The sequence below is a fragment of the Aptenodytes patagonicus genome, chromosome 8 (assembly GCF_965638725.1).
Source record: "Aptenodytes patagonicus chromosome 8, bAptPat1.pri.cur, whole genome shotgun sequence".
Lineage (NCBI taxonomy): Eukaryota > Metazoa > Chordata > Aves > Sphenisciformes > Spheniscidae > Aptenodytes > Aptenodytes patagonicus.
In genome coordinates, this window is record NC_134956.1 from 6632605 (window position 1) to 6776783 (window position 144179).

General features: G+C 39.1%; 2 protein-coding genes across 10 annotated transcripts in view; one reads left to right on the forward strand and one right to left on the reverse strand.

Moving 5' to 3' along the window:
* Positions 1 to 1213: 1213 nt before the first annotated feature.
* Positions 1214 to 69406, reverse strand: PRKCD (protein kinase C delta). 7 transcript variants are annotated; one of them, XM_076346143.1, is made up of 20 exons: positions 69278 to 69406; positions 36741 to 36838; positions 33602 to 33669; positions 31465 to 31599; positions 27525 to 27724; positions 24333 to 24393; positions 15202 to 15358; positions 14488 to 14519; positions 13723 to 13808; positions 13221 to 13350; positions 12483 to 12583; positions 11177 to 11273; positions 9560 to 9693; positions 8689 to 8862; positions 8029 to 8120; positions 6754 to 6816; positions 4460 to 4598; positions 3435 to 3623; positions 3054 to 3182; positions 1214 to 1753 (listed from the first exon to the last, which is right to left on the reverse strand). In XM_076346143.1, the coding sequence occupies exons 4-20, from the start codon at positions 31577 to 31579 to the stop codon at positions 1595 to 1597; spliced, it is 2058 nt and encodes a 685-aa protein (XP_076202258.1). In that variant the 5' UTR covers positions 31580 to 31599; positions 33602 to 33669; positions 36741 to 36838; positions 69278 to 69406; the 3' UTR covers positions 1214 to 1594. The 7 variants fall into 7 exon arrangements, with proteins under 7 accessions (XP_076202258.1, XP_076202262.1, XP_076202256.1 ...); XM_076346147.1 differs by lacking the exon at positions 33602 to 33669 and having other exon boundaries at positions 9560 to 9690; positions 36758 to 36838; XM_076346141.1 differs by lacking the exon at positions 33602 to 33669 and having other exon boundaries at positions 36758 to 36838.
* A 70086-nt stretch (positions 69407 to 139492) lies between these two features.
* RFT1 (RFT1 glycolipid translocator homolog) overlaps positions 139493 to 144179 on the forward strand; it is an 18191-nt gene continuing 13504 nt past the window's right edge. For 2 of the 3 annotated variants that reach the window (XM_076346149.1, XM_076346148.1), the window contains exons 1-5: positions 139516 to 139578; positions 139697 to 139782; positions 140412 to 140528; positions 142419 to 142608; positions 143237 to 143338. In XM_076346149.1, the coding sequence (XP_076202264.1) occupies positions 139516 to 139578; positions 139697 to 139782; positions 140412 to 140528; positions 142419 to 142608; positions 143237 to 143338 (558 nt within the window). Of the gene's footprint in view, positions 139579 to 139696; positions 139783 to 140411; positions 140529 to 142418; positions 142609 to 143236; positions 143339 to 144179 lie in introns of all 3 variants that reach the window. The other variant, XM_076346150.1, reaches the window with a different exon arrangement.

The window sequence follows — 144179 nt, forward strand, 5'->3', positions numbered from 1 at the left end:
TGAAGGGGAAAAAAACCCAAGTTTGCTGCTCTCCCCGGCAGCAACTTGCAGCGTACCGTTTGTTCCCCCTCTGAGAGGGGTTTGCGTACGTGCGAGTGGTGGTAACTAGGCAAACCCAGTCTGTTTGGAAATGCCAACTGCGTTCTGACTATTCCAGCCTCAGTCTGCTGTACACTTAGGTGACGTCCAAGTCTTACTGGCATTACTTGAATTACAACAATAAGCTAGAGCTGTTCTTTAGAAGAACAAAGGCAGCACTTTTTTTTGAGTCTCTATGAAGTCTTACTGGGGGGCAGTGGCGGTGGTGATAGCTTTCTCCTGCTCTTTCAGCAGGATTAACAGTCTGAAACTACCCAGAAGCTACATGGTGCTCTTGAGAGTTCTGTAGCATTGTATAACTAACTGTTGGACAAGCTGATACTCGCCAGTACTTTTTTTTCCACCTGCTCAGTGGCTGAGAAAATGAACTCATTTGCAATGCAGAAAGCTTTTGAGAAGCAAGGGACCTTGCTTCATTCTGTATTTTACGAGCTGACTGCAAGGAGAAGAGTTTTGGAAAGAGCTTTGCAGTAATTACATTAGTTTTTCTTTCTCGTTAATAGTTAAAAATCAAAATTCAGAGGTAGGTGTTGCAACAAAGCAGGACCTAGTTTTGTGCCCTTTTTACAGCAAGTAGAAGGAGCCACAGCTGCTGTATTAAAAACAAGCCAATAAAACTGGAAGAAAGATTTTGTGCTTGGCAGTTAATCAAGGTGCTTCTTCCCCGGCAGACCAGGCAAGTGGTACTAACGCTCCACGCAGTCCTTACCTGATGATCTTCTTCCGGTAAGCTGCTGGGATCATACTGCTTCTTTCTGCTAATCGGAAGTGGCGGTTAACAGCAGAAGCTCGTACTCCCCGGCAGTATGCTGGGGCTGCTGCGGGACGCTTGGCCCTCACTGTCTTAGAGCCATCACTGCAGCCTGGCTCTGCTTGGCGCTGACTGCTCCGAGTCAGAGACAGGCTTTACAGAAGAGTAGTTAGAGCGGCACCAAGTGTTACACAGTGAATCTCTGCTTTTGCCTAAGTCTCCATTTTTTTGGTTAATTCGCCTAAAATATTTGTGTTATTTTTGTAAGTGATCAGGGCTTACAAATTATTATTTTTTACGGTAGTTTAAAGACAACTGGAGTTTAACTGTATATTCTGGAAAAAAATCATAAAGCCATGAATGGAAAGTTTAATGTAACTTTCTTTTAATTGAAGACAAATAAAAGAACCAAGGGCTCAAACACTTTTTAAAAAGACATCTACTATCCCCGATGTCTTCTCTCGAGCAAAATATACAGCATATATATATAACATAACTACATTCAAGTACCAAACAGAATTTACATTTTCCCAAATAGAGAAAATAATGCACATGATTCACATACCTTAAACCCAACCATGCATAAAAGAACGCTGCCAATAAATCAGCAGTTGGACATAATTAATCACACTACTGTGTATTATTCTGAAGTATTGACAACATCGTTGGAACGCATAACACAGCACTTGGGAGTTTTCGGTTTGTAATGTTTAACCCTGCTTTAAAGTCCGACTGTTCAGAGACTTACTTGTCTAAGATCTGTTCAAATTTAGGGTTAATGAAAGAAAATCCATCAAATGCAGACTGATCCATGGACTCGATCAGGTTTTTGTCACTGTAAGACAATTTTGGCTTCTCACTCAGAAATTCTCTGTCAAAGTTGTTGTAGTCGCTTGCTGACTTCTGTGTTAAACAGAGAGGGAAAATAGTTTGAGGCAAACTGTGTAATTTCTTCCAGAACAAATTGCTTAAATACGAAAGGTTAGGAAGTTCTTTCTTGAGCTCCCTCCCTCCTCCCCCCCTTTTAGAGAAAAATGTCCTTTTTGCCTATTTTAACAACACTAAGATTATAACTAGGCAATTGCTTATTGTTAGTTGAAAACAAACGGCATCAGGTCCCTTCGGAGAAGAACCACCTGGATTTGTGATAACATTCATAGAATTGCCCAAAGATTCTCTGTTGACAAAAGCAATGCAGCCCTTAAATGTAAGCCCAACATTTCTTGCCATTAACCAAAACTTTTGACTTCCTGAAAGCATTTTACAGCCTGTACTTGTTCAGAGAAAAAAAAGCGATGCCCTATTGCAGCTGCTTTGTGCCTGGATAAAATGTTTTTGCATGTTTCACAAAAAGTCACGTTACTAAAGACCATGTTTTACACTCTGAACCTCCAAAGGTTACTGTTCGTAGGATCCTTATGCTTCCAGAGTTCCCATTTCTATGGGAACATGCAACATGAAGCCTTCTGTTCTTGAATGGGACAGCTCTCTTCCATCGAGGATGTAAGTACATTTTAAAGAGACTGTGTTACCTCCAGATAGTTTTACCTGTACCAGTACAGGGTGGAGGAAAACTGGTTTGCATTTTTAACGGGGTGAGATGAAGCAGCAGCATCCCATGGTGTTACAGATTATGAGTAACACGCTGGCTGTTCTTCAGATGTTTTTTCAGGTAACATCAGGCATGTGCGTTACAAATAGTTCTAAGTCCAGTAGTATAGAGAATGCATCTTTTTGCCCACTTGGAGGCTCTCGGATGAGTTTGAAACAGCACGTATTTAATGCTTGTACAGAATGCCTGCAGGCAGTTACCAACTCAGTAGCCTCAAGTTATTGGTCCTTCTCCCATGTCGCATTACAGAAGAGAAAAACGCAAGAAACTATCAACCTTTCTAACATCGAGGAGAATGGATATCGGAACTATCAGTTGATTTTCCTGGAGATTATATTAGTAAAGCAGCTCCTGAGAGAGTATAGGAAGACAGTCTTGATAGGAAGATTTCAGGACAGTCAGATGAATATAGTGCACCTTTTTATAACCGAACCATCCAAGAACAATGGGGTTTGAGATACATAACGATCTCATTTATAAAATGTGAGGAGAAACTTGCAGTAGGATAGTTTGAGCAAGTTAGAGAAATCGCCCCTTACCCCTAGGCTGACATGTGCAATACTGCTACAGAATAAAGAATAACCCCCGTACCACTTTTGGCCTGAAAGGAGGGTCTACCTCCCTCTTCTCTAGCGCCGTCCAGTTGATGGTTTTGAAGAAAGGATGGTCTCTGATATTCCCAGTGACCCCAAGTCGTCTTGTTGGATCCCTTTCAAATAGCTGCAAGAGAAGATAACCCAGTAAAGCCTTACGTCTGCTCATAAGGTAGGTGGCACTGGAAGAATAATGGGTATACTGCTAAAAGAACAAAAGTTGCTTACAGTAAACAGAGCGTTAGTAAGTAATCTGACCTGGCTTTCCATTTGTAAAAGTAATTTGCTTGCTGATAAATAGCTCCTTTTAAAAGCCTAGATTTGTCCCTCCCTGGACAAAGACAATACCAGTGACCCATTCGTTGATCATCACTCCCACCTTTTCTAATATATCTTTTGATTCCTTGGTAATCCAGCGTGGGTAGTGAGGGATGTCCACTCGGATTGACTCAAACAATTCATCTTCATCATCCCCGTGGAAAGGGGATTGTCCAATAAGCATCTCATACAGCAGGACCCCAAATGACCACCAGTCCACAGAGAACGTGTACCGCAAACCTTGCAGGATCTTGTTCCACAGAAGTGCAGAGGAAGAAATACAAGTAATTAGTAAAAGGCAGCAGTATATACCAAAAAACAGAAGAGGGGTTTTAAGAGAGAATCTTTAATAACTAGGATTTTTTGGGGGGGAAAAATCCAGCTATTTGACAAATTGTTGACACTGATGCAAATCTGTAGTTTTATCCTTGGCTGCTGTTTGTGAAAAGGTGGACAGGTCTTTGCTCTCAATTCAGAAGTTTTCTCCGTTAACTTTAAATAACCATCTACTTGGAAAACATCTTCTCTAGATTCTTTACAAGATGAAGGGAGAAGCAAGTAGCAATGAAAAGTCGATCACTACCAAACAGACTTTGACATCATTTATAGCTTTAACAGCTACCTACCTTATTTGGACTACTTGGCAAATCAGATTTAAAAAAACAACTATGAACGCAAGGAATTTAATCTAGTGAGATTCCCCTTCAAAGCTGCTTTTGCTTTGTATTTTGGTTGTTTGCATGGGCACAAGTCTGTTCACCATCTGCAGTGCACATAGATTGATTTTGCGGGAGTCCCGTGTGTATGCTAGCCGTAAGGCATAAGGGAAAACTAGCTGTTCAAAAACTGAACATTTTAGCATTCCAAAAACATGTTTTTTTTAAAGTTGCAGCTATAGAATATTTGCAAGTCTCAAGTGCTATCTACAGAGAACTCTAATGTTTTTTTTCTGTGCTAATTAGACTTTTACATTTACATTTTACATTTACATACTATTAGTCTACAAAGGGATGATTAATCACAATGGCCATTGTAACATCGGTGTCTTAAATCCATCCCAGCGGTATGTGGCAGTGACATACTGACCTCAGGAGCAATGTAGTCTGGGGTCCCGCAGAAAGTGCTTGCTTTGTTCTCACCAACAACATTTTCTTTGCACATTCCAAAATCAGCTATTTTGATGTGGCCTTCTTTATCAAGCATCACATTGTCCAGTTTTAGGTCTCTGGAAAAAGTGTTTAAAAAAAGAGTTACGTTTTAAGGACCAATGAGTCATTTTTGAATTCAGATGCATGCAGTTTCTTCACTGATAAACACCTACCCTACATCATACAAAGAGGCTTTTCAAGAAAATCATCATCCATCAACACAATACATACAAAACAGTATTTTTGTACTTTGAAGGCGGTAGGGAGAAGGGAAGAATTCTCCCTTGTCAGAGTAAGTAAGAGGCTGAGGTGTATATATGGTGTGCGACCTTATAATCCTCGACGTTTGCTTTCAGATCGAAAAGCACACCCAGGTGCTTCTGGAAGGAGGCATGAGTTAATGCCCCACCAGCTGACATGGTGCTACACCAACTCCGTAGCTCAAAAGAAGGATTGTTGGATTCCTAGAATGCTTGGCAGGAGCATGAATGTTTGAAGCCTGCCCGATTTTTATACTACCTGTGACTTGTTCCTAGTTACAGCACAAGGGCATTCATGTGTTGCAGCCACGGTCTGTGAAGTGTCCTATTCATGTCTTTTTTCAGAATAACGCTATTCAATCAAGTAAGAGCTTTTTAACAGCATTTTCCAAAAGCTACATTCCCTCCCTTTGTGATGCATTTTTTGTCCATCTGGCTGCAGAAGCACATACCAAGGAGGGCAGGCTGAAGAGAAACTGAACAGCCCTTCTGCTACCAAGACAGACTTGAATAGAGCAGATAATTTTACATGAGAACAGGGCAGTCTTTTCTCCTGGTAACTTAAGTTCCCAGTATCAGCTACTTACACTGCTCAGACAGCAAGCTGCAGCTCGAACCAAGAGTCCCTGATCTAACGCAACGCACCATAAATCCTTCCATGTTTGGACATCAGCTGCTGTTCACCTGAGTAAATTGAATATATTTGAGATGGGGAAAACTCATTGTAACTTAAGGCACTGCACTTACCTAGCTACAAGTTCTAAAATCTTTTGTATGGATGTGAACTTACATGCAGCACCTACCTAAAACTGCTTCAGTCAGGTTCTGTGATTATACTGGTAAACATCCTGTGTGAGACAGGGGAAAAGAAGTGCCTTTTGGTTTTGCTGGTGTCTTGTTGGGAAATGGTACCGTTTCTCTGAAAATATTTCATACTATGAAATCTCCCTCCAGGAACGTTCTAATTTAACATAGGGAAATTTAACAGCAAGCCTAAAAATGCTCTAGAAAATCTGGGATGGAAGGATTTCATGCCAACATATCCTGGAGGTTATAAAAAGCCTTTCCGGTATAAAAACCTGCAGGAGGCAATGGGAATACAGCTGGGTACTTTAAGTACCTTCCTGGGTAATGGCTGTCCTCTCGGAGAGGCAGATAGGCTTGTAAGAATCACATTTTTTCACCAAGGGGGATTCCTGTAATGTTCATCCTCTTTACAAACACTTCTTTACTAGTCTCTAACTTCAGAAAATTGCTTTAAAGGATGGATGTTCCAACAGATGCTTCCTGTTTCTATAAGGGAGACGGACAATACCAGATGTTTTGGCGCACATTCACCTAAGGCCTTGTGTAACTTGCTCTCAAGCACACGGCTGTTATTCTTTGTACCTGTTCGTTACAGAGGTAAGAGCTACCTGAGCAAGTAGTTACCAAATGGTGCTCTGAAGCTGGGGGTGGGGTGAAAAGGCTGGAGAAAGGCAATTGAGAGAAAAACTACATTAAAATAAACTTCTGATCTCTTGTAGTGTGGGTATTTACAGTAAGAAGCAGCTGATCAGGAACTGGCCCCTGACATTTCAACCTGGTGAGGCAGAAGCATCAATATTGTGGTTTCAAGGGAAGGCAAAAGCAGATGACTTTCACCTGAGTGGTCTTCACAAGGCCGGTAGGAATCGATAGCCTCAAGGACCCTCTCCCTTGCCTCCAAACTAAATAGACTCGTGATCTGAAGGCAGTGTTTAAAAATAAGTGAAACAAAACCGCTTTTGTGTAACATAAGTAACGTTCCATCATTCTGGTTGCTGAGGAAAAGACAGACAGATATAGATTCATCTCAGGCATGTTAATGTCCTTGGAATAACATCAGATCTCTGACAGACAGCTTTTACTTGTTACATCAATCAGTAATTCAGAGATGCATGAAGTGCTAAGACAATTCACAGGTCCCACACTGGAGCTAGTTGGTACTCACCTATAAATAATGCCTTTGCTGTGAAGAAACTGTAGCCCACATAAAATTTCAGCTCCATAAAACCTGAAAAGACCAAAACATCTTTTAATCTGTCTTGCTCAGTTAAAACATAGTCAGTGCAGCTGGCCAAAAGATCTTCATGGAGTGAGAAGTATTGTATGCTTCTTTAAATACTAATATACCTGTATTTATGTAGCTGCATGCTGTAACCTTCAAGTTAATCCCTTCACCACACATCTGTGTTATCTAATGCCAAACAGCAGAGAGGACAGCAACTTGCCTTAATGCTTCATTCCACTTCCATTAGGGAACAGAACATTGTCCCTTTTCTACTCTTTAATAGTCTTTGGATGTATTTACAGAGATACACGCACATGCCTTTTGAAAGACCGCTGCTGGGAGCTCAGTACTCACAGGGTTGCTTTAGGGAGAGACTGGGCACTAATGGCTAAGTTAGAAATGGACCTCACTTATCTCCTTCTGCACCTGCCCAGTTGCAGCAGAGACACTGAAAAGTAGCATTGATTCAGGGGCACTCTTCTCAAAAAGGATGTGATAATCCAGAGGATATGAAGGGGAAAAAAAAAAGAATGCTTTTCTCTACCCCCGGAAATATATTAAAAGTTTGGTGGTGGGGTTTTTGTTTGTTTGGTTTTTTTTAATTAAACAAATACAAAACTATTTCCACTTCTGTACAGTAGAATGAACGTTGACCCAAAAACTTCAAATAGGTACAGAGGATGCCAGGAGAGGCTGCCAGATGCACAGACGTTTGCTGAAATGCAGGTAAGCTGGAGGGGCTTTGTCCAGATTTTTGCTGGGGAGAGTGGGAATAGAGCTTGCCCTGACCCATAAGGGTACTATCATGTCAACTTAGCAATACTAGTAAATACTATAAGTTTTGTTTGTTTTTTTTTCTCCCCGTGCTGTTTTCCAATTTTTCCATCAAAATACTGTCCTAAAGGACACTGAAACTGTACCTTTTGCTTTTCAGTGCTGGCTTATATTGCAATTTACCTAGCATCTCTAGGTACAAGCATCCCTTAAAGTAAAACATCGCACTGCTACGTAATTTCAGAAAACCTAACTCCACTCATCATTAAGTGAGCTGCTTCATTGTATCAAACCAGTGTCTAGAAATAAATTTTCAGTCGTCTGCCACTGAACCTTGAGTGAAAGACTGCAGGTAAGTAAGTGGTGCAGAACTAGAAGCAGCAAAAACGACAGAGACGAATATCATTCATGGAGATAGGGACTGAAGGGGTGTGGACTTACGTTGCTCTGTAGAGATCAAAACGCCCCTTGTCTTGTATGTGGAACATCAGGTCTCCCCCATTCAGGAACTCCATAACGAAGAACAGATGATCCTGTTTGCAAATAACCAGAGAATGGAAAAATTACTGATGCTATTTCAACCGCATATGAAGTAGCGACGCGGCTACCTTGGGACCAAGCAGCCACTTTCCTCCTCTCCTGAAGTATTTCTCTATTTCATGCACCCCTAAGACTGTATAAGGCTCCTACAGATTTGAGTAGCCTGGTCTTGTATTGTAAAGCTAAATAGCTGATCTTGTATTCTGTGGATTTCTAGACTTAGTAAAAATATACATTTAAATAGACTTAACTGACTTCTACCTGTGACAGTCATCTTTTTTCCCCTCACTGGTGGTAAAGCTAAGATCAAGGATTTAAATTAAACTGCCTCTTATTCCAGATTGCACAGATGTTTGTCTGATCTTGTTCTGTTCTCATCAACGTATGTGGGGGTCATACTCATTATTTACTTTCCACAAGGCCTGTGAACTATTGCACAGAGCACAAGAAAAGAAAATTTAATTCCTGCATCACTAAGTTACTTTCACTTGACTGTTGGTAACAGCATCCATTAAAAAGCTAAATCTGTTGTGTTGCTGTCGCCATTGGGCTTTTTCCTACCTTTGTCTGAAATGTGCAGTAAAGATGCGTGAGAAATGGATTTTCCCATGCAAGTGCGAGGACCCGCTTTTCCACCATGGTACATTCCACATCATCATCAATTAGCACCACATCTTTTTTCAGAGCTTTGATAGCAAAGAATTCATTCTTCCCTTTCAGCTCAGCAAGCAGAACCTACAAAAAATAAAAGATGAGATTACAGCACGTGTAGGAAAGAAAGACTGTTGCTGATGGTATCAGTAAGGGAAAGTCAAAGGTGTTTATAGCAGGTGCAATGACAATTAAAAAGCATTTAAATGGGAAAGATGAGTGAGATTTGGGAAGGTGAAGTTGCTGGGCATAGAGATGAGGAGATGGGGCTCAAGGACCACGTAACACAGGCACAGCAGCTTCCAGGGCAGTTTTTCTGTCAATGTCTTGTGAGTGTATAAACAGAAGACATGTAAAGCCTGTTCCTTCATTAGAGCTGTAGTTTCAGAGACAACAGTGGACAGAATCTGTGGAGGTCATGCTGCTCTCCCACATCTTCCCCTGCCATTGCACTGGAGCATTGTGAGGCTGTTCCTGTACAGGGTGTAGGAACATAAAACATCCTTTTGCACTGTGGTGCATAAAGGGCAATTCCTCTGCCTCAATACTAAATAATTGAAAAACTGTTGTGCATTATGAATCACTTTTGAGTTTAGACAAGATTCAGGTGATTAATTCCTAGTGTCTTTGACAAAGATGGCTATATTCAATTCTGTTAAAAGATTATCTACCCAAGCAGCTGTAACAGTAAGAAACACCTTTCTGGTTAGTGGAAATAGCCCATCACATTGCAGAGATCAAACAAGGCAGTCACCTTAAGCTCCGTAAGTTTGTTACATACCTTTCCAAAACTTCCTTTCCCTAGTACTTTATGGAAGACAAAGCTGTCTATGTTGAATTTTCTCCTGCTTGCAATTCGTGACGCTGTCTTGGCTGTGCTTCCCTCCCAGAGTTTATCGTACTCGCTGTTATCTGCTAATTGAAACAGGGAGTTTAAAGTTCAATGTATGCAGAAATACTGCATGACTCAGATCCCCCGCTAGGAATTAAGTACTGACATGCTATGTCAATGCATCTGCTGCTGGAATACTGGCGAATCTAAACATGAGGGTCAACTCCTGTAGTTTATAACAAAGCTGTTTAAATTACGCAAGCATACTTGGTAGTGTTGGATTTGAATTGAATCTGTAATTGTTTCTAATGCTGGGTTTAAGCAATACTTAGGCATTATAAAAGTCAAAGGCCCTAACTTCCCCCCTATGATTAAGATACAGAGCAGAACTTGGAGAAAAACACAGTTTACAAGTTTTGCTTGTAAACAAATTATTTTTCTTCTGTTAACAGAACAGGCTAGTCCCTCAGCCTAAGCAGAGAGGCTGTAAAAAGATCTGATTTATGTCCAGTGCTGGCCAAGACGCATGATCATACAGGTTAATCCTGATTATATCCTAAAATTAATAACTGTACTTTTTTTTTTTTTACCTCTGCTACATAGATCTTCTGGGTCACTAACAAGGTACTGATGATAAACATGAGATGATACCACGTATGCCCCGTGTATGCCCTGTAAGCTGCCCAGCATCTACAATAACCCAGGGAGGAATCGCAGTGGCTGCACCCTGACTTAGTATTAGACCAAACCACCTTTGCAAGAGTTGTTTTTCTCTCTTCTGGCAAACCAGAACAAGTATGGTAAGTAATACCAAAATAACTTTCTTACTGAGCATTTCAACAGCATTAGCTCGATGTAGGGATGAACAAATAAAATCCTGTACCACTCCCAAACCACCCATTATCTCTTACTGAGCCTGGTGATTTCCATCTGGTAAAAAGTTACTTCTACTGTTGCATTTATTTTTGCATAAATTATCATAGGTTAGCAGTTATGAAAATAAGGCTTATACAATGCTAGAACTCCTTAGCAATAGTAAAAAAAAAAAAAAAAAAAATACAAAACCTTACTCCGATAGGACTCCAGGTACTACTTAAACTATTTCAGCTTTTCAATCTCAAGCAGCATTTTGGCTACTTACATCCTAAAATAGACAGCACTTGTCATTGGTTTCTAATAGTTTGTGAACAAAACAAGATGATTAACAACGTGCATGACATTTCAGTTACAGGAGGGAGGGAAGCGTGTTGTACATGTGTGGCTGGTTAGCAAGGCATCCTCCAGTTCCATCATGGGGAACAGTGCTGCAGCGAGCAAAGCAAGCATTTTGCAGAAAGGTGGATATGCTCATGGACTAAAAACTACAGGTATTTGTCAAAAGTTATGTAAGCATTTTTGTGGCCAGGAGAAGAAGGTAAAAAGAAATATATGCTTTTTTTTTTTTTTTAAAACAGTGCTTATTAAAAAAAATTGTCTAACATAAGGCAAGAATGAATAACTACTTAAATTGTTAGTTTGGGTAGTCTGGTAGGTAAATGGCTAAATTAAAACACTAGCTTTTCTCACCTGTTGTATTGCCTCCTGGAGCTCTAGGTTTCTTATCAAAATCTTGATAAATACCAACACTTTCTACAGATCCAGAATCGGACCTTCGTGTAGATTTCTGAGGAGGGGAACATTTGAAATTATATTTGCGCTATTACTTTAGAAATACTTATAACAATAGCTGTTAAATGTAACATGATGGCAGTATAAACTTTTCTTTTTAATTACTAACTCTTAGTACATATCTTTTCTCAAGAAGTCTGGTTCATAGACTATTTAGCCACATTCTTTACAGCTTCAGATCAACCAATTGCTTTACTTATTTTGTTGCAGTGAAGAAAGTAAGTCATTGAAATTCCTGAACAGTCTACATTGTATTATTCATTGCAAAATTATTAAAGGTATAATGGTTTGAATCCACAGTGGGAAGAATTTAAACTGTGGGAAAATGGCCCCTTGGATATATGTTCATTTGAAACAGGAGATGGGAATCACTGTCATACTGGATATGCTGAAGTCATATCTATGTGTGACATCTGTCTTTAGCACAGGGAAACAAATTTTACATATGGAAGATCCCTGAGATCAAATTTCAGTAATGAAAAGATCGAGCTTTTCTGTGTCGTGAAAGAGCTGGCACAACAGCTCTCCCTGTTTTCAAAGTAAGTATCCTGTGAAAGCTGAGGAACACTCAGGTCAGAGGAAATACTGTTGGCTTTTGTGATATATTTTCCTGTTTTATTTCAGAGCTTGTGTCTGAATCTTTATTTGCAACTCAGAAGTCAACCACAAGAGACAGCCATGCTGCAGCAGGAGATGAACAACGTAAACTATGGGGCCAGTGTTAATTCCAGAGGAGTTTTCTCTGTGTGTGTGTATACACATATATCAGATAATATATATCAGATTAATAAAAATTGATAATATCTGGTATATTTCTCCTTATTTATTTAATTTTAGCATTCAAGCGGAATTCTAAAGTTAAAGCATGGAAAAACAGACTTCAGCATTATAATACCACTGTTTAAACAATTAAACAGAAAGGGAGAGAATAACCTTGGCACCACAGAAGTTCCTGGATTTCAGGAATCCACACACCTTTTTAAAAATTCTTTGTTAGGTGGGATTCCCCCTCCCCCCAATTTCAACTTTAGGCTATTGACATCTTTGTTAGTCTCTTTACGGGTCAAATTAAAAAGAGAAAGCTGTTTGCATTTCCTCTGTTCCAAACTCAGTTCCCCATAAAAGTGATATGGAAAAAATTAAGTAAAAACCCCAAAATACTCTGAAAATAACTCATTACCTGACAAATGGCAATAAAGCATACCTGGCTAACTTGATTTAAAGCTTCAGCTAGCAACTTCTGGTTTATTCCACATAAGTTTGCTACCTTCTTCTGGCATTTATGATGCACATTCATCCCACATTCTAAAAGAAATGTAAGGACCGTTATACAAGCATGAGGAAAATACTGTCCAACATTACAACAAAAAAGGCTGTTTCTTTGTGCAGTTCAGAAACCTTGTTATAAGACCAGACCGGACATGGATCTATCATTATTAATAAAATTGCAGTTTTAATCTTTAACTCAATGAAGGCTACAAAAATTGTTCAAAAGGAAGAAAACTCCAATATTATCATTATTCTCAAAATCTGTTAAATAAAGATCATCTTGCCTTTTTGTGGGAGAATTCTAAAAATGGTACTTACAGTAAACACTTTCAGTACACTTTTAGGCACTACCTTGAGTCAGATGCACCAAATTTCAGCTATTCCCAAAGCAGTAATTTTGATTATACTCAAGATCACACCTCCGCAGCATGTTTTCTGACTGCATTAGAAGCTCACTTTGGCTGAGCTGTCACATGAGCCAAGTGCCCATTTGTCTCTCTCTAGTCGAAAAGCTTTTTCAACCACACACAGATGAGATGAGTCCCATTCTATATAACACATGTATACAAATGCACTGTGTAGCAATAGCTAATCTCTAGTGGGGGGCGGCAGGGGAGAGACTACACTGGAAAAGCATGGAGAGGCCCCAGCTGCCCTCCCTCCTCCTCTGTACCTTCACATTTGAGTCCTTGTTTGACCAGGCCCCAGAGCAGGCTGCCGCAGTGGTCACAGAAGGTAGGGCTCATGTAGTTGTAAACTTTGAAGCGATGAGGCATGTCAATGTTGAAACGTTCCTTTTGAAACTGAGGACAGGGAGAGGGGTGATGCACTTTACCCAAAACAGGACCAGCTTCTTCGAGAAAACAGCTTGGATATTACAAAGCTACAACAATTTTATCTTGAATATCCCAGTTTTAACACCCCTCATCTAGCAGGGAAAGAATCTGCCCATCAAATATTACCCACCCCCTTGCAGGGCTTTTAACTACTTTTCTTGTGTTAAAGTTTCATCCACTACACATTACGTTACATGCAATCTTCAAGAGAAGACAGTACCTTGGGCTGAACAGCCAAGCACCTCCCAAATGGACTTGGCCATTTCTATACAAGGTTTTGTTAATTCAGGAGTGTTTAATTACATAATTACACTCTGACTATATTGTTCCAGCTCTTACCATTGTGTCCCTGCTGTTGGCTGCAGTACCAGTACACCTCCCAATGATTTTATCAATACATTTCTTATGAATAGCAGCATTGCATTCTTCAAGACATGCACAAGAAAAAAAAAAAAAAGGATTCCTTCAGATAATAAATTCATGGGATGAGGTGTTCGCATTTCATAGCATAATGTGAAAAAACACTCCTTTCCAGCATACTATATACACCAAAACCTTTCTTTTCTATCAATCAAGATGATGATCTTTTTTAAGCTGATTCCCCCCTATTTTCTTTTATCATAACCTCTATTTCTAAACTAAATCTGCCTCCACAGGCAATGCCACAGCATTTGATAACAGAAAGACAATATAATGCTTTTGAGTTTTACCCTTTGATATCTCTCCTGCTGTTTGGAATAATGCACAGAGATCTATGCTAAGTCAATAGTGCTTTTCAATTCAGCTGTAAAACCCCTCAATAGTTTTAATTCATTTTAGAAAAGGTTTCACAAAAACTGCTGTCATAAATGAATGCAACTTTTCAACAGCATTACACACTTATGAGAAGAATAGCCAAGTCTAAATCTTGATACTAAAAACTCAGGTAGGAATCATAATTAGACAGCCTTAGGTTATTGTGCAAAACTGATGTTTAACATCTACTACTACCTGTGGTGATGACGCACTGTGCCATGCATATTTACAGAAAATTTTTCAACAGTAACTATTAGATCTACAGATTCATGTGGAAAGTAGTACAAGAAAAAGGTAAAATCAACTTACGCCTACATTTGTATCCCTGCTTGTTGAGTCCCCTGAAAAAATAAATGATAAAGAAGGAAATCAAAACCATATGTTTGCTGGAATAAAAGGTGGTTTGTTTATTTTAACCACATCAACCAATTGATCCTTTGTCTATGGGAATATTTGTTCCAATTAATAAACTGGTCTAAATTCTGCTATTCAGAATCCTCTGTCTTAGAAAAGCAAGGTTCAGAAGATAAGGTAGTGTGTTTTGATAGACCAGCAAATGAGAAGGGAAACCCAGAAAAGACAAGGTTTCAATCACATAGGACGCCCTCCTAATCTGACTTACAATAACTGCCTTTTATTATGAAAGGGATCCAGCTTCTTGCTCTCTATGGGTCTTTACTCTGCTACCAGCCACTTCACATCTCAAAGTTTGAGCATTATTTTCTCAGATCCACCCATCTCATTCTCTTGTGAAAGAGCTGCTGTTGATCATGGGCCAGATTTCACTTGATGCTGATGGACTTTTTGCCAATTATTTCAGTGGCAAAAATGTTCAAGTTCTATTTTTTAATGTGAAAGAGACAACTATAGTTCCTAGGTATAACAATGCTCTTAGTAAATGTATAATTTCCATTTCCCAACACATATGAATTTACATGTCATTTTTTGTCTCAATATACCCGAAGTGAATTTTGCAGTTATTTGGCCCTTGGGGGTGGGGGAAGCTTAGTGTTTCCTTCTTACCATACAAAGTCTTTGCAGACAGAGCAAAACGTAGGTTGTCCAAAGAAGGTAGCAATAAATTCATGATTTTTGATGTAGTGGATTTTGGCTTGCTTGATAGCTCCTCTCCTGTTCATAGTTACTGTCCCCTCCTCTTCCCTCATTGACTGTTTGCAGTCTAAGGGGGAGACAAGTAGACACACTTTTAATACTTTAAGGTATTACAAAGATTAATATTTGCTTCTCCAAAAAGTTCTGTTTGTTTTTCTGTTTCAGACTTGTGTTTCTATTTATTTTACATCTGCATTCTGCAGACTTTCAGTCCAACAAGTGTGGAACACACACTGCTTCCTAAGGTGTCTCTGTGTCCTTGTTTGCAAGTGCTTCCCTCTCCTGCTCATTCAGAAGAAGCCTTCAGCAAATGAGCTGAGAGGAAGAAGCACGAATGGAGTATAGTCTTGCTAGAGAAATGACAACCACAGTTGTTTCTTGAAAAAATATAAGCTCCTATACACTACGTGATTTACGTGCAAGAGAAATAAACGTTTTATTGGAAGCACGAGGGTCTTCTTCAGCAGAAGCCTTTTCATGCTGCTGCTCCGTGTGTCCTCCTGAAGCAGGACTACAGCAGAAATGCAGGTGAAGTGCTGCAGGGCCTCCTGAGTCACCACTGGACCATACTACTGTCAGATGGGTTTCTTCCAGCCTCCAGGATCATTAAGCAGTGAGGACAAATAAGATTTTCAACTAAACATTTCCATTATGCTATCTCATAACGTTGATGCTATAATCTGCCAACATGTTCGGTCTCATTCCTCTCCCCTCCTAGTCCCCATGGGGTTATAGTATAGAGTACTATATAATGCTATAGTAGTAACAGTACATACTATAGTATATACTGTAGTATCTAATGCTATATTACATAGAAATTACATTAGTATTAGCCAAGAAATAAAACAACAAAAAAATTCTCAAGCTCTGAGTCCAACTGGCTCATACAGGTCCTTCATTACAGGTTATAGTTATTGCCAATCATTTCCAAGGAAGCTTCCAAGTTCCTCTTACAAAAATGTGTATTTTGTGTCTCAATCTTTCAGCCACAACTCAGACTACATAGTCTTACTTATACATTTTGAAAATAATAGGAGTTTGTAACAGAGGTAACGCCATGAAGGTGTATCAAGAGAGATTGGGTAACTGGTAATTTAACCCTAAGACACATTTCTGGTCAACAGAGAAGAGCTGTTGAAGGACAATCCTATCCAGCAGGAAAAGAGAAAGGCTTGAGTCAGCAAGGGGGAGCTGATCAACTGCTAACTGCATCAGCTCTGGCCAGCAGCTTGTGGGTCCCAATCTGGAAGAAACGTGGACATGGTTCACAGGTTGAAAGTGCTGCAAAGTTTAGGGTAACAGGAGATTGCCATTCACAGGGTGGGAGTTTCCACAACAACCAAGTAAGGAAAAAGCCCGAAGAGCATTTTTCCCCATTGTCAATACAATTGGTTTTTATTTGCTCCATTGCATTGCTGCCTTTTATCGGTATTAACGGGAGCTTTGCTTTTTATACCAACAGAAACAGATTTGTTTCCTTTGCCAAGTCACACTAACCCCAATGCCTGAGCTTGCTACAGTTACCCAGGAGCTCTGTTTTTCTTGTTGCTAGCTGCGCTTGGTTTTTGTCATTTTATTAGCTGGCTGCCACCCCTGCTATTCCAACAGACCGCTGAACCTGGAATACAGTCTACCATTTGATACCATTTCAAGTGTCCTGAACTAATTTATCAGTCACAGCCAACAGCAGCCAGACTGCAGCAGCACGTACTGTCGTAGAAAAGAAAGGACAACGTCAGTTCAGAGATTAAGGAAAGATTAAGCATATTAGTGAAAAGAAAGATCAAAAAAGGTCCTGGGTTTTGCCAGTAGGTATTAATGCACTTTTCTGAGAAACTGGCCATCTGGTTCAGAGAAAAAACCATCCTGCCTCCCCCTGAAAAGAGCTCACAAAATGCACTATGATACCCTGGCACTATGTACGCCACTGAGTTACCTCTTCCCCTCCAGGAACAGGATTCATTTCTGCTGTTCAAACAGGCTACTGAGTTCACCCAACAAAAACTCCCATCAGCAGCTGCACTTCAGCTTGTCGAAGTCTGCAAATAGTACTATCTTTTTGTTTAATCCTGCTGAGCAAATACACCTCACCCACTGTTCCTCAAATGCTCCAGGGAAACCACACACTGAAATGTGCATGCAAGGAAAACAACGTTGTTGAGAGTCAGTAATTCTCCATATTGTTTGCTGCATGAAAAGGATGTCTTCATAAGGATGATTTAATCAGTAACAGCAACAAAGCAGAGAAAGGCGTGTTACTTTATAGCATATATTCTGAGGAGATAACCTATGATGGAGCAGATTAAGGGACAAAAGCCTCCCTAAAGTCTGTAACACAAGCAAACCAAGTTTTTTGTGAGGAACTAACAGGATTCACCAGGTGAACAGGACACAGCTTCTCCTCATGCTGAAACACTTGTAGCAATTTAGTATTGCTGATATTGTGTGCAAAATTCTCATCAGGATATGAGAAACTGTAGTGTTTCCTCCCTGTCTGGAACACTGACCTCAAACTTCACAGAAATATATTAGACTGGCATCTATTTTTTGAGAGGGTAATTAATAAACTCATCACTTAGTTTGTACAAGGGGGGGGGGGGGAAGAGAGAGAGAGAAAAAACCCCACTTTCCTTAAACATACTTTAACTGTGAAGAATCCTTGAGCACAGCAAAACTTCAAAATCTGCATGTGAGAACACACGGTCTTCACAACCAGCTGCCTTATTAAATACCTTTGCCAAAACCAACCAATTTATCAAAGTATAGCTGGAAACACTTTTGTATGCTTCAGAAGAAGCTGAGAGGTTTGGACAGCAGCTGTAAGTCAAGCGCACCTGAAGCTGAGATGGCTCTGAAATGATAGTGTAGTTCATTTCAATTTACTATGGGCACGTTTAACAAGTTATCTTTAATGTGTAAATTACCTTTAATGCGTATTGCTCCAGAAGTTTTAAGAAGTTCAGTCAACCTAGGACTCAACTGAGGAATAAAGGCTTTATTTCAAAGACGCAGAGAGAATTAACAATTGCAAGAAGTAAATTTCCCAACAACTGTATGGATGCAGGGTGGAGATGGGGGGGAGGAAGACACACAAAGGGAAAGCCTTTGCTTCCCCCTCCAAGCAAGCTGGGATTTCCACAGATGAAACGTTTGTCCTGGGCCAGCACACGGTCAGAAACAGTCATGTACAAAACAGCTGAATCAGCAACTAGAATTCAGGTGACCTCTGCGGCCTGGACCTGAAATTAATCAGTTTGGACCCAGCACACACCATTAAACATAATCTATTTCCTCTATTGAGACCTGTGGTTAATATTTATCACTGACACATTGTTCATGTATTTCAAGGTCCCTTCTCAAAATTTGCAGCTGATCTGACAAAAGCACCCAGAGCTCCTCCATGCTGTATATTCATTAAGGAACCACTAAGCACACCTGTGAAGCGACAGTGCAGCTCTCCAGAAGCACTGTAAACATACCATTGTACACGCTATTTAACTGCAGCGCCAGTCCTTCTGAATATTTCACAATCCTTACAGCCGCTAACATAACATGCAACCCACAGTCTGGAAAACATTTGCTAAAACAATATATAGCTAGGACTCTGCTGAACTGCAATAAACCTCAAGGTGAGATGTCAAATTGTCTCAATTGAACCTCAAAAGTTCAAGGACAAAAGAAAACAACCTCCAGAATAACCCTACTAGATTTTTTAAAAGAAAGAATAGAAAAAATATTTACCATCTTCAGAGTTCATTTTCATTTTAACTTGCTCATTTCACAGTTCTGTTTGTGAACAGAGGAAAGATAACAGTACTACTGTCAGAAACTGAGAACTGGGACTTCACTTCAAACAGGGACAGGCAAAACATTTTCTGAGTTGACTGGCTTCTCAAGTTGAGATTTGCCCAAACCTTTATAATAAATTACAAAACCTACTAACATTTCTGTTCAGTGTCCCCTTCTGCTGTTCTACTGCCTTGCGCTTGGCTTTATTTGAAAGTTAAGTGTGCCTTCAGGTCAAGAAAAATATTAATCTCACAGAGCAATCATTAAAAAGGAAAGCTTATTCCTCACAAAGGAGACTTTCCTGGTATGAACTGTCTCAGAGGAAAACTGTTCCTTAACCTGGTCCTGGAGAGGATTGCTTTACAGATCATCTGTACAAAAAAAACCTCCAACAAACCATTTACAGAAATACAAGTTTCCCCAAAGTCTACATTTCTGTGACATGAACTTGCTGTGTCAAATAATTTTGGGTTTTGTGATCATCACAACGTTTCATTTACAGGCAGAGTATTAATATTGCTATGTATTTCTCTTGCTCTCTCTCTTTTAAAAAAAAAAAAAAATCTCCTCCATTCTCAGTACTTGTGGATTTTACAGTGCTGACGTTGAAGTAGCAATACCAATAATTTGCTATTGTACAAGTCAATACTATTTGCTCTCAAAGCTGGCACATAATCTCAAATTACCTTTCTCGGCCCCAAGCAGTTATACTACAAGCTTTAGCATGAGTGGTCAAAACCGGTGCTACAAACTCTTAGTAGCACCTTTATGAAAAGATACGTATACTACATGTAATAGTGCATGCATTTCTACTGTAAGAAAAGCTACAAGTATGTTATGCTCTGTTCTGCGCAGAGACTGGGACACCCATGGGACATGGACTTCTTGCCCACTCCTCTAAATAAGTGAATGAAGTCCTGCCTCGGCCACTGAGCCAGCACCTACTACTGTTTTGACTGACACTTAGCAGAGCATTGAGGTGGACTGCTCTGCAGCTACTTTTAGCATGTCTCCACTGAACTAGTCTTTCATAGGTATTAATGAAGTCAATGGTCTTTTAGAAAAGTGCTATAACAAGACACCAGAGTTTTAACAAGCCCTGCCTTTCAATCCAGGAGAAAAAAAATCCCATGTCCACACTACAGTCTTTGTAGCGCTCACACCATCTGCAGAGCTGCTGTGCTAACACACTGTGCTCAGCTATACAGAGTACTTCTTTTAAATTTCAGTAAGTGTTTTGGTTAACACTTCTGCACAGATACCTGATATCTCATTCGCTGTGGTAAAACAGGGAATAAACTGGAAAACAGGTTCTCTCTTTTTTCTTTTTTAAATTACAAAGGCATAGTAAAACCAACCTTTAAAAATAAAGTATCTAAGTCAAATTTCTTGTGAACATATAAACTCTATCAGATTTTCTCTGCTCTACACAACATGTTAGCTACCTTACCAACCGAATACACTACCAACTTTGTGTTTATGAAATCACTACAAATGTTTGATTTTCTTAAAGAAAACTAAGCTGGAAAATGTTTTTGTTAAATTCATGCAATCGTACTTTTAGATGCAGATTAAAGCAGATACTAGGTGCTACTGAATAACTATCACATCTGCCAAATTTCTAGAAATAGTATTTTCTCAGTTAAATGATTAAATCATACCAACTTCCCCATTTACAATTATAAGGTCCAGTTCTGTCTTTTCAGCCCTTATCATTATTATTTACTAATAACATGACAATCCTTCCCCAACACACCTCATCCATAGAGAAACTTGCTTCAAATCTTAGTTTAGACCCATACAATACGCGGACTGTGATAGCAAATCTGTTATTTACCCTATTATTTTTCACAGATGCCTTGGAAAAATTCTGAAATCTCATGCTTCCCCAACACTCATCTCAACACACACAGAGAAAAACATACTCAAAATATATGCAGCTCTCTGGTTCATGTTCCTCTCCCAGAAGAGGGAGAGAAGTCAGATACTTGAGGTAATCAAAAGTTCACATGCAAATTACTCATCTTCTGATACATCTAATAGCATTTTAAGGAAAGAATTCACTAACCCTTTCTCCAGGAAGCTGAAGCCAGCAAAACAGCAATTCAGAATTCAAAAACAAGACACAAACATACTTCCAAGGCCTCCAAAGCTGCTAACACCACATAAGACACTCGGCAATACAGCAAGCCACCTCTATGATCCTGGGTTTTCTTACTCGATAAGGTCATTAACTACATTTGAATAAACAAAGATCAAGCAAAGCATTAAACGTATTGCAACTCCCACCTATTAAAACTAAAGCTGCTTTACAGAATTATAACCTAGTTTCAATACTACAATGAGAGAAGGAGGGGCAGAAAGAAAACAATATTGTGAAATGAAAATGGGGGTCAACACCCTGTTCTCATGTTTCACACATCAGAAGAAAAACTTTTAATTTCCAGCACAAACTTATTTTCAAATCACAGAAGACAAAAAAGTTCTTTGACAGCTCTAAGTCAGGGCTCTGCAGTCCCTGTTTTACCAGGTCTAGAAAGAAAAAAAACCCTCTAAGACTGGGAAGACTTTTCGTATATAGCCCTAAATTAACTGCCCAGGCCCCAGTCTGCAAAATGAATATACAAATTAAACGCCTCAGTATAACCTACCACGGAGAAAATTTTAATACATTTTTATTCCATGAAAATTTTTCTCTAATAATAAATCCGATAATGGAGCAATAACACACTTACTTCTCAACACTGCTGCCTACCATCGAAGCAGAGAAAAGCAGTTTTCTCAAGATGGCAGAAAGTTTGCTACTTAGAAGGAAGGGCTGGAAAACAACAGCTTTAGTTTGCAAAACAAGCCAAAGAAAGAATTAGTCACTTTTGCAAAGTGCTTGGAGATTTTCAAACAAAAGGTAGCACCTAAAACTCAAACATACTAATGGTAGCAATACCTTCAAATAAACTAGGGAACAACTGAAATACCAGTTTCAGAACAAGCCTTTTTTAGTATTTTAGAAACACAGCTACCATACACTTCTGTATGGAAAGGCGCATCAGAGAGAAAACAAAATGGCATGTGCATGGAAAGGAATGTGAACTGTCTCTGAGCTTTCAACTATTAACTATGGGTTTTAGCAATGTGAAGAATGGAAGTTAATACAAACATCCTTGTAATGCACTAACAAACTTCTCTGCTCTAACACTGGTAACTGCTAATTTAACTAGAGAAAACATTTACAGCAGTGCAATGATGAGCCAAAAATAATTCAATGTTTGCCTATTTAGCAATATACAGATAGTGACATGAGGGAGGTCTGTAATTTTGAGGAGGATTAGTATGTTAAAATGCATTGATGTTTGATGTGAACACTGCAAATATCAGATTGAGTGACTTTCCTTCACAAAATATAGATGTAAAAATGTCTTGAAAGGGAGTTTCCGCTGCCTCTGTGGTTTGGTTACCAAAAAGGTATCAGTGAGTAATTTTCCATAAAGCAGAAGGTAAATAGGAAGTTGTTGCAAAGTAGAAGGTCTAACAAGAGCATTAACACGCCAATCTTAACTTGCCAATTAAAGTATAATTGCATGACTTAATGATCTGTTTGGTATTCAGGCTTCATCCACTACCATCTGCAATCCCTAATAAAGGCAATGAAAAGAATTGCAAGAACATTGTATCTATTTTTAAATTATTTTGATCAATAACTAAGTACAATTATTTTAGTACTTAGACCACACAAGTGTATTACTTCCCTACTAACAACTAATAGCAAATTATGGAAGGTTTTCACTTATGCCATCTCTACTGTTCCTCATGTCTGTGTGGAGAGGAGGAAGTATGCTTCAGCCTCATCAAATAAGCAACTGAGAATACTGAAGTAGGTTTTGTACAGATTTGGTTGAGAAACTTTTAAGTATCCTGGACAAATGGATTTCTGTATGTCTCATTAAATAGATAGGTTCTCATAATACCGCTGCCCCATGAAACTGCCTTGCACAGGAAAGCCATGACTAAGACCAAGACCAAGGTTTTCTAATATAATGGCTCACAACAGTTTGAGTGCAAACCAGAATATTACTGGCGCATAAACAGAGAGCTTTTGATCTTCAGAGAAATGCTCTTACTTACAGGCTCTTCAGAGTCACACAATTTTTTGAAATTTTGCTTTAAAGAGTTAACTTTTCATAAAGGAGATCAAAATAACGAGCGTATAGGCTGTTTTTTTGCCATTGCAAAGATAAAGTGTCAACTCTGAAATGTCACCTACTACACATCGCATTCTATCTTTAGTAGCTTTTCTAGTAACTGCTACACAGATTGCGCATATGGTACAAAAATGTATGGTACCTTCACAATTAACTTGTTCTTTGAGAGCAGAACTATGTTCCCTGTATATATCTGGGGGAAAAAAAAACCCACCAATGCTTTAAAACTTACTGCTTACTCTTTCCTCTTGTTATTTACAAACACATAGTATTAAACCATGTAAGACCGATAGGCTAATATAGCAGACCATTTCAATTCCCAAGAAATAATGATTTTGTGACTTCTAGTATGGGAAAGTTTTAACCACTAGCTAAGCAAGTTGTGAGGTTTACATCATTTCCTTTAAGAAAGAATTCCACAGATACACAAATCCCTGCCAAAATACTTGGTTTTATTACTGTACTTAAAACTTCCCCTCTCATAATTAACTATCTTATCTTACCTCCTAGTTTCTTCTCCAAATAGTGTGTGTAGATTTCTGACATATACAGGTTGTTCACTTTTTAAACTGATACAGCAGAACATTGACTAGATTTGCATTTTAACACTTAACCATTCATTCATTGCTAAAATCAGTTTCCGTGATTAGTGAATATGACATCTGAATCCCAGGAAACTCAGACCCAGTTCCCCAGTCCACAAAAAAAAGTTTCCCACGTAAGCTAGAACAAGAGATTTAACTTCTTTGCACCTAAAAAGGAACTGGTATCTTTTCTATCACATCAAAACACGAGGACAGACATACTAAAGACCAAAAAGTGGCTAAACGCAACGGCAATACAGGGCACAAAGGCATTTAGAAATGAACAAATGCAGCCATGACTCCACAAAACCAAAAAAACCCTACAAAACAAATTAATAAAATCAGAAAATTCTATTCAGTACACCAGGTGATTTTTTTTTTTTGTGGGCTACATCCTGTGTTCTACAAAAGGAATGTGAAAAAAGTTTTATTTTTACATAACTGACTGAAAATAAACACTTGACATTACCTGCGTCTTCCAAAAAATACTGCACAGCCATCAGCACCTTCCCCTGAGGTTGTAGGTCAAGCTATGAAAAGAAAGATACCAGGAGTGAAGTATGTGGTTGACTGAAACTCTCAGGAATTCAAACAGCTTCTTCTAGGGAATCAAAGTATAATATTCAATCTTATATTCCATATAATATTATGGAGTAATTATATTATGAATAATATATTATTATTCAATATTATACTCTTCCTCCATATCTCACTGCTGCAGCTGAACCAGCGGCTTTTATTCTATAGCTTTTACTAGTGTGCTGCATTGCTTTGATGTCTACCCAAAAGTTCAACACAGTCAAAGTTCACATTGTTTTTGCATGTCCCTTTCCCGTTTCTGCAAAGAAGTTTGTTGGCTTCTGTTTTTGCACAGGAACCCAGTTTTAAAAGAAAAAGTCTATAAATCCTTTATATGTTTATTGAGAGTACAAACCATAAAGATATCAAATACTGTTGCCTGTAATCAGAAAAACAGTGGTATCATCAAAATTTATTTTACTTTCCCCTTCAAACACATGGTTTCTGTGGCGAATTCTACAGACTAGCAAAAACAAATGCCTTTTAAGCCAATAGCTGAGGTCAGTTCCTGTGCTCAGAAAGTAGCCGCTAATTCTTAAACTGCTGTCTTCAGAAAAGGTAAGAAGCTATTAAGCATGAAAGAGTCTGATTCAGTCTTCACTTCAGCACAGAGCAAAATATCCCTGGGTTAACAGTAAATACAACTTGAGAGGAAGGAAAAAAAAAAAAAAAAAAAAAGAAAACCACAATTACATTAGATACACCCGTGAACGTATCCCCGTGAACGTATCCCCACAAATCCCATTACCCTACTGGGTTAATGACTAAGTTTTCATCTTTAAAGCAATGTCTGACACTCAAAAACATTTGCCCAGCAAAGCTTACAGAAGGCAAAGACCTGTTACAGCTCCTACTGACAGGCTGTCTCTCCATACACAAAAATAACCTTGCAGGCTATGGTAAGCAACTAACATCTCTTTGCTGGGCATGATGGTCTGTCCAAGTCATGACTGAGGTTGTACAGAGGAAGTTTAATGCTGATGACATCTATGTGGTACCTGTTCTACGGATAATAAGCAGAGGATTTCAGACCACTGAATTGGCTGAAACTCATCACTAAAACTAAAACTGATCACTATTAGTTTTAACTACTCTTCTGAATAATTGCTCTTGTCTCAGAATTCAAGTTAAGGTGTGGAAAAAACAGTGTATGATTTCAGAATGTAACAGGTGAATACAAACTAATGAGATCCTACCAACCTAGCAAAACCTGTAAGCCCCTCCAGTATCAAGCACCCCTTTAAGAAAGGTTTTTTCCCCCCGAGATCTGCTTGGTGAGATAGTTAGATTTGCACATACTCAGAGCAAAATCCTGCCATTTACAGCAAAAATGGACCTGAGAGAGAATAGGAGTTGTTTTTTTTTTTTTTAAAGTATTCCCATACTAAGCTAAGCAACAACTGGATACTCCCTCCTGTTCATATCCAGCATTCAGGAAAAGCATTCATATAACCAGAAGAGAGTTCGTGTATCCATCCCCTACCAAGGAAGGATCAGCATTGCCAATTGTGAGAGAAACGAGATGCTCATCAAATTGGATGTAACCAGGAACTATCTGTTACTACCTGCTCATCCTGCTTTAGCCCACCCAATGAAAAGGTCTTCTCCTGTAGGGTTCATGTTCTGGGCAAGTTCAACAACACTCCATTCCAGAAGGCTTTGAGTACAAGACTACGTGTGAGATTTTAAGGAGACCTGCTCACATTTAGCAAGTATTTCCTTAGCACTACTGTGCTCCAAATACAGAGACAGGCAGTTCCTGTATTAGCAAATACATGCCATTTCTGGGCAAGCTGTCTGGAGTACAGCTTTACATGCAACTGGATGATGGGCAAGACTATAGCACCTATCCACCTAGCTAGACAGCTCTCACCCAAATTATAGGATATCCTGATATTCCTCTCCGAATCTTATTTCTGCATTTGGAGAAATTTTGAATATTCAAGACACTAATTAGAGTTGCTTCAAGATTTTATAGAGTTCTCTGGGACAATGCTGCCTCATCATATTTTCACAACCCTTTTTGTTGGACCAGGACCTCAGCAACTTTATCAAAATGGGGGGGAGGGGAGGGGAAGAAATTGTATTTATTTAAGCCTATTCAGTCGAGTCTGAAAGTTGAAAAAGAAGCTAGAGAATAGGATTTTACAAAGGTGATATCATTAAACCCTTAATTCATTAAAAATTCCTTATAATACATCAACTAAATGAATAAAACAATATGTTCAGTATTTCAGATTTCTGGGCTCAGCTTTTTGATCCTCCCTGCCTCTCTCACTTTCCCCTCTTCTCTAGATGTACAAAATAAAAAATATTTTATATTTTTAATTTTATATTTATTTGAGGGTTACAGTGCTAATTGAAATTAATTTGCATACAATTATTTAAAAGTTGTTGTTTGTGTTTATGTCGTTCGACAACTAATAACTACTAGCATTTAGACTAAATGTATATTTCTAAATTTAAAACTACATTAAACTCTAACTTTACCTCCCCTGTTATATTTCTGAGTTTGACTCTCAGAATTGTACTCAGTATGATACAGGAGCAAATGACACTCTGCAAGATGCCATACCTCTTGACTTCACGTACGAAAAATTGTTTGGGACACAGGGGCAAGAAAAGATACCAGGACAACAAAAACGGGGATTAAAAGATCCCCATTATAGCAGTATCAAGCCAACTAAAGTTTATTGTAAAGATAAATAAATAAAATTAGAAATTCTAAGTAGAAATGCCTTGGAATAAGCTTCACCTTTCTTTTTCTCTGGATGAATTACAATGATCAGATCCAATTTAAACATCTGCAATTTGCTATAAAAACTGCTAGACTTTATAAAATAGGCAATGTGATATATGCCATTATTTCAAACAGTAATGCCATGGATTTTATTGTCACTTTCTTGAACTTTGATTGTACATTATCTGCTTCAAAAATGCTGCTAAAATAATTGTCTTACAAGCCCTGCCACACACTCTAAAGGGATCGAACACTCATAGTTTAAAAGGCATAAGGCGTCTGTTCAGCTTGAAAGAAACATAACGAGGTCAGCAAGTTTAAGGAATTAATCTTTTTCCTTACCCAGAATTCTGCTTTGCCGTTGCCTTTCTTGCACCGTTCTGCCAGGACCGACACACCTACAGTCACTTCAGATAATGGCTCTTCTGCTGCTTTCATGAGAACAATCTGAATCACCCGTCCTTCATAAATGTGGGCGTCAAAAGTTGATTTCCATTCTGGATACATGGTAGGTTTCTTCTGAACTAGAGTTTTTCCTCTCTCTGAAAGCCACAAAAAAAAAAAGGACAGAAACTGTAAAATCAAATAATGCAGATCTAGTACTTAAACTCATCAAAATGAAAAAAAGAGAGAATCCTTGTACTGAAACCAAAAGCAGACTTAGTATTTCTTGTACTATGGTTGGGACAAAGTTTAAATGTTCAGTTCAAACATTCATAACTTGGAAGGCAAAGCTCACGCTGACAAACAGGGTATGCAAAGGCAGTGAAGGTGTTAACATTTAGCCAGAGAGACCAGGAGGGACAAATCCCGTTCTGGAATTCAGAAGCTGGTTTAGTCAGTCACAACTTGGCAGGGAATATTTGCACGGCTGCTTTCTGATATCAATCTCCATGACATGTTGTCTGATCATAGTGAATACCTACTGCTATAAGATAAATTAAGATACGTCTTACACTGACCCAATTTAAATTGAAACTGGTGGCTGAGAGATGAAAGGCTCCACATTTCATTAATCTACTTCCAAGTTATCCCAACATTTCACTTCTGTTCATAAGTCACTCTCCTTGGCATTGTACTCTGTCTCTGCCACTGTTTCTACTTTTTAAAGGATATTACAAGGCCTTATCTGTCCCCTCTAGCACATGCAGACCTTGTGTAGTTAAAGAATAAGGAAAAGGCTGAAAGGGCCTCAAAAACATCTTTTTTTTTTCCGTAATATTAACCCAGCCTCCCATAAGAGCGTCTCTGCAGACCCCTAGGAGTTTTGTGGTGCTTCACTATTCTTATTAGATAGATTTCTTCCTAATACACAGCTTCAGTCCCTCTTGCTACCAGTTAAGCTAATTTCTTCCTGTCCTTACCTCAGGCACAGAAAACAGCTGGTGATTGCACAATCTATAACAAGCTTTAGCCTATTTCTAGATCTGTGTCTCTTAGTAGTCCCATCAACACATCCAAAATGATACTGCCTCCTAAGCGACCACATCCAGCTCTTCAGTGTGACTCTGGCACACAATGCCACCTCCCCAGTTTTTCTCTGTGATTTGCTGCCAAGCCAATTATTCCCCATTTGTGCTCAGGTAACTGGATATAATTTTGTACATTCTGCACAATTTCTGCTATTTATCAAGATCATTTGCTGCAATAAAAGTGCTTTCTAAGTGCCTCTCCAGCTCCGAATGATCCATTTTTCCCCTAAATGTGTAATCTGTTCTTACATCATCAAGGTGGTAGCAAAGCAGATTAAACAGTTGGACCCTTCCCCAGGAAGCTGCAGTGTGGTCTGTCTCCTAAAATTAGCAATAGAATTTACATTCACTTTGACAAAGGAAAAATTAGATACTTATTTTTTAAAAATCGTCCTGGAAACTCAAGGCAAAGTTTGTGTTCATTCATTAATAACTTGCTCAATGCACTCCACTCAATTGTGCCGAGCTACACAGACAAGAGTAGCGAATAGTGTCCTTGTACTTCTTTAATAGGGAATGCCTGCCAACAACAGCATTATAAATTACAACTTTGACAAGCAGACCTAAGCCTGCTTGCCAAAGGGCATTCTGAAATGCTCAGAAACAGCCACCTGAGGACCTCCTCCATTTCAAAGCAAACCTGAGCATTCCTCCTCTACTCAGTCAAAAGCTTTTGTCTCAAATTTGGGGAACTCTGCAGAAAGAAAAACTCAAATTCTTAGCAGTGCAAACCTACTTCCAGGGCCCTGTACTTGGTATTCTTAACTATGGAAGAATTTGGAAATATTATGGTGAAAATATATAGGGAATGTTCAAACAAAACACAATTTGGAGATTATTAGGACAGATGATAAAGGTGAGGGGAAATTAAAAGCAGGCTGTCTGCACAGCAAGGCTATTATACTAGCCTATTCTTTGGATCGCTAAAGTCAGACCCCTTCATCAAAAAGGCACGCTTCAGGAGGCATCCTTGGGAATATAAGAAATGGCACCTATTTGGAGAATCTTTGACAGTAATTCAGGGTTTGCAGAAGCAGCAGCCATTTACAGAAGAGTTGGAATACTCTTTGTAGGATTCTTAGAGGGGGAGAAAACTATTTCAGTCCGTTCACAGGACTATCTCTATTCCCATGTCCCAATTAATATCTGCTTTGATCAGTTACTATATATATTTTTACCCTATGTAAAACTTAAAGAAGTCATCTGAATTACTGGCAACAACTTCCAGCCTGGCCGTGCTGATTTTGTAATTAAAATCATACTAACCAAGATTTGTCATGGATCACGCTGCCTGCCTGCAACTGAACACTTAAGTGTTAGCAAAGAACAGCCTTTAAGAAGAACACTGTTCTTACCGCTCCTGTATTCAGGCCTCCTTTGTTTCTCTGCTAACACTACTGGCTTCAAAACATTTTACATGTTTGCATATTGGCTTAATGCCTAATCATTAGGCAAATGATTTTCTTCTTCCTATACAATAAGCTTTTCCTTGATCATGTTCCAGCTTGCAAATCCAACAAAAGTTATTCCAGATCTTGTCAAACTAGTAACGGGAGCATCAATTTCTTTTCCTGATTACCCCAGTCAGTCACTGCTCCAAGGTTCACTGCACACTCCTCCCCCATTTTTTAGTACTTCAAAGATACATGCAAGCAAAGAGGAGAAACATTGGGACAAAGTGCTACTTCTCAAAAGGAGACAGCTGGGAAAAAAAAAAGTTAATTTATTTAGACCACTTCCATCTCTCCACACATTCTGGCAGCTGCAACAGTTCAACACCATTTCTTCAGAGGTTCTCCCAACAGACTAGGAAACTGCTTCTTTGGAGCTTAACACATTTGCTCAATGACAATATTTTCTGGAAGGGGCACTGCGCCTTGCATTTAAAGTCTAAATGCAGCTTTTACCTCAGCAATAAGGGGAAAGCCCAATCATGTTGTGAGGAAGAAGAAAATTCACTCTTTCCTGCATTCTTTGATGTTTTGTGAAGCCCTAGAGCCATAATGCAGGATTAGACGGCTGCGGTCTAACCCAGTACAGCAATTCCCTCTCATCCTGTTTGGCTACAGTGGTCTATTTTAGCTAAATGTCACAAAATATTATAAACCTTTGGACCAGTTTCTGTAAAGAAGCGGTCTTTGAAGGCTGAGGGCCTGCTGAACAGGGAGGTGCTAACAAGACCTTGGGTGCAAGTCATTCCAAGCAAAAAATGCCTCAGTTACTACAACAACAACCACCTACACTTCCCATTATTACCTATCCTCCAAGTCAATAAAGATCATTTACTACTCTGTGCTTGAGGATGGTTCTCTCAAACTTGCTGCAGTTCAGATCCCTCTTCATGGCACTCCGCTACACCACTCTCTCCCCTGCACAGCTTCTGCAAGCGCAGTCTGGCACTCTGTCACTTGCGGAACTGGAAAGAACAATGCTTTAACCCTTGCAAACCTTTGTCATGCAAAATTCACAACACGTTAACCCATGCAAAAGTGACATTTCAGCTGCTTCACCACATATTTTGTGAATAGTTGATGATGAAGTAAGAAACTAGAAAGCTTAGACTTCACCCTACCAAGTGCTGAGCACTCTGGCTGCAGTACAAGAAAGCACTAATAACGAAATCTTGTTTTAAGGTGGGGATAGAGACAAAAGTCATAGTTATTTCTCCCATTCTGAAAGAAAAGCTCACGTTTAAGTGCTGGGCATGACAGGAACAGCAGGACTCACTACCATTCACAGACTAAGAGGGATTGCAGTAGTTCTCAAAAACTTAGTCATATTCAGAAAAGCATCACCATTTGTAACCTCACCTGTAGTCAATGCTTCCTTCATCTTGATAGCACAGAAAGGCTGTAATTGTTCCCCTTGATTCTGCACAGGTCCCAGCTCAAATGAGTTGAAAGATATCCGTAAGAAGGGGGCCATTGCTCACAATGATCCACAGCCTAAGTGGAAAGAAGTAAATAAAAATCATAGAATAAAAGACCTGGTCGAGACTTGTAAGAAAGCGATACACATTTCTCAGCAGCCATCATAGCTGATACAAACCATCCTCTAAAGTTTGCAAGTCTTGAATGTGTCTTTGAGACCGCGAACCTGAAGTAAAACTGGCATGTACTGAAACAAAAAAATGTAACATGTACAGTCAAAGACTGAATTTAATCCACCCTTTTAACCATATCCTGTTAAAAGTAAGTAGTAGTTATGCCTTTGACGTAGACCTTGCTCAATTTTTAAACACAGAGGCTCTGTTCATTAATCTGCAAGTATATAAACATTCTTATCAAATAAGTAGTTCACAAACTAAGAGACAGATTGTTTGGGGGTTTTTTTATACATTTTTTCCCTCACACCTGAAATGAAGGGTGGGTTGGGGGGAAAAAAAAAAGGGAAGAAGAAGAGTTTTGTCTGTTCCATGTGTTCCTTTCCCAGTATCTCTTACAAGGCAAGGAGGGAGAACTAGGAGCAAAATTAATCATCTAAAGCTCGCACTATTTTGTTGCTGTTTAGGTACACATTATTTTATTTTTTAATTGCTACACAGCCTCAAAAATTCCCAGACAGAATTCTAGGCACCTCAATAGGCAATCAAATGATAAAAGGAACACCTTTGGTTAATTTTATTTTTAAGGATTATCTGAGAAACTACTAAACTTACATACAATTTCTGGACACTGCAGCAAAAACCGCTACCAGATCCACAGTAAGGGTAACATGTCCTTAAGCATGATCAAGTAATTGCACTGCATATGAGCACTGATCAACATTAACAACCCGAGTAATTGGTCCATACACGAGTTCACACTTACTTTCTCACTTAGATAAATGCATAGTTACAGAAATTTCTGAAATCTAGATATTTCACTGGATAAGTGCACGTTTTATTTTTCATACTTAATGTGGAAAACAACGTATGTTCCAAATACCACCACCAAACTGAAACAAGTATAATATCACACGACTTCTATTCAAGCATTGCTTTCAGGTGGCAGTGTACGAATCCTAGGAAGCATCACAGAGCTAATGATTCAAACTGCGAGCCTCTATACCTTTACTTATCAGGCAAAGGGAAGAGGGAGAGGTAGAAAAAACTCCAGCACTACTGTGTCACCTGGTTTAAACTGTCAGGAATTACAAGAATCCAAAACACCTGTAATTTCTAAGTCAGCAAACTGGTGTTTCACTACAGTCTTCCCTCATTCTCAAGAGCTCCTGAACTTAGAGCAGATTTCAGTTTACAATTCGCAGCACCTTCAGCAATGGAGTTAGCCCTGTAGCTTGTATGTCAACATTGCTTTGTGAAGCAAGAATTACTTATTCAAAGGGTAAGAGAAAACAATAATTTGATAGTAAGGGAATGCTAGTATGATCAGAGAATGAGGGATGCTGAGAACGAGGGATTAGGAGAAAAGAGTTAACAAGGTAACAGGAAGAGATGATAAAAAAAAAAAATTGAAACTGGGCTGAGCTGGCCTTTTGACTGTAGATTGTTAACCAATTCAGTCAAGCAGCACTAGGAAGAACATTTCAAGCAATCCTGCACATGCTTGCATTTTTTTAATGTAAAGACATCGACCTGAGAAGCAATTAACATTCCTCTTATATCTCTTAAGGCCCAGAACAGTCATTTAGATAAAAGACTGTAAAATGAGAGTCTTTGCAGCAAGACAGCATATAGCTTCTGACACCATTATTTGCACATCACGCAATCTCCCCATGCAGAGACCCTTCTCAATAAATGGAAAAAATTTATGACACTAACATTTATTGAGCTAGTTTTTATTAACTGACTGTTTCCCTACTTTCTTTTCTGTAGAGTAAGACAAAGTTAGAAAGCAGGTTTAGGATTACTTGGCACCATTGCTTATCCCACTGAAGAATGGAAAGTCACGACTATAATTCACGTTCATGCAGACAGTCATCCAGACTCGCAATAAAATAACAAACCTTCCCCACTAATCCACTAGTTATTGCAGCTTGGAGCACCATTTGATGAGACTGGAGATTGAGATGACCTCACAAAGAAAGAAAAATAGACAGCTTTCGTAAAAATTAACAAATACCATCCGATACCTCACTTTCACAAATGCAACATAAACACAATGCTCATCAAGAGTTTTAATGAAGAACACATTTTAGCTGCTCAAGAGACCTTGTGCTCACTATGTTTGGAACTACCCTCAAGTGACTAGCTACATGACTTGCCAACACCAGATCACATATAGTTACTACTCAATATGGATGTAAAAGAAACCAGATTTCATTACCATTCACCTCTGGGGAAACAGCTTTAAGACCCAATTAGGCCATAGGTAGAAATGAGCTGGGTAGGTCAGCATGTAGCTCCCACTGGAAAGTTTATTTGACAGAATCACAGGATTGCAGGATAATTCTGGCTGGAAGGGACAGCCCAGCTAGAAGTCACAATTTCCACTAAGTCTGGGACTACACTAACAAAAAATTGGAAAGCACTGACAAAGCTAAACTAACAATTGCATGATTTCAACTCAGACCATCTGACTGAAGCCAATGTTAGTCCTGAAACAGAATACAAGGGTTTTGACATTTACTTCTTTAACTCCAAATTTGACAGATACAATAGAAACAGGTACAATGCATACAGATTTTGAATAATCCCACAATCTTCCTAATTTCTGATGGCCAAATCATTTGAAGGCCACATTTTCAGCTCTGCTTCTTGGTTTTGAATATGGTTATTTGCTTCAGTTTCATTGTACTTGGCTTTAGTGCAATCTCAAATGCTCACTTAGAAATGCTACACAAGCAATTCAGCAGTTAGGAGAAAACACCAGTATCCCAGAATTTCTGAAGATGTTCAAATGCGCTCAGTGCAAGGTCACTGTGAAACTAGAAGATACTTTTTGCTTTTCCATTTAACAACAACTGTTCCTGCCAAGTTTCTCTACCCTTATACGTTATGCTTTTTTCACAAAAGTAGAGATTTTAAGTGGCTTCAGGCAAAATCTCACTATACATGATAGGTTATACTGTGATGCAGGGAGGTTAAGTGAGAAAGGAGGGTTTGGATTTGCTCCTCAGGTACATTTTCCAATCCTTGTCTATGCTAAGATTGCAGTGAGATAGTTGACAAGTATCAGCTGTACTGCTGTAAACAAAAACATACCCCACTAAAACTGGTTTTGGCAGTGAAACTCAGTGAGATTCATTTGAATTCAACAAAGTTTCTCAAAATCCCTGCTGAATACACTCAAAGTTTTGCCACATTTGAAAAGCAAAAACATCGAAAGCAATACATATGTTTTGCTTGTTGCATTTTAGACAAGAGTCCCTCTCTAGTCTCCATGACTATTTCAGAAGTGATAGAAAAAGTGTTGACTCTAGTTTTAAGAGCTGCATTTGTCAAGCACTGAAACTGCTATAAAACACCAGCTCTGAATTGAGGGAGATTTTACAATCTACTCATACAATCTGTATTGCTGCTATGAAGTATTAAAGCCAAACTGTTTTCCCTAAAGGGTGTGATTTTATCCAAACCAAATGGTGGAAAAACTGAGATGCAAACTCCAAAAATACTGCGAGTCTAAATTACAGGTTCAATATCTCAAACAGTTTCAAAGTCATGTGCAATCTGGAAAAAAGCTAGGGGAAAAATCTTCTAGTAACAGTATTCTATATGAAGTACATGGTGATGGGCACGCTGATTCAGAGTACACCACTGGATGCTGTCCAGCACAACATTCGTTTTGTCAAGGAACCCTGATCTGCCCTGTTGTAAGCTAAAACCACGTTCTGCACTATCTGGGATAGATTCTGCAAAATCCACAGTAATTTCCATGAAGCTTTACAATTGAGAGCTTTTGACTATTTAAGATGGTTGATTTTGTTTCCATATTACTATCAACTATAATATGCATGGAGCGAGAGGGGAAAAAAATTAAAACATCTTCACATCATCAGCGTCAACATCTGCTGGATGAGCAAATATTCAGTTTCCACATGGATGCGTTTATAAAACGCAGTTTTAAAGAAATCTTCAAAACAAATTAAAATCTTAAATATTCCAAGGAGAATTTTCACAAGATTTGCTAGCACAAAATTCACGTTAGATTAAAAGTCTTCCGCACACAGACACAAGGGACAAAGGGTAATTCTGTAGTTTCTCCCCTTCCAACAGTGCACAGCAGCTATCAGGGACTCACACTGCAACTGAAGGCATTACTTGTCAGTGTTCTCTGTTGCTGTAATTCTGCCTTGTTATAAACAGTGAGGGCAAGCCACCTCTAACACAACCCAGAAACAAAGATGCGGTTGTGACTTTTACACAAAGCGGGAAGTAACATCAAAGCAGTAGATCATATGGAGGAAACGCTGACACAGGTCAACAGAGCACTGAAGAGACTGAAAAACTAAAGGGCCCAAACAGAGCACAGACTGTTCCATCACTGATATGGGACTATATATGCAAGAGATATACAAATGAGAAAACTCCCCTGCTGATTTGAGCCTCTGATTTCCTTGTAGTAGTCCGTAAAACATTTTGCAAATGGATGTAAAGCTGCACACACAGGTCATGGCTTTTCCGTGCTGTCTCACAGAAATGCTCTGGAAGGCATGAAATGACTGCTTGCTGCTTAGCTCCTTGCTGAGGCTGCTTCCAAGGCTACACAAATGCTTTGAAGAACACCAACACTGGTAGCCAGCACCATGCACAGCTGACCAATTGGTGTTCTTCCCTGAAAAGATGCAGCAGTAACTTTTTTCTTTTTTAAGATGCAAAAACATAGATTATTTCCAACTTGCAGGTATCTTTTTTTACACAAGGGTTTCCTGTCCTCCATTCTGGCAATGGACAAGGCGTTCAAGAAAGATAGCAATAAACTGTTGCCCAACTTATTGCCCCCACATCACTTTCAAAAACATGAACAAGGACCTCCTTCCTCTTTGTGTATGGCCTACAAAGGTGATTATGCTACTTTCATGGCGATAATACAAGAAAGCCTGCAAGTAGAGATGCTGGAAGTGTGATTAGCATCCTTTACCTGTGCACACCGTTAATGTGCACATTACATTTTTTTTGTTCCGTGGTACGCTGCTTTATGCTTACATTACAGAAAAACTCACACGAAGCAGACAGGTTGGCTATGGTTCTTCAAGAACCCCCTTGACAGGTATTCTTTCAGCTGACGATCAAAATAATCCCATCTGCAAGAGAGAAGAAACAATACCCATGCTGTAGGACATTTCACTGAACCAGAGTAATGATGCTAACCACTGTCTACATTGCACACCTACAATTAGTCCACAGAGAATTTTAGCAGGCTCTGTTGCAAGCCCTGGCCTCTATTTGATGCTCTGTAGGAAGAAGTCAGTCTAAAAAATGAAGTCAGTTTAAAAGAGGCTTATTATATTTGCTGTTACCAACCTTGTCAAGAAGATACACTGCAGCATTCTTTATTAGCTGGACTTCCCTAAGCACTACTGACTATTGCACTACTGCTATCCAGCTGAAGCCTGAAAAACATACTTATAACCAACACCAAATCACTATAAATCATGATGCTGAATGCTCACAGCTGCCAGAGATGGCAAAAAACATTGTCTGCAGGTGCTGCTTTGAAAGTCTAAAATCCACAGAGGGTTTGAAAAGCGTTCTCCAAAAAACAGGGCTAAACTCACACATTGCATGTAGGTCCCTGCAGGAAAAGGATAATTCTCCGAAAGCACTGCCCCTGCATCAGCATCACTCTTGCTTTTATTTAGGTTTAGCCATTTGTCACGTAGGTTTAGCCATTAAGGTGCAACTATCTCCTATGAATGGTTTAATTTACTCCAGTTATTAATTTGATTCATCCATCTATGGAATCCAAGAATGGTAATTAGAAATGTGAAGCTTCTCAACAACCATTTTGATAAACTATCTTATGGAGAAGATTTTAAAAACAAAATAAAAATAAACCTTAAAATTAGAACACTTACAAAAGCAAAATATATCCATTAGGTAACATTTAACAAAATGCAGTTTTCTTCAGGAAGTCAAGCATGAAAAGAGCATCTTTAAAACAGCCCAACCACTTACAATTTCTGCAGTAATATTTCTAAAACAGTGTATCTTCATAAAATGTTTTTAAATAATTACACAACAGGACTATAAAAAGTGAGAAAAGATGACAAATTTAACATCACAATTCAATTTACTTGCTGTTAAATTTATTGCCAAATGAAATTTTTTTCTGGTTCATAATTTCAAAATGACAATTCTATACACTAAGTTCTAGTGTAAAGGATGTAAGTTTTGGGGTTTGCTTTGTCTTTTTGTAAATAGTACATGTAGAGTGGTTCACAGAGTCCTACAAACCTAGCTTGGAAAAAAATGTAGTTACCATTTCCTTCTTTCCACCCCCCAGTATTTTCTTTCAGATACTTCTGCTTTTGTTGGGTTAGGACAAGGCTAGAAACAGAAACAATGACATAATAAAATTTGTCACTGTTTGTGTTGCAATAGCCTGGAGAAAATCCATCTAGATAAGCCCTATAGCAAGAGATGTTCCTTGGTTTCATCCCACTCGGCCAGAAGCACAGATAATTCCAAGTTTCCATACCTTTTTTGCATGCTCAGCAGTCCCAAAACTGCCTGAATTTATGGCTGCCATGAATTGTTGATATTTCCCCAACGCTCTCAAGGCCAAAAAAATTACTGATGCTTTCTGTATCATTATGATGAGAAACTTTTCAAAATATGAGCATCAGAAACCTTTTTCTGAACAGGCCAACTCTTTCAATCTTGGCAGTGCAAACTCCTGAGAAGCTTGAGAGGAATGCAGATAGCAGGCAAGCAAGAGCTAAAGCAGACCTGATTTTATGTGTTTTTTGGAAGACATGCAGCCCAATTTATTTGAGCATATGATAACATATGATTAGTTCAGTAACAACAGTCGACTGTTCTTAAAGTGGTTTCAAGTGCATTGAGTAAGACAAATGCAGGTTTTACACTAAAAGATCAGTAAGTTGAAGAAATTCTGGACTCTGAAATAGACAGCAGGACAGGCTGTTACGCAGCATATGCTGCAAGATAAAAAAAGCATTTTACACTGAATGTCCTTTTTTGGAAAGGGAAAAAGAACACTTGGAGCAACAAAGTTGGTTTTTTTGATATTCCACAACTACTACTTGTGGGGGAGAGGGGAGAAGTACTGCTGCTTTTTCTTTCCAAGTGCGTAAGAAATAACCATTTAAATACTCTTTTTTTTTTTTTTTTTTTAAACTCCTGAGTTCTCCTTCCTCTTTGAACTCACAGGACTAAACAGTAGATGAAAGCACTGTAGGCATGCTGTTTTTCACCATTACCAAAATCAAGTTTGAATAAAAATTGCAGATGAATCCTCTTTATTACCTTCAAACACAAACATCAGACATTAAAAACATGCAAGAGAAGAAACACTGCCTGAAGCGCAAAGACTTTGTTCATTATTTCTAATAGTGCAAGCTGATACCATTTGATAAGTAGCAACTGCAACAACGTGGAAGGATTAATACAATGGAGCTGGCCAGCCAGATCCTTATGAAGCTCTAGGTGAGTAAACAATTCATTAATACCAAATCACATTACAAAATGGGAGCACGTCCAAAATGTTAGATAGGAGGCAAACCATGTTTTTTCTCTATGCATGCATGATTTAAGACTAATTAGGAAGCTTTTTTTTTTTTTGACATGGGGAGTAAGTAGAGGGTTTTTTTCCTGCAATTAAATAACACAATCCCCTCTGTGTGAGAGGGAAAAAAAAAAAAAACACCTACTAGGTGAAAGGGATGAAGCTACACCTCTTCTTCCCTCCAGTAATACACCCTGGAGCCAAGCTATACACCAGTCCTGGCTCTATGTCACTAAAAAGAGCACTGGATGCCTTCTGCGAGTCTGAGCCCCTGACTAGCTCTCAGCTCCCACTTCCTCAACAGTGTTCAAGGAATTTGCCAGTATTTAGTCAGCATGACTAAATTGCAAAACTGTACATCAAGTTTATCATGTGAATACGAGTTCTCCAAAGGAAGCATGCCATTCTGCAAGAAGGTTCATAGACATTTTTGTAACAACCAGTACACTAGGAAAGCTGAGCTACTCATACAGCTTTCAGAAGTACCAAACCAAAGGAAAATAGCCAAAGAAAATCCAATATTTTGTACATTATCTGTTTACCATAATCAAGTGGGCAGGGATCCACATTCAGGCATACTCCATTAGCATCTTTAAGGGAGGAGTTACACACTGAGCCCGTCCTTCAGCACCATCCTCGCTCTTGCTGAGTATTTTGATCTAGGATTCAGTATAACATTTGAGATTTTCTTTCTGATATGTAATTACGCACACAAAGCTTCTTATTTTCTGAGCGATTGTAAGTTTCCTAGAAATTAAGATGTATTTCCCAGGGAGAATAACACAAAATGCCAACAACATATTTTCAAACCAAATAGAAAACAACATGACAACACTTTAGCTAAACTTTTACAACCCAACATACATCACCTTTCTCTTCAAAACACTGGAGGCTTGGGGTTTTTTTTCTTACTTTCCGCTGAAGAGCAAAAGCTCTTTCCATTAACACTGAAACAGCCCAATACTGTAAAGACAGTATGTCAATTACAGTTTAAGAAAAAAACGGAATTGGAAATTTGTCTTATTTCAAATGTAATGTGTTAATGTCTCTACATGAACAATGAAGAAGCAAAAATGGAAATAGAGAAACTGGGCATTCAACAGAAATACAAAAAATGCCTTCTAAAACATTCCAATTAGAGAACAATTTTACTTTGCACTTTTGAAAACATCAGCAGATTATGCAGTCTAAGTACCTCTCGTAGAGCACAAGCCTCCAAGCCAGAAATTTATACTGCTGCCAGCACTATGACCTAACCCTCCAAGTATCTGGAAAGCTACAATATTCATTAGCCAAGAGAACTGTATCATCATTCATACACGCTGGAAATCTGCTGCTCAGATAACCTTGTCAGAGGAAATACAGTTCAGTTTATGGATGCGTGATTTTGATCAAGGCTTTTAAAGTAAAAGGACACAAGATATGTGAACCAAAAATTTTGCTCATCAGCTGTGTATTGAGTTGTAGGAATAGATCCAGTCCTACCTCCTGACTGCATCTGGCATTACTGGGGTTGTTTTGTTTGGTTTTTTGAGAAGCCATTTTTTCCCTGAGGGCCACAAACATACTTAGTCGCTTCAATCAGACATTAGACAGCAAGATGGGCCAAATCTGCCTTGCTGAGCGCAGTGCTCCTCCTCTTTGCTATTTCCTGGTACATAAAGGCTGCTCAGAGTAGGTAGGAATCATCCTTTTATCCTGTTTTGGGTTTTTTTTTGTATTACCTAGAATGTGAAGGTCAAAAACCACAAAAGAAATATAAATAACCAATAAAACTCAGCTTAATCAAGACTTTTTCTATGGTTTAATAACTGAAAATAAACGGTGAAGTCATACACGGATACATGCATCGCTATCTGTGAAAGCATCTCTCACTTTTGCAATGAAGAGATGAAATAAACACAACTGAGTGACACTGAGTGATGTATAGGATGATGCTAAATAATGAATGGCCACAGGGATCGATAAGGAGAAACTGGAAAGAAGCAAATGTAACTGAAATTTATTTTTAATTAAAAGCATTTGCTCCTGTTGTAATTTCAAAGTTCAGGCTTAGATTTCTAAAAACAGATAAGAAAATGGAACCACAAATGATTTTTAACTGTCCCCTCCCCGCTGAATCACTTTCTAGAGGAAAGGAACATTTAAAGCTCTACAGCAGATCTGGCATTCCCAAAAATATAGAAGATACAGACCCAGCTCATTAACAGCAAGTTGAATTAAAGCATGAAGGGATCTTAAGAGAGATTTGGATTATTTAAAGGTAGCACAGAGTTTACAGCACAAGTTGTAATGTAAAATCAGGGTGAGATGTACTATTTAATACCATTTTTAATTCCTTCCTTTTTAATCCTGCAGATAAGAAGTTAACAGCAAACCTTTATTTTTTTACCTTTTCCTGAATTTTGTGGTTTAAACATATAAACTCAACACTGTGATGACATGGATGCCATCTTTATCTAAACACTATGAAACGTGTCTGCTAATAGCCATATTAAATGATTTTCCACTAAATTAATAAAAACATATCATTTTAGTACCCTTACTGGGGAAGAAAACCTTTAAGCATTGACATGTCTGGGACACGACACAGTAAACAAGAAAGAAAAAGCTAAACAAAAATCCTTGGAGCTTTAGATGAGCCAGAATCTTGTTTGTAGAGATAACCACAGCAGGACATGCTCATCTATTTTGGGTTTTGAGAGAGTAAGAAGTCCTGTGGACTGGGTGCTGACAAGAACACCCTCTGGCCACCTTCCAGAAATGCTATCCCTACTACTTGAAAGACCCAAATTTCTGGAGGACAAGTGCAGATCAAATTATTAGATGCGTATTGTCTGTCATGGCTTTTTCCAGCTTCCACTTCAGTGCTCATCCTACTAAAAACTGGAGAATCATTTAAAAATGAGATGTTTGGTTTGAATATGCAAAACAATACACACACAGAGAGAAATACAAAACATATACCCAAGAACTTCACATAACAATACTGCAAGTCAGCATCTGTTTTGTTACTTTAGTGGGTCATTGCACTAATGAACATACTGATAAACAAGACACAAACTTCATTACTTGTCTAAAAAAATACTGTCAGGAAGAAAAGACATGCAACTGACTTGCAAGGGTACCTACAGATTACCCAAAAAAGTAACTGAACACAAACTCTTTGATTATAGTTGTGCTCTCGTGTCCCAGTTAGCCCACAAAAGCAATGGAGTATTCAGTGATTTTCCTACAAACAAACTTTCCTGGCTCTTCATGGCCTATCATTGCCTCCATCACTAAATGGATAAATGAGTTAAAGTCTTGGTTACTTTCCCTGCACCTTCCAATTATTTCTGACTTTTTGCTGTACGTGGCCTTTTGCCATAAAAGTGCTTCTTTGTGATAATTTTTATAGAAATCTTTTGATAGAAAATCACAAACTGCTATCACTAAATAGTACCTCCTGTATCATGTCACAGTTGGGAAGCATACCATTAGGACACATAATTTCTGTTAGATCATTAAGTTAAAAAGAATGGCGTATGGCTGCTACTGGCATGGAAAAACTCACAAGGAAAACCAAAGAGCTGTAAACCACAGTGCTCCTAAGGCAATAGCATACACCGCGCGTACAGTGCTCTGCCCAATCTTTACAGTGCAACCGGACTTTTAAAAGGGACAGGCAGGTAATGGACTGCAAGTACAGGAGTGAAGCACACAGGAACCAAAATGCTCCTATTAGTTCCAAATGCAAATGTTCCCACTTGCAATTAGAGAAGATCCCTTTCTTCACTCTCAGCATGGAAAGACTGCATGTCCCCAGGCAGCCGAGTGGGAAATTCTCTTTCCACATGGTGTAATTTGTTTGAGTAGATCTACCCTTAATGGTCTGCCCAGTCCTGCCTCCAAATCTTTCCTCTGTGTATTAGCTCTATCCACACTGCCTTGATTCTTTCCCTCCTTGAATGCCAAGCAGCTCTTTCACACTGTTTACTATGCAGCTTGCTTAATCACAGCTTACTTAATTGCCCCAGCATTTTGTATATCTGAAATACCTTTCACTTCCACGCAGCAGTGGCCACATCCTCTGTCTCACACATCAACGCGGCTCAAACGAGTGAGTAGTGGGTGCTGGCAAGGAGCTCTCCTGTTATTTACAACAAGCCACATCCCCAGCACAACTTAGCCCCAAAGACTCCTTTCTGCCTTACGGTTTACAGCACTCAGCACTCCGCAGGCCACAGGATGCTGGCTTTTCCCCATAGGTCTGGATATTTGCTTCCACTACAGCACTTTAAGTACATAAATCCTGTTCTAATACTGCTTTTTCCATGTTAGCAATTACTGCCGAACCCACAGACATGTTATGTGACCAGGACTGAGAGGTAATTCACACAGCTAAAAAGAGGTAAGTAGATGCCCATAACCCACTTCTTAGGAAAAGTTAGTCTACATCATGGATAATTTGAGAGTCCCCTGTATTGAGTAAACAAAAGATAAATCAACTTTGGCCCAATGAATTTCAACTCTGTGGGAAAGAGCTGCAGACAGCTACGTTTCCAGCCTTTAATATACAACCCCATTCTGCCTCTGTGGGACTATTAAAAAAAATAATTTACTCAGACCTGAAACACAGCTATATTGAAAAATGTATTTGCTTGTATTGTGAAAAGCCTTAATTAAAAAGTAGTTTTGTAAATATAATTTTTACGCTCCTGTAATGATCTCCTTGTCCAAGATGGAGTTTTCCAATTAGAGCATTAGGGTTTTCTTAACTGTTCTAAAACTAATCTCTAAAAATAAAGCTATGAAACGTTTTCTGTCAGAAAATGTCAGAATTATAAAAAACAGCATTTAAAATTCATCTGAGGAAACGCGAAGGGAGAAAAGAACCTCACATGATTCTCTTGTAGCTGTCGGTGCCTCTGCTTATCTAAGATGTGTACTGAGAAACACTGGTTATTGGTAAGATAGGCAAATATGTATCATACGCACCAAGATGTGATAACCTTAGGAAGAGGGATCATTTTCATAATTATCTCCCCACACTAACATTTTGTTCCACTGAAGGTCTAGGTTTTTTTCAGTTTTAGAAAGTTATGAGAAAAATATTTGCATAAAGCAATCATGATATTCAACATATATTCATTGAATGTATTAAAAAAATTATATCATCTTGACTACCAAACATATACAAATATGTATAACAGCTCCCTGGACAAAGGGCAAAATTGAACTTCCATATCTACTTGTGTGAGTGAAACTGAGGAAAATATTTCCAGCATTACTGATGGAAATACTGTGTGTCATGCAGGATTTGCTCAGCGGTTTTATAGAAATATTTCCCTTATTTTGTTAGGATCATGGATTATAGTCGGGTATAAAAAAACTGCATGTAGCAACAACTTACACATCTCAAACAAATGATACAGACTGCTCCAGCTGCTTTCATTTCCTTTTCCAGACGAACAGTGAAAAAGGAAAATAGAGAATAAACCCTGTGTTGCTGACTGCAGACATTACCCACAAAAACTATGCAGAAACCTCTAGAACAACAAAGCCTGTATCTGCCCTACCATTCTTTACAGGACAAAAGGATACTCAGAAAATACAAGTGCTTCTCAAGGAAGAAATAGGAAAAAATAGTGAATATAGATTCTTTCCTGCCATTGCAAATAATCTGAACACATTTTTCAAGCAATAGCATTCATTTACAATGGAAGATAGACAGATACAAGACACCCAACTAGCATAAGCAAGTTAAGAGAAATTGAAAATAGTTCCTTTGAAAAAATGGTGCTGATCATATTCTTATCAGCCCACATTAATGCACTGTATTAATCACACAGCAGACTGGATCTGTATATTGACCTTTCTCAAAATACTTAACATTGACTAAAAGGCTCAGTGCAGTATAGATAAACATTAGTAGACTTGTATAAATTGGGGCATTATGAGTTACAAGAGTTTAAATCCCTTGTTACTCCAGGCTTTGTTAAAATTTCCCCAGGTTGTCACCTCTGAACGACTCAGATACAACCAGTAAAAAATACCCCAAGTATTTAGTACTGTTCTGGGGCAATGATGCATAATTTAGGTACTGCCCAAGAAACAGACTCTTCACCCACCTTGGAAGTAGATCTGAGAAGTTCTAGAGTTTTGCTTTAAGTCTCTGACAAAAAATGAAAGTAGGAGCATTTGAAGCATTAATCTTGTACTGTTGCAGAATACAAAAGCAGTTTAGGAAACCTGAACAGTACCGAGGTAGAGTTGTTTCCAGTCACTGTTTATAACTTCCAACACCATGTTGAAATTTAGGATAAGCAAGTACAATAAAACTCTGTCTACAGAAGAGAAAACACCGTTTAGTTTGTTTTTTCTTGTCAGTAAATATTTTTGGGCTCTTGGTTAATTCAAAATAAACCTTCAGTATGCTATACAATTGAAACATTCATTTCCGCTCTCCAAACAGAAAATAGTGAGATTCTCTAAGCAATTTGCAGTAGCAAGGTTAAAAGATACAGTTAAAATTCTTCTAGCATCATCTAGTGAAGTTACAACAGCTACACAAAGAAATGGTTATTTCAGATACTTGTGCAGACTCAGAGCTCAGTGGAACACAGTGTTACATTTATGATCTTGGCATGAGAGAGTCAAAAGAACGAGGTTCAGGCTTGTGACCATTTACTGCTGACCTCCATGCATCCATTCCCATTTACTATCACCATCTACCTACTAGAAATGAAGCTGACCAAATGGATAGAGAAAGACTTGTCTAATAGTAGCAAGATGTCATCATATCTAAGGATCATACTCTGAAGTCTTAAAAGTCAGAGTTTTATTATTTCTTTCAAAAACAATCAACAGGAACAGTCAATATTATACTTCAAGCAAGGTGTCAGGATGGCCAGTTACAGGTTCCTAGCAGCAATTCTATCTGCTTTTGAGGCAATGTGTTACTGAACTTAAAATCAGAATTTTTCATCCTGTCTCCTACAGGAAGGGGAAACAACAGTCTTTCTGTAATTTTGGGAAGATGCATTACGCACGCAGGTCAATTACTTTGCTTCCATGATCAGACAGGGGAGAAGAGTATTAGGATTCCTCCTTGATGAGAGTCATTCTTGCGGAAACTCCCAACTTCCTCACTTACTCATAAACCAAGGACCAAGAGTGCTGAGTAAGTATATTGCTCAGAATTGCAGGGATAGGTAATCTGCCATTACAAATACTTACTAAAAGTTCCAAAGTCCTCTTTCAAAGCCCTTTGTCAGATCTGAAACAAAATTAGCAAACTTAATTTCTAAGGGGCACTTCAAGCAGTTTGTAGACTGGCTACTCACCTTTGAGATACGTATTTATAAAATTATAAGCGAGAATAATAGACATGTTTTTTTCAACAGCTGTTCCTTTCACAGGCCCTGCAACAAGTTTGTTCCAAATGGCCTGAAAACCAAAAGTGATTTTATGATTATGGCAAAAGTAAAAAATCTTCCTACCGAGTCAAGAGCTATTTAAGCTATTTAGAGCTCAGTATGTCAATTCCATACTCTAAGGTTTATTTAAAATTCTATAGCAGCCAGCAAAGTATAGCACAAATTACCGTAATATTATTTTTAATATGGTATCAAACCAAATGCACATACTAGGTCCGCTTCAATTTCTTTCATAGATTTTAAATGCGAATCCATGAAAAGCACTTTGTAATAATCTGGTTGGGAACTACTCTGGCTCCAAATGTTTCCTAAGAAAGATCATGAACAATGTCCTGTGAAGCCTAGAGCAATGGTAAGGAGCTGTATATGGGCTTGGTGGGTGGCTGGATGTTGGAACCAACCAAAAGGACAGTCTGTTGAAGAGCTGAAGGGCAGATGAACATAACTGCTTGTTAGTTTTGGATGCCAAGACTATAGGCCAGGCTTGATGTAGATGTTAATAGCGCCTTAATTGACAAATGCTCAGCTTATACTCTACACAGTGTTAAGTAAAATCTGTTTATCCTACAAAACTGCTACCCTGCAAAACCCCAAGCTTCCCCTGCCAGTACCTTCACAATAAGTAATACTAAGTAAAACCAGCTAAATATAAGGACTGATGGAGTATGGAAATACCCAGGGAAGTGGAAAAAGAGAACTTAAAATATAAAGATAAATTTATTTTATTATATTCTCTTCCTGGTGTATTAACCAGCATTAGCGATGTACATTTCAGCAAGAGTTTCTTATGTTATGTACTCAACTACGTGGCTAGAAGGCATCTGAAGACAGTCTTTATTCAGAACAGACAAACAGCAAGACCAGGCTTAAAACATGCTCATTCTTTTGTCCATTTCCTTACACACAAGAGAGGAATTATTTTGATAGAAGTTTCACAACACCTCATCCAAATCCTTTACCTTAAGGAGCACTAACAGCTAAGGTTCTTCGTGTTTCGTCCTGGTACAAATGCCTAGCTCGCCTTAGTTTCAGCAGGCATCGCTCAAATAGGAAACAAGTAAGAGTAGCATTCTTTCAGGTTTCAGCATTCGTTGGACTCACTACAAACAATGCCTGAAACCTCATTTTCACATCCAGAAATAAACAAGAACAGGGAAAGATTAGATTACATAGCAGCAATTAGTGACTTCTGCTACTCCAGGGAGGGGGATTAGTATCCATAAAAGTAGACAAGGTCCCACATTGAACTGTACTGTTTTCCTTTGAGTTTGACCTTGAATGCACCATGACTTTGAGAAACCCTTTAACTTCTCTGTTCCTTAGTTTGCTCTAATAAAACAAGATATATATACACTTGCCAAAGTGCTTTAATTATGAAGACTGGCGACACAAACTGTAATATTAAAAGTAGAATTTGTTAACACCAACTCTCAGCTCAACTTGGAACAAAGAGCTGAATTTATGGCTCATATTTAGAGATGAAAGCAAAATTACTTGGGCTGAACCAATCCCACAAACAACAGTTACATGGAAGAGCCTATATTTTAAAATCCAGATTGTCAATTGCAGCCATGTCTGCAGAACAACTATCAAAAGTCATCTAACTGGTGGAGGAATCACAGCTAGAGAGCAGCAGCCACTGGAGGCTTTGTGGCATTACCCAGCTGTCAAAACACAGTTCAGCTCTATGGGAACGCACCAAACATTCCCAGACACTCTGCCTGTAAGTTTACAAACACTCCATAAATAACGTTTAAGCATCTAACAGGAGAGAGAGATGCTCAAACACTACATTGAGGGCCAACAGTACATGCAATGCAAAATAGGACTTAGGATCACCTAATAGAGATAACCAGAGCTCCTTAAAAACTCAAGATTGTTTCCTTATTGGTATCTAGTAGGTGAAATAAATGGTTTGGACCACACGGTGTGCAGAGAGAAGTCAGTAACAGCCCACCCACAGAGCAAAGAGGAGAGATGTAGATGCATAACAAATGACTCAAACATGTTCGAAAGCCAAAAGTGTTAAGACAGTTTAGAAAACTGCATGACAACTCTATCTAGCTGGGGGGGGGGGGGAGCAACAGGTGGGAGAGAGAAATGGAGAGAAGCTTTAAAATTATTACTTTTCTTGCTAGCTTTCACCTACGTCTTAATCATCCAGGGGACAGACCTTGATGGCCTGGATTTTGGGATACAGACAGCACATGTAAGATTTTTCCACCTCCAGCAAAGCAACAGATTGTAGAGACAGAGTTCTGGATTATCAGAGATTTTAGTCTGTTTATCTTTTTCAAGTGACAAGCCCTAATTAAGTATATGTAGAAGAATTATTTTCCTCTCATCACGCCTCAGTTAGCTCCTATCACTTCTGGAGAGGTTTAACCACTCTTTTTGGCATAGCTTATAGACAAAAATATTCCTGCTCAAGCAACCTATAGGAATACATGGGAACACACAGTTTATTAAAAAAACATAGTAAAGAACACGGAGCAACAACACCATGAGTGGACTGATATGGTACTGAAAATTTTTACCTGATAATTCCTAGTCTCGAGACCTAGGAATTAAGTAGTCAGTGGGGAGAAGTTGTGCTACAGCTTGGGAATCAAGCTACCCACAATCTCAGGGAATAAACAGCTCATGTGTAAGTGTCTGGACTGTAAGATATCGCCAAATTAATTCCTCATGCTCCTTTGAGGTGGCAGCATCCCTGTCAGGATGCATTCCAGGGACCATGACTAGCCACTTCAGCTGAGCTCCTAAGTAAGTACATGTCGTCTTAGGAGGAGGCATATGCCAAAACACATGCCAGGAATGGATATGATGGATACAACAGCCCTGACTAGAATCCCAGCTCCTCAGCAGGTCTAGCAAACTAAATTGTATCACCTGTAAGCTTAGGGCCTGGAGTGATGGGCCATTCCTGCTGCACTAAGAGAGGTGAAGGAAGGATTGGTCCTGGGCTGCAGAACAGGGAGAGCCCCTGAGAGCTGGCTGTTATGCCACCAGTATGACCTTTCTGGTACCAGTCAGGCTAACTTTACCGTGCTCTGACACATGCATAGTAGGCACCAAACCATGTCTGTATTAATACCCCAGCAGTCTGCTGCTCGAGGCAGCTACCAGCTTCACCAAGGACAATGTCTTACAGCCTTCGAGCCCTACATAAATCCCAATCCCAGCAGCTGCAGAAACAGAGGAGGTGCTTTGTTTTTGTTTTCTTCTTCATCTTCGTTCAAAGGAATGAGTGGAGAAGTTTATCTTTACCCTTCAACACTCATCTTCCTGGCTGCAAAAGGCTATTCATGGGACTCTTCCCTGTCCAGCCTTGCTGTCTGGGTTCTTTCCCAAGCTCCAAAACCCAAACCTGTGGCTTCTAGCAGCATTTCTAAGTAGGGGAAAATAAACTAAGATTTAAAAAGATAAATAGAAAAAAAAAAAAAATCATCAAACCAGCAGATCACTTTTGCTGTGGCCCAAAGACTTCTACAAAGACAACACTTCTGGAGCTTGAAGCTGATTTAAGTAACTTAGTTGACCCTGTCTTTATGCTGAACACATTTTATATGCAACCCATAGGACTAGATTTTTAAAAGAAAAGCTTAAATTCAAAGATTCACGGCACACTCCTCCACGTGAGTACTATTTGCTGAGGCAAGGGCAAGTTTAGATTTTTCAGAACCCAGCATTTTGATGTCTTACGATGCTATGCCAATGAAAACACATTTCTGGGGGGAAAAATGGTTAGAATAAAACTCAGTAACATTGAGGATTTTGTGGAGGATGTCAGGAACATCATGAACAGAGCTACAGTCATTCTCATTACATTTATTGTCTGTTGCTTATGCAAGAATTCTGCATGGACAAGCTAACTTCAGCAGCAGGTCTTTCAGCTGATCTTTTTCTTCCATAAATGCTCCATTTCAAGACGTTAGTCAAGGCTTTTTTTTTTTTTCCTCTTCTTCTTCTTCTTTCTTCTCCTTCATCTTTTTGTGAGGGCAGCTGGGGGCTTTTTGTTTCAGAAGGAACAAAAAAATTAGAAGCAGCAAACCAGATATTTAGAGTATTTTTTAATCTTCCACTGGGTGCTGATCATTATTTGAGCTACGGAATTTCACTAAATGTATCATTGGCTCATTTCCAAACAGTAGTTCCTCTTTTGCCAAGAAGCTGAAGGATGGTGCCTTCTGAGAAAACACTGAGCAACTTTTCTGGAAGCCGACTGACACTTGATTATGTCTATTCCACATGCATTATTTGAATATCATATAAATATTTCAGTGTGGCATCAAAAAGATAAATATCCATCTGAATACATGCAGTTTAACCTATATAGGTACATACTTCTTTCAGATTGCTCCTCTTCCTTCAAAACTACATTTTTGAATGATGAGACAGTAAAAAGATATTATAATGCAGAGGTAGTTAATAGGTAGTTCCCGTGTTCTGTGTCTTATGTACACAATTACAAATTATGACCTCTGTTACCCAAATGATTCATTTAAAATAGCAATAATAGCCTCTGACATGCATTACAGGCATGACTACTAGCAAACTCCATTGAAGTTGCTTAACATCTCTGATTAGTAGACGTGTTTTCAGTTACTTACAACTATGTCTAATTTTAATCACCACATTGAAGTTCCACAGACTTGGCAGATTTTCTGCCTCAAAGGGACAGAGGAGTTTTTAAAGTTTCATCCAAAAAATTTCAGCTCTTTATTAGGACATGGCTAGAAATCACCTGGAACGTACTTTGGAGACACAGGTATAGTTAAAAACAAAGTATGAGATTAGCATCTTAAATAGATGAGAATCTTCTACTTTTACTGTAACAATTTCCCTCCTTTAAAAGGAGGATAATTCCATCTCTCAGTGACACTGTGAAAACTTTCTGAAAAAGCTTGAGTTACTCTAATCACAAACACAAAGGACAAGAGCAGTTTAAGCAAACAAACAAAAAAAATCAAAAATAAGATACAATTCCCACAGAATTAAAGGACAAGAACAACAAAAAACCCCAACTTCCTCCAGCTTTTACACATTTAAGGAAGCTATCACATAACTACAGACTGGCCCAGTTGTAGTTTGCATATTAATCTTCATTTGGGCATTTTCCAACATTTCATAAACTCATTTTTCTGGTGGGCAATGGGAGACATGATATACACACAGTGTCTGGAACTGGCATGATTTTGGCCCAGTGGGTCCTGCCAGCATGTCATGAAATAAAAGGACCTGTTCTATCAAAGAACAGAAGGACATAATTTCTATCCCACTGTATTCCTTGTTCCCAGTGACCTTGTTAGGCAATTATCTTCCTTTATAAGTGGAAATCTGGAAGCTTGCCACTTCAAATAGCTGCATAATAAATGAAGTTGTCTGCCAAGAATACTCAGCTGTCATACCTGTCTTTCATACTTGGCAAGGATTTCATTGTGTCTTCTAAAGCTCTTGGATACAGGCCGCATCAAACTACACTTAGGCAAGACAGAAAGAGTCACATCATCAGAAGAGTATCTGGGATTTTTCTTTGAATACACAAGGTAGTAGATGAGTAATGTGCTAACCTAACAAGTTACCAGGTTTGTCTTTCTCAGGAAGCTCAGTGCAACAATCTACGCTTCCTACCTGTTTCTAGTACAGCCTAACCACAAAAATTTAACTCTACTGAGTTAAACTCTATTAACTCTATTTAACTCAAATAATAAAGAACAAAAGAAATATTTTGCAGACTTACTGTTCACTTCTTTTTGTGATTTTTCTTCGGCAGTATCTTCCCAAACATATGAGTTTTCTTTTAGATAGCCTACAACTTTTAAGACCCAGGCTATGGCAAATCTAAGTCACAGTGACCGAGTCCTTCAGGGAGTAGACACAGCTCTTGCACCTGCCAGGAAATAGTAGCTGACAACTGAGTGAAACTGAGAAGAATCCATCTAAATGAGCCTTGTAGCTTGAAAACTTTTCCTGCTTTTCCAGATAAACTGGGCAGAGCCGCAGGAGACAAGCTTTCCACATTGTAAATGGAGCAGCAATCAAACTGAACTTGAATGATCCTCATTCTCTTGAGCACTCACACTGAAGTCAAGAACGATTATTTGAAATAGTACATGTGGCTCAAGCTTCTTGCAACTGCTATAACTTTATTGCACCTAAATATCCTGAACTCGGACAATAACTAGAATATGAATGACAGAAAACAAGTCGGAGGGCAGACAAGAGAGGAGCCCTTATGTTTCATATGAAGCATCATCAGGAATCTTTTCCTTGTTCACAAAGAGCCAGCTTGGAGGCAGAAAGCAGTATTATTAAAGCTGTGCGTTCATAGAGAAGAGTTAGGATTTAGCAATAAATACAACTTTGCAAAATGAAGTAAAGCATGTGTACGCTTGCACTAATCTAACAGAGACCTTTTTCAATTTGATTCCATAAAAAGTTATATGAGCCCCTGAGAATAATCAGGACTTTAAATGTTTCCACAGGCGCTGGGGAAAAAAAAAATCTAAACCAAAACAAATGTAGATCAAAGCATATAGTAAAGCATCAGCCATCAAACTCTGGAGCCATAACAAAGGCTTTATAATCTAAAAAAGATTAAATGGTTGCCATTTTAGAGTGTTTCTGTGAGTGAGAGATAAATGAGAACATGGTAAAGGTCCAAAATATACCGGCTGAATAAAACCCAATCTGTTATATTTTCCAAGACGACACTCTGCTCTATGAGCTTTATTAGAAAAAGCATGGTGAGTCTAGCCAATTTTTCCCTGAACAGGAAAACCTCAGCCCTGTATATCAATGGCAAGAAGAGCCAAAGAGTGCAACAAAGACCCTTTCAAACACGGGAAAAATCTAACTAAGAAGGACAAAACAGCTACTGTGAAAGAACTAAATTTCTATACCCTAATACATTTCCAAAGGCGGGGTTTTATAGGAATAGATGACTTTATTTGTATACCCTTACACTTCACACTAATGTCATATCAGTTCTTTTAAAGTATTTCGCTAAATAAAACAAGCACAAACTGTGACAGACTTGCAGTAAAGAACTGTACACACTTGCGGAATTGTTTGAGCACAGTACAGTTGCTCTGAATTTTACACCGAGTGTCCACAGCTCTGTTGACTTTACAAAGCATTTTGAAAGGGAAAAACCTCCAGCTATAAGCAACTTCTGAATGTCAGCTCACTGTACTACCTCCTATATTGCTAGCTACTGAACAAACACCCATTGGGAAGGTTAATACAAAACTTCAGCAATTAAAAGAAAAATCTTTTAAGTTGCTCCTTTGAAGAGATTCAGACAAGCAAACTCATTATTGTGACAGATGCTGGAAACATCTGATTGCAAACTGCAGAGGACTTGACAATAGCACAATGGATTTTGTTTGGAAGAAAAAAAGTGGGGGAAAAACCAAACACTCCCATGACCGAGAGACTTAATTTTGGGCAAAATACATTCTACCACATCACATTTTTTTCTCTGGAGTTTTACCATCCATTTCTAAATAAAGTTGTACACATTTTCAGAGACCATCAATTTGTTTTTTCTCCAAAATTGGGACACCTGTAAAACCAGCAGTTTCCATGTAACAAATTAAGGACACAGAAAGATGACTTAATGACTGATCTCAGAAATTCATTAAATTGCAGTATACTGCTTCCTACTACTATTACCATTGGTATTGGTTACTTGCTTTAATAACGGACTCTCTGTGGAAATGTTAAGTTTCCTGGGAGCACAGGTGAATTGCCATCCGTCTCTGGAAGGAATAAAATAAGAGAGAGAATCAAAGTAACCCAGTAAAATTTCTTAATATCAGTTTTTGACTATTTGCTACTTATGTATCCTATGTATCACAGAAACCAAAGGTCAAGGAAGAAAGCGAGCTAGGCAACAGAAAAACAAAGTTTTTGGGAGTTTCGTGATTTAAAAGGTCTCATTGCAGATCTTCTTTGTATAAAATGTATTTTAAAGACAGAAGTATCGAACTGCAGCTGGCTTTTCAGCAAAGCACAGAAATAAAAGGCATAGGATGAGAAAGTGGAGCACAGGAATACAAAGTGAAAAAGTGAAAGATAAGTTTGAAACAATTCTGCGAAATATGCTCCATTAAGACTGATGTCACCAGAATATGTTATGTGAAAATGTGTTTTAAAGTACAGAATTTGATGTCTCAAATTAATTTATCTCTTGCTTAAAGCAATATCAAAATTATGTTTTGCTATTTTCAGACTTTAACAACAAAGGGGTTTTTTTAAGGTGTTTTTTTGGGTGGTTGTTGGATTTTTTTAAGGCAGGGGACGCATCCCTTAACAGGTGCAATGGTACTGGTTAAAACAATTGTAGCAGAAGGAAAAAATTAGTGCCTTCATTAACATTTAAATCAAATGGGCTGTCTGGCTAAAGTCAGGGAAATTTCATTCTTGAAACACAAGCACGTAGCATGAAGTATGAATGTGAGAGTTTACTTATTTCTATGTCAATGATGGTGCTACTATGCCAGCTAAATTATGACCATATTGAGATCTTCATGAGCACATCTACAGCAACAGAAAAACTGGTTTAACTGCTTTCAATCTGTTACTACTCAAATATTGTTCAAAGTCTGGTGAGCCCAAGTAACTCAAGCCATTATCTAATTCCTTCTTGATATGATGGGCTGTACAGTATTTTGAGTATGTGTAAGCAAACCAAAGTCTAACAGCAACAGATAAACTTGGTTGTCTGTGCAATAGGAAAAGGCTCTAGGCAGAGTGAAGTACAGAGGTTTCTGGCTTTTGGTTGGGCTATTAAGTAAAACAGCATTTTGCTTTCCCTGCTGGGTTACTTGTAGCACTATTAGCACTGGATGTAACTAGCAGGATAAAGTTCATCTGCGATCCCCTCTTGGGCCCCTTGACATCTCTCATTGATGTAGCTGCAAGCCCCTTATGCTGCTGCAAGATTCCTTAAGTAACATGCCGGCCACATCACTGCTACTGGTTCGGCCCTTTCTACTGACCTACAAAGAATGCAATGTTTTGATTTGCACAGTTGGAAGACACAACCAAACATCTTAAAAACGGTTTCAAAGTCAAAGCTTACATTATTTTTTAAAGTATTTAGCAGCACCTGAAAACTCAGAGCCTGCCCAGAGCGTAAGTGTTGTGCTCCAAAAGGCCAATTCAGAACTTAGACAACTTCAACATTTAAATGATGTGGGAACCAGCTTAGAAATACGTTTATCAAATGCACAGTCAGAGCCAACCAGCCTCTGGATTCCAGGATCCACATTAAAGGGACAGAAACAACCAGCCTACTCCCTCTCAATATATTGCTTGCTAGGGACATTATTACTTACTTGTAGCTGTTATTATCGCTCAGGTGTAAGAACAAACATTTTCACCACAGGTTATTTATGAACGTCATATGCGTCTGATGTCATATGGCACTATACATTTGCAAAGAAAAAAGTAATTGTACTGTTTGAGTTTGTGGGGAGATGCAACTAATGGACACATGGTGCAAAGGTTCTTTAGCCAACCCCCTCTACCTCCAGCTATCCACTCAAGTTGAACACAAATTACAAGAGTGGTAATTCTATACAGCATGGGAATATTGAGAAAAGTTTAAGAAAAAATGCTGCAACAGCTGAAGTCATTGCTTTGCATATAAAGACTCAGAGGCTGAGAGGACAGGCTTACATCTCCCATTCCTTGATCTACAACTTGTGACTCCAACTTGTGGCTGCACCAAACACACAACAGGGGCTCCCCATAGCTTCCACCTTCCCTGTTATCATGTTCCTTCTCCAACGGGAAAGGGTTCTGCTCACTGATAACCAGAATATGCCTTTCTTGCAGTTTCTCAGCTCAAGCATTCAGAAGACTCAGGAAGAGAAACTCTGTTTAGTTGAGTGTGAAGATTCGCAAGCTCAGCCAACCATAATCTCAGGTAAACATGAGGATGATATGATGTTGCTATTCTGGTTTTCTGCAATTGCTTCCAGAAAGAAGCAGTCAGTAACAGAACATGGCTCCAAGCAATACTGAGTGAGAGTCTAGCTAGAATCTGCGGAAAGATGAAATGAACCAAAAAAGCTTTTCCAGCTTCTTTTCCGAGATGACAAAACGCTCTCTGTTACTCCACTCATTTTCTCCCCATCTTATTAACACACCTACATAGGCACAAAAGATGTGAATTCTTCATGTAAAACCTAATTTCAAGGAAAAGAAATCTCTCACATCAAAAAGTCCCAAAGAATGCACAAGAAAACTCACAAAGTCTCAAGATGATTTGCTTTTCCCTGAGACGTTGGTAGAAACATTTACCTCATCTTTGTTCCAGCCTTGATGCAATATTGTACACTGTCAATTACATGGAAACTTCTCCAGTTTCCAACAGAGAAGGGCTCAGGCTGTGCAAGGCTAGAAGTGGGTGTTGCTTTGCAGCACATGTGGCTGAGCTCAGCGTGGTCAGTCCTATGATGCTGGATGAGAGCTAAGGGAAGTAACCCAGCTGGACGGCTCAGCACTTGCCCTGTGTGAGATGGGGCTGGCAGCAAAGCATGTAAGATGACAGCCCACAGGGAGGTCCCCCAACCAGGCACTCGCATTCAGGCTACTGCAATAGGAAAAACAAGCAAACAACTGAAGAAAACATGAGGCATTATCCATGTTCTTCTGGGCAAGTAACAAGCAAGCAATTTACCCAAACTACACAACACATTAGGGGTCAAGGAGAAGCAGAACAATTCTGCTATCCAGTACAAAAGCACTCTTGCTGTCATATCTCTTCAGAGTCCCACATCCAGCTCCAATCACTCCCCCCCCTCTTCCTTCCATTGCTTCATGCATTGAGCACAGATGGTAGATAGACCTACGCTATGGTATTTATACACAGGCTTTAAAAGACTTACAAAGTATAGAAACTGATGTACTGCAAAGTATATCTTTTTTTGTAGCTTTGCAAATCTCCTAACAAATTGCTTTGGGAGATTTAATGGTTAAGCAATTCAGTAGGGGTATTAAGCAGACTTTGGAAAATAAGACCCTGATCAGAAGATCATAAGTATGGTCGTCTTCATTTACTTACTGCAACTTCATCCACTAGAACTCCAAATAAGAGCTAAAGGACCACAGGAATAACACCAAAAGCACAGAGACACAAACAGGCATGTTTTTAAGTTGCCTTTAACTCTTACTTACTAGGCAGCAGGGTGCTTTTAGTAACTAAAGCAAAATTAAATGCAGCAGAACAAGGATACATTCTTCCATCGTGGTCTGCCTGGGACACCTTGCTTATAGCAAAAGTTTTCAATTACATGAGCCTGGCATCCTTTTTTGTGCTTTTAAGAAGATAAAACACTAGATACGGCTGTCTTTCCTTTGAAGTATTTGAATACTCATACTACTGCCTCACCACAGTGTCTGAGAAGCGTTAAGTGTACAGCCTAGCTTGGAGAGCTGTTAATTCAAAACAGAGCTGTATAACTCTCATGGCTTGTTTAAAGCAAACAAAGAAAACATCCCTCTGTCGAGACTCACTCAAAAATTTTTTTTAGTATTAGGATCAGCTTACTCACTGGAAAGCAGCATGAAGTAGTAGTGAGAAAATCAGATTTATGAAAGAAAAAAAAAAAAAGACGACGACCCAAACCATAATACAAGTAGATAATTTTTTAACTGGACTAGAAATAATGCTAAAATCCTTCCATAGCCCCCCAAATAAGATTTGTTTGTCAATGGGATGAAGTCTTCAAGAAAGTAAAAAAACCTCAAGAATTCAAGCATACCATCACTATGTGTATCTGTGTATCAAAACATTTTAAAAGAATTTAGAGCCTTTTCCTCACTGTCTGTAGAAGTGTACAGCAATTTTTCTAGCAAATGACAGTCCAGTAATTGACAGTTAAATTTAAGGAACTGAAAAGAAATTATTTTTTTTTCTACTGACTGACTTACCTTACAGTCATCACAGATGTTACTATAAAGTCTTGTAACAAAAAAGGAAAAAAAAAAAAAAAAAAAGTAATTTTCTGTTTGACTATGTCCCTTTGACAAAACTGAATACATGCTATATCATGGCTTTCAGAGTATTTTTAGCTTAAAAAAAGATTTCCATTTTAGGTCATTACAGCCAAAGAGTACTGCTGATAAGTAAAATCAGTTCTGTTATTAAGCTGAAGCTCAACTCCTTGCTGCTCTGGTAATTAATTTCTCATCACTTATTTCATGTGGCAGGAAGGGGTAGAAAGGTTTCTTCCTGGATATTTTTCCATTTAGAGTCCTAAATCATTTTGCAAGTTTCATCTATCAATCAAGTTGAACTTTGCTCTAACAGCAGCAGCACTTGTATCCACACAAGTAGCAAATCAGTTTATAAGTGTTTAGAATTATTGTGTTTGCATAAGCTTTTGTATTTAACTGCATCAATGTAAAAACAGACTTACAGTGGAACTCCACATATGCTTAGACAAGGCTTAGCTATGATAAGCTAACTCAATTTGGACACAGCAAAACTGCTAAAATACATTTATAATAATGTTATCCAACTTAACTAAATATATTTTGGCCTAGCTACATTAAATACCTATGTAAGACCTCATTTTCTTCAGGGAGAAGATGGGGATTAATTGGTAAGTTAGCTATAAGCACATATTATAGAAGATGAACTGCTAGTTCATCCCTAGGAAAAGAAAAATTATTAAAATAAAAGATTTCTCCAGCTTTTTATGCAGCATTAAGTATTTACCCACAAATGTAAAGCACTGGAAAGTGCTGGAAAAGCCCTATCACTATTTTAACAGCTTGGAAAGAAAAAAAAGAAAGTGAAATTTAGTTCTTCTTAAAGTATGTCAAATTATGCTCCATGATCCGAGAACAATTCTCAACCTGACTTTTGGTTTCAGCACTGATATATATACTTCTTACAATTTTTAAAAATAGATTTAACCTAATCTTTACTACATTCAGAAATGCAGTAATTTATATATTAAAAAATATATTTGTATTCCCATAAAGATATACTTCACTTATGTTTTACTTATAATTATATATTCACTAAACACACTAATATGTACTTTACTTAAGCAGTACTTCGAATCTAGTGTGCTATTTTAATAATGTATGCTTGAAACTCAGCTGTGAACAAGATATACACTAACTCCATACAAGAATGTGCATGAAAGTGCTTTTCAGTCAAAATTTGGCCCTTCAAGGAAATAGATGTTAGGATTATAATATATATTAAATTTCTAAGAATCAGTATTGAAGACTTCTTGTCAAGATTTGCTTTCTAAAAGGAGAAAGGAATGCTACTACATGTTACATTCAAAATCAAAATACAGATCTGAGAAGCTGAACACATTGCTGCAAGAAGTTAGCAGCTTCCTGCTTGAAAGTTTTGAAATTAGGCTTACACAATGCAAAGCTCTATTGATGGAAAGATTAGGCTCACAGTTATTAACAAGTAAGAGAATAAGGAAACAAGCAACAGAGCAACACACAAAAAGTAGAGGAGATTGAAACTAAAAGCGGATTTTGGTCACAAGAGGTCCTTTGATTTGTCCTTTTCTCCAGCTACGAGATGCAATAAAAAAGAAAAGAATTCAACATAAGGAGAGACAATAAAGGGCTGGCCTGCTTTGGCTTCTCTTCCCATTCCTTAAATACATATCTATATAAACTTCCAAGCAAATAAACATTTCTCTTTGCTTCAACTGCCACCCACTGGAAAAGGAAAGCAACATTAATTCCAAATTTCAATACCCTAAATATGTCAGAAAACCAACCTGACACATACTAGCATAGACTACATTAAAGCTCTGGGATTGCCTTGAAAATCTTAGCGGTGCTGCTAGAAATAAGCAAGCTTGCAAATTAAACTGAAACAGAAAACAGAATACAGCAACAAGCCAGAGCTCCACTTCCTCTCCCTGCCCCAGCCCCAGCCAGCAGGCATTTGGGTTGCGTTGCAGAAGTTTTGGAGAGGAGCTGGAGTTCGTGAGGATGAAGTGAGAGTAACAGGGCTGGCAGCACCCCTCTGACAAACGTGGTGCAACAAGGATGAGCAGCATCGCATAGCCTGGCAGTTCTCATCCCTCTGCCGCTGTGCTGCTCCTGCTGCACTCTAGGTCTATCTCTATACTCTATTGCTGCTCTCTCTCCCACTTGCTCTTGCCTTACAACAGTAATTCAACAACTTCCTTGCCTAAATGGCAGCTTTGGCATTCCAGCTTTCCCTCATTGGCAACCCCCATATTCCCTTCAATGGACACATCGGGTGTCTGTGGTGCAGGAATTTGGTGGTGCAGATCTAATAACTTAATCTTTTAAGTAATAGAGCGGTGTGGAAGGGCTTGCTGAAAAAACAGTACAGGCTGCAACAGAGCATTATTATCCACTTCAGATGAAGCTTGTTCTAACTTTAGATAAAATAAAAATATACTCACACCAAAAGTGCTTACCTAGGATAGCAATATGAGGTATTTGCATGCAAAAGCAAGCATGTCAGATGCAATGACAGCAGTATAACAGCATGTTGCACAAATGCAACAAAACTCACCCTTAACTGGAACAGACTGTCCTGCAGACATGCAACTCTGGTGAACTTGCACTGAGGCTGTGATGGCTCAGCCAGGGAAGTCAGCAGAGCTGAGACCATTGAGCGAGCAAACCTGAGTGATACAGACACGCCCTGACTTCCTGGAGAAAAAACCCAACCTCTATTAAAACTAGACCAAATCAATGGGGAGAATTAGATTCCAGAGAACCTTCCATGTTTAAGATATTCTCAAGTGTATATGTGATGAAGCAAATTTTGCCAACAGAATAGCTACTCTGCAATTATGGATGAGCTGAGAGGTATAAATTGATTGCAGATTCCCTCACTGTAAGTGTCTAAGGAAACAGGAGGAAGGGAAAAAAAGCCTAAGAACCTAATACAAGCCCTGTGGGGATTAACAGACAGCCCTATAAATCCTTTGGTCCAAATCACACGTTTCTTCAAAAAGGCCTGTAGAAAAAAAATCTACCAGGAGAAAATATCTGGCAATATCCCCTCATGAAATTTCTCTTCTGCTGTTGTAAAGGTGGGGAGTCTCATGGTGGAACAACTTCACTGGACTTGCACAACAAGAGATGCTTCTTTCACAAGGCAGAGCCAGGGCCAAGATACCTGCCAAAGTTGCAATACCGCTTCGAGCTGTATCTTCCTGCTCTCTAGTTTCCCGACAGGATTTTTTCTAGGCAGGACACAAGTGCTATCTACTGATCCCTGGTTTTATCTGTCCTCCCCTAAGCCTTGTGCTAGGTTTGAAGGAACAAGGTAATTGCGGATGCTAGAGTCTCCTTTTTAGCTGAGAGAATTGGAGAAGACATGTTCAAACGCCGATGGCTCACTGTATTCAGATCAAAGCAAAACTGGATGCATTTTAGCTCTTAAATTACCTGGAAGGTCCATATTAAGAAGCTCTTGCCCCTGGGATGCCGCTTCTTAGATAAACTTGTCAAACAGCAATCATAAGTGTCAGCTCCTGTCAGTTATTGAGGAACGCAAGCAAATGTAATATGAGAGAGCTCGCATGATTTCCTGACAGACAAATCTGCTCTGGGTATTTGGCAGTCGGCATCCCCAAGTCTTAGTAAGAATATTTGAGTTCAGTGAAGGCCACAGTCATCGGCCAACAGACACATAAGGAAACAGCTAAACTCTTGTTGAGCAATTCACAGCTCAGCATGAACACAGCATTAACGGAGCAGCACACTGGATGTAAAGAAATGTAATCATCATCGCTCAGTGAGGGCAAGAACCCGTCTATTAAAAAAAAAAGCTTCTTTCAAAAAACAAAGATTATCTATCAATACTGAAAGGATCTATAATCAAATCTACTCCTTCACATGCAGAGACAGTTGTATGACTGAGGGTTTCAGATCCTAATTTTTTATTTAATCTATAAAAGGAACAGAGATTGTTATCAAAATGAAAGATCCTGGCAGCACCTACTTGATGTAAGACAGCCATCTGTGCTCTTACAGGAATATACATTAAATACATTTTTTTTAAATAAGCAAGAATAAGTCTTACTTTCACAAGAGTTTTCCAGTAAAATATTCTGACACACAACTGTGTTCTTTAGCAAGTGAAGTATTTTCTCCAGTTCAACAGGCACTAACAAAATCAGTAAGGTACAAAATACTCACTTTGGTTACACAGTCATGCCAGCAAAATGCAGTCACCCAGAGGCATTACAAAACATACCATAAAAATCTTGAGATAAAACGTACAGAGCAGTCAGTGTCATATTTCAAACATGGCAGTCTTTCAAAGTTATTGCACTATGTCTATTCATCTTAATTTTCCTTGAGAATACAAGTTAAGAGCATATAATGGGCCCTACTTGCTACTGGCTGGACCGTATCTTCTAAATTCCTACCAAATTTTCACACAGAGGGCTTTTTGAAAGGAGGGACTGTCTCTTTTAAGAAAGAAACACAAGATTCCTCTTCTGTTCAAATAAGAATCAAATACAGTCTCCTCCTAGAAAAGCATAGTTCAGCCATCGAACAATGTGTTAGCAATAGCTTAGCTACACTGCCTTTGTGCTCACTGGGGAATTTCCCAGAAAAAGGCGGACTGCAGAAGCCAAGCTTAACCTTGAGTTTGGCTGCTAGGCATTTTTGATCATCTTTTCAAGTATCCATCTACATGTTCAAGCATCTAAATCTTAAAAAAATCTGGCTATAAGTTAAAAAAAAAAAGCTTTACTATCAGAAAGACAAATCTGGTATCACAACCAAAAATTCTTCTTCCCTTCAGCTGTTCCTCATATTCAATATTGATACTTTTGATGCACTGAAGTAAATTAGAAAGCATTAGTATGATGAATAAACACTCAGATTTCATGAGTTCCTTAGGCAGAAAAAACATGGCAAAGCTTAAACTGCACTTCTTCAAGAAACCAGAGAACTTGATAAAGAATCAAATATACAAAAAAGGATTTTATTAGATCTCTAATAAATAGGTGTTGATGGAGGGGGGGGGGGGGGAGATTTTCAAACACTCAGAAAGTAACTTGACATTTGAGCGCTAAAAAAACCATGTGGTTTTCTCTCCTTGTCATCTCATCATTACAAATTTGTCACACAACTAGGCTAAACCATCACAGGTCTAGGCTTTCAGCTACAAATCAGTAGCATCCAAGACTTCATAGCTCAGGGGTGGAGAAAAAAGCTGAGGCTGAAGTTTAGATTTACTGCATATGTTTCAAGATACGCTGTATTTAGTGTATCTAGCCAGGATTGAACCAAGTCTATAAATACTTAAATAATTTATGAGACTGCAAAAGACTAAACATAATGCAAATCAAAGCCACTCATGCACAAACATACATCCCATTTTAAAAGTTTTCAGCCATCCAGGAGATGAGAAACAAGATAACTAATTCAGACAACTCAGACGCTCCTCTGAGCCCAGTGAGGTGGAAAGGACTTCAGCCCACACGCACCTCTTCAGAAAAGAGGGGCACCCTTACTAAACTGTTGGGGAAGAGCTTGTTTTAGTAGGGTCTCTTTGCAACAGACACATACAATGCCTAGTGCAATGATACCTTGACCTATTAACCAGTCTTCTAGGAGCTATCCCAACTCCACTTTCACTACCAATGGGTAAAAGTGAAACCACTTGGTTGCATTTCAACCAAACAGGACCATAGTTTTCTCACAGCTCTAAGGAAAAGTATTAGGAATAGCAGAATAGGAATATATGTTGCATCTCTGTTTTGTTCTCGAAGGTGGGTAGCACCTTGGAATTCAAAATAATCCTGTTCTGGGGCATAGAGAGAGGTGCTGGGTTTGGTGGGATTTTTTTTGGTAAGTTTGATGGTTGGCTGATCAAATGGGAGAAGATGGCAAGCACACACCCTCCTCCCTTAGCAGTCAGGCAAGTATCATACAAGGCTTAAAAGCTTAATGTACATTAGTTTCATGAAGTTACCAGTGATGGTCACTCCCAGACTTTATGGATCATGATTATTATCATATGAATACCAACTATGCTTAAATATCCTTAAATAAACTTTTCCAGATAGTGCATTACACTCAATGGCAAAGAAATTAGCAGGAAACATATTAATTTCAGTAAGAGGATACTGTAAAATGTATTCTGCAGTTCTATGCACTTTCTTAGCTTGAGAAATATTTTTAAAGAATTGATTTTACGGCCTGCCTCTTTGATTTGCAGCTATTGATATACATCTGTGCTGCATCACTTCCATCTTTTAGTCAGAAACTGCCAAATCTATCATCAATCAGAAAAGAGCAACAGCTAATTTAATAGGTTCAAATCATAACTTACTTCATGGATGTCAGCGCACCTTTCTGTCACTGAGAGGCAGACGTAATGTTCCACTTGCATAAGTTTTCATTAATTAAAAAAAAAGAAAATAATCTGAAACACACGGATATACAGATCAGATTTCCATTCTCTGTATCAGTGTTACTTCTAATAACAGTCTGGCCTAGATCAGACCAGAAATAAAACTTGCACCACTCTTGCCAAGGACAGCTTTGTGATGTCCCCGGTACTCCTGTGCCAGATCTCTCATTTCTCTACCTTTCCTGGTGTCTCTGGTAACAGGAGCAGCACGCTGGTGCAGCTTCCAGTCATAAAGGCAGTATGTATAATCTGGGTGGCCCTGTAGAGCTAGAGGCAGTACATTACTTCCTACAGAGCAGACTTTTGCAAAATTACTCAAATATCATAACATGCCAACAGGGTATCTCTGGCTTACAGAGGTAATGCCTCTTTAGGAAAAAACTCTTATGTGTAGAAATACCTGCCTTTTAAATGAGAACATAACATAAGCCATTTCAGCATTATTTTACCAAGGCTGTAAAGAGCTCTCCCAGGCTCATCTCTGTTAATTGCATCTTTGCAAAGCACAGCCAAGTGGATGCTGAATGATTACTTTTAATGTGCTACCCAAACAGCTCTGAGTGGGCACAGGTAGTTTTCCCCCTTTCCCTATTCCTGCTCATCCTTTGGCTCCACATAGAGCTCTATAGAACCAAATTCTGCACTCAGATTATGCAGGTAAAGGGAGATTCAGAGAAAGAGGACAAGTTTTGTCATGGAGCAAGGAATAGTTAAAAAAGCTACCGGAACACAAACTGTTTTGGTGCTTTTTGGGCAACTTTTGGACACATCCTGATAACCAGGATGGAGAAGCTGCATTTAATGCAAGGATAATTCCAGAGTAAAAATCACATTACCTTTCTCAACAGTGGATGATTAACAGAGGAATTCGGTTCCTAATGAAATCAGCCAGCCCCCAGACTCCACTGGTAAATCCCTTCTTGTCATCTTTCACATTCAGCTCTGACTCATCTGCAACAAATATTTCAATCCCTAGCCTATTCCTTTTTTCCTCCATTCTTTTTACAGTAGGTTAAGTGTATACTTCATAAATGTAATGAAGGGGATGGTGGACTATAGATACCTAACACATTTGGACTGCAGCATAAAGAGACACACCTGAGTTAGCTTTAGGGAACTTAAATACCTGTGTCAATGAACCTAATACAGGCACATACCTCAGTGCTGGCTAACACCTGTAAAGTATTTACACTGTACAGTCCACACTGAGGCTTGTGCCACTGCAGCTTCACTGTAGATTAGCTGGACTGAAGTGAACTTTGATACACCTACACGTGCCACAGTCCCACCTCCAGCTGTGGAGCGAGAGGTGGCGAAGGGGCTCCTGTTTTTGGGAGCAGCAGCCAGAGCTGAGCTCCAGCTACAGATGGGCAATGCATCCACAGGGCAGAGGGTTTGCTCCTCTGTACAGAGGCAGGGTAACAGTGAAGTCCTTCAAGCAGAAACAAGGATGGATGGTTAATTTAAACTATTAGGCCCTGAAGTACTCAATTTGACATGAACGTTAATTGTAATGACTGTGGCTTTTAGACATCAAAATAGACTCAGAGGCCTGAAAGCTTCTATGCTTTTCCCAGGAAATCAGTTATTTTAATAAAAGATGTCCTCTTTCCAGGCTTTATTGTTATTTCCTTGATCTATATAGCATCAAATAGCCAAGTTTTCTTTGAAAGATTCTTCTAAGGATTTCCCTTTAACAAAAGTAGCTACAAAATTTCACAAGTTTTCTAGTTTAGAAATAGTTTCTAGTTTAAAAATAATTCCTTCTTTACAGAGTACCTTTTCAACTATGCTGTGTGGACAAAAAGCCAAATTTATTATATAATGCTTTTCATTATTCCATTCAATAAGAAAATTATGAGCCTACTGTATAGTTACACCTAATGAAAAGATGGGTTATAATTAATGAAATACAAAATGGAAAAAAGTTTGAGAATGAGCTCTTCTCTGGTCAGAACAATATGAGCATCTTCCTGATCAATTATCTCACACACATTCACCAAGCAGAATTACCTTACATACTCATTAACCACACATACATCATAGCTGTGTAACAGAGTAGAGTTTTCTATACTTTTGTATCAGCCACCGAGTGGCAGCAATTCCTGCATACCTAAATCTGAATTACGAGATGTAGGATGAAAATTTCCAAGTATTGCTAACTCTTAATTCTTTTATGCTACCTCTAAATTTTATTTATGTTTAGCATTACATACAACCATACAAATAATGCCTAGTGAAATACCTTGTTATGTGTTTCAATTTTTAAATTGTCAAAGTTTCAAAAGTTATGTACTTTATTCTGGTAATCATACTTCCTTAGAAGTTTGCTATATTCAATTTTACAAAGAGATAACTGAATAAAACTATGTGGATCAAGGAAATTGGAAATGTCAGCATTTAATCATTTAACTAAAGCACAGACCTGCATTTTATCGTGAAACCCAAGGTGAGGGTGAGAAACTTTAAAAAAAAAAAATCTAAATATGTTTTGCTGCCTTATGTTTGCTTCCTTCCTCAATATTTGCAGGTTCCCATAGTAGTGTTTTGGGGTGACTGAAATCTATCAGTCCAAAGACAAATATCTAGTTTTTTAATAAAGCCATTTTCAGGAACTAAAATAAACAGGAAATGCTATATATACACTTTTTAAAAAAGATGTTTATGAATTATTACTTAAGCACTTACGAAGCACTTCATAGTCTCTTGTTTAGAAAGCTGTATTGGTTATATTTGGTTATAGCTTCCTATTTGATCAGTACAATGCTGCACGGCATTATTTGATAGATGGAAAGCTGAAGAGGTTATTTGCTGGCTTATTACATTGTTAATAGACTAATGACTGTACGAGGCCAAGGCCCAAATAAGATTTAAAAGAAACTAAACACACAAAAAGTGCATCCAGGATTTTGACACGGACTATTTGCAGAGATGTTAAATGTTGTAATTCAGGCTTTAAATGAGTCTCTAAAACTAGGAAAAGATCTAGCATGAGAACCGTTTATCCCACACCTGTCTTCTCTGCAGATTCAGTTCTGTCCTCAGAAGCATCCAACTGTCAAGATACAGGATACGGGGCAATATCATCCTTGCACATAAATCTCCTGCAAGAGCTCCTAGGTCCAGCTTAACACTCTGCTCTGCGCTACTTGAATAATCTAGAAGTGAAGTGGTGCAATAGTCAGAGCCCACGAGTAAACAGATGTAACCACAGAATGCCATAATTCAATTATTTCAATACTTCATACCCTAATGCAAACGGGGAATTCTCTAGCGATGAACTGAAAATTGTTTTTTAAGAGATGCACGCCTGGCATGTACACAAAAGCAACAGGCATTCCTGCTCCTTCATTTCTTATTGTCTGTCGCCATTCAGCTGGAAACCTGACCATTTAAAAGATCATGCATTTTATCTGCTTCGAACTCACTGTCGTGAGGGAGACAGAAACAGAGTATCAACGCGGCCGGGCGGAAAAAAAGCCAAGAAGTTGGTATTATCAAACTTGGCATTTCTGCTACGAGGAAACTCCATGTTTCTGTCAAGGACGACACGGGTCTCGCTACCTCCTCACACGGGGCACGATCCTCTCCCTCCCGCCAACGCTCCCGCGGTGCCTGCCCGCCGCTCGGGCCGGAGGCTGACAGACATTCCCCGCTCAAGGTCGCGCTTCCCCGCGGACCGAACGAGCCGGCCGCATCCCGAACACCCCCGAGCTCGGAAACGGGGAGGTTCCCGTAGACAAAGTCCCCGGCCGGCCCGGCCCCGGGGCTCAGCCGACCCCCGGGGCTCCCGCCGCAGCCCCCCGCCCCGGGGCGCGGAGCCCAACATGGAGGCGCGCCTGAGGAGGAAGCCCCACAGCAGCCGGCGCCCCAGTGCCGGAGGCAGCCCCGCCGACTCTCGCCCCGCAGCCCCACCGGGAGGCGCTGCTCGCCCCTCACGCCCGCCCCGCCGGGACACACGCCGGGGCGGCGGGCTGAGCCCGGCGGCGGCCGAGCCGGGCGCCCCTCTCCCCGCCGGGAGCCCCACGGAAACCGGCCGGGCCGGAGGGAGCCAGAGTCCGTGTCGCTTCCTCATTCACCTCACGCCAGGCGGGGCAGGAACTGCCGAGCGGAGAGAGCCCCCGCGCCGGGGGCAGGTACCGGCACTCACCCGCTTCCAGGGAGCCGTCGGGGGCCGCCGCCAAGTTTCGGGCGCTGTCCCGAGAGAGAGCGAGAAAGAGTGAGAAAGGGAGGGAGGGAGCGAGTGAGTCCCCGCCGCCACGGCCCGGCCCGGCCCGGCCCGGCCCGGCGCTCCCCGCCCCGCGCTCCGCCCACGGGGCGCAGCTGCGGGCCGCGCGCTCACCTGCTGCCGCCGCCGCCGCCGCCACCCCCGCGCCGCCGGCCCCGCCCCGGAGGTGCTGAGGGAGGCGGCAGCGCCGCCCGCGCGCCCTGAGGGGAGGCGGTGGTTCTGGGGGCCCGGTCCCTCAGCCACCCGGCGCGGCCCCTTTACCTCCGTTTTTTTCGCCCCCCTCTCCCGTCGGAGGCGGCCGCGTGTGGAAAAGCCTCCGCCCTCGCCTCCGCGGCAGCCTGGGGAGCCCTGGGCTGGACGGGCGCCAGCGCAGCGTACCTTGGCGGGCGGTTTGGCTGAAGGGCCCCTGGCGCGACGCCGATGTGGGGAGGCCGCGGCCGGAGCGGTGTTGGTGTTGCGGGCGCTGGGCCCCGTTTGAGACGAGGAAATTATTTTTGGGGGGTTTTCTGGTTGGGTTTTGTTTGGTCTACTGGTCACTGAGACGCAAAGAGCATCTGGGTTTGAGGAGCTGGAGCTTGGCCGGTGAGCGCCCGGAGTATGCCTCTCTGCCTGGTGGGGAGCGGCACTCGGGTTTCCTCACTCCTTTGCCACACTTTCTCTTCCAGGCTTTTATTTAAAACGTTCTATGGTGGCTTAAAAGCCATGGATGTTGTTTTAATAATGGGGCCAAAGCTGGGTAGGCTGTAGCTCTGTGAGCACTGCCGTCACCTCAGCGACTTTACCACAGAGATGGCCTTTGCTGCTGTGCCTGAAGTTAGAGGCCTTCATAGGGCATTCAGGGTCCTGGCCAGGGCTTTCCCCCAGTTTGTGCTCTGCTCTGAGCAATGGGGCTTGGTTTTTCTTGAAGCCTTCGGTACTGCAATCGTCAGTGTTAGAATGAGATGTTTTAGGGATGGGTTGCAGCAAGGAATGTGTGAAGCATAAGAACCAGAGAAAACACTGCCATGCTCCTGTAGGAATCCAAAGCAGACCTTTGTCATAATTTTTTAACTCATACAGGCCAGGTGTAGTTACTGTCATGTTTTCATCTTCAATGATCTCATTCTGCTCTAGCTGAAAAAAGTGATGAAACTCCCCGTGGTTTTTTGTGCCGCTGTGGTAACTGTGGGTGTTTCTGCAGGCAGGTGCCAGGGCCGTGGTGTGCAGCTGAGGGTGTCAGAGCATTGCCGGGGGCTGTGACCCACCTGTTAGATGGCTTCAGAGTCATCTCTAAAAGCCAAATTCCACCTCTTTGGTGTCCTGCTTCTTTCCAGAGCATTTCACTTGATGTTCATAAAGTAACGTGGAAGTTCCTCAGTTGTTCTGTCTGACATAAAATCTGAAAGGCTATAATGTGTGTATAAATCAGCCTTGTCAATAGTTTATTTATATATGGAGAGTTTAATTTGAGTTAATTTATTTTAAAACAAAATTACCATCAGTTGAGAGCTCTTGTGGATAATCGCAGTTAAGCAATGGAGCAGAGTTGTCTTGGGTCGTTTCCTTTTTACTTCTGCTGCGAATTAAACTATGTAGTATTTTGTACAGATACATGTTCTTATGCATAAGTGTGATTTTTTTTTTTTTTTTTAAATTGGAAAACATAAATAATATTTTCCTGCTTTGGGACAGAATATCGTCTGATTAACTGTAATGCTATAATAAATTGCATGGGGACCCTCATTTAAAATTATGTAGATTGCTATTACACTGAAATCTGAGGAACTTTATATGCATGAGCAATTAATGAATGTTGTGTTACAAAAGCAAAACTAAAACTAGTTTGAATGAGAGGGGAAAAAGCAGAAGCTAACTGTGGCCAAGCAGTTTTCCTCATTTCGATACTCCCAGTGAAGTTTGGCAAAACAGAAAGTGCTTTAAAATGCATTTTGTTGAATTTCATGTTCTTTGGGTATTTAATGGAGTGTAAGTGGTCAGAGTCCATTTTGGTTTGTGACCTTACCATATAATGTTGCAGCAAGCCATGTGTTAACTGCTGTAGCATTTCAATTATTTAGAGCATCGCTTTAGTCCAAGTCTTTCTGCAACAAATAGTCTTTTCTCATTTGGACTGTGAAAATTTTGCAAGGCCTAAAGAGATTTGCGTCTTATGTCTTTGTTCAGTAAGTCAATGGGCTCAAGTTGAATTAGGACCGAGTAAGAATGTAAAAATTTGATCCACAGGAGATAAAATGGAGGATCTTCTCAACTAACACAGAAATGTGGCTTTAGAAACTTGAGGTGTTTCCTGGTACTGAGACTTTCTTGCTGACTGATTATTTTCTGTAATTTTGCTTTTAAAACACAGCAGTGCAAAATGCATGGTAATGCTCTTGCAGTTGGTGATTGTCTTTCATCAGAGTAGATTCTAATGGAGCTCAGAAGGCTTTATTAACATTTTACAGGCAGTGGAGTTGAGAAGGGGATGAAAATCAGTTCTTACTGAACAGCCTTTAGCAGTGCTTTGTGTCAGCTTCTAGGTAAATGGTAAGGCATGCTGGATTTCATTGAGATTACAGGGTAACTAGTGGAAAATAAAAGATCAATCACAAAAACAGGGATATGGAGAGGGACAGGGGCATTACTGTCTGTGATTCATTTTTCTGAAATGTGCCTTTAGATACTTTGTTTTAAACCAACTCGAGACTGTTTTCTTTTTACATTTCATCTCTCAGGTAGCTGGAGAGACAGCCCAATACCTTCCAAACCCATGGTAAGGCACTACTTTGGTACAGGAAAACTTTGGGGAGGAGATAAACTGCCAGGGCCTCCTGCAGCTGGATTTTCTCTTGAATCTTCTCATCCAGAAACCCTGCTTTGCCTGGGGCCACTTAATTTTTGCCATATGACATGATGACGGTAAGGGGTGATGTGACTTCGAAACCTTTTACGTGCATAGATTTAAAAAAAAAAAAAGTGAGAGATAAAACTTTCTGCAGCAAATGTAAGTGAAAAATTTGTAGTGGAAGTTAAGAACTTGTTCCCTGAAGATTTCAGAGCTAGACTGGTACAAAACTATTTTCCAAAAGTGTGTAATCACGTGTTGTGAGCTGAACCACTGTATATCTACAGTACCTGTTACCTTGAGCAAACAAACCTGATTTTAATTCTGATGGCAGATACTTGACTTATGCAAAGATGATTACTTATGCAGAAGTGTAATTTCAGAACAGAAAACAATCATGGCAGTTACTGCCAAGTTCTTTTTCACAGCCCCACTTTGTAACAGGACTTCATTGGTCTCCCTTTCCCAAGCCTAACCATCAAATGCCTGCTCTCATTTCCTCTTTTCTGATAGTAGTGGGGGTGTGAAAAGAAGAGTCTGGTGGTGCTGGGAGTTTCCACCCATTACTTTCTACATGGGTCTGTGGTCTACTGTGTAGATTCACTTTTTGAAGTGTTTTGAACATTATGTATTGTCATTTATTCAGCTTTTTCTTAAGGTTGAGGTCAAAGGCTTGTGTTCTCTATAATGCTTTTCCTCCATTTTTTCATACTTTTCTCCTTGAAGGACATGAGCTCTTTATGGATTAGCAATGACAGATACTGAATTTGGTCATATGAAGTTCTGGCTGCCATATATGTTTGGACTGATGTCCAAGTGAAACAGAAATTAGCCTTCCTTTTCTGAAGTCTTGCAACTTCAGAGATTCTTCTGATAAGGATATAAATTAATGTCTACTGCTTATCTTTGCAGTTTTTACATTGACTAAGGAAGGGTTTCTTTGTATTAGTCAGCATGCCATTTATTGTGACTTGTAGCTGAGTCGGTCCTTCCTACTTTTTAAAGGTTTGTTTCTGTGCATGTTGCACGTGAGCAAGCCATTGTGCCTGCATAGAGCTGTAATTGGGTCAGGTGGAGACACTGTGGTTAGGTGCTACATCTAGGAGGAGCTATCATCTCTCCATTTAAATTTATTGTGTTTTAGAACTTGCAGTTGCATTATGTTCTGTGCTTAGTAGAGTTTAAATAAAACGATGGATTTCTTCTGTTTTTCATGAGGGATAAGATGTCTAAGTTAGTCAACGGTTCTGGGGAAGATTCTGATGTCAGATGCGAGCATGCGAATTTCTACATTTTTGTATAAGTAGCTTATTGCAGAGTGGTTTTTGTTATCAGATGTGAGTCTTAAGAATTTGAGATTAAAACTGAGATATGCTTTATGTCCCAACCACGCTGCAGTTTTACTCATTTGAAGGAACTTCTATATATGATTCACTTATTAAACCAGGCAAGAAAATAGTTTCCTGACTGTTTTACTGAGACACCTGCCTAGACCATTGCCAATTCTTGTGATGTTTGATGTTTTTAAAGCCCTACTCCCTTGAGAAAGTAATTGCTTGAAAATCTTGGGCACTTTTCCCTCTTTCTTAAATAAAATCTATTTTACATGTTTGTATAGAAGGTTTGCAGATGTAATCTAGGAGTTCCTAAAGGATTGAAAATCTGGGCTACATATAAAAGGAACCCAAACATCTCTCAAGGTCTTACAGATATCCCCCTGCTGCTTTCTTTTGTTGAGGGTAGGAGACTGATTCCCACATTTTGGACGTTTGAGACTGTAGTAGTAGACGACTTACTTTACTCTATGTTTTTCAGAAGAATTTAAATTTAAAAAATTATTTTATGGTATTTACTGCACACACCCCCTTACATTGGGTTTCAACATGCCAGCTGCCAGTGTTGATTTTGAGCAATGTAAGTCTTCTACTTCCCCTTATGATAGCTTTGCTTTGCAAAGTTAATATGATGGTAGAACAAGGAAGTGTGTGTATTGATGCAATTTTTTCACTCGCCACAGTCCTCTACATAGTTGGTTTTACATTTCTGTGAGTATTGAAGAAAGAACTGTGCTGTGAAAGAACACAAGCATCATTTTCTTATTTCTTGGTTTGTTTTTAAGCTCTCTCTTGAAATAATTCCATTTGATTTTTGGTGTTCATGTAAGCTTCAGGAGATTAAGATCCTGTTCTCATACAGAACAAAGGCATCATAGAGAGAGGCAATTCACACTTCTGTGCACTGGCTTGGGCAAGGAGGTGTGATGGTTAGGGTTTTTTTTCCAAATCCCTTTTGATTTGCAGCTGAAGTTGTCTCATCAATCAACGAGAACAAGCTGGAGACCATCAAGTCAATGAATTCAGGCCATCACGTGACTTCAGCAGACTTCATGGCCTGAGAGGAATGAAGAGTCTCAGCAACTACCATGCAATCACCTGAGGCATACAAAACTGCTGAATATGGCTTTTGCTTTAAAGGTGATGTTCCAAGGGTGTCACATATCAAGAGCTCCAACATTCAGGAAATTCTGTCAGACGATAGTATCTGATGAAATGGTGAGATATTAGGGTAACGCACGTAGGTTTTGTTTTGATTTTAACTGTCTCTCCTTTATGGGTATTTCCAGGGATTACAGTTGCATCGTGTTCATTGTGAATCTTGAAGGATTAGAACGGGAGGTTAAGGCCTGCTGGTCAGGCTGCTGATCTGTCACTCACAGTGGCAGCAAGGTATGGCTGTTAGGGGAGAGCATATGAGTGTGGCTGCTGTCTACTGTCTGCTCCTGTCATGCTTCACCTCCATCTCCACTGCTGTTGGCAGCAGGCAGCAGGGAGGGGAAGGACTGCTCTGTCCTGCGCCCTCTTCAGTGAACGAGCAGGGCATGCAAGGCACAGTAGTAAGAGCTGTAGTACCTGGACCACCCCACCTCTGGGACAGAGGGCTAGTGTTATTTTTCAGATTATTGTCAGATGGTCAGAAGCTATTAACTAAAGTTTTTTCTTTTTATCAGTGTAAATGGTTATCCAAAAATGCAAACTGCAATGGCATTACTATGTGGGTTTAGTTTTTTTTTTTTGTCTGCTTAAAATGCTTTAGCTATGCTGTCAGACTGTGCAAACAGTAACATGGATCAGTCCCACGCTGTGACTGGAACAAGGCTTTGTTTGCAGAAAGAAAAATATGTCCTATTGTGACCTGGTGTGAGGATATAGGAGTACCTGAATCCTAATTTCATTGATCAGCTGTGTAATTCTAAAGCATAGTTTGACCACTGCAAATGAACAGCTTACTTTTGGCAGCTAGTGCTACTAACATTTAATTCTCAAGTATTAATTCTTTTCTACTTGGGCTGTAGGCCTGGGTATTTTTCCTTGTTAAACTTATGATTAATAATGTTGTTTTCATGTTGTCGTGGTTTAATCTCAGTCGGCAACTGAGCACCACGCAGCCACTTGCTCACTCCCCCCCACCCGGTGGGATGGGGGAGAGAATTGGAAGAGCACAAGTGAGAAAAAAACTCGTGGGTTGAGATAAAAAACAGTTTAATAATTGAAATAAAATGATAATAATAATAATATGATAATAATAATAATACACAAAGCAAGTGATGCACAGTACAATTGCTCACCACCCACCGACCGATGCCCAGCCAGTCCCTGAGCAGCGGCCCCCCCCGGCCAGCTTTCCCCAGTTTATGTACTGAGCATGACGTCCCATGGTATGGAATGTCCCTTTGGCCAGTTTGGCTGTGCCCCCTCCCAGCTTCTTGTGCACCTCCAGCCTTCTCAGTCGACAGAGCATGGAAAACTAAAAAGTCCTTGGCTAGTGTAAGCATTACCTAGCAACAACTAAAACATGGGTGCGTTATCAACTTTGTTCTCATCCTAAATCCAAAACACTGGACCAGCTACTAGGAAGGAAATTAACTCTATCCCTACCGAAACCAGGACAATATCCACCCCTTATTCTATACCATCTGCGTCATGCTCAAGTCTCACATTTTCCAGTACATTTTCATTAATCACCACCCCCTTTTTTTTTCCTCTCTCTCTCTCTCTCTCTCTCTCTCTATACACACAGAGACATCATTCCCTTAGTCTGTGGGCCATCCCTCTAAAACATTCGGTGAGTCCATTTAGTCCATGACTTTGGGCTCCATCTGTCATAATAATCTTCCAGGGCAGGAAAAAATGGAGATGGTATGTGGTGTTGGATTGTTTCATGTTGAAGTCAGTTCTGGTACCATCATCATTGTGCTTTGCTTGGTTTTACTGAAGTTATTCTTCATTAGTCTGGGTGATTCTTATTGTAACATTAGTATGGCATATAATATTATTAGTATTATTAGTATATCTGTGTGTTATTAGTATAACTATTATAACTATAATTAGTACTTAACATCACATAATTCAGATCATTGGCTATTCTCACCCAAAATCAAATCCCCTTGAGGTACACATCGGACTTCCCTATCCTTCCGCATTATCCACCAAGTGCACCCAGGTCCTTGAGCAAAAGCAATCCCACAGATGGGTTTGCCTTTGCCCGAGGCAGGAATAACCCAGACTGTCTTCCCCAGCATATTTTTATGTGCACTACAGGGACTTTATTCCCATCTACAGTACGTAAAAGTTCTGACTGGGCAGGGCCTGCTCGATTGGCAGATCCCCGAGTGTTGACTAACCAGGTGGCCTTTGCTAAATGTGTATCCCAATGTTTGAATGTCCCGCCACCCATCGCTCTCAGTGTAGTCTTTAACAGTCCATTGTATCGTTTGATTTTCCCAGAGGCTGGTGCATGACAGGGGATGTGATACACCCACTCAATGCCGTGCTCTTTGGCCCGGGTGTCTATGAGGTTGTTTTGGAAATGAGTCCCATTGTCTGACTCAATTCTTTCTGGGGTGCCATGTCGCCATAGGACTTGCTTTTCAAGGCCCAGGATAGTGTTCCGGGCGGTGGCATGGGGCACGGGATATGTTTCCAGCCATCCGGTGGTTGCCTCCACCATTGTAAGCACGTGGCGCTTGCCTTGGCGGGTTTGTGGGAGTGTGATATAATCGATCTGCCAGGCCTCCCCATATTTATATTTCAGCCATCGTCCTCCATACCAAAGAGGCTTTAACCGCTTGGCTTGCTTGATTGCAGCGCATGTTTTGCATTCATGGATAACCCGTGCAATAGTGTCCATGGTCAAGTCCACCCCTCGATCACGAGCCCATCTGTATGTTGCATCTCTTCCTTGGTGACCTGAGGTGTCATGGGCCCACCGAGCTAGAAATAATTCACCCTTATGTTGCCAGTCCAGATCCACCTGAGCCACTTCAATCTTAGCAGCCTGATCCACCTGCTGGTTGTTTTGATGTTCTTCAGTGGCCCAACTCTTGGGTACGTGAGCATCTACATGACGGACTTTTACAACCAGGTTCTCCACCCGGGCAGCAATATCTTGCCACAGTGCGGCAGCCCAGATGGGTTTGCCTCTGCGCTGCCAGTTGCTCTGCTTCCATTGCTGCAACCACCCCCACAGGGCATTTGCCACCATCCCTGAGTGAGCTGCGAGATATACGAAAAGATTTCAGCCGCCGTCCAGGTGAGCATATTGTCACCTGGCTGCTCCGATGCTGGGATAATGGGGCCAGTAGCCTGGAATTAGAGGGTAGGGAAGCCAAGCAGCTGGGATCCCTTTCTAGGGAAGGGGGCATTGACAAAGCAATTGGAAAAGGGACATGAATCCTCAGCCTTCGGAGGCGACTCTTGTCAAGCATGAAGGAAAGGTATCCCTTTAAGGAAGATGTCATATGTCACCCAAGCAAGTGGGCCACCATGGAGAAGGGTATCCAGTTTCTGAGAGAATTAGCTGTGCTGGAGGTGATTTATGATGACCTGAACAATGAACAACTATCCAAAGATCCAGACGAAGTCACGCCACCGCTGAGTGCTGCTGTGCCAGACATGCTAGAACTTCAATATGAATTGGAATTCCAGGTTGTCCATCTGTGCTGGTTTTGGTTGGGGTCGAGTTAATTTTCTTCATAGTAGCTCATATGGGGCTCTGTTTTGGATTTGTGCTGGAAACGGTGTTGATAACACAGGGATGTTTTCGTTACTGCTGAGCAGTGCTGACACAGAGTCAAGGCCTTTTCTGCTCCTCACCCCACCCCACCAGCAAGCAGGCTGGGGGTGCACAAGAAGCTGGCAGGGGACACAGCTGGGACAGCTGACCCCAACTGACCAAAGGGATATCCTACACCGTATGATGTCATGCTCAGTGTATAAAGCTGGGGGAAGAAGGAGGAAGGGGGGGACGTTTGGAATGATGGCGTTCGTCTTCCCAAGTAACCATTATGTGTGATGGAGCCCTGCTTTCCTGGAGATGGCTGAACACCTGCCTGCTGATGGGAAGTGGTGGATGAATTCCTTGTTTTGCTTTGCTTGCGTGCGCGGCTTTTGCTTTACCTATTAAACTGTCTTTATCTCAACCCACGAGTTTTCTCACTTTTACTCTTCCGATTCTCTCCCCCATCCTGCTGGGGGGGAGTGAGTGAGCAGCTGGGTGGTGCTGAGTTGCTGGGTGGGTTTAAACCATGACACCATCTTAATCAATCTACTTGCCTGTACTCAGGCATGTATTATTTAGACCACTATTGTGTTATGGTAGTCATTTACTAGGATTTATTTTTATTGGTACAGTAAGTGCTGCTATCAAAAGCCGAGCATAGTATTGGTGAAACAAGATAGTATGCAAAATAAATCCTAGTAAACCTTTAAAATGAAAGCAAACATCAATAATGAAACTACAGACTGCGCGTGTTTGCACAGGAGGAGGGTGGAAGATTGAAGCCACCTGCCCTAGGCATGTCGCAGTTTTGTTGAACCACACAGGGAGAATTTGGTGTAGTTAATATCTGGGGTCATGGCATAGGTGTTGATCATGCAACTTCAGAGAGAGATGTCAACATGCCTCTCTTCCCCACGTTGCATGGTGGTTAGAGAGACAGTGTTTAGTGGAAATAGTAATTCTGCATTGAGCTTGCCAAATAATGGGTGAACCAAACTCCTATTACTTGTGCTTGTTTACTGCTATTGGTAGCAGGGTGAAGGGCAGGATTTGATGTTGCTGTTTAAAATCTGGTGAAATAATAAAGAAACTGAGAATATTTACTCTAGTTTTTAGTAATAGGCTAAAAATTGAATCTTCCCCTGAGAGCTTAACTGTATAAAAATAAATTGAGGCTGCTAGCAGCAGAATTGAAGAGGAAAAGCCCATCTGCAGCAGAGCTACTTTGCAAACGTATCTGAAGATAGGTTATATTGTTAGAGGCACTAAAGCCAGTATTCCAGGCATATTTCCTGAATAAATTCTGCTGCGTATCTGACCTCTTCGCAACTGGGGCATTGGTGTAACTCAGCAGTCTGTTATGTCTCTTGTCAAAAAAAGTTAATTTGGGGGGCATTACAATTCTTCTATTCAAACGAGGCCGTAGAGTTGCTGCTTTTTGATGCAAGTATGGTGTCTTGTGTCTGCTGAATTCTAATGTGTGGCCTCACTCTTCTGCACTTGGAAAATGTTTATGGGGTCACACCCATATTTCTGGTTAGTGTTGATCTGACCCTGTGTTTGAAGGTAATGCCACTTGGAAACATTTTTAACTATATGCAATTTAAGTCAGCTGGTCTGTGATCCCTTTTATTTTTGTAAACTAATTATTTTATGCATAATTAAATATTTTATTATTTACATAATATTACATATAATTAAATATTTTGCTGTACATATTTTATTGTTCTACAGCATACCTGAATATGTATGATCATTCATGCCTGGATGATCTACAACACACCTGAGTGTGTAGGGTGTTTTAGTAGGCTTAGTGTCCTAGACCACCACAGATCCTTTTTTTCCAGTCCAATATTAAATATTATTCACTACCTGTCATTCTCATGATTAAAAAGGTGCCTGTGGTTTTTCGTGACAGAAAGGTAAATGGAAGAATGATTCAGATGTTCAAATATTAACTAGCTGGTTTCTCATGCTGTCAATACAGTGAACTTTACTGTATTGCTAAGGACAAATAGATGCTTTTTTTCTTTATTGGTTACACTCCTTTAATGGTTTTGAATTCCTTGAAAACAAGAACAGAACTTTTAGAGGGACAAGTTTGCCATATTTCCAACTATTTTTACGCTGCAAAAGTTTCAGGAATGTGTTTGGAGACAACTTTTTTTTAACACTTTTTTACCTTTGCCTGTAGGAAAGGATGTATTCTACATGCAGATTTAGAACTGTAGGGAAGCTTTTATTAGCCAGTTATCCAGAGGATGCCAGTGATAGAAATCATTTGGAGGAGGAAGAGGTGAGAGAAGAGGTAATAGTTCCCTTATGTTTATCCAAACTTTGTGTTTTCAGGTAGGCCCAGAGTAGAAGAGAGGAAGTCATTCCTGGTCTAGTTAAATGTTTTTTTCCTGCTCACGCTTTTAGGAAAAAGTATAGGTTCAGAACAACTCCAGAGCAATTTAAGGACTTCAGAACCATTGTTTATTCTCTGTTAATGATTTTACATCTTCCTCCTCAGCAGTGGATATTTTAAAGCAGTAGGGTGAATTCAGGTTGACTGAAGGTCTTATATTCTGTGTTTAAATGTAAATGAATGCACTCTACAGAAGAAGCAATGTGTCACTATTTGTGAAAGAAACGTAAGTATCACTATTTGTGAAAAAGAACAAATGAAATTAGTGGTGTGCCTGGGTCAAATCCATGTTTTTACAGCTGTCCTTTAGGGAAGTGCAGATCAAAATCTAGATGTACTGGTTTGGTCTTTATATATCTGGGAAAAAAGCCCCACCGAATTGCAAAGAGATAATGTAACTTAGTGATTTCCTTTTCGGATTTTGTGGTATCATGCTTCCTAAACATACAGATATTGGATAGTCAATCTATAATATTATTGTGTTGGGGTTTTTTTGTAAGTTGATTGTAAAGCAGGATTATTTAAAAACTTGTCTTGTTCACTCACTAGTTCACAGCTAGTTTGTAGTAGGACTAGAAGCAACTGTTCTAAAAAGTTGCTTGTAGGTAGCTGTGGTGAGGTTCCCATTTCAGTTCGCCTTCTGAGGGTAATCGGGTAAACGTGACATTTGGGAGTACTTCCCTGAACTTGACCTGCCCTCAAAACTGTTGCATTTGGCTTTTTACTGAGAAAAAAAATTACAGTCTCAATGTAAGCAGAAAGAAAAGGAAAATGCTTTTTTTGAATTGTCACAGTTGAGTTCTTCTGGGTAAAATCTGTATTCTCTTTATAAGGTTTCATTTCATTTCTTCTATTATCTAGGAAGTAGGAGGGTAAACGTGCACACAGGTATATTAATGTCATTTTTTTGTGATGTGAATTTATCTTGCATTTTTTAGTTATACTAAATTCTAGGCTTTGTTTTTGTTTTTTAGAAGAGCAGGAGAGAAATGCTTGTCTTTTAGTCATCATAAAACCATTCAAAAAGACAAAAAAACTTCATCTGTTTGTGAGACTTAAAGCATGCAAGTGCGCCACTAAAAGGTGATTGCTTTATACTAGAGGTATAATAGCACTCCTAGACTGTACTTCATTTATGCTTGTAAGAAGTACAAAGTTGTTAATGCTGTTTTAGGCACCCTGAGGAATTATGGTGGTAGCAGCACTGACATTCCCTAGGAGCTCTGAAAAAAAATCATTAAAATTCTTTGTGGTTTTTTAGATAATTATGCTGCATACATACATGTGGTATTCTGTTCTTTCATTTTAGGAATGAATAAGAATGACTGTAAATTTGTGGTGTTTCAATGACTTTCATGTTGGAAGGTGGGTTGTAAGGATATACTCAATTTCAGGTTCCTTTTTTTAAATAGTGTTTTCCTAGGCTTCTTCAGAAAGCAAGGCTCCTCTACGAGCAATTCAGAGCACCTGACCCAGATTCCTGTTCTGAGTTGCCCTATGGAGGATGGAGGACCATGTTTCTTTGCATTAACTAGAGGGAGAATACATTGCTTAAAGCAAATGGTCAGAATGCCTCGTTAATTCTCCCTTGAAAAAAAGAAATCTCTCTTTCTTTCTTTAACTACAACATTGACTTGAATTGTTTGATAACAAGTATGTATAAAATCAGTTTCACTCAACTTAACTTGAGAATAGCCAGAAAGTCTGAGCAGAGCTATTTCTGTGTACGCGGAACTTACAAAGGTGAAGGTGAGGTGATTCTTATCTTGTGTAGGTGCTGGTTTCTGTTGTGGGTACTTAAGCATCTTGAGTGTGACTTAACTGGTTGGGTGCTTTCGTGAAGTAAAAGAAAAACTGCTAAATATCTGCCTACTATCTGCATGGTTCTTAAACAGGGTGAACAGACTTATCAGCTCACTGCTGCTGAAATGGGGAGTCATATCATCCCCCATCTTGCTTCTGTCTTCCCGCCTACTTGTTCTCACTAATACCTTGTGCCAGCTTTGGTGCTTGCTGGATATACTCCATGCTTTGATTTAACTCATTAAAATGTCAGCAAACTGTCCCAGAAAAAAAAAAAACAACAAACCAAAATCCCCAAACAAATACGGTCAATTTTCTGCCTCTTCATTGAATAACATAGGCTCAATGAAGGGTTTCTGTGCTTGAGAGATGTAGGATAAGTGGAGAACACAATAGGCAGCAAAATTTCTCCCTTTTGGCAGCTGGAGCTGTTATGATGATTATCTTTTATACATGATGGCATGTATAAAAGAGCCTAAACTACACTGATTTCATTAAATTAGATTTTGGTCACATGTGGAGTTCAAGTGGTTAAATTGCATTTGGTCCATGTCTTTTTGGGCATGTGCAAATAAGCATGAATTTTAAGTATGATATATGTAATTTTGTACTAAAGTAGAACCATGCATGTAGTCACATACACTGCAATTGCTTCTTTGAAGTTAAGTGCATTTGTGTGTCTCTAGGTGTGGGTCTTCAAGGCGATCAGAGGGCCAACTGCTGCATTTCATTGATCCAGCTGTAAACACCAAACTTATTCTAAATAGTAAATGTTTTCAGGATCCAGCTTGCTTTTCTCATGAATTGAGTTCTGACTCCAGATATGTGGAGATGGGAGGAAGAAAGGATTTTGAAGTGCTGTTCCCATTCAGAAACATTTAAGTCTTGAATTTAAAAATACTAATTCAGAAAATGGTCACAGCCACCTTATATATCATACTGCAAAGATTACATTCCTTGAGTCCTAATTCATGTATCGGGTGTACCAAGAATTCACCTTTTGAAACTGAGGATTTGTTTGATAGGCTTGTGATACTGCAGTGAATTACGGAAGTATAGCAACATCGCAGAAAGCTTTAATGTCATCCTAATCTGAACTCAAACCTATTTTGTTTCCAGGCAATAATAATCAAATGGAGACTCAAGCACTGAGGTCTGCTCCCAGGCAGAGCCACACGCTTCCAACTAGTTTCGTTTGCACATGGGTCCAAATGTTCCAGCTTGGATCTGTCTATTCTTTACCTTGCTGTTTTCTTCTCTGAGACTTTCCCCACTGGTTTTGTCTTCTTGGGAATACCCTTCTGTTGGATATTCCTTATGTTTTTATTGTTTGTATGCTTCTATGTTCCTTTACTCTTTCTTCCTTGTATTTTCCTTTTACTCTGTTCCTCTCTGCTCCTTCTTTTGCAGGTATTTCTTAATATACAATATACCTTTAGTTTTAGTCCAGCTTTTGGTGGACAAATGGTCACAAGACAGAAATTTGCAGATGGCTTAAACAGATGTTCCTGTCAGAGTAAAAGTATTTAACTCCTGAATTACTGCTAGGCATAGTGCCTCTAGAGCTGATGAATGTTGCCAGAATGGTGTGGCAGGGGGCTTGTGTGCCTCCTTTTCAGATTGCATTATTTATATCTCAATCTGACACCTTTCAGGAGAAATGAAGTCTGCTGAGAGTAGCTTATGTTGTCTTCATTGCTGTGTTAATCTGTAAACCGCAGTTAGTCAAGATCTGTGCTTGTGCCAAAACGTGAGGGCTGTTTTGAGCTAGTTGAAGGAATCCATCCTGAGTGCTCTCTAGCAAGGTCTGGGTGAATTTACTTTTAATCAATAAATGCAGATTGTCACTGGAGTTTTTTTTTGCCTCCATACCAAAAATGAAGATGAAATGTCGAGATATTCAGAGAAGAAATTGTGTGTGCTCTGGGGCATATTATTTGAATGTAAACGTATTGTTTATACAAGTTGTTCTTCAAATGTTTTAATACTGTGATGCTTAAATTATAATATTTTTCATAAAGTTGTGACTTTAATTCTTAATCCTTTATTTAGGCAGGGAAGGTATACAAATAATTAGTAACTTACAAAATATCCTAATTAAAATAGAAGCACAGGACTACAGTCATCACAAACTAAAAATGCAAGAATATGACTGATTCTTCTGAAGTGAATTCCTTGTAGGTGCTTATCAGGTTTTAGAAAATGTACAATTTCAGAGTTCAAGTGCTTTAATAAGAAAAGGGTTAAATACTTGGAGTGAACTGATCTGTAGGCACAACAGGAACTTGATGGTATAGTAGGTGGTAAGATTCATTTATGATAAGTTATAATGGAATTCCCCTGGAACTATGTATTCCACCTACTTGAATGCACAGTAATTCAAAAGATCGACAGTATGCAGCAAATGCCAAGACATAAAAAAAAATTGGTGGGTTATTGTAAAACATGGGACAAAGTATATGACTAAGCCACTGTCTGTAACTAGCTCTTAGTAGTTCTGGTGTACATTGTGGTCTGTATATGTTGAACTTCTGTGGTTCACCTCCTGTCTAATAGCTGTTCATTTAAACATTTTTATTTTTCCAGAATACCGAGCCTGTGTGTATTTTAATTTAAAGCATGGGGTCTGCACGTAACAGGAAGTGCTACATACCCATCTTGAGATGAAGTCACATTTATTGTACCTGATAACTGTGGTGATGTGTTTGAGTGATATTTTTAAAATTACATTGTGGTTTTTTTTTTCCCCTCTCTATTTTAAAATTATAGATAGGCAGAAATTCTGGAAACGTTCTGAGTGATTGAGATGTTGGAGGGGCAGGGAGAGAGAGTAACGGTTGGTTTGGGCCACTTTGAATACTGTACTGAAATTCTAGTAATAACAGGAAGTTTGTTCAATGTGCATACTGAGAATATTTGGTACACTTTTTACCTATGTTTACCTGATGCAAACTACATAGTGAAAAAACATGCAAAATATGATTGCAAGTTTCTAAAGCAATAACATCTGTTGGTTTTGAGGGGCTTATTACTTATCTCCTCAGGATATTGCATCTAACTATGTGAAATAGTTTTAGATGATAACATTTTTCTGGTCAGTGTGACACAATTCATTGATTTGCGAAGTTGTTAGCAATGAACTTAGTATTTCAGCACATAGTTTGTCAACAGAAATAAGTTGATGCACTCTGAAACTCGTATTTCTGAAATACAAAGGATTTCTTTTTACAGAGGTAGTAATGCATTGTCTGCAATGACATAAGAAAGTGGCATAGAAGAATTCTGTTTGTTTTGTTATGCTGAGCAATAACAAAATTGAAAGGAAAAGTGATATTGGTATCTGCTAGGATGACTGAGCTCACTTCATTATACATAAACCCCCCAAATTGTTTAAATTAGTGAATAAAAAGAGACCCTTTTCACAGCTTAAATTCTTTTGACAAATCTTTATTTTTTTCTATATGCAAGACTTTCTTAAGGAGTTCTAATGGAGCGCGTAAAACTGGCCCAGAAATGCATTTTTAGTAATATTGGAAGGGGGGAAAAAATATGATTCTGATTTTTTTTTTTTTTTAAAAAAAAGAAGTGAACTACTGATGACTATGAGAAGGTCGACTGGAATGTTGTCCCATTCGGGACAATCTGACTGACTGCTCTCTCAGCTATTAACTGTCTCTGCAGATTGAGGGACACTTCTTTGGGCATTAGGAATAATTATCATCCCCTTTTTAATACCGGTAACATTCTGGTTTTGGCAAAATGCATCATGTGCATTTTAGTTACAGCAATTGAAAAAACCTCAGTAAATAGATTCCTGCCAGGTAGTGATTTGTTGCCAGGAAATGTACTCTGCTTTCTTCTTTATAGCTTCATTAAAAGACAGTTACAAAAATACTTCATTGAAAATATTGCAGGAACATAAAACCACTAAAAAAACCCACCACAAAAAAACCCTAAAGAAACTCTTGGCTAAAACTTTTTTCACTCGACAGCGTGCAATTATAATTTTACATCTTAAATTGTGCCGTGATTGACAGAGTCATTCCAGATCATTTTGCTTGTCTTGTTTTGACGTGAGTACAAAGCTGTTGTTCAGATCCTGGGAATATTACATGGGCTACAAATCTTGGCTCAAATTTCAGTAGCAGGTACGTTTTTCTGAGAAGCTTGATAAATTCGCGATACTGAAATATGTGATGTAGATGTTAATACAGCTAATTAGATTTGTATTGACATCTACACTGTAGTATTATTGTGAAGAGAAACTAATGTAGACTCGTAAATCTACTTGGTAGAGAAGCTCCAAATTGTTATTTTTAAGAACTTACTATACTACAGCACAGAGGCATCCCAATCTTATTATGAGGATTTCTATTGAAAATCTGCCTTATTTCCAGATACATGTGAATGTGCACTAGTGATGGTTATTACTTTCAGATATGTGTGTATAAAACCGTACATCAATTCCCCAGTTTCAAGTTTTACTCTGCAAGCTGCTGAAAGTTTTGCTGTGATCCAGCGAAGCACGTAAGCTACCTACCTGAGATTCAGTGCAGCTCTGAACTGAGCACCATTTTGTTTTGCTTTACAATACTGATTAATGTGTGTAGCCGGTGTAGTAGGTAGTTTAATTGTCATATTTCTGGCATAAGCTGGTGGAAAGAATTTTCTTAGTTGTCACATGGAATAGATTGAAAAGGTTGGGCTTATCTTTTCTTAACTCTCCAGCTAAATGTGCTGTTATCACAGTAATGAGGAAGTGGTCCAGTTTGGTAAAGGTGGTGGGTGTTTTTATCTAAGCATAAAGTAGTGCATATATACATATCGGGATGTGGATTGTAGGGGTGATAGGAGAGTGTAACATCAGTGTGAGAATAATGGTGCAGCTACACTGTTGAGAGGAATGGCTTGTACTGTTATCCCCTGGGACTGGTTGTGGCCGACTAATACACCCACATCAAGCCCCAAACCTCTATATAAAAGAATATTTTCAACAGATTATTTAACAGAATATTTTCTCCTGAGTCTGACTTGTGTGTTTCTAACCATTCTGACTTGAAGGGTTAGAAAAGTTGAAGAGACTGACTTTGCTAGGATTATTAAGACTCTGTTAATTAACTTGACCAAAGTAGCAGTTTAATTGGTGTTCTTGTGCTGGTTTCTTATGTCTTCATATCATGTTTCTACCCTGTTTTGTAGAAATCTTTGTTACTTCGGAACATAGTTAAGAGAAGCAGCATGCTGTTCTTTGGGGTTCCGCTTCATGTTTTATTTAACACTGCAGATGAGGAAATACTGGTTGCACCAATATTGTGTCTGATTTGGGAGAAATTGTCTTCTGTGAGCCCAATAAAATGGAGCGTGTTTTAGAGGATAAGGTATCTGGAGACCAGGAGAGCTAGTATGTGATCACTTGCTTTCTCTGTAAGATGAAAAGAATACCAGTTACCTATTGTTTTAAGTGCATTGCTGTCTCTAGAGGAAATCTTTCCTTACTGTTATATATTAATAGATTAAGTTCAGCTGCAGGGCAAGTAGAATGAACTGCAGAGATAAAGAAACCACGCCTGGGTCTGCAATGGCTGAAACTGCTTAAGTTTTGAGCTGCTGCTGTTCTGATGTGTTCATCCATAGAGCACATGCTTGCAGAACATGCTATGTCTAGTTGCTGATAAACTTGCATTTCAGAATAGCTTGCTACATGTGGAGGGTCTTTGCATATATAACAAAGTAATTTGACATTTTCCAATTAAAATTTCATTAAAATTATTATAATCCTTATAACTAAATATATATAATTTGTTTTTATTAGTGAAATCTGTTAAGTGTTGTATAGAGTGCAAGAATGGAGTGGGTGCTCAGCTCTCTGCACTCACTTGTGGCTTTGTCCTCTGCTTATTACTAGTATATGATTTGTCACTTATAACCTTGGTAATTTCAAACTCTGTTCTGGACCACTTACTGTCCCAAAACAAGTTCTGATGAAATTCGGCCAGTGTTAAGTGGGGTCCTGAAATACTAGGTTTTCCAGGCTTTGAATCCAGGAGCTACAAGATACAGGAGAGGGTCTGAAAAGCACACCTTTAGGGAAGGGATCTTACTATTAATGTCAGTATCTAAGTCCAGTTTTGGACAACATTGCAGAGCACTCGGGTGAAACACTTAAAAGTATGTGATAGGCTTACCTTACAGGGTCACTGTTCCTCAGTGAGGAATAAAAATGTTCCTCACCAAGGAAAACCATGATAAAGAGCAATTAGAATGGAGAACAGCGAGCTTTATCAATGTCCAGTTCTGCTGAAAACTTCATTTCAAAGTGTTGAAATCTAGAGTAACTTACTAAGCTGTGGCGTTTTGTTAGCTCAGCCGTATGTGAAGTACAGGTAAGGAACTTCAGATGCAAAATCATTCATGTAAATCGTCCCCAGGGGATATGAAGAAATGCAGTTCTTGGTGAAGGCAGACAACATCTTTAGACAAAAGGTCATGTGTTAATGACCTTTTCTTGTTGTTTATTTGCATTATAAGTGAAACATCTAAATGAGATGCTCTGTAGAAAATTATTCAAGACAGTGGTGCTCAGGCACATATTAAAATGCATTTGGTACTTTTATCCACAAGGAAGTTTGAAGTCAAATGGAAATATAGTGCAGAGTTCACTTCCATAGCTGTTGAAGCTTTTCTCTGTTGAGAACTGGTTGTCCAGGGTGTCAGGTTTCATCACTTGGCTTGTAGCTCTTTACAAATCATCAATTGCAAAATCAGAATGATTTCCATCATGAAGCAGAAGCTGCTTATCTTTGTCTCACAGAATGACTTAGGCCTACAATTCCGTTGTTTTCCCTGAAGGGAAAGCTGTCTTGTATAGTTGTTGCAAACGTAGCTGCAGGGAAAAGGAAAATCAAGTTTGTCTTTGACAGCAACAATGTAGTAGAAGGAATTGTATTTATGTCCCACTTCAGGGATATCAACGTAATTAGACGTCTTGAGATAAGTTGTCCTTGTGAGATGGATCTCTTGATGAATCAGGAAGTTGAATCTCATTTAAATGTGAAAGTTCTTTTGCATCCATATTATTGTGCTTCCTTTCCTTGTCCTCTGTTCTTTCCAAGCTGTCTGTGATTGTTACTGTTTTTTTTCCTTAGTTGTTGAATAAGGTTTTGGAGAATGGCATGAAATATTTTCCTTTAGTGAGTCTGCAATAATAATTTAAATGTTACTCTTTTCTTTTGATAGTGCACAGAAGAGGTGAAGGGAGTTCATCGGTCCTTCTTGCAGTTAGGGCGTTTTACGTGTCCTTGTATTCCACGCTTTCCACTTGTGATCAGCTGCTGTTCCGTAAGACGCTTTCCTGATTAGTTCAAGTAAACCTCATAAATAGGGAGCAAGGTGGCTGTTTAACAAGAAATGCTACTGTTTTCCTAATCCTATTATGTTCTTTGCAAAGTACACTTGGTTTCCTAACCACTCATGTGGACCCTTTTATTTTCTGTTTGTGCTTTACTATAAGCAGAAGAAATAAGTTTGAAATAGCAAAGGAAAAAAAAATCAGGATGTTACATGATGCTACATGCTACATACTCACCAAGGCTGGTGAGCCTTTACAGATGTGTAGAAGAACATATTTTTATTATGTGATTCTTCCCTATGGTATTTGCTATCACAGTTATTGCCAAATGACTGCCAAATTTCAGCTTGAAACAGGCACAGCATCACAGCTGGTAATTTCACTGTTCAAATGATTAGAAACCAAGACTAAAAAAAAATTATCTAAAAAATATGAAAAGCAGGGATTTCTTTATTTTCTGAAACTTTGCAGTGTGTTTGGGTCAGCTTTATGCTTTTAATCCTGCAGATGTGGTGGTTAGAAACTTCTTTTCAATGACAACTGACGTCTCAATGACATTCAAATTTGACATCTGAGTTTTTGGGAGGAAAAAATCTTCAGTTATTAATGTTGTTTACTGTAGTTGTGCCTGAAGGAGTCCTCTTCACCCAACCCTGTGTAAATTCAGAAAATTCTTGATTTGAAAAGACATGACAACTGTAAGGGGGGAGGAAAGAGTCGAACGTATGGCTGAGTGACCAAGATAATGAATGGCATGAAGTGGGCATGTTAATATTATAGCTTCTCCAATTTGAGATGTAAATTTATTTAGGAGAGGCTCACATAAATAAAAAGGGAAGGATGCCCTTTGGTAAGGGAAGAGGTGAGTGACCATAATGGGTGAGGAGGGCAAGTGAGGAGTAAAGTTGATATCAATATCTTGATATGGGTGTAGGGAGAGATTTGGGATAAATCTACAGACTAGGGCAGAGAAAATCCAGCTCAAGCTAGAACGATCTGAGACTGTCTTTATGGCCCTTCTTTAACAGATTTTGCTGGCTGGCAATTTGAAATGTTTTCCTCCAGGCAAGGAAGTAGTTTCTTTCAGGGGAAAAATTATAAACCCCAGAATATCTTGCAGTAACATCACAGGCCTGGATGCTACTGATACAGATTCTTGGCTCTTTTACATGGGAAGGCTTTTAAAAGGAACTAGGCACTGCCTTTTTTCTTTACATTACCTGTGATCTGTCCATTTGCTTACTTTAGACTCCTTAATACTGAAAGTGCCAGCTCTAGGATTCTTCAAGAATAAATTGAGTGTGAATGATGGTTATTTCTCATACTTCCATTTTAAGGACAAAGGTTTGGAATGACAAAAGCTTTCTTTCTCCTAAGTATTGCTTAGACAAAATTTATTTAATGTTACATAAATATCTAGAGCGAGTCACTAAAAATCTCATTTCTTCTCGCTCATACACTTTTCAAAGAACACTAAAATATTCTTTTTATAGTCCTTCCCTTGCTACAGAGTCTGCCAGAAACGTTTGATTAGGCCAGTGATTTTAAAAAACAATGTTTTCATCTGGTTTCTATATCCTATTGAAGCAGAAGTCAGTAGGAAAATTGGTTATTCTTTCCCTTGTGTGTTTAGGGTTGGTGGGAATGCTTTATGAACTTCAATCAGATTAAAATTAATAACTATATTTTCTTTATCCTGTCTGTCCAAATTGCCATGAAAGCTTTATATTGCCTTCTGTGCCTGTGCACGGATGCACTTTTTCAAAAGGGATTAATGTGTTTGATTAGAAATACTTAATTTTAATGAAACTAACTCAGTAGCATTGAAAATTACTTTTAATTATTGCCATTAAAACCTGGTAGCAAAATGTCATGACCAAATGGAGGTTTCCTAATGTGTAGAACTAGAGCCCTGTACAGTGCTGTGTAGTGGGTTACCAGAGACCATGATTAGGTAGATTTAAGGAGCTGAAGTTCAGTGCTGTTAATGACAATTCCATCCTTTGATTTCAGTCATGCAGAGTAACTTTGAAAACCACGATGGCCATAGAGGGGTCAAGTGCTGACCCAAGTGGATGACCTGCTGAGATGAAGAGTAAAGAAAATCCTTGAGTTTAGCTGGTCTAACCTGTAGAGGATAAGCGTGGGGATCCTCTAAAGCAAAGACTGATAAATTCTGCCATAATTATGGCAATTAGGATTAGAATCCTCTGATGCTTTCATGGTAAAGAATAGTACAAACTATAACACAAGTTATATGGCCAAAGTGTATCACAGCTAACTGTGCAGTGTTACTGTCCTGATTTTCCTTTCTTGTGGTTTCACCAGGGTGGATCATTCTGTCTCCAGTTTCAGCACTTGAGCAATACTGTTTTGTCTGCTAAATAGGCCACGTGCTGTCCTCCACACCAGTAGTGAAATAGACACCCACATCTTACTCCATGTGCATTTGACACCTTTGAAGGTGCAAGTCAATATACCTTGAGCAGTTTATAAAATTATAATTATCTGCATTTAAGTTTTTTTCTTTACGAGGAAAGAAAGCTTTTCTTACTTTACAAAAACTTGAGTGCTTTAATCTGAACAAGCAAATAATGTGATAACATGCATACTGGGCAAACTGTTCTAGCCATATACGTTCATAAGTGCATTGTTATGTATCAAATAAGTATGAAAGTGTTTCTATTACTATATATGTCAACAGTCAAGAGGCTGGATTTAGAGGACATTGTGATTTAGTAGTATTAATATAATACCTAACTTTGAAGAATATTTAATTTTTCTATCAGTGTTCCTTTAATTAGTTTCTGCAACAAAAAATGATTTAAAATATCTCAAGTTATATGAAAGAGGAAATTCCCAATCAAAATACCTGTCATACAGAGTTTCCTAACTTCCTTGTTTGTCTGACAATGATTCAGTCTGGTTGCTGATGCTGACTCAGGTGTAATTCTTGGTGGTTTGGTTTTGGTTTTTTTTTTTCTTTATGTTCCTGGTTTCATGTGGATACTCCTATTGATGGACTGATTCTTCTGGTAAGGGATTTCCATACTGTGACTCAGGCACAATGCAAGCAATGTGACAATTACAGGAAGATACCTGTTAGTATCAGGTAAGTTGGTATTTACATTTTGTTGATACCTTCAGCTGAGAAATCCAGAAGATTTGCCAAATGTTAAGCCTTGCAAGTCTTAAAGCCTTCTCTCGCCTGAGAAGCAGTCACTCTAGATTAAATGGAGCACGTAATTAAATGAGGAATATTCAGAGACCTTATCTGGGTTGAGGAACAAAACGTGTGAGCTAATGCTTGTACTGTCCGGGCAGCAGTTGCTGCTGCACCTGAAAGCAGTTTTATACCTGCAGCATTTCTCTTCCCACTGCCTGCTCAGCTGCTTGCTTTGTCTAGAATGGTCTGGCCATGGAGATCCAGGACGTGTCCTTGGACCTGAAAAAAGCTGCCAGAGCCCCAATGTCTCTGTGATCCAAACTTCTTAGGTGTCTGTGAGACTTCTCCTTTATGCCTGTGCTTCCCTTCCACCACACAATAAAATGTGGCTTTTTCTGTCACTGCTGCTGGCTGATTCAAGCAGTTGTTGACACCTCAAGGTGTGCTGCAGTGACTCTCACTAGTGGCCAGCAAAGTGGCACCAGTGCCATCGTCCAGATAGAAGAGGTTTCTCCCACATCAGGTTAGAAGTCTTATTTAGTATTTCATCAAGGAATTCCTGACCAGCTCTGCTGTGTACCTTGTTTTCTGTTCAAATCTACTTGGTTTTCTTAAAGTCTTATATGAAATGAATTGCACTGCTTAAAACAATGTCAGGAAAACCCTAGTGTAGAACCGTAGAGTCACGGTCCTGTGCTATAAGTACGTTCTTGTTATTTGCATTAACTTCAGTTTGTAAAACTGACTGCATAGTCATGAATTGTCCTAGACTTGTTGTAGTGGAAGGCAGCAGAGTTTTTTGCTCCAGTTCTGTTGATTCCGTAGTCTAGTTCACAGACAATCTGAAGGTCTTTAAGGTAAAAGAAAGAAAGAAGGACAAGGTTGGTTTGTATTCAGATGGCTGAAAAATCCCTTCTATTACTTGCAGACCCCTTTAAGCAATTGGTTTCCAAATTAATCTTGATGTAGGCCAAATGTTAACACACATCACTGATAAGCACCCAAGTAAGTCAGGGTCTTTTTTGGCCTTACCTGATTCTAACTCATCAGCTATTTATTATTGATGAGCCAGACACTGAAGGGAGCCCCCATTTCTGCGCTAAATTAATTCCTTCTGTTTTCATGTATTTAATGAGTTAGTTTATTTTCCCTTGTACATCAAACAGAGACAAAACTTCACCCCTCTAGGTTACATCTTTCTGCTTTTCTTTCTGCTCTGAATCACTGCTGGAGAGAAGTTGCGGACTGTGTCCTGGCAGATTCTGGTGGCTGTGCTGTTCTGCAGCACAGGGAAGCCTGCATGACATTGCCATCCTGGAGCTGTGTCAAACACACCATGGATACTTTGTAATTTGAATGCTAAAACTGAGATCTGCCCAAGTATTTGCAAGCAAGAGCCAAGAGGTAGAAAAACAGAAAACAAAACCAGTCTTTTAAGCAGTGTCAAGAGGTTTTGTAAAATTTGCCACAGGCAAAATCTGACTTTTTCATTTTACAAGATGTTTGGCTTTTCTGTGAAGTCAGATATTGGAGCTCTCTGCCTTTGATTTTTCTGGAAACAGAGTGGGAGACTTCATATATGATGGCTTCAGAAGGTTAAGAACCAAGCATTTTGCTGTCCTGGATAAACCTGGCATCGAAAATATGTTTGTACAGCTGTCACCTTTGTCCCTTAAGCTATTCTCTTCTGTGGTCAGTGGGTGTTTCTCATGTGTCTGTCGGATGACAGCCCGGGAAGGGACACACCTTGTGGGAAAAGATTCTTTAAGTTTGTGCCCTTTTGACACTGTTCTGAGTGGAACAATGTCCAGAAAACCTTTCTAAGAGAGTTCTTTGCAGAATAAAAATTATTTTTTTATCAGACAGCATCTAAAATTCAAATGTGTAGGTCAAAATCAAGTAGCAGGAACACATTTGCTTAAAAATTGAAAGAACCATTTTTTATAAAATGCATTTAGGTATGTGTATGCTAGAAAAGGATTCAAAATTAAATCTATATTGTCTAGACCTTTGTGCACAGTTGCAAATTCAGTGCAACCACCTTCCGGCTAGATGATTTATGAAAATAAATGCCTGAAAGCGGATTCTCAAGCCTTCCTTATAAGTGATGTCAACTTCATCTGTCAGCAGTAAAAATACAAATTGCTAGAGTTAAGCAGTTTGGCCATTAAGGAATAAAATCAGAACTAATCCCCAGAATGGAAGAGGTTTTGCCCATTTATATTCTTATTCTGTTTCTCTTTCCATTTGGGGTGACTTGTCAGAAAATTTATTTAGGATGCTAATTATGTACCTTTCTAGTGTTTTATCACCTTATCCTACTTTCTTATTGTACAACAGATGTTAAACACAGACCTCTTTATCTTGGGGATTTCTGCAGAGGTACTCTTTACAGAAAACAGTGCCTAGAAAAATAATTGAGATGCTTTGGGACAATCTTTAGTTAAATTATCTACTTTTTCATTCCACTGTCCTGGTTTAAAACTGTTCTACAGTACCACTGTGTAGAAGTGGTGGCTTGGTAAATAGAGCTGCTTACAAATAAGTAATTTTTCTCTAATATTACCGCTGCAAATTACATGCTTCTTTCTTTAGTTCTGCTTTCATATTTTTCTAGAGCATGACAAGCAAAAGAAAAATGTGAACGTTCCAGGGAAATAGGTGGTAAGTCGGTCTGTGTTTTCTTTTTTGTAGTTTGGGCTTTTTCTTTCTTGCTTTCCCCCATGCTGCTCTCAAATGCTCTTTATCCATTGGCACATAAACAGAAGAAGGAGAGGCAATCATAACAGGATGCAGGGCACGTATTCTCAAGATGATTTTGGGCAGTTGAAATCACAGTTAATTGCAGCTAAGCAGTGGAACTTTCAGTATCACCAGGAGTTTTAGGCATGGTGCATAAATTTTTACAAAAGCCAAGATCTGTGTTCTGTGTTTTCCACTAACAAAGAAGGAAATAGATATTATGCAGGGATTAAATGGAATCATTCTATTCATGTGTTTTGGCTGTTCATTTGCAAATGCACCAGCTGTGATTTACTGGAAATCTTATCTTGGTGTACCCTTTCAAAGAACAGTGGAAAGCCCGGAGTAATGCAGTCTGTGCTGTCAACAAGCTGAGACGTTCCACATGAGTTTTATGAAAAAGCTTAAAAAGAGGGGTTGAGGGGTTTCTCCAGGTGGGCTTTTTGGTTTGTGGCGATTTGATGGATTTTTTTTTTAAATTATTATTTTTTTATTATTATTTTTAAACCCTTTGATTCTGCTAAAATCTGGCTTGGTAAATGATTCCATGTAAAATTCAGGATTCATTACCATTTCAAGTTTAATTTTGGAACATTTTACCAGGTGTGTAACCTGCTGCCATTTATTTGAAGCAAGCGTCAAGTTTCACTTTCTTTTTGAAGAAAGAAAAGACATTTTCTGCTGTTCTGGCTGGATGAATATATATACTAAGAATTAAGTGATACAAAGGGCTCAGTTGACCTTGCCACTGCCTTCTAGGAATTTGTTTTGCATGACTTGCTGTGTGTTGGAGGGGCTAGGAAAGCAGTTCTGTCAACTGCTCTTGTCAACAAGAGTTGTCAACCCTTGTTTAGAGTCAAGGGTTGTACAGATTAATCATGTAATCATTAGCTATGCTCAAGGCAAGTTGTTAAGGAGGACTTGGATATCACTGGGTAAATAATTGCAGGGAAACCTTGAGCTAATAAAATGTTTCTGCTGATGGTGACTAGTACTGCATCACTCGCCAAATCTGGTTCAGGAATCCTTAACAGTCTCCTATTTTTAGCCCTTGAAGGAGGGGTGTGTCCATCGTCACACACTGATGACTAAACCTTCTGTAGTGCTTTGTGGGGCTATAAATACAGAGTGCACTATTTTGGTTGCAGTACCTGTGCAATGGATCTTAGGGAGAGTGGGAGAGAAGTTCTCTGCCAGTAAGAGTGGTATTCCTTTCTGACACCTGTTTTGAGGTTGCCAACATGTTGCGTGTGCTGTGCTACTGAGCTGCATTTATGTGCAGTTCAATGCTGCAGAGGCAACCAAGGCTATTTTGATTTTTAAATTGTTACCTCTAAGGCAAATGTTAGCCAGTGAGAATTTCTAAAGGACTTCGGCACAATCTGGAGGCAGGGTGCTTCCACCCATTTTTTATTTCAAACAGAGCAGACCTGCAATGAAGAACACTACTGTTCTTTGCACTGTATATTGTATATGGTCTTAATTGCTGCAAAATACCATTTACTTTTTACAAGCTTGTAGAGTGTAGGTCAGCACAGTAAACAAGTCTTTTTTAGATGTTGGAGTATCCCTACAGATGTAAAAGTGTTAGGCAAGCATTATAGATCAGAGCAAACCCAGTTAACTTAATGTGCAGGGGTAGCACTCCATAGGTATTGTGGGTATTTTTTTTCATGATCCTTTAATTTTTTTTAATTCAGTTGGAGTAGCTACAAGGGAAAAAAAATTGAAGTAGACATGTCTCTTACTTGCTGTCATCTTGTAATATTCCTAACGCCCCTCCTCCTTAAATTTAGCCCATCTGTATTCATATTCTTAACCTTTTACTAGATTGACTGCTTCTGCGGGCAGAGTCAAGAAAAAGGTACAGTCGAGATAACTGGACTACAGGGCTGTTTTGTCCTACTGCTCTCTTTAATGAGGTACAATCTTATTATGGGGTGAATACTGCAAGGCTGTTGTGTGAGCACTGACAGGATAAACGTGCTTAATGTTGCCAAGGAGAACAAAGGAAAATGTTCTCTTCGTAGGTGTTGAGCCTTGCTCTGGTGCTCTCAGCTTTGTGAAGGAACTTTTAAAAGCCCCCAACATAGATCCATGTGAGCAACTTCTAAATTCAAGGCATGTGTACCCATCTGCTGCTTTGAACAGGTTGTGTATACCTTTAACAGCTTCTGGATCCTGAAATAGATAAAGAAACAGAAAAAAGTTCATGTTTTTGACTTGGTCACTGTGCTGTGTTGGGTTCTTTTTGGCAGTGTTGTATAGCAGAAGCTATACCAGCTGCAAGATGGGAGAATCATTTGAAGTCTTTTAAGACAGGGGTTATGCCTCTGTGTTCTGGGGACTAATATGAGGATTCGACAGTTATCCTCAAAGGAATCTGAACTATGGGACATTTAAGGAAAGAGCCAAGGGACTGGTGGGAACAGCGTTCTGGCAAGTGCAGCTGCAAAAACATGAAGCTGTTTCTACCTAAAGATTTGGAGGAAAATATTGGTATTTCCTTTCGCAGCAGATCTTGGGAAGGGTAAATGGAAAAGAGAAAGACAAGGGAGCCTTTACCCTGCCCAACAGTATTTCTGAAGGCAGTTTGTTAAAGCTTGTGAGTCATATGATGTTATCACAGATTCTTTTTTCTTTGATTTCTTCTCTTCATTTCCATTCTGACAGCTTAAGTCTGGGTGGGAGAACAACTCTCTCTGGCTCCCACCTTTTCTTGTGTTCTGCAGTAGCTGAAACAAAACATTTGAAATCTAATGTTCTTAATACGTGAAAGAAAGACTTCCCCTGTCATCTCTGCTGAAGGCCTGTACTTCAGGATTCCAGGAAGAGTTATTTCTGTGCTATCATTATCTTTAAGATTTCATGGTGCCCTCTTCTCTTCCCTGTATCTCTTTGTAGAGATATCTTTTGTGAAAATGCAGCTGCTTTCAGTCTTGCCCTGTTCATATTTTGATAGCAAAGTACTATAACAGGTATGTACAGTAAAGAAGGGATGGAAATTAGCCCTACCTGAAGTGGGGGGAAGACGGGACCAAACCCAAACTTTCAGAGAAATTAATGGCTTTACTCGAGTGCCATAAGCTCTTCTTTTTGTCACTTTGGCCCTAAACCTTTCTGAGTAACAAAATGAAAGCAGTTTTTAGTTCTGCTCTCCACAGAAGCCATTCCTAGAGGAGGGAAGAAAATGAAAAACACAAGTGCGTTTTTAAATTATAGTTTTCTGAGGTAAAGTGCCAGTGTCACTAACCACATTCAACAACATTATTAGCTGGAGCAACAGAGGTAAAAGCAAAATAAAAGGGAAGCATTATGCCTTTTGCCCCTCAGGCCACACAATTATTGAAATGGTTAGTTTGGGGCATTTTAAAGCTAGGAATTAAGAAATTATTGGAGTGTTGGTAACTTTCCATAATACCAAAGTCACAGGGGCTGGTTTGTCAGTGGGTAAGATGGAGCCTGTCATTTTCAGAGGTCTAGTCAGAATGTGGGGACGAGCTGGTGGTTTTTAGCCCATTCTCTGCAGAGAATATTGTCTTTCACAAAACCAAACATGTGATCTAGCAAGTTTAGTACTTTCTGATCAGGTGAGGCTGTGGACTTGGGCAGCAGAGATCACCAGGTTTGTAACGAAACAAGGTACTTCATGTGCTGTGCCTGTACTCCTTACTCCCTTAAATCAGGCTTCCACCATTTAGTATCGCAAACCATGTACAGCTAAGATCAGATCTCAGCTGGAAAAGGGTTTTTTACTGCCTGTTGGAAACAGACAGTAAAAAAGACTTACTTTCTCTCCTTTGCGTGATCTAGGACCTCATACCTCCGGAATCCATTCCAGTTCTCAGAGTCCTCTCTATGGACTAAAAGAAATAACTTATCCTCCCTGTTACAGTGGAGGAGCTGTAGGGTGAGACAACATTTAATGCCCATCACTTAGGACAATAATATTAGCTAGTTTATGCCTTTGGTGTAATCATATCAACTTTTCCTAAGATGGGTAGAGTTGTTATTTCATGAGCTACTGACTTGGTTGGCAGACCTGCTCTAACATTTAGCTTTCTTGTTCTCACCTCAGTTCAGCAACTATTCACGTGTGTTGCAGGGACTGTTTGTGTAGTGTTGCTCTATACTGGACTGTTGAAACCACCACAAAAAGTATATGTGTGAAGTATCTGGTTTTCTTTGTGGTTTTTGGTTTGTTTTGTTTTAAACTCTGATCCTTTCACTGATCCCCTTTACAGAACACCTCTATGGTATTGTTTAAGTTTCCATTTTTCACAGAAGATTCTCACTGTGTCTTTGCCTAGTCACTGGAAAACATCTGGAAATCATGGTAATTGTGTCCATCACAGCATCCTACTGTACTGGACTGAATTTGAAGAGTCCTTTCTGCATTTAGAAAGCAGAGCTTAGAGCTCTACTGTTTGAAGAGGAATATTGTTTCTGTCAGAATAATACAGCTGAAGATATTCTAGAAGGAAAACTTGCAACACCTTAGATAAGGTATAAATTAAGAAGTAACACCAATTATTGGGAATCTGACATTACAGAAAACATTTATATGAACATTTTTCATATTGAGATAAGTGGGGTCAACGTATTAGTTAAAATAATACATTAGCGTACAAGGTGTGCTCATGACAAACTGTAGTCTTTGAGTGTTTGGAGTGTTTTGTTGGTTTTCAAATTGTTGCTCCTTAAATGTTGGGTAAATATTTATGGAATTAAGTCACCCATCAGAGTGAATTTTGGGAAGAGCTCAACTGTTTGTACGGAATACCATTCCATTTCTTGTATCATTCAGTGTGTTGTAGCTGTATGATATTATCAGGGAGGAACAGTTCCTGGTGGGAATAGCAAAGTGTTTTATTGTAACAGAGTGAGAGCAAATTGACAGAGGCCAGATTAACCCTTGCTCTGAAGCACCCTCTAGAAGGCCATCTTGAAAATGCTAACAAAGGCTTAACTCCTCATTCTCTACAGACTAATCTTCCCAAGATCCTTCTATAGGAAAGGAAGTTGTTTTGGGATTTCAGATTAACTCAGTTTTTGTATGCCACAATTTATTTCACCACGGTGTTTTTCATACACAGATATTTTCTACTCGCTGTGCTTCCCAGCTAATCTATCCCTGCTGGCCTGACAGAGTGCAGATCCATAAAACACGAGTCATATTAGCAGGAAAAGTTCTAATTTGAAAATGTGGATTAAGTTGTACTGTTTCAAAGGTATGCATTAGGAGTACGTGGGCTGAAGCTGTTGCAGCATTGAGCCAGACACACTGAGTGGAGAACTTGGGCTACAGTTTCTGTTTAATATTATACTTTGGTGTCCTGTTGAGCCAAAATGATTAATACTCTTATCTCTACTATGATCCTATTGTTGTTATCTCAGCATTTGTGTAGGCAGTCTTCCTTGAGTAGAAGATAGGGAGGCAGAATATAAAATAGCCCTAGGTGCACAAGCAAAATACCTTTTGTTTTCAGAGTATTCAAAAGCCATGGCATCTCTTCTTTTTGAGCGAGTTTTCTATTTCAGGAGCACTATGAAGAGGCTTAATGGCTTTCTGCTTGTTCTCTGGTGTACAGTCATGTAGTTCTTCCCTTCCTATCTTTTCCCCTGGCATTAGAGAACAGCTTCTTGCTGTTTGCAGAGGTACTAATCAGTGGGTTACATTAGCACAGCATTTCTTTATATATAGTGAGAACATTTCACGATGTGTATTCTGTTTCACCACGCAGAGTGCATCATAGAATGTCTGTCTGTTTAAAATGCAATTAAGGACTACAAAGCCTGATAGATCAACTGCCTGGGGAAACAAAGTTTACTTTGTTAGGAAGCAAAGAGAGAACATTGTGAGTGGTGTGTTCAAAGTGAGGATTTCTTTTTTTTTTTTTTTTCTTTTTGAAGAAGAAATAAGTAAACTTCAAGTACAGTTGAACACCTGCCTAGCAGAAGAACTGTTCTCAATCATTTGGAATGTTATCAGCCACTGCTGGGGTATTGTCTTAGATTTCCAGCACTTCGGTAATGTTTAGCATCTGATTTAGGCCATCAACATATGCAAATTGATACTGGTACTTTACAGACTGTAGTCTAACCTTTTAAAGGATCACTGTTCCCTGCTAGATTGACCAGAATTACCCACCCTTCATTTTGTGGTATGTTTACATTTTCACTGCAATAAGCTTTACCATTCTCGTTCACTCTCTCTCCCTCCTTCCTTCCCTTCCCTGCCCTGAAAGAAATTGCTTGCATGTACTTTATGGTACTGACAGCCTCATCCTTCCACAAGAAATTGGTTTTTTTTCCTTAACAGACTTTATATACTTAATTATGAAAATAAGAAAAAATGTAGCGAAAATACTTGGCTTGTGACTCTGAGACTATCAGCCATTTTCCATGAAGGTTAGGAGAATGGAAAATCCAATTCTGTTTTCTGGAATCTGCCCTGTGTTAATGCTGACAATTCTACTATTCATACTTCATTTGTTTCTTCAAAAAAAAGTTTTCTCTGTGAGACGGTGATAACCGGCACAAAAGATTCTTGGCAATACTTGAGGAGCACTTGTTGCAAGGGTTTGATTAAATGCTTAGAGAAGAAAAAAGGTATTACCGCTAAACCTTTAATATATCACAAAAATTTTAGATGAAAGATTGTCTTGTAGTTCAGTAATCTTGGTTATAACATGATAGGAAGCAGATCTGAGGCACTGAATTTATTAGAAACTAAGTACTCTAAGCTGACTATCAGCTTTGAACACTTTTGGTCATGTTATAGGTGTTTATAGTAAGAGTGATGGCTGGGACAAAACTTGTAACTTAATTTTCTGACTGAAGTCTACTTTAATGGTCTCTGTACACACACAGAATGAAATTCATGAAACTTTTTTCTACCTTTTCACAAACTACTTGTTCCAGCAGGCATTTTTTTTATGCCTTTTAACTTCCTTCATAAATTGCTTTTCCGCCTGATTAATTTCCTCAGTTAGACAGCCATGTATTTTGTGAGCATTATTGTATTTTCATTGTAGAGTCACACACCTGACTATGCTATTTTTATTTGTTTAGGGCAGTCACACAATAGAGAAAGATGAACTGTGCTAAAAATGAAAGAATTCTGGACAGATTCTAGCTTTGGTTTAACTGCATTAACTTACCTTTATTTGTCCTATATATTTGATGGCTTGGTGTGGATCTTTTATGCAATCTGTACTTACTTTTAGCTGCCAACATCTTCAACTGATTTTCCAAAGTTTGAAGAAATATGATTGCAAAGAAAGAAAATAAAAAGTTATAATCATGGATGAATAAAAGGATGTATGATTGGAAGGTCATTAATTTATTTGAAACAGGAATCGTCCCTAGGTACATTTAAATTGCTCTTCATTACTTATTTCTATTGCTTCATTACTTGTCTTATTTACTTTGTTACTTTTTCTATTACTTTAAAAAGCATCTTGAATTAGTTATGAAACCTGTTCTTTAAGAAAAGTCTTTGTATTCAGCTTTCAGCTCTCTGTAAGTATTTCTAGCAATCGTGCTAATGGTTTTGCTGAATAAAATGTCTTAGAACTACACTTCCCTTAAGGTAGCTAAGCCTCTGTCATATTGAACAGTCCCAGGTACTATGTTACGTAGCAAGACATGGACAAGGCCATATTTAAATGCAGAATAACTGAGGAGAAAACATGTCTTTATTGCAGAGTTGAGAGCACATGATTAATGAGCTGGAAGATTTGCCAGAGCTGAGCTCTGCCAGCAACCCTTCTCATTCCCACTGTAGGTTAACATTTTCATTCGCTCCATTTTATTGGCACACATGAAACACCTAAGCATGGTGCCATCACACCCCTCCTACTATACTAGGATTTTTTCTACCACAAATTACAGGGTCGTGACTGACCAAGAAGGGCAGGGCTTGGTCTCTTGTACCTTTTTATGGCATTGCAAATAGCTATGCAATCATCCTGGAGTAACAGTGCAAGAATACAAATTACAGACTAACCCAGTCTGCTGGTGTCTCAATGCAAGCGCTGGTTTATGTCAGCTTCACTCTGCTAGTTGTTTCACAAAAGGCGTATGGACATAAATGGAATGTTGAAGGGTCAAAGAGGTCTTGTGTAGGTACAAGATGCATTTAGTAGGTATTGTTGAAGTTACTAGTGAAATAAGCTACCTGAGAATAAACCATTGGTATTGCATTGGTGTACAGCAGTTCAAAGACAGTAGAAAGCTCCTTCTCCAATTTGAACTGCAGATGAGTATGGGGAAGCAGACAGTAATTAATGGTAGTGAAATTTAGTGAGAAGAATCATCTGTTTCCAGAAGATGCCAGCAAAGCTGTGTCTCTGCTTTCTGATCCAGTGCAGATGCAAAAGCATCACTTAAGTTAGGGTCCTTAAGCAGTTATTACAGAGGTGGGAAGGAGAGGATCACAGATCCATGGGTGAAAGTTCATGTAAGCGTTGAGGTCTGCTTGGTAAGAGTAAGAGGTTAAAAAAACAAAAGTCTGACTCACAAAACACTAGGTACAGTACTAATCTTAAAGGAAACTGCTTTCTTAGGTGGTATTAGTAGTCATGGTCTTCTGATATTTGGTGTAATAATGATTGTACATCTCTATATAATCATTAACAGCATACATTGTATAGGAAAGTCAAATTTCACTCTCTTGCCCTAAGGTTAGTTGGAATGAGAAGGTGCTCTTTTCTGTCCCCCAGGGTAAAAACAGAAGGCCTAATTTTTCTTCAAGCCTTGGGAAAATCAGAAGCCTATGCATGAAGGTCAGGTTGTATAACTAGCACCAGTCTGATCCCCCTGTGAATGGTGGAAGACTCCAACTCAAAGATACTGTGTTGTGACGCTGGCAGGGAATGACACTCGTTTTGAAGTCTGAAGCATCACAACCCAAACAATCGCTTGAGAAGAAAAAGTGTTGAAAAGCGTTGGTTTGGAACAAAACAGAAATATTTCAAATTGCTCTGCTTTGAATCTCCTGGTGAGTTCCATCTCCTGTCATAAGACTGCAAGCTGTTACAATATGTGCTATTTATTTTTAGGATTAATACAGCACAACGGTTTAAAGCATTAAAACTTTCTTATGTGGGTTTAAGTTCTGTGGAGAAAAAAATTCTCTCCTCCAGTTTGTGAATAAAACTTCAAGAACAGACAGGCAAATAGCCATATTTGGAGAGTGGGCATTGAGTGTGGGGTTACTTCTGGTTTCATTTAGCTGTGTTAGAGATTCACATCATCTTTTCAGTTGCATATTCAGATCTTCCTATACCGTAATGGACTTGAACACACAGAACAATGGCATTTTGCCCATTTCTCATGTAAACTGAAGCCTTGGAAGTTTGAACGCACAGCTTTTATTCTGTAAAGTATCAGTGCATGAAACATTACCCAAAACAATTTATAAAAGAATTGGCATTAACTGGAGGATGCAGTTAGCAGCTACTAACTTGACCCTATGTTTAAAATCTCTATGAATTGGAGAGGGAGAGAAAATGATAGATAATTTAAACACAATTGAGAAAAATAAAGCCATTTACTGCTAGCATTTTTCAAGAATGTTTAAATCTTCCATCTGTCTTTCTTCTCAAATAAAAATAGATCTATTAACTTTTAAAGCTGTGCATATAATAGTCTAGATCAGCAGCTTTCCTGAAGCTTATGTTGTCCTTTGTCTATGTAGAGCTTCTGGCAGGGGGTGTGGGGGGTACATGTGTGTGGAGAAAGCTGTTGGTGTTGCTTAGAAGCACACTTAATTCTGATGTGCTCTGTGCTGTTCTTTCTTGCTTATGTATCAACTTTTTAAAAAAACTTCATTTTATTGATCCTTTTTGTAAGGAGCCAGCCTCAGTTTCTCCAAATTTGTGAGTGGATCGGCCTTCTATTTTGAGCCTCCAACTTGGTTACAGTCGCACCTAGTTCTGAGATGGTTTCTGCTGTGGTACTTTGGAAGTGTTCCAGTTTCCTGAAATTACACAAAGATATTAATTCATAATTCTAATGACTCCAACAGTAAATGTTTCATTTGTTTGGTTGGGGGGATAGGGAACAAAAATTCCCTGCAGAAATGTAGCGAAGCAGAGAGAAGGTTGAGACATGCAGTGATTTATAGCCTTACTAGAACAAAATTATGTGAGGCTACACGGCCTTTAATAATACCAGATGTATTGCCTCAACTGTGACATCATTCTGTTTTAGATCGCTCAGTCCCTAATTTCTCTGTAAAATATATGCGTGTATTGTCAGCAGTTCTTAGTCCATTCTGGTTATACTGGAACACTTTAGCAAGATTTCACCAATCACTACCATGGGAAATGGTCTATTTTAGCTCTCAGCTGAGTTATTGCTGAGAACAATCATCCTTCTTTAAAACACAGGTTTTACGTCTTGTTACTATTCCCAGATACTGGTTTTCGTAGAAATCTTTGTGGGGCTATACAAATGCTAGTTCAAACTCTAAGTAACTTCTCTATTTATTCAGAACTAAAGATTTGTGGCAAGACTAGCTTTTTTTAGGAGCAAGTGTACATCTTTCCTTAAAATCAGCTATTTGGCTGCTGTGTGAGAGTTGAGCTGGCCCAAGCTGATCTGGGTGAGGTGTGGCCTCTGCATGTGTCCTGTGTTTGATCACTTCTGTCCAAGTTCTTTGGATGTTTACAGCTATTGGCAGGATTTTAATACCTAGTTGCATTTCTGTTGGCTGCCTGTGCCTTCATAATAGCATGTGTCCCCATACAACTTTTCAGGACTGTAAGTGATCCACTCTGACCTTAACTGCATCATGTAGAGGTGAAAATCTGAGGGAAACAGCTGATCTCATGAAGTATCTGGTCCTCTTCTGATACAGTTGTGTTCTTACATCAGTTGTTTCACCTGTTTACTTCCAATTTTGCCTACGTGAAGGAGGCTCTCTTGTGATATGCTGAGATTTTGAAAAGAAAAATGTAACGAAGAAAGCTGATTAAGACTTTTCTCTCAAAAATATTTCTAATTTCAATAATAAAAAAGCATGTTTGTATAGAGCTTACTATTGTAAGAGTCTACATGTACTTCATGTAAATAACTAAAGGAAGAAACGGAATGACTTGTTGGTTTCATTACCTTCAATTTATCACCGTATGTTAAATCGCTAGTGTATAGCAGCTTCAGAGGCTTGAATAGTATTGATGATATGCGATAAGGGAAGAATGCTGCGGTCCTTATCAAGCGTGTGAGCTTTTTGTCAGTGACTATTAGGCTAGAAGATACTGCATTCCAACTGAAAAACTAAGGAGGTCCTAATAAACTGCAGTCATTAGCAGTGCTGAGGAACTTCTTAAAAAATATGTTTAAATCAAGACATTTTGAATAGCTATTACTAGGGACCATTATCTTCTCGCTTCTTATGCATTTTCTGATTAAATTATAGTAGGTGACAAAAGTCATTACCACTAAAATCACTGCATAGTTGCAGAGCAATGTTTAACAACTGCTCTGTTTCTTTCTACAGTTCAAATTCTTGACTAGCTCTGTTAGCACAGCACTTCATGATTCTGTTGGATAAGGTTTTAGTACATACACAGAACTAGCAGCACACAATAGCTAATTCAGTGTCTCCCACAGCCTTGTTCTAGTAACCGATATAGCTGCCATGCATAATGCAGAGCAATCATGTGCCACAGTGCTGGGGACTTCTGGTCAGTTAAATTTAATAGGATAAATTAGCCACTCTTAAAGCCCTTTGCTTGACAGTTTTTTTGACTGGTAGCTCAGAACCCTTTGGTAAAACAAGAACCTGGTCTACTAGAGACTAACTGTAGCATTGATCTTTACTGAGTAATATTCTATTAGGACTTCTTACCTTTATGTTTATGAATAGAGATGTCATCCCTGTCACAGTATGGAGAAATCTCTCTGCATAAAGCTTATTGATGCTGTTTGATTCCTGAAGTTGGTACATTATCAAATGTTGCAGGGTATGTGGCAACTATCATCTGCCGTACCAGGACTATTCTGCATATCTCTGAAACATGGAGCAGCAGGCAGCCAGGATGCTTTGTCAATGTCTGAAGAGGAGAACTTTACAGTGGTGAGTTAAATGAAATGAGAAGATTGTGTTTTCTCCACTGTCTCTGGGATGTTCAGGTGTGCTGTTTTTCTCGATCTAAATATTTCTTGTACTTTTTTGAAAGATCAATTTTTTTTTTTAATTTCTTTTGTAAAGACTGGATTCTGCTAATAGTGGGTTTCTACTGTTTCTGTAGGAAAATTTTTTGTTTAGTCAAAATATCCATAAGACCTATCTCTACAAAAAAGTGCACAAAACAGCTGAGAAGATGAAGGAAACTGGTAGTGTTGTTTTAGTTGAGGTCATTGATCTCTGCAGTTTCAGTTCTAGCAGGGGCAGCAAGGCAGAGGAACCACACCTGAGAAGATGTCTGCATTCCAGAGGCAGTTTCTGTACACTGTCAGACTTGGGAAGTTTGGGTCCAAATGACTAAATAGGCTCAAGTAAGCAGTTAGATGAGTGATTGCAGTCAGAACCATGATCGTTACCAAATTAGCCCTGTTTCCTTTGAAAAAAGAGGAAGAGAAAAGATCTGGTGTTATGTTTCATGACTGACCTCTGATGTTCTCAAGCCCCACAAATGGAAAATGACTGTAAATGCAAATTCGAACTTTGTCAATCAGCCCAATCCCCAGAGAGAAACAGGAAGACATTGTGGATCATGTATATTCCATCCATCACTGCTGCCATTGCTGTCACTTCCTATTTGTTTTATAAAGAGATCTGCTCAAGGGATAAAGCTGGAAAAGGAATTTAAGGCAATGATTGGCAGCATGGGGGGAAACCTTTACAAAAGGAGGTCTACTTGTCCCTCTCTCTGAGTCCTTACTTCAAAACCAACAAGCTTTGTGCTACTTTTAGACTGCAAAATATGTAATGTATCCTGTGCTGAGCTTACCGTGACACACAGGATGACTTTTTATTGTTATTCTCGTAACAGCCATGCTTTAAGAAACCTCAGAAAGAAATGTTTTCTTATCTATCATAAAATCCAACCCTTTATAATAGCTATCAAAACTCTTAATCCTTCCATGAAGCAGTTAGGCAAGAACTGTGGTTTCCATTTAAGAAAAAAAAAAAAGGCATTTTGCACAAAAGTAATGGAGAGAAGCAGCAGATTCAGTAGTAGAATACACCCACCAAGAGTGCTTTCTTGCTAGGCCCTGTAAACTTTCTTTTAAAATAAATTTCTGCATCTTTTTAAGTCAGTAAAGTATAAAGCAATACCGAATTTACTTGGTATACTTGAATTTTTTATGTAAGTCAGATTTTTCGCCTTCCTAACTTGAAGGCTATGGGATTGTTTCCAAACAGTCTGATGCTTTAAGGGTCAGGAGCCTTATAAAGATCAAACATGAGACTAAATTTTGCTTTTGCTTACACAGGATTCATGCCAGAATAACTCAACTGATTTTACTGGAGTTACTTACCCTTGTGCAAATCCAGAGTAATAGAATAAACTGAACTCCTTCTTATCTTGCTACAAGTAGGACAAAAAATAAGAAATGTATTTCTGTCAGGTGACTTTTCTTTTGTTAAGCTAGGCAACAATGAAACTGCTCTTACCTGCTGGTTTTGCTCTATCTTTAACAGTAGTTGTCCTTCTGAATTTGTGTTGGTGTTCCTTGTGAATACCAAGACCTCAGAGTCTAAGGAAACACTCAAGAAAAAGGGGTTGGCATGGCTAAGTTTCTTCTACATTGTGGGAAAATGTCCTTAATGAACAAAATGGATAAATCTACTTGATCGCATAATCTTTGACAGTCGCTTTGCTTACTGTTTGCTCACATCCGTTTGCTTTGACAGCATGATCCTGAAACGGGGGAGGCTATTTCTCAGCAACTGAATCTTCATTCTGGTGCTTTGTCTAGGATTTTAAGCAGTGGTTCGTCTCATGGTGCAAGTACTTCCAGCTTGTGACTGGTTCGTAGGCTAACGTTCCCTATTTTATAATGACCCCTTGAAACAGGGTCCCAGTTGACTGCCCACTGTAGTTGCTATGCCACGATGCGTAAGTGTGGCTTCTGCTGTCACCCCATTTCTACAGTAGAATTTAGGTGTGAACAAACGAAACTAAATTGTAGAGTCATGAAGCAAATAAACTTCTTACTGTAGGAAAGGTACTTTAGTCGTATGAATCCTTTCTTATCCTGCAGTTTCTAGCCATTTTGGAGTGCATTGCTAAGGGGATTAGAATCAGAATAATTAGGTTGGTAGAGGGATCAAGTCCAACCTCCCATTTGAAGCAGGGCCAATCTCAAGTATCTAGGATGTGGGGAAAAATACATTGCTTTTTCCTTTCCTGAGTTGTGTGGGGGGGAAAGCATACATAAACTTGGATGTTTTGTTAGAACGATGACATCTGCTTTTGCCCTGTTTTCCCCCTGTTGCATTTCATCTGGCGTTCAAACTCTGTTACAAAGAACATCAAAGAAGTCGTTTAATTACAACTGTCCAGATTGCTGTAACTTTTTCATTTCAGCAGTAATAGAAACTGTTAGTGAGAGGGACTATTGGACTGAAGACTTTAACGTTTTTTATTTCCCATGTTCTCAAACCAGTGCACTTAAGAAAACATCAGTTTTAATTATTATGTAAATAATAAAAGTACCAGAATGAAAGAAAGCTCAAATTTAATTGTGTAAATAGCAAAAGTTGTAGAAAACTTTAAAAATGACACTGTGATGTCCTGTACACTTTAACAACACCCCTTGGCATTTTTCCAGTTCACAGCTAACTATAAAATTCAGTCAACGTTGTTTAGAAAATACATACTACATATTCAACAGCTGTAAGGAATCCAAGCTGACAGTGTATATTTACATAGGTTAATAGCTCTTAAAAACAGTTTCAGTATAGTGGTTCTGGAATTAACTTTCTAATGATTGTACAACTGCTTGGGCAACTGGAAAATTTGGCTGGTATGTTTAGACTAACAGTGGAATATGTCTAAGAACCAGAGCTACAGAAACAGAAATTTGTCATTTCAAAGTTTTAGTTGGATCATGGATGGATTTAAAAGTTCAGACCTGTTTAATGTCAGTTACCCTAGCTCATAAACCGTCCAGCTCTCCCGAAGACATTAAACAGCATCAGTAAGAAATAGGAAAACCAATAATTTTTGCTGAAGGTGCTGCATGGTCTTGGAAGAGTCACTAAAGCTTGCGTGACAGTTCTCTTCTGCAGTAAGGAACTTGTCTACTACCACAGGCTGATCTTCTTTATTTATTAAAACTGGATATGAGTGTACATGCAAAGAGATCTTGCTATTATGCAGAGAGAGGTCCTTAACTTTGGCCATATTCAACCTGAATAATAAAAGCTAGCTGTTATTAACCTTACTGGCCCTCCTCCCTAAAAATGGTTTCTATCTAAAGCTGAAACACTCACATCAGTAGGCAGTAAGTATCAAGGCAGGAGCAAGGTTGTGGGTGTTAAGAACAGATGCAGCCTGCAAAAATATTTTAATAATGTTTTTAATTTTGCATGGGAGCTGGCTACATATTTGGACTGTATCTTGGGAGCAAAGAGGAGAGCCCCAGGCTCCCACCCACACTTGTTTATCACAAAACCCTTTGACATTCTCCCCATAACACAGAAGGAAAAAAAAAAAAAAGAATATTTTCTGCGGAGCCAAGGCAGAACTCTAAGCAGCATCTCAAAGCAGTGATGCGGGTGAGGGGCCTGCTAAGCCTCAAAGAGTATTTTTTTTGCCACATCTACAGTGCGGCTATATCTATACAGATTATCAAACAGTAAAGAGGGAGAGAAAGGGAAGGCTGTTTTCAGAGTCTTCAAGAACTTGCTTAAACAGTAAATGTAAGATTTTTAATACATTTTCGTGAACACCAAAACCACTCCAAAAGGAGCTGAAGAGGAGAAGGCGGACGAGATTCTGAAGGGATTTCTCACTGCTCAAGCCTCAGGTCAAACCCAGACACCAGCAGCATCCTTGGGGCCAGGCAAGCGGAGATGTAGTTCTGTGTACCATTTCCTTACCTTCAAAGCTCATGGGTGGTTTATGGATATATAAAAGGGTTTTTAATCCTAGTGACACTGCCCCCGATAATTTTGTTGATAATAGATTCTAATCCACAGTTATTACTGTATTTTGGTTTCTGATATCCTAATTTAATGCACCATTGTTTTTGATGGGATGCCATCAAATAAGTGATGTCAAAAAGACATTTAAAAATACATAGTGCTCAGGCAAGCTGTTTCCATAGCACTTAAGAGATTTTCTATCCTGCCCTGAATTAGAAAGCATGAATTTCATTTATATCTAAACACGGTCAAATGTGTATCTCCTGTCTTGGTTTTGTTGCTTCGTTGATTTTATTTAAAAATCTAAACAGAAAGAAAGGGTTGTTTTCTCCCAGGAGCTGTCTTGGAAAAATTAATAACAAATGTGCTTTTAGCTGGAAGCAGAAGCTTTATGGGGTAGGATGAGTAACTTCAGAAGAGTGTAATGTAATCAGCTGTGCTGAGCATTTAGAATTTCTTCATGTGGATCAGATGCAGTCTTATGCCTTTTAGTTCAGTGGCCTGTGTGTAGCCTGCCGATCAAGACTGAAAATATATGATACAGGTTTGTTCCTAAGCAGGATTAATGTTAAGCTCACAGGCTTGATGGATCTATGTGTGATACTAGGAAAATACTTTAATAGAGAGTGCTCCACAAATGGTACTGTTACTGGTACCCTTACGAATGAGAGTGTGTTACTTTGGTTATGAAAATGTACTATATTCTAAGTGAAATGATTACCTGTTGATTTCAAATGTATGTTCTGTGAATGGAGCAATTTCAGTCTGCCATTTGAGAGATTTTAGAATAACGTAGCCTGCTGTATGCCTAGAGTTAATTCAATGCTTTCTGTTCTTTGATCACGAACTAAGCTCTCAAGTGCCATATTGATGGTCCATGTTGGCAAGCCAAATAAGCTACCAGTGTTAGGTGCTTTTTACAATATGAGAGCATCTACTTATGATTTATATGCTATCATTAGGATAAAAGAAGTCACAATCTTAACTGACTTAGAGCTATACAGTCTTTAAAAGTAGACCAGTCCTCAGAGTTTTAAGATACCACAAAGAAGAACAGATGAAAAATTTGAGGAGCCTTGCTAGTCTTTTACCAGCCAGCAGCAGAAGTGGGTGGGGTAGGATTGCAACTGGAGGGGAAAAAAAAAAAATTGCCACTGTGTGATTACTTATTTATTTTTTAGAAAACCATTCATTCTCCTGAACTGCTGCGGTCTGAACTCTTCCCACCTTAGCTGGGTACAGCAGTCAATTCCATGCCCCTCAAGTATTTGCAGTGGCTGGAACTAGCATGTCAGGATGTCAGTTGAAGGTAATAGAAGTTTTGGATGAAAAAGGAGCTTTATGGATCACAATACTGGGTTGAAAGATTAAAGAAGTTTAAAGGCTTCCATCCGGGATCCCGAAATCCATGAAAACTATGCACTGAAATGTTTTAAAGAGTTAATGAATTATAAATAAGAAGCTTACCTCGTTCATTAAATGTAAGTGCATGCTCAGTTATGGATGCAGATACACAAGCTAATGCTACAAAATGAGTGTTATAAATGCGTGGTAAAACTACAAATATCACTCATATGCCACTTCTGGTGGGGAAAAAGGTGTAGCCAGACTGTAAAAGATGGGAAGGCTAAAATTTCATAATGGCGATGTGAGTTGAACAAGTTAACAAAAATAAATAGCTGCTCTGGTGTAGAGCTTGGTTCTCAGAGCCCTGATCAGCAGTGTTCTGAGAGTTCAGACACTGGCAGTGAATCAAATATTTCCTCCTTCTCCAGCACCAGTAGTCCTAACATGCCTCTTTGGGGAAGAAGTGTTTTTTCACTTTGAACATATGGCATTATCTTGAGCTAACTGACTGCTTTATGAACATTTCCAAAAAGGACAAGTCTTATATTGAAGGCGGCCAAGAATGCAACTTCATTTCCTCTTCCAAAATTTAATCTAAAAAAATTATTTGCTTTTTTGTACAGATTTAATTTGGAGCACATATGTATGAAACATGTAACATCATCAAATAGTTACCTGATGCTCATCAAAACGGTGGGAACAAAATAAAACAAAACAATAACTTCAAGGTACGTATGGGTAACTGTACTGCTGGTATGAATTTGCATCCAGAGCTGGTTGGTTTCAATTTTGTACCAGTAGTATCTGTTAAGAGAAATAGCCAGAGTAGTGGCTTTAAAATGGAGGCCTAGATTTTATGAATATTCGTATCATCTTTGTGTATAGTGTATAACATAAGCATCTGAAACCTTAAAATACAGCCGCTCTCGTGTGTATTTTAAATACTGTAATAAACTAGCCTGTTTTCCTGTGCCACTGGGTAGGCATCACAGTGTCATACATCATATTCCCAATGAGCACAATGCATTTCTCTGATTGCAAACGATTGCTATTTTCTCTTTTGGCGAATGATAACCACTGAGTTCTGGTGAAGTGATCTTTGTGCTATTGTGGGGATGCCATAAAAATGTCACTTACTGAAAAAACAATGGCACCTTAAGTGGCTTGTCATTTGTATGTTACAAATTACATATGGTAAGTAGGTGGATTTGTGAGTTCAGCTTTTAATGTAGAAAGTTGTGTGGAAACAGTAAGTGGTCAGTGTGCTCCATAATGTTAGTGAGGGAAGAGACTTACAATAGGACAGCTCTGCAATAAGATTTCTATTCCTGAATACCATTCTCAGGTCATCTATTGATCTGTTTATCTCACAAAACAAAGTGCTCAATTGTGCACATCGTGTGAACTTTAAAGAGCTTGGGACTGATTTTGCTTGAAAATAAGGAGTAACTTTATTAATGTCTATGGAGTTAGCAGTATAAACAAAATAGTTTCTGATCCTGTGATTTTTTTTTTTTTCCTTTAAGGTGGTTAAATGCAATTTAAGAACAACAGATTACATAACTCTGTGATACTGAGGGCAAAATCAGGTGGTTGTGGACCCGCTGCTCATTCACTCACCTAAGTGCTCAGGTTAGGCCAAGGGCTCAGAGAGAAAAGCTCTAGTAGGTGTACTTGTTTAAAATTTTGTAACTGAGTTCTGCTCCTGACCATAACTTGGCCAACCCATTCAAAGCTTTAGGTGAAAACAAACCCATTTCTGTTTGTGTACTAGGCTTTGCACAACAATAGCTGAGGCATAGGTGTATGTCTGGTTTTGCTACTCTGTTTATAACCTCTGGCAAAGGGCTAGCGTGAATATCTTGAGATAGTTCTTTTTTCAATCACTTCAGCAAAGTCTGCCTAAGAAAGGTGATGTAGGAAAGAAACTTCCTGGACTACTCCTGTCAAAGAGAATCTACTGACTTTTCAGCTTAATTTTCATAGCAAGTGACTCCATGCATCCAAGACTTCTGTAAAATTCACTGTATTTACTTGGTATCTTTGATTTTATTTAAAATTACATGAAGAAAGTAAAACCAATCCTTTCCTTTTGCAGTGCATCTTTTTAGGAGCAGACGCTTTCACAATTTTTTTGGCAGTGTTCTGAGTACTTTGTTTTATTTTTAATGTAATGATAAGTTGAAGTAAACTTTACAGAATCGTAGGCCCAGATATCTGCAATACAATCATCCATCAAAAGCCCTCAGTGGGACAATTACAGCCCCCACATCCTCCCACAGTAAACCATAATTATAGGAGAAGAATGCTTGAGGGCTGCAGCTGAGATTAGACGATGCGAAGTACTCTTGCTTCAGCCCTCACAAAATCACCTGCTACAAGTCTTAGTAATGAGATAGGTGAGATTAATTGAACGTGTGTGTTCTACATTAGTACTGACTTTACATATTTTGCAATTTATTTCAGCATCTGTCTTAATGATGTCTGTTTAAATTAGATAAATCCGCATCTCTTATGTGGTTTTCATGTTCTTTACAGAGCAAATACAGCTTTAAATACTCCTTCCATATCAAATACAGTGCATATCCAATGCCTACTCCTCACCATCGAGTGCTCTCAGCATTGCTTTTCTACCTGACTTGTTTTCTTTCCTTCCCAATATCATTCTTGCTTCTTGAAAGCCAAGAAGACCCCTAGTGTCATCATTCCTTCCTAATGTTTTTCAGCACTTCTTCCTTCCTACCTCTATTTCTGCAACTCAATCTAGGATCTGATTTTCAGGTGATACACATCTTACTGCCACTTACACGTATGTAAAGCAAAGATAAATTAGGTCTAAGATGTTACTCTGTTTTAAACAAAGAGCATTGTGTTATGTTAATACTCTGCACAGACTGCAGAGCCCTAAGGTGCCAGAAAAGATCCTCAGCAATAAGTGATCAAGTCCAGAATCTTGCTGTGCCGTACACAGACCAGTCATGCTAGTGATGCTTCTGTGAGTTTCCTTTACAGGAAATGCTTCATGGGGAGCCTGAGCTCTGAATCAGATTTTTCTTTGTTAGTTTACAAATTCATTTACAAAGGTGTATATAAGAAGGTAACAGTTATTTGTTGGGAACAATAATGTTACTAACAATGTTAGAATCCTTCAGGCACATCAGTGAGAAAATGCATGCATTTATTCCTTTGTGTCTTAAAGTCCATCAGATGAAAATTTAAGCTTAAGCCTTAGATGTATCACATGGAAAACCATATGGCCACATCCATGTTTGGAAAGACATTTGACTTGGCTAAATTAATTTCTCAGGAAGCTTGTCCTTGCTGACTGCAGGATTTGGGGATTATAACAGGAATGTAGACAAGGCTGTCATGTCCTTCAGCGTTTTTAGCATGATGTAGGTATGAGGAGAGGTGGGCAATTAAACACTTTATGCTTCATTTCCCACTGGGTGTCAGTTATCATTTCACTCCCACGATTGGAAATTAATATCAGTGATGATGGAGCGCCCTCCTCTACATTCCATAGTCAAATGGAGGCATAGCAGCATCTGAAAATGTGGCTCATTTTCTTTGTGTCAGGGATGCTTTGGCACTCTTCCTAGCCCAAAGGTAAAGTATGTCTAATCCTTGCTTATTGACGTGGATTTTTCCTCAGAGCTGCACTGCCACATCTCTGGTGATGTGGATAATATTTTTGTGGTTGCTGTTTTGGAGAAATTAAGGGATAGAGAATAATATGTTGTCCTCTTGTGGAAGTGGATGCCTGAATGAACAGAGAAGTCTCTGCAGAGAGTAGTGAAAGGTAGCAAATGGTGCTGAGTAATATTGTCTTTGTTCACAGAAAGAGTACAGTAAGAAAAAAAGTATTTAGAACTGTAAACAAATTCTAGTACAACAGGGAACAATCTTGATAAGAAAAAAAAGCAACAGGAGAAACTCCAGAAAAGATGTGAGATTTTGGATGATACAGATTTTTATTCCCACCCACCCCCCCGAGAGTATGGATGCTGGTTTAGGGAGTTTGTTTTAAAATGAAGTACTGTTTGTAGTAGAACCACACAGATCTTGTGTGTTCTGAGTCTAAATTTTCATTTATAAAGCACAACTGTATACAATAACAGAGAGACTAATTTAAGTTATACAGCACAGATAATTTCCATGCTGTGCTATAAAACATAAAGGATAGTGAAGTCCCAGTTTCCTTATCACTCGGGCAGAGTCTCCAGGCTGACCTTTGAGTATCTTTCAATATGGCTGCAAGAAGCTGACTTTTTTTTATCATGCCCTCATTTTTGTAAAGGTGGCCTGAAACATGGTTCTGGAAAGTAAGAGCAAAGATGTTCTCTCCTGAAAAGCTCATTCTCCTAGCTTGGTATTACCCAACATTACTTAGCTCTTGTCTGGCAAGGTTTAGTGGGTGGAGGAAGGGAATAGGTCTTATTTTGAGGTTTTAAAAGGAGATGAATTTTATATTAGCTTCACAGTTTATTTGCTTTTATTCCTGTCCAGTAAAAAGCTGCTTTTCCACGGGAACCTGAGGAGAGTTCACACAAGATGAAAGGAAGTGGAATGCATCTGAAAGAGCAGCCAAATTTTGATGGCTTTTTCTCGCCAGTGGTATGAGCAGTTAAATCTTTTAAAAAGGCGGTGTTGCTTTCCTCTTAGCCCTATCGGTTGTACAACTCTTTTCCATCCTTTGTGAATGTATCATACTTGATCATCTGCCAAAACCTGTTTGTTTAATTAAATTCTTTTAAGAACAAATCACTCTTCTATGAAGTTTGAAGGATCATGTGCAGCTTGGGTTTCCCCTGGTACTTTCAGGTTGGTTTTGATCATCACCTTAGCATACTGGATTAGATTCCCTTTATGTGCTGCTTAGTGACACAAGGGGGATGCAGCAGCCTTGTATGGGCTAGTATAATATTCCTGCTTCATTAGAAACATTTATTGCTGTTGAATAACCTGATGGACCCATGGTGTTGTTTTTTCCCTTAAAATAGTCGCTTGGCTCCATGTGCTTGAGGTGCATAGTGTCTCATGTTTGTTTTAGTGATCTAAAATAGGAAACATGGGGAGGACCATGCGCAAGTCAGTTTGTGAGGCATTAGCAAAATCCAGCTCATGCTGATGGGAATTACAAAACTGATAGTGTTGGGCTTCCTCAGTACATTTCTAGCGAACGTTAGTGTGTGGCATGCTATCTGCCCATATTAGTAATATTTCTTACCCGTTAAAACCTATTGGCCCATGCTGAGTTCTGGACTGCCACAGCAGACCAGTTCTGGTGCCTGACCTCGATGGTTTGTGTGAAAAAGCTCCTCTCAGTGAAACACAGAAATTTGTAGTCTCTGAATCCCTTCACTGGTAGACAGCTCAGGCTGTGGCAAAGAAACACGCAGTTGAATGTTAACTTAAAATCGTTACCCTTGAGAGTATCGCAGTCTGCCTCCAGAAGATAATGCCACATTACATGAACACAAATGAAGCGTGTTTGTTGCCATTCACACCTCATAAGGTGTGAGCAAAATGATTATTTTCATCTTTGTGGCAGTTTAATTTGAAGTTTTCTGCATGAGGGCTGTGGGGAAAGAGTCTGCACTTTGTGTGGAGTGAGGATATAATTTGTTCAGTAATTATACCATTTGATCAATTTAGCCATGTGTTTATATGCACTTATCATCCAGTATTTAAGCACAGAAACCTTAGAGCAGTAGGGGAGGTATTTCATGTCTTTTCTTACTTAAATTCATAGGCGTGCACATTTTTCATAGTTGAGCTTCTCTCCATGTTTTATAGTTGTCCATTGTGACTTGTCTTGAACAAGAAAGCAGTGCAGTTGCGAAGAGATGTTTATTATTATCTATCACTAAACGGACTAATAACCTAAATCATCCAGACAGTGGTTACTCTCAATGTTTGTTAGCCGAGGAGTCCTTGGTGGTGTTAAGGTTCCTGATACCTGTAGCTTCAGTAGCCTGCAGTTGTCACTGGAATGTCACTTTATAAAGGATTTTGACAAACTGTCTTGGATAGGGAACCAATAGAGTACATCTAAACATCTGTGTTATTGATTGTTTATTGGCTAGAGTTGCTCAGGAGTTGCTCATGATCAAATAATTGAAGCTTCTTCAAGTTATTGGCAGGTACCCACACAGGAGGATCTGCACTGACTTAGATTATCTGGGTATCGACTGTTGCAGCCAATTGCTGTGTCCGCAGCAAATTACCCTGCTTCCCAGCCAGCTGAAGCAGGCTACTGCGCATGGAGACACCCTGCCTTGGCTCTCAGTTGTTACCATTTGCCATTTCATGTGAATGTACAATCTGTATTACTACTAAATTGACTTTACAAAAGCGTTCCCTACTTTGTACTGTAGATGATCAGTAGAATCAATGGCGCCATGTAAATGGCATCAGTTAGCACAGAGCTCAATGAGAAAGGTGGGAAAAGCAACAAACAGCTCTTCTTCTACTTCTTGCATTTCCTTCTCATCTTTGTTTTAACTTTTTTTTTTCTTGTTTTGTTTTCCAGAAATGTATTTTCTTTTGCACTTTGCAGCTGTCACTTCTTGGTAATAGTTTTTCCTGCTTTAAGTCCATTGACATTAATTTCAGCACAGTAAAACAGCTGAATCTGTCTTTTGTTAAAACTTTAGACTTTGTTTACAGAGGTGATAAGTTCTGGTAGTTAACACGTAATTGGGTAGGGGTTTGCCTCAGTACGTGGCCAATAATCACTTCTTGTCAGAAACTTACTGTTTTGCTTCATATCTCCACCACCTACAATTTCAAAGAATACTTCATGGCATACATTGTACAGAACATTCTTCTCAGAGGGGAAAGAGCTAAACGGTTTCAACAGTGTTGGAAAACAGGCTTTAATTTTTAAATAGAAAATGTATTACATCTGCTTTAGTTTGTTTCCTAGTTTTCTCAGCATCAAAAAGTATTTATCACTTTGTTTTTTCAGGAAGCTCGTTGCTATTTATTGTTCACATTTCTAATTCTTCAGAGGTTGCAGACTTAAGGGACAAGACCATTCTTTCCTCTTTTTTTGTGGTCATTTGTTCCTATTTTCTTCTTTTCTAGTCATCCTTCATTTTTTCCAGAAATAATTTTTACTTTTATACAATCAAAACTCTCTTACTGTGAGATCTATGTGCTAACATTCAGACTGGCTAATCTGAGAACAACCCAGAGAGTCCACTAGTTGTTTTTTATCAGCAGCTATTTTTGTAAAGTGATCCCAATTGCCCTTACTTTTAATAGGAAGAAGTGAAAAGCTATTTACACCTAATCTAGATAGCTAATTTTCATACTTTTCACTTTGTATCAAGGCAGCTACTTTCCTGCTGTAGTACTGTCTGTCTTCTGTATCTAAAATCTTTCAGACCATGATGTCACTTCATATGCTTACAACCATCATCTGTTGCCTGCAAGCCTTAATTAGTCTCTCTGCTTTCCTCCTTTTTAACATTTCAAGTATGTCATGATTTATTATATTTTGCTTTATATTATTTGTGAGGAATAATCTCATATCTTGTTTATATTTTAACCATTCTCCAGCTTGCTTTTCACACAAATGGATTTTAATAGTTCCCTCCATTTCATATTATCAATTCTTAATTACTGAAATGTCTCCTCAAAATCTAACCATCCACATAATTATACTTTGTATCTCTCTTTATTTTTGCAGCGGATTCAGCAAGTGTATGAGCACTGATTCAGGTTTTCATTACTCGGCTCTTATGGTAGTAACAAGTTGTTTCTATCAGAAGTCATCCTTGTAAAGAGGTTGCAAAGGTAAAAACAGATTGAATTTCTGTACGTGTAATTACATGTGCAAGAGTATGTACAATTTGAAGAGTTTATATAAAGCAAAGTCTGTAATTGTTAGTCATTTCTCAGCTTATGTTGGATTTATTTTGGTGATTTCACCATCTTTGCCAAAGATAAAGTATACTTCATTTGTATTGGAGAAAGGGTTTATTATCTTCGATGCTGTAGCTGTGATCAATAGCGGTCATTTAAAACTCTAGATGGCAAAGGAATCTTAATTGGACCCCATGTAATAAGGTCAAGTTGACTGTCAGAGTGCTGTGTAACTGAAGGAATTATTCTCTCCGATACTTCAATTTGTCTTTCATTACAGTTGTGTAATTCCAAGTTGCAAAGATGAGAAGTCATGCAGAAAATCTGTGACAATTTTTAGACTGCTTCTAAAGCCTTGCACGCTGAAGATCTAGAAATGTTACTAAATTAATGAGTAAGGGGAATTTCATGGAGTATTAATGATAACAAAATGACATTATCATTCTTTTATGTTTTTATGCAAGGCAGTTACACAGAGTGAATGAGAATATGTAATGGGAAAATGTAATTGATTAAAACCTCTGCGCAGTAAGGAAGAACTTCAGTTTGAGCTGCATGCCATTAAATACTGAACTCTTGATTGCTGTTCAGCAAAATCAATACAGAACAGAAGTCTGTAGCAAATCTTGTGCCTGCAGCAGTAATACAGTTTGACAATAAAAATCAATGCCCAGTCCCAAAGTCTAGCATTTAATAGTATCCGTGGTTTATGTCTTTTATGGATTCTTGTGGTCCTTAAGGCCACAAGTTAATTTACTACCTCTTTCTGGATCTGGGGAAGTCAGTGACATAGAGAAATATGTTATTTTCTGCTTGTTCTGTATTGTGTATGGATTACTGCAACTAAAATCCGTAACTGTCGCTTGTGGAAATGTTGCTCGAGGCATTTACCCATACGCATCTCAAGACAAAATACCATTATTCAGGTAGTGAATAGGCAGGAGTGTTCCTTTCACAAAACCAAGCAGAGTATTTCACTTTTTTTTTTTTTTTAAATCAGTCTCCTGACAGTAACAACCACAAGGTTATGTTTTTTTTTTTAAAGTCTGTAATAGATTCTTTATTAAAATACAATTTTCATATAACTAACTTAATTTAGCCAATTTTTATATACCTTGTAGAAATATCAGGACTGCAGGCTGGTTACAAATAGATCCTGAGTCATCTTAGAGTAAACTATTTAACAGCAATGTATGAAATATGAGAGAATTTCACTAATTCATAATTTAGTAATCAGGCATTTTATAATTTGCCTAGAACCAAATTGTATCTTATCTTCATCCATCAGTGAAGATTTAAGAGCTGTGTGCCCTGAGCTTTCGTTTCAGCAACAATTCTTTCCCAAAACCACCCCGTGCGTATTTATGAATGTTTTATAGAATAGAAGCATAACATAGTTCTTAATATTTCACAGCAAGTCTTAAAAGTTTTTACTATTAACTAGTTTATTTTTGTGTATATATACAGTACTTTTTGTCCTGTGATATATTATCTTCATTAAGTATTTTGTATATGATGGAAAATAAGGCGCTTAAAATGTAGATGAGTGCTTGAATTTACAGGTCTTGAACACTGCTGGGAATCGAGCCTGGTGTCTTGACTCACAGCCCTCTCTCTAACCAGTAAGTAATATTTCTTCTTGAATGGTGAACTACTAAACCCAAACTGAAATAATCAATCATTTGCAAACCTAGAACATAGTCCATTTTCAAGTTGCATCAGAAATCTTACACTCATTTGGTGAGTTGCAGAGTGTACTACCAAAAAAAAAAGAAGAGGGGGGAAAAGTTTCTATGTCCATACATGGTAAAGAATTTCTGAGAATTGTTCTGAAATTACTGCTGAATCACTCTTAAAATACTTGGGAGAGGCCTCTGAAAAATGCACAGTGATGTGAAGCAAATTAGCTGCAAATATCTGTCCTGCCATCAAAAAGTATGTCTGTCTTAAAGACAATAATTAATGCATATAATTTTCCCACCGTAAATTTTACAGAGCAGTTGCAATTTTTATTGTGAGATCGAAATGTAGGGTTAGATAAGTAGTCTAGACGTTTACCTATGGTTTATTTAATTGTAAAAACTGCAAATGCAATGTCTGGTAGTGTGGTAGTGTGCACGGGTAATCCCATGCAAAATCACATCCTTTTGCTCCTTTTTGTTTTGATGTACTCTTAAGCATTAACAGTATAGCTATGGCTGGTGAAAGTATACCGCACATGCAAATAAACACATCTTATTGTGTGCAGTTACAGTAGAAAAAGAAATATTCCTGATGATGTGCCTTATTTTGGTTGTTCCAGTGATGACAGAAGCAGGACAAAACTTTGAAAATGGGATTTGTGTGTATTTTTTATTAGGCCAGCTTGTTTCTCTGTTAGTCAAAGAGAATATAATAAGTCTCCCTTAAATTCCTGCCTTGCTTATTCACAGATTAACCTAAACAGCAAAGGAATGCGCTTGCCTATATCATCTGTCTCTTCAGAATTTGTCTGCATAGTCTGTTACAGCAAACCCCGTGACACGTACAGAAGCCTACAATGCTGTAGCTGTGGCAAGCGGTACCTAATTCTGTCTTCATCTCCTAATCTAATCAACTGGTACACAGTAATTCCCAAAACGTAACTGGATTATCAGCACAGTCAAGCTTCTATCCAGTCACAGTTTAAAATGAACCACGTTACAAGGCAATAGTAAAGACACTTAATTGTTATAGTAGAGACATGTAAAACACTCTTAATTAGGCAGTTTGATTAATCAGAACATCTTTGAAAACACACTGAGCTCTGATGGCTGTAAACTGAGATCCTGGTTTAATCATGTGCACGTATCATCTGCTTCTTCCAATCTCAAGGTAGGCCTGTTTGCTTCATGGAAGGAGATTTTTGTTCCTCACAGTGTTTGTGAGCAATAGCTGCTTTTCACTGGGGAGTGGGTATGAGTCCTTTTTTCCCCAGTTTTGTTTGGTTGTTTTGATTTGGTTTTTTTTACATTGTAGGGTTGTACAGAGAAAGCCTACAAAGGCAAGGCACTACTGTGTACTCTGTAGCCTGGATAAACCTCCAAAGTTCATAGTCTCTCATGTTCTAACAAACTCTTTCACTTGGATTTTTTTTTTTTTTTACCTCTGTCAATAGAATGTCGATCATGCTGAAGGACTCTTATTGTTGCCATCCACCAGCTTCTGTTTAGAAAAGAATTATAAATTTTATAATTTTCAGCAGCTCCATGGTAGCAGCATTACAATAAAAATGCAGTTTTTGAAGAAAAGAACAATCTTTCAGATCCTAGGGCTAAACTTTCATCTGGGATTCTTCCAGCTAGGAATGAGAGGTCATCCAAGAGGAAAGCGAGTTTAACTGGCACCTACTAACATTTTCAGGCTACTGACTTGGCTACCATCTAATATGTCGAGTTCAGACATGAGTTACCTCATCTTTAAGCAATTGCCCCAGAACAGTACTTCTATATACTACCGTGCAGCGTTGAACTTCAGTAGAGGTCAATGCAGTCTCCAGATTGGCTTTGCAGCAATAGTACAGATACTCAGAACACAATGCATGTGTTCCTGTGCAAGCAAAATATAATCTAGTAACTTTATAATAGTCAGAATCGGTATTTCAGTTTTACCAAAAATATTTTCCAGACATTTGAAGCCACTGCAGGTACTGAAAAATCAGCTTAATAACTGTGTAACTGAAAAGTTATGATACCTACTGATTTAACGCTGTTAATGAAAGAGCTTCCTGAAACTTTTCCAGGAATTGCATCCAAGTACCAAATGCCTTCAGCTCTTAGGATCTGCTATATCCACAACACTTAACTCTTACAGAGTAACGGATATTTTTGGCTTTGTCACTGTGTCAGTAGTGACATTAAAACAAACTTGGAGAGTTTTTGGTGAAGATTTCAAGTAACAGTATCCTAACTGTGCTCTCAACAAAGTCAACATAGTATCTCACTAGGTTAGAATCTGTTTAATGCTTTTAAAGTTGAAGTCCACAAATATACTGGGGTGAATGTGATTGCTTGGGTGACTGGACAAAGTTTGAGACAGTATATGGGGCTGCAGTTTTAACTTTTTAAAGAACTTTGTATCTTTGTTAATTACATAAATTACCAGAACATGCTCCAGTCCATATATACTACAACTTCTGGGTACTCCAGCTTAAAAAAACCTACAGACACACTAATTTTAAACTCCCATTTTAGATGTGTGCTTTTAATTATAAACTGATCTCTTTCCTAAATAACGAGTCTTCATTAACTTGGATTCACTAATTCCAAATCCTGGGCAAGCTGCAAGTGATGATGATATGCAGATCCTTACAGAGTGCCTGATGTTTGGTTAAACATTTGTGGAAGGCTTGTTTTTCCAGACATGGGTAAGTTTGTGTCTGTATTAGCAACATCACTGGTATCGGTATCTGCTCAGAAGCCTACATGAAGTCATTGGCTCTTGCAAGGGCTAAAATAACTTCTATTCCATCTTCTGCAGCTCTCAGGGCTGAGAAAACCTTAGGGAAGGGTCCACTGGTTCTGACAACTGAGTGTAAAACTCAAGACCTGGTGGATTCCACCTCTGAAATATGTGGTGGCTCATAAAAATGCCCTATGTACAAGGAACGGATCTGAGTGTACTGATGACTGTTACTGTCTCTTTGGTCTGCCCAGCCAGATGTGGACAGTTTTTGTGTAGAACAGCCAGCCCGTGTGGTTAGCTGTAAGAGGGAAACATCTGTTTCTGAACTGCAGTGCACACCTGAAACTGCGGGCAGCCACCTGAATGTGACTCAGCTTGTGGCAGTAGCTACTGATGCCCCATCGGTAATGAAGACATATCGCTATTAACAGAGATGTGGTAGAAGTGCAGGAAGGAGGGCTAGAAAATTATTGTCTGCATGCAAAAAATACTTTTTAATCTACTGTCATCACTCCTGAAGAATTTGATGAAAATAAAGGCAGAAAGACAGTAAGATAAAAATCAGCACTTCCTGTGCACTGTTCGTTCTGTTACAGTTGTCTGTCTTTTACCACACATCATTATCAAGTGCTTAATAATCAGTATTAAATCTAATTCTGGGATAACTTCTGAGAAATTATTTTACAGCGTTAGCAGCTGGAAGAATGTGCCTGTAATTATTTACATTATCTGTCTCCCAGAATAACAACGGGCAAGCAAGAGAGTCTAGAACAAAACTGAGTACCCAGATAAATGCCACGTTTATATGGGTGTAGGAGCATACTATGTAATCTCTTAAAGCCAGTGCCTTCAGAAGTGATTAAATAATACGTGATGTAGGGACTGATTTAGAGTACATCCTGTATTGGTATGTCTTAAGCAAATGGGAGGTATTTTTCTCTGTGCAGGTGTACACAAGATCTCTAATGCTTGCAGTTTTATAATGTGACAGAAAAGAGCTAACAAGTCACTGCATGAGCAGTTAGTCTAAAAATCAGTCAGTCAAGGCAGCTCTCATCTTTGAAATGTGACCGTCCTGGCTGATTTTGAGAAGAATATAAAGATATTAGTTGTGAAATCTCCGTTGGTGTTCTTGCATGTGCAGATTTGTTCCCCATTTCTTCAACGGTATATGAACACAGATCACAAAGCAACATCACCCTCATTCCAGATAGTGGGAGTATGACTTACTACCACAACTGCTCTTAGTTCTGGACAACTTGTGATTGCTGTTTTGCTGAGAAGGCAAAACAGTAAACTAAAACCATATATTTTGTCCTTTCAGAGTCTAAGCCTTTTCAGTCTGTTTCCCAGGGTTCCAGGTTTCATTCTGTTTCCCAATTTCCTCTTGGTTCCTTCAGTATGTATCTTCCCATGGGAGTATTGTGAAGAGTTCTGCATGCGCTCACTCTTTGCTTGGAGATGCAGCATTAGTGGGTCCTGTGAGGTCTTGATCCATAATGAGTCATTTGACCCCTCTCATATTTTGCCTTAGATAATGGAAGGATCACACAGACATCCTTTTAAGGAGCCAGCATGTTCCTTCAGTGATGGAAAGGAAGACAGCTGACAAGCTGTGGCTCTTAAAACCTCCATGCCATTTTTTTAAGAGGAGGACATTCACTGTTAGGCTCTCTGCATTATTTCAATCTCTAAATGCAACTTGCAGTTTCACTGAGTGAAATATGCTTTATTTCCTCTTCTGCCCTGCCAAGTTGTAATGCTTGAACAGTGGAAATACTGTGTTTTCCCCAGAGGCTAATAGAGTCTTGTGAAGGACAAAGTATCTAGGAAACATTGGGATGAAAAGGAAGTTTAGGAATTGCATGGCATAGTTTTAAAATAAAAATACCAAGATGTTTTTTAATCTCACAAAGGAGTGGTCTGCTCCATTCCCCCCACTCCCCATGATTCATTTACTTCGCAGCTTGTAGTTAGTTATGTAGATGTGTACTGTGTCATATGCTTATTGAGAATATGCAACTTAAGTTACGCTATCCAGGCTGAAAATACTAGGGAAAAGCAATGATAAGATAACAGTAAGATGATCTGATTTGAATGTGGTGCTGTTTGTAGCATCTGGCTGTCATTTCTATTTGCTTGTCTCGTACAAGCATTCTGACAATTAATCAATATTGATATGATGCTCCGAATGTGCACAGGATTGGATAGAGTAAGTGCCAACATGACCATATGCCTTTTGGCAGAACTGGATGGGCTTAAAAAAAGAATGTTTGGCTTTTTAAGTTGTACAAATTTTCACTAGGTGTAATCTTTTCTCAAAAAGGAAGGAACCAATCATGAAGTAGTATTTTGAGGGCTATGAGCAAGACCCTTTTTGCTATTCTTGGTACACACATTCAGAAGAAAGTGGTAACAATGTGTATTCAGGCCATTCATTTTTATCTATGTTGACAATATAGTCCCATTTTCTACTGTTCATAGTAAAATTCTGGCTAATATGCACTGCTTATTGACTGTAAAAATCCTCTCATGCACTTCCAAGGGAAGATTGGGAAGTCTTGCTGTTCCATCTACTGTCTATTCATCTCACAAACTGCATTGGAATAATTAGACTGAAATTTCCTATTTATTCACAAACCAGCAGAGGATGGGCAGTAACACTGGAAACTGTCCCAAAATTGCCTGACTAGGTCTGGAGCTGTCAGCATAATTCAGCCTCTGTAGCAGTCCAGCGCTGCCAGTTTTTGCATATTGCTCGTCAGATTTACTTTAGTAAGAGTTGCAGAGAAGAGTTGTGTGAAACTGTTCCGGGGTGGGTTTAAAAAAAATAGTAATTCTTGGCCCCACACTGCCTTGGCAATCCCATCCAGTTTTCCCTTTAATGTTTTCCACATATGGTTGTGAAATCCAGTGTCTGACTTCTTTTCTAAATATAGAATCATCATTCTTTTAAAAATGGTTGATGCAATAAGTCTCATTTGTTTTCAAGCCCTTTCTTTCTCCTTTTGCAATGTAATGAAGTATTAAGCATTCTTCTATTGCCCATTTCATATAGTCACTTTTGAAAGAACTTTATTCTTTTTTTGTTTTACTGTATATTGGGAAGTATCTCCTTTACAGTTTTGAAACAAAAAGCCTGATAGCAAAGAGCACTTTCCTTTACCAGTAGAAGAGTAGCCATGCATGAGTAGCCTGTGCCCCACTATTAGCATAGAGCTTGTTTTTCACACAGCTGTGCTTGTTACTTTGTTAGCATTTGTAGAACAAAAGCAGTGATGATGGTAGTAGCAAAGAGCAAGCTTACTGTTTTCTTAGCTGAATTTTGGGCATTTGTCTCTTCCACTGCACTACCCAACCGTAACCTCCTTATGTTGCTTCTACATTATTAAGGTGATCAGATGGAATTACCTTTAAAGGAATGATTCCGTGTTCTCTCTCTTTAATGATGTGAGATTTTGACTCGGAGGTGAAAAGTGACTGAATGTAAGTCTAGATTGTGAAAAAGCAAGTAAAGTGAATGAGTGTGATTTTTTTTTTTTTAACACCACCCCCCCCCCCCCCCCCCCGACTCTTCATGTGTTTATCTACAAAAAAAGCAGGAAACAGTCTATGATTTTAGTAATATGCCTAGAACAAAATCTGAGGTTTTGAACAGCCTTCACTGCTTTGGCAGTGTTTTCCACTGTCAAATTTACAATTACTTATTATGTAACTATTCAGAAGCAATTCCACCAGTGTAGATTTCAGTTTTAGTGGCCTGTAACACCCCCAAACTGCTCTGCTTCTTTTGGTACAGGAAAGAATATGTAATGTCACATTAGGGAAGCAAACCAGTAAATGGCACTTTAAAACAAACAGCTTTATTCATAAAGAGAAGCAATTATACAAGTCTGCAACTAGCAGTCACAACTGATGATATGATGATCTTTAAAAAGCAGGCAGTTCTTCTTGGGCGGTGGGTGGGGAGATACAAAAATATAAAGTTACTTTAAAAAAAATGGGCAATTTTAAAGTCAGACTCAACAGGTTTCATCCTGCTAATGTAAATGTTCTTTTTGAATAACTAAAAGCACATTTAAAAAACCAATATGCAAGGACAAGAGCAATTTTGAATATGTAATTCTGGATTTTTCACCAGTCTAATGAAAAGGATTGTTTACTTTCTATTGTTATGGATTACCAAGGCACCTCAGATTTTGGGCCTATGTTGTTGCAAATTATGTATTCTGTATCTGTATAATGGAATTAATTACATTGTCTAGTATCATAGTTAGAAGAGCTCTCTTTGTCAATAATCACGTGCAATTAGTGACATAAAGATCTGAAAAACTGCCAGATTGCAGTAACAAAGTAAGGCTGATTTCTTACATAATTTCCTGACTAGCATGTTCCCAGGCTGCAGTAAACCTACGTATAGCATTCGAAAACATTATCGACAACAATACAGAACAAAGCCCAGTACAATTTAATATCTGAGAGAGGATGAAGTGATTAAAGTCAAAGTCTGAGGATACAGTGTCAGTGGAATAGTCAGAAGGGACATGTATTCCCAAATGCTTATACAGGAATGTTGCAAGGTTCTCTGTGTGTCTTTGATGGAAAAGATTTCAAGAGTTAGTTTGCCACTAACTCTTTGCCACTAACAATTTCTTGCTTTTTCTATTGGACTTACAGCAAGACTGATAAAGTGAAATAGTGAGTTTTGCATGCAGATGGAAAGGCACTTGCCTCATAATAGACGTTAAGTTTTAGGAGTATGGTGTGGGTAGAAGAAGATACGCATTGCTGGTTTAGTCTCAGTCATGTGGTCAGATCCTTTCGTTTGAACCTCCCCACATTCTTCAGGATGTGAGTGGGAGTATTCTACCATACATGAAAACCTTAAACGACTCCTGTGACATCTCTTACAATGAGCCTCTGATATTATTGGTTTCTAAGAAAAGAATTTTAAATTTATGTTTAGTTAGGATGGACATGGAGATCTAAAAATGCATGGTGAAGTACACAGTGCTTTTGAAATCTGCTAATTAAAGAACTGTGGTGTGAACTGTGACCTGCAAGCTGCAGAGCAGCGAGTAAAGGTAATAGTGACAGATTATGGCTCCAGATTAATAGTGCATTGTATGCTGTGTCTTTAGCTTTCTAACATAATGCTTATGAAGTCAGGAAGATGAAATTTCTTCTATTTAGTGGTATTTCTCTTCTGATGCAAGTAATAGTTGTAGATGCAATGGCAGAATACAAGAGCCAGGGTATCGCTTTCCTTACCAGGCACATATATTGCTGTGTGTAGACACCAGTATTTGTGAGAGGGATATCCAGCTCCGTTGATCTGGTATGAGCAGTTCTATCCACCGCTCAGTTAGAGTTTCTCCCCGTTGGTTAGGAGAATACATTTTCTCAATTTTGAACTTAGATAAACCTGGGAAGGCCTACTTTTGGTTTTTGATTGGGTTACTTTTGCCTTCTTATGGGCTGTAGAGTTGATTGTGTTCATTTTCAACCTCTCTTCCACTGGGCAAGAAGTCAAACCGTGACTCTTGGTAGGGATGCAGACGTTCTGGTAAAATGGAATATCTAGTAGGATATATATCTCTCTTCATAGCATAAATTCTTAGGAACACAGGAAGTGTAGAGAATATAAAGATACCAGCATCAAGGTGCCCATGTGGCCTTGATACAATTATCGGGGAAAGGAAATGTGTCTAGAGTGCCTTCCTAGTCACATTAAAGCTATACCTCCCGTATTTATGAGTAAGCTGCCTAATAGTTTATGCCCAAGTGTTTTGACAGTGCTACAACCAATCTTCTCACCAGGATGTAGGCATGGTCAGGAATGCATTAAAGGATGACAGCATCTTCTGTTGTAACAGGCAAATTTTTACCCTCTGCAACTAAACCATGAACCTGCAGAGGGAGAGAAGAAGCAAAAATGCATAGCCCAGTTGAGGCAAACGTTGATTGCTGTTATCTTTAGGGGGTTTATTAGCCCGATATACCTGTTGCTTAAAAAACCCCCAAACAATCACCACCACCACCCCCAACCAAATCTTATTAGAGAGAGTGGATATGTTAATTTCTGTTTTTTCAAGTTACAGACAAACTGTTGACACATCATGGTTCAATTGTAATACAGTTACAACTTGGCTGAACAAAGGGAAGTATTTTTTTTCTACTTGACTGCTTAGCACACAAACTCAGAGTGGTTGGCAAAGCTGGAAGAAAGTATGTCTTTAAGAGGAAATAAAACAGAACAGCTTATTTAGTAGGGAAGCAAGAGGGGAGCTTTACTTTACAATCTCCTTAAGGGACAAGGTTGGGGAAATCCCCTAACATTGTTAGCGTGATGCAAGATCTTGTGTTTGAAGACTTGCAGAAAGGTATCTTGTGATGACTTCTCTCGTCTTTTCTATTTGTCCATCACCAGAACTGTGATGTTTGGGGACAGCAGGTATCCTTAGACCTAAGCCATCCTATGTTTGTTTGTTTTTTCCATGTGAGCCTACAGACTGAGCCAGCTAGGATGGCAGTGAAGCTAAACTTGGAGAGTAGAGTCTTGTTCCTAACGAACTGATAACAGTAGGACTTGTCAGTGTGAGTTGTCTTATGACCTTGGACCTCCTTGAGCTAGGAAAGAATAATTGTACTTTTGTCTGAAGAGAAAGATGTGCAATGAAGTCATGTTTTCAATTCAAAATGGAGGCAATGAAGCTCAGTAACTTGACTATATGGACATCTGGATTAGTGGCAGAGATTATTTTGACTCTCAATATTGTTCCCCTATATTGAAAAGTTGTTTTTAGGTGACCTCCCACTAAATGGTAAATAGGCCTCTTGGGAGCTGTCCTTTTCCCTTATTTGTAGTTGAGAGCGGTCTGCTGGGCACAGTGTTAAGTTCTGCTTCCTGTATTACTAGTGAGGTTTTTTTCTAATTGGATTTCAGGTTTCTGTACTGAAAGTGAAGTTTAACTGTTGAAGGATAATGTGAGAGTTTCTGAAACCGAATAGATAAACATATGCTGGGACTGTTTTATTTAAGAGATTCCTTGCTTGCCACTAAGGAATAAGAGGAATCCAAAAAATGTATTTCACTTAGCTGTAACTGTCATGAATGCTGGAGGAGGTCCCATAAGGGGGGATGGAGATATTTTATTCTATCAATTTGTCAAACTAATCACTGTCTTGCTCAGAGGGGTTATTTCAGTGAAGAATGGAAGTCAGCTCTCAAGGGAGACAGAAATGAATGACATGAAGAGATACCTGACTCATAATTAATTCTGTCCTACAGGTGATCATGCACAATATTATATAATATCATACAAATGTAGTTTGAAGACAGTGTATGGTGACTCACAAATTCCATATTCTCAACCTTTATAAGGCATTCCATTAAGTGATTCTTCTCCTCCTAGATGCTGAATTACTTAACGGAATAAGTGTTTTTGCTACTTTCTGTGTCAGATATCCTCCTGGTTGTTAAGTATAACTCCTGCATGTCTCCATCATACTTCAAAAGTAAGTCTCCAGCTGACTCAAAGGAGAAAAGGAAAGAGAAACTGGAATATTTTACAGGAATATCTTGTATCTAGTGCATTTTGAGAATCCAAACTCCTTTGTGTATTTCAGAACCACTTGCCAGTTGAGTCCTTCCACTGTGTATATTTTACCATGTTCATTGAGTTACTGTCACTGTTGATTTTAAAAGCCTTAAGGCCATTTCATGCACAAACAAGTCATGCTGAGGTCAAAGCAAGTATAATAACACTTCTTGTTGAATTCAAAAATACAGGAGAATCATTCTGCATGAATACTCAGCAGCTGTGAACTGTTTTAACGAGCAGAGCCTTGTTTCTATATGACTATTAAAGCAAATAGCATTTGAACATATGTGTTTGTATAGCAAGTAGAAGTCTCTTTTGCAGGCTTTCTGCACCTCTGTATCTTTCAAGTACATTTTTCCTCAAGGGAGGTAGCCTGGAGCTTATGGAATGATTCTGTAGTGCAAAGATGCCAAGCACTAGCTAGTAGAGATTTTTCAAGTGCAGGTGCTCACAGCTGCAAAATCTGTTTCTATAACTTTACTATGGCTATTATGCTCCAGAAGACACTTCTGTATGTTCACCAGTAATGCATTAGTCAACACCAAACCTGCAGCAGCAAGTATAACTGTGAAGTTAATCTTACAGAATGCATAGGAAGGAGGAAAAATGTATATGTTTTATCTCAGCACCTACTTATCACCACATTTATAATTCAAGTTTGTAGGTTAGAATTTGAGATGTACAACCCCCCAGAAACAGTACGTATCATAGTGATAGCTGAAGTTGCGTATATCTGACATGAACAATAAATGAAGGCAGTTAATATTTTACAGGGTAAAGGAAACAACCCACAAGAGAGCTTCTCATTTATGATTATTGCTGACATTATAAACTTTCCAAAAAGACTGAGACATGTTCCATTATAGTTTTCTCATTTTATATATTGATAGGCTTCCAAAGCACACTGCAATTAGATAAATTGTCTATCCAGTGTTCAAAGTGAGGGGCTGATACAAAGTTTCCTAAGCCAGTTAAGAGACAGGTAAGACAGAGACTGTTAGTCAGATCATAGTGAAAATGGCTGGAATTTCTAGCCTTGAGGAAGGCAAGACAGAAATCATCTTCAGCTGAACATACATAAATACATACAAAGGAAATGCTTAGTATTTAGAACACACAGGACAGTAAAGACTGTGCAGTATTGATTATGTACATGTTTAAGGAATGTACAGATTTTGCAAGAATTTTAAGCAAGGAGCTTGCCAGTTCCAGTGATAAAACTACTGTAATTTATTACTTCCCCCAGATTAAAGAACTTGGAGGTTTTTTGTAGATCTTAGAATGTCTGTTGAATGTTACAGATTTTTAAATTGCAAAGAGAACAAGAACCGTGTAAAGCTCATTGGAAGCAGACAGCATTGTGCAGAACACTCATTTTTGCTCTTCTAATCAATATATGCTATTTCTTAAAATCCACCTATATACTGTAAAGTATGCAGTGTAATCATTTGACAGTTTTTGAAAACTTAGCACTATCCCATCCTTAATATTTTACTATTTGACTTGTATATTTGCTGCATTTTTTTTTGCTTTTCCTTTGAGTTGAACATTGGTTTACATTACATTTCACATATAAAAAAGTGTCAGTCTTCCATATACTTAATACATAAAATCTTTCGATAAATAAAAGTTGAATTTAAAAGTGAAATTGATAAGGCAGCAAAACCAGTTGATCAAATTACATATAAATGGTGATTAAAGGCCAATGCACTGTGAAAATATGTGGGGCAAAATTAATACTAACACTACAAAGTCAAAGGCTACTCTGGAAAGCCGAGACAGTGCATTTTTCAAATGTAGCATATCACAGAAAAAAACACTCCTCTGCATTCTTCAGAAGGCCCCTTTATTCTTCCATCCCAAAGAAAGCACGTCAATTAAATCCTTGCTGAACTAATAATGCAGCCGGGGGAAAAAAAAAATGCAAATTTTTGTTTAACCATTTAACATGCACAGAGAGATTAACTCAGTCCACAAGGCCTGGGGAAACGAATGTAAAAAGCCCTCTGGGGACGCTTTGGTTGGAGGGAAGAGAAACTGGCACAGCAGTAACTCCTAGTGGGTCCTTTGCTGGTGAATGGCCTGTGAATCTCTTCTTTTGCTTCCTGCAGTTCTGCACTGAATTGGAAATTTTACATCCTCAGGCCCAGATACGTCCCTGATCTGAGAGGGGTGCTCACAGGAGGGAAGAAAGCTTGATGAGATTTAGTACCTAGCCTGGTAAGTCTCTGTGAGACTCCTTGCTTTGATCCCAATCTCCTAGTTATTTCAGGAAAGGAACAAGCTTTATATGATCAGGAACAAAGAGACGGATCTCTTCTATGCATTATTTTTAAAAAAGAAGCAAAGAAAAATAAAACCAGACTTAATATAATTTGTCCTGTGCTGGCACAAGGCTTCTGAGCAGTATAGGGAAAATAATCTTTTGCCACCCCAGGAATAAAGTATTTTGTCCTCATTAATGAAATGGCAAAGTGTGGACTTGGAGCAGAAGCAGAGCAGTTCTGTTAAGCATCACGCTTCCTACAAAGCGTGGGTATTGTGATAAGTGAGCTCTGCAGAGCCAGTACTGTACAGCTCCAGTTCTGTTACCCGCTTGTCTCCTTTACTTAGAATCCACCTGTCCAGCCGTGAGACAGAATCCTGTTGCGGGCCAGAGGGATGGGAAGAGGAGTGTGTATCCATCTTTTAATGCAGTACATGCTATTGGGATGGTCTGCTGCCCCCAGAGCCTCTCCTTCCAGCTGCAGAGGCGCAGGGCAGGGCTGGGTGCATGAGCAGCAGCATTTGGCTGCTCTCTATGGGTGTCAGGGATCTTGCTTGGTCTCTGTGCACCGAATCAACTGGAGAGGATGCCATTGAGGGGGAAGGTTGCTCAGCCAGCACCAGGGGTTTTGAGTATTTCCTTTGCTTCTTTCTAAAATTGGTCCTGACTGCAAAGCTAAAAGCTTTTTCAGCAGCTGCAGAAATCTACAGTCTTTAGCTCACAGCCTAGCCTGTCATTTTGTGTTGCATCGTGCACTATTCTAGGAGGTTATCAGGCAGCAACAGAGAACTTTGCCTATGATTTCATACCACAGTCGGTTTTTGACCTTGATTCCTCAAGGGACCTTTAAGGGAAAGGAAGCCCACAAATAAAATTAAGATGTTAAAATATATTACTAACTATAAAGTGCAGCATTTATTTGGGTTAATAAAATGCAAATTTGCTATTGATCCTTTATACTGGATTTGAATTTGGTTCTGCAATGAGATCTTTGTTTTAGAACAGATGAGAAGTCACAACTGATCAGGCTTGTTTCAGGGTCTCACTGCTGATTTAATAGGTTCCTGCTTCCCAGTCATTAATTTGTCATTAATTTGGGAATTTTTGTACCGAAGGAAATTAGCTATAATTTTTTAGCTGAAGATGATTTCCCTTCTGAGGAAGTGATATTATGGAAAGTCTCTAAGTGCTCTTAACAGGTTTTAAATTTTCAACTTACATAAAGGTTGTAATTTGAAGTCAAAGTCCACCTTTCATCTTGAAATACCTTATTAATGGGGTAATGAAATACAGTTATCTCAAGTGGAACACAGCTACTGAGCACCGTGAAACACTAAGATTTTTCATTTTGAAAGTCTGAAGGAACAGTCCCAACTCATTCTAAGGTCTGTATATACAACTCTCCAGTCTTTTTGGACTGGTTCAACTTTGGAGTAGATCAAAGAGGTGGTTCTCTGCTGCAGAGGTTCCATGTACCTCTAATAATAACAGGGGTTGTCCCGAGCCAAGGGGTGTGTGTTCTGTGCTGGAGGAACATCCAGCCCAGTTTAGTTCCAGATGTGGCCTAACTCTGGAAGTAAAGACCTTTGTAGCGGTTAAGTTTATCTTGCCTCCTTTGCTGTTAAGGAAGGTGAACTATTTTAGAGTGTGCTGCCACAAACAGTTGCCTCAAGACAACCAAAAGGGGTGTATGTTGTGGTGAGAGGATGCAGGCACACTGTAGGTGGGCATTGCCTGCTGTGGGAATTGGAGAGCAATTGTTTTGACTGCATATTCTCGTGAAGCTTTCTCAACACTGTATGCCAGTTCAGTAACTTGGTCCTCCTTTAAGTTATACCTATTCTCAAATTATGTTACTAAGAATAAGCATTTTCTGTCAACTCAGTTGTTAAGCCTGCTCACACACAGTTTTGAATAAAATCAAGTTAGCTGATAGGTCAATTCGTAAGTTTGGAATACTGCTTTTAATCTGGTTTGACCTGTGTTGTGCCACATTACTATTATGAGTTGGCCTAGTCTAACTATTGTTCAGACATAACATGCAGTAGAATCTGAAAGATGCTACTGGAGTAAAAATACTCACTTTCAGTCTAACCTCAAGCATGTGCTTTGAGGATTGACCAGTGTGTCTTGCTGCTGACTGCCTCAGAGGCCGTTTGCCATCTAGTGGCTTAGATGCATTAATGCCGAAAGGGTGTAAGTGGCAAAGCTGGTTCCTATTAAAAACAGTTGAAGTTACAGTTGTTTCTCTTCTTTTTCCACCTCCCTATGCTTTGCAGCTGTTTCTGTTTCAGCTTTATGAGGTGACAAGCCAAACTGTCCAACAAAACATCACTAGTTGTCACTTACTGTTGTCCATGGCAGGTGCCTGAAAAGGTCGTGCTATTGCCTCCAGTTAGCACGCTGATTTCCCCTGTTTTATTCCTTGAAGTTCCCTACTTGTGTCATGAAAATGTTGTCATGAAAATGTTTGTATATATATAGAGAGAATAACATGAATCCTTACTGCAGTGTTGGTAGATGCTGCATGCTTTATGCTCCTCAACTGCATTTTTGTTTCCCTGTGCAACATACCTGGTAATTTGTGATGGGTTTTAATCCCCACAATTCAACCACCCCTATTGACATCAGCACAAGCCATAACATACTCTTGATTTCCGCTGTCACCATTACTGCCACTAAGCAGAGCCCAGCGCCTGAGTTAGGACAACATTTTTAATTGCCTTTTCCATTTGAGAACTGGAAAACTGCCTAAAGGAGAGGGGAGGCGGCAATGTTTTCTCCCTGCTAGCTAGAACACCCTTCTATAACCCAAAATCTCTGAGGTCTCTTCCTGTTTCTGCAATTACCCAACACAGATTAGTTTCTTCTCTCTGTCCCCATCTTTACAATGGGATAATAATATCTCTTTTAGGTTTTTACAAGTTAGGTGTTCCCAATATTAGTATCACACTTAAAAGAATTCATAGGATATCTTCCTCTGCCGCATACATCCACATCTATACATCACTTCCAGATTACTTAAAGAATGTTATCAGGAAAAATGACCAAAGGAAAAAATTGAAAAACTTCACTCTCAACATGTAAAGAATAAAGTGGTGGGTGTAATACTTCAGAGGAGGAGGGGTTTTCATGCAGAAGATAACATTGATGGAGAGATGGCTTCTTTGCATGAGCTTGAAGAATTTTGGTTGGTTATCTAGCTTCTGTTAAGATCCTGATTTAAACTGTTGCTGTTCGTATTCTGTCATGAAGAAGCTGAAATCAAGAAGGGTTCGGATACTTCCCCTGCGCAGCCCCCCGCCCCGGCTCTGAAAACACTTTCCAACAGCTACTGTTGGATGTGAAATTTTAGTTAACTGTAGTATTGCTAAGAAAAATGTGACTTCAGAGCCAGAAGTGCCATGCTTTTGAAGGGAATGTTCTGTAACATAGAAAGATACAATCTTTTTATATATTGCTGCTTAAATAATAATCTGAAATAATCTGGAACTACTATGCTGATTTACACTGAGTCTAAAGTCTTATCTGTTTGGAAGACTTCGAGTCAGTGTATTATTAAATTCAAGTCTGTTACAATTAAATTGCATCTTTGCTATTTGAAGGTGGTGGGTTGTTTTGTTTTGGGGTTTTTTTTGTTTGTTTGTTTTGTTTTTACACAGAATGAAGTACGATGCTTTCTTCCTGTGGTGAGGGTGTTTTAGTTCAGTTCTGGTTGTCTTTCCCCTTAAGTCAGGGAATACTGTTGGCTTTGCCCTCAGTTTAGAAGGAGTTGGTGAAACGTGCATGCAGATTTTCCAGAAATCTCTGGAAAATAGCGCTTGTCAGAAAATGCTGTTTAATACGGTATCTCTTCTCATAAGCCAGTGTGCAGTTTTTGGGGTGGTTTTAGTGGAATACCTGCTTGCGAAGCAGAACGCTGGTGCTGAACGTTAGTTTTAGCATCTGAGCAGCCTGGAGTGCCCAGTTATTTTGGAAGTTAACCATTTATGTCCAAAGCATTACTGAAGAGGACACGTCTGTCCTGTTACATTAAGAACAGCTGGATGAGCAGAATTCCCAGCGGGTTTCCCGCCTCCCGCCCGCTTTCCGCCCGGACGCCGGGGCGGTCCCGGCCGCGCTGACGGGATCGCGGCGCGACGGCGGCGGCGCCATTTCCTGCCGGCGGGGCAGGGCCGGGAGCTGATGGCCTCGCAGGACGTGCTCGGCCAGACCACCCGGCTGGCCTCCTCCAGCGCTTTGCTGCAGGTGCGGGGCCGCCCCGGGCCGCCTCCCTCCTCCACCTCCTCCTCCTCCGCGGTGCCTGGCGGGAGCCGCCTCAGCTCCGCTCGGCCCGCAGGTGTTTCCCGTGCGGCTTCCTTCACAGGTGCTGTTCCGGGTGGTCACCTTCGGGCTGAACGCCTTCACTCTGCGCTACCTCTCCAGAGAGCTGATCGGCGTGGTCAACGTGAGGTGAGGAGGAGGCTGAAGCGCAGCCGGGCTGGAAGCCCGTGTCCCGCATCCCGACCTGTTCGCCTGACATACGTGAGGCTTCCCTGGGAACAGGGCTCCCGGCGTGGCGGGGCTTTTTGAAAGCCTTTGCGTTTGGTGCGGGATCTCGGGGTTTGTGGTCCGTAGGGTGTGTCGCTAATAACGCTTTGCATAACGCTGTTTAATTTATTGTTGTTTTACAGTGTTTGATCGTTGAATGTCTCCGAGTTCCTTTTTTGGCCTGAAGCAGGGGTACTGCTGGCCTGTTTTCATGTTAAACCATCAGCTTGCTGAGGAAAAGCTAGACATAATTGCATATTACATGCTGTTGCTATACAATAAATTTTGCAACTGCGTTTTTGGTTTATAGCATGCTTAAAGTATTTTTGCCATTTGAATAATCACGTGTAATTACTTTCCCTTCTTTTTTAGGAGATGGTGATAATTTCCCTCATGTCACCACGTTTTCTTCACATACCTGTTAGACTTGTCTGTCAGGCAGTCCTGTGTAAAAACTGTCAGTGATGCTACTGCATGAAGGATTTCAGAAGTAGTATGTAATGAAATAATTTTCTCTCTTTTTGTTTTCCCCTCCCCCCCACCGCCTTTAGGCTAACTCTACTGTATTCAACAGTTGTCTTCCTAGCCAGGGAAGCATTTCGCAGAGCTTGTTTGAGTGGAAGTACAAAGCGAAACTGGACCAAAACAATTAATCTATTGTGGCTGACGTAAGATACCTTTACAAAATTTACTTCCTTAGAACTTATTTCTAATTTTTGTCTGAGAGCTCACAAAATGAAAGCAAGTATTTATTTACTGAGGTAATTATTTCAGCGTTGAGCATTTAGTAGCCTCAGTCATGTTTCAGGACTGATGCAGGAAGGTGGTCAAGTCTGTTGCTTTAGCATTTATGAACTTGATCTTTTTTTGGAGCACGTGGGAAAGCACGTTGCCAGAGGTGTTATCAGGAGCCATTTGTTCTGTCATTTAGCCTGGAGTTTTATTTATGTTGTAGCTGTTAAAGGAAAATCCTGTTGCACAAACACATAGTCCTTTATTTTTTTTTCTCCTCTGCCTGCTCAGTCTTGCTCTTTTCTTACTTGATGTGCATTTGTGAAGCTGCTTTAGATATTCCCCCCCCCCCAAACTAACCTTTTTTGATGTCTTGAGCCCTGATGCGGTTTAATGGCATGGCAACATAAATATTTGTGTTGGATAGGAGGGATGTGAAAGGGTGAAAGAAAGGGTTGGAATTAGACAACAGGGAATAAGTAGGGCTATTTCTTTCAACTGCAGTGCTGTTTATAGGAGAAAGTAGATAGCTTAAAGTCTGTGTGAAGCTGTAGCCAGAGTGTAATCGCACATTGCAGCTAAGTGGATTTTATGACTTGTTTCTCCCTTCTGGTTCCTGGGCACGCCTCTCTGCTACTTCCCCTCTGTCAGATCTCGCAGCTGTGCAGCCACGATTAGGTGGGTTGAGAAGTAAGTTTACCTGTCTGATATGGTGGAAAACTACCCCTCTGTGAAAAAATAGTAGTCTTCCATTGGGTCACCCTACTGACTTTCCCTGGAACTGCACAGCTATTAATTAGATCTGGCCCAGGAATGGGTGGTTATGCGTGGTCATCTGCATCTAGGTATAAAGAAGAGGGATTGTCTATTTCAGGGATAAGTTTAATAGTAATATTTTAAATGTATTAGATCTGTTCTCTTCACTGTGTAATAATCAGTTTTCTGCTATTTGACAGCCTTTCAAATGGGCATTAAATGATAGTTAACAATGACTGTGTGCACCTCTTTCTTTTTAAATTTTTCCTCATAGAGAAGCATAACTTAAAAAGAAGATTAACTTTCTTGAAGGATCTGAAATACGTCTTAGGAACTTGATGTCAAATACCTTAGGGATCTGATAATGGGAGGGTCAAATAGATCCTGCTGCAATGATATAAAACTTTCTGCACTCTGCCAGAAGCTTCGTGTTCCTGAAGCAGTGTCAACAGAAGGTAATACACGTCTGCACTCCTGTGCCTAGCTTGGCTTTTTAGCTACAGTCACTAATCAAAGTGGCTCTGAGCTACGGTAGAGCATTGTGAACTGGCATACCTGAGGTGCAGGCATGCATTTTCTTCTGCTCACTCTGCTGTCGCTCTCTGGAGAACCAGTGATTTCTGGAAGAGTGAGACTAGCATTTGGAGTGGTGGCGTCTTTATCTGTTACAGGAAGATCCAACAAAGCTTGTCTGCCAAACCCCTGGTAACCACAGACTACAAAAATTGCAGCAATGAGGGGTTTGCAGTATTCTGCAGGCTGATATGGGATCAGAATTGTTCAGTCCTAGGGAACAAGAAATGCAGATAGTTGACCTTAGGTTCTTGAGTAGAAAATAGACAAGTCAGAAGAATGTTTCCAAGTCTTGCAAAAGAATGCCTTAAAAATGTTTATTACAAAAAAAAGTATTCTTGGTATTGTAACAATAGAAATTAATTCCTCACGGCTTTTTTTTTTTTTTTTTTTTTTTTTTAATTTTTATGGCAATATGTGAACTTTTAATCTAATTTCTTGGGTTTTCTACTGCTTAAGTAACATTTCTATTGATTGTGTTTATGTTAACTTTTTAGGTTCCCTCTTGGTGTTTTTTGGTCTATTTTCTTGGGCTTAGTCTGGCTACACTTGCTTGAAGTACCTGATCCTTCTGTGGTTCCTCATTATCAGGCTGGTGTAGTGGCATTTGGTCTTTCTGCAATTATTGAACTTCTGGGAGAACCGTTCTGGGTTTTAGCACAAGCTCATTTGTTTGTAAGACTTAAGGTTAGTAAAGTACGTGGGGTATATGCATGTGGGGGGAATTACCTTTCTCTGCTGAAAAGAACAGATTCCTGAACTAGATCTTTGTATATTCAAGAACATAAAAAAACCAGCCTTTGGGTACTGTTTAGTACTGTATGACATAGTTGTAACATAGATATGAATTTGTACCTGTTAAAGCAAGAAAGTTGGTTTATTTAGAAATTATCACCTTAGTGATCATTAAATACTTAATCATGAGTTTTAATTGGAGGGGAGAGGCACGCAGCTTCCACAATTTTGCATTTTGATTGATTGTTGGCATGAAATTGTGAAATGCAACAATTGAGAACATGATTGTCTCAAGTAAAATCTTCTCCCTTAAATCCCATACAGAGGACTGGGAAAGAGCAATGGAGGAATTGTGAAATGCAAGAATAGAAAACTTAGAGAAATTACAATCTAAAATGGCCAACTCAGCAGAAAGAAACTTTGTGATAAAGTCACACCGACTTTGAAAGTCTTACGGTCCATAGTATAAGACTTGTATAAGAATTACATGAATTCTGTGTGTGAAACTAATGTATTTTAAGTTTGTGTATGTGGTTAAGTTGGCAGAAAATAAACCACCTCTGTTTTCTTTTGCTTAAAGGTAATTGCTGAAAGCCTTTCAGTAGTGTCAAAATGCATTTTGACGGTTATTTTAGTAGTCCTTTATCCTCAGTGGGGCCTCTACATTTTTTCCTTGGCTCAGGTAAGTTTCCTGTGTTCTCTTTTTCTATAAATTCTTGATTCATCTGAATTTTTATTTGCTGCTGCCTTTGACGTTTGGCCTGCTAGATAACTTGGAAGAGGTGAGAGAAAATGCTCCTGGCAGGTTTAAGATTTAGCACTTGTATTTAGTATTTTCCCGATACTCGTTATTGACTTGGCACTTTGACCCCGAGCAGTTTAATGGATATACAGGAAAGCACCCTGTTCTGTCTGTGAAAGCACGTTTTGCAAACAACGTTATGTTATTCTGTATAAGCTTTATGTTAACTCTTAATCAGTTATACATTCTAATGCTTGAAGACTGTTCTCCACCTGGCTTCAGTATTCATGTTAGGCTTTGGTGTAGATGATTATAATCGCATGTAATTCTATCAGCCTGTACCACCAACCTATATCGCCTTACCAGAAGGTGCTAATCATGTGTAACACATGCTCGGATTAAAACTTCTTCTTTACTGCAATGAAGAATGGATATACTGGCACCTGAAAAATAGGGTTGTCGCCTGTGCAATATCAGTTTACCTAGAATTGAAAATGCAGTCCACCTCAGATGTGGACATTTAGTTATTTTTTTGTTCAGTTTTTTCAGTGTCTGTACTAGATAGCTTATAACTAATCAAAGAAAGAGATGCAGACAGTAGCTACTCTGTCAACTTGTTTTTTGACTGAGTGAATAATTGCTTTATAATTGGACTTCAAATTCTAAATATGAAGTCCAACAATTGGACTTCAAATTCTAAAAATGCTGAACAGAACATAAAAGTTGGCAAAGAGCTATGATAACCTACAGATTAAAAACAAAATAACAGCATTCTTGGAGC

Excerpts from the sequence above, each read along its gene's own strand:
- PRKCD (XM_076346145.1), bottom strand. The coding sequence starts at position 31,579 with ATGGCCCCCTTCTTACGGATATCTTTCAACTCATTTGAGCTGGGACCT. Across the intron at positions 11,274-12,482 it reads CTTTAAATCAAGTTAGCCAG|AAATCTACACGAAGGTCCGA; the intron begins GTATGCTTTATT and ends TCCCCTCCTCAG. Across the intron at positions 8,121-8,688 it reads ACTGCACATTTCAGACAAAG|GATCATCTGTTCTTCGTTAT; the intron begins GTAGGAAAAAGC and ends ATTTGCAAACAG.